The sequence below is a fragment of the Scomber japonicus genome, chromosome 9 (assembly GCF_027409825.1).
Source record: "Scomber japonicus isolate fScoJap1 chromosome 9, fScoJap1.pri, whole genome shotgun sequence".
Classification (NCBI taxonomy): Eukaryota; Metazoa; Chordata; class Actinopteri; order Scombriformes; family Scombridae; genus Scomber; species Scomber japonicus.
Window position 1 is genome coordinate 23793847 of NC_070586.1, and position 120664 is coordinate 23914510.

At 40.0% G+C, this 120664-nt stretch overlaps 6 protein-coding genes across 8 annotated transcripts; 4 read left to right on the forward strand and 2 right to left on the reverse strand.

Moving 5' to 3' along the window:
- Positions 1-5302: 5302 nt before the first annotated feature.
- Positions 5303-36712, forward strand: pip5k1bb (phosphatidylinositol-4-phosphate 5-kinase, type I, beta b). Its single transcript, XM_053324998.1, has 15 exons — positions 5303-5400; positions 18148-18249; positions 18367-18435; positions 19174-19304; positions 22065-22182; positions 23626-23778; positions 23982-24281; positions 30008-30210; positions 30578-30661; positions 31270-31318; positions 31446-31530; positions 32685-32846; positions 34183-34309; positions 36203-36326; positions 36637-36712. The coding sequence occupies exons 3-15, from the start codon at positions 18367-18369 to the stop codon at positions 36637-36639; spliced, it is 1608 nt and encodes a 535-aa protein (XP_053180973.1). The 5' UTR covers positions 5303-5400; positions 18148-18249; the 3' UTR covers positions 36640-36712.
- A 3816-nt stretch (positions 36713-40528) lies between these two features.
- On the reverse strand, positions 40529-61965 carry LOC128365042 (ceramide transfer protein-like). 2 transcript variants are annotated; one of them, XM_053325657.1, is made up of 17 exons: positions 61355-61965; positions 60731-60865; positions 58068-58184; positions 51568-51675; positions 51177-51315; positions 50587-50673; positions 49958-50115; positions 44984-45076; positions 44736-44822; positions 44389-44481; positions 43950-44027; positions 43034-43129; positions 42525-42657; positions 42356-42426; positions 42113-42241; positions 41695-41824; positions 40529-40775 (listed from the first exon to the last, which is right to left on the reverse strand). In XM_053325657.1, the coding sequence occupies exons 1-17, from the start codon at positions 61442-61444 to the stop codon at positions 40648-40650; spliced, it is 1872 nt and encodes a 623-aa protein (XP_053181632.1). In that variant the 5' UTR covers positions 61445-61965; the 3' UTR covers positions 40529-40647. The 2 variants fall into 2 exon arrangements, with proteins under 2 accessions (XP_053181632.1, XP_053181634.1); XM_053325659.1 differs by lacking the exon at positions 43950-44027 and having other exon boundaries at positions 61355-61964.
- Positions 61966-64655: 2690 nt separating this feature from the next.
- On the forward strand, positions 64656-71587 carry polk (polymerase (DNA directed) kappa). The gene is made up of 15 exons (XM_053325883.1): positions 64656-64726; positions 64860-65003; positions 65317-65436; positions 65525-65677; positions 66443-66574; positions 66688-66832; positions 67027-67245; positions 67590-67714; positions 67936-68102; positions 68200-68232; positions 68340-68436; positions 69160-69331; positions 69485-70489; positions 71048-71096; positions 71250-71587. Exons 2-15 carry the CDS (start codon positions 64875-64877, stop codon positions 71329-71331), a joined length of 2628 nt encoding a protein of 875 aa, XP_053181858.1. The 5' UTR covers positions 64656-64726; positions 64860-64874; the 3' UTR covers positions 71332-71587.
- A 778-nt stretch (positions 71588-72365) lies between these two features.
- On the forward strand, positions 72366-77173 carry ankdd1b (ankyrin repeat and death domain containing 1B). The gene is made up of 15 exons (XM_053325323.1): positions 72366-72540; positions 72981-73081; positions 73203-73301; positions 73405-73503; positions 73823-73927; positions 74029-74133; positions 74277-74375; positions 74848-74946; positions 75070-75168; positions 75348-75446; positions 75561-75659; positions 75849-75944; positions 76321-76522; positions 76755-76886; positions 77039-77173. The coding sequence occupies exons 1-15, from the start codon at positions 72366-72368 to the stop codon at positions 77092-77094; spliced, it is 1665 nt and encodes a 554-aa protein (XP_053181298.1). The 3' UTR covers positions 77095-77173.
- A 475-nt stretch (positions 77174-77648) lies between these two features.
- poc5 (POC5 centriolar protein homolog (Chlamydomonas)) lies at positions 77649-86019 on the reverse strand. The gene is made up of 13 exons (XM_053325321.1): positions 85944-86019; positions 85208-85291; positions 84539-84692; positions 83718-83825; positions 83410-83588; positions 81914-82090; positions 81582-81686; positions 80791-80970; positions 80132-80315; positions 78745-78881; positions 78336-78428; positions 77961-78131; positions 77649-77806 (listed from the first exon to the last, which is right to left on the reverse strand). Exons 2-13 carry the CDS (start codon positions 85289-85291, stop codon positions 77672-77674), a joined length of 1707 nt encoding a protein of 568 aa, XP_053181296.1. The 5' UTR covers positions 85944-86019; the 3' UTR covers positions 77649-77671.
- A 12331-nt stretch (positions 86020-98350) lies between these two features.
- sv2ca (synaptic vesicle glycoprotein 2Ca) lies at positions 98351-117635 on the forward strand. 2 transcript variants are annotated; one of them, XM_053325219.1, is made up of 12 exons: positions 98351-98948; positions 107978-108158; positions 109245-109396; positions 114103-114236; positions 114714-114803; positions 115243-115353; positions 115478-115566; positions 115986-116150; positions 116386-116519; positions 116727-116933; positions 117121-117280; positions 117452-117635. In XM_053325219.1, exons 1-12 carry the CDS (start codon positions 98351-98353, stop codon positions 117633-117635), a joined length of 2205 nt encoding a protein of 734 aa, XP_053181194.1. The 2 variants fall into 2 exon arrangements, with proteins under 2 accessions (XP_053181194.1, XP_053181195.1); XM_053325220.1 differs by lacking the exon at positions 116727-116933.
- The last annotated feature ends 3029 nt before the right edge of the window (positions 117636-120664 follow it).

Consider the following 120664-nt stretch of genomic DNA (forward strand, 5'->3'; position numbering starts at 1 on the left):
TAACATGAAAGTGAATGTGTCTTCAACAGGAAATTTATGAAAAACAGTTGCAGTAACATGGACCAACCACAGAGGAGGGCAAAAGGTTGGTGTTGTGATTAATTCACTTCATATTATTTTTTGAGCTGTTGTTTTTGTCATGAGTACACAGAATACGATCATTACTGAGTAAAAACAATTTTTTTCAGAACAAGGTGCATTTTTCAGAGATTTTGCACAGTGAATAAAATCATCAACCAAGCACGAAGCTTAATCTGCTCAGACAGCTGTTGATTGCAACGGCCCACATGGGGGGGGGGTTGAATATCCTGCTGTATGTTATTCACTGTATATTTGTTCATTGATCAGTTCCCAGTCTGTCTTTGAGCTCATATGTTTCACTGCAGGCAGACAGACAGACAGACAGGCTCACTTATTGCGGTGGGTGGGGAAATAAAACCAATGAATAAATATATTGATTCACAAACACTGTGCCAGTGTGAATAGTTTTGATGCGAGATATTCACAGGTGAGTATTTAGCATTTTCTTGATGTTTATTTGTCACTCGCCTGGTCTGTGAAGGCTCTTAGACTGAGTTTGTAATGTTGTCTTGATAGGTGTCATCATTCTGATGTTGCTTGCTCCCACACTCACTCAGTGTTTTCCAGCGACTGTAAAAGAAAAAGGTACTTCCTCTTTGCTTATGCCATTCTCATGATAAAAAATGCTTTCTTTCAATTTATGTGAGTTATTTCATAGATGTATGTTGTTACAGGTGGAAACAATCACATGTTTTACTGCGAGACCCCAGGCTGTGCCACTAATGTGACCCGAGTGTTTTGCAACGACAATCTGGTCTTCAGTGACGCTAACATCCCACAGTGCACAGGCCCTCCATCACCCAATGCTGTCTGCCAACACAATGGTCGGGCATTCATTTCCAGGGACACTGATGGTTCCTGTGAATTTGAGGGGCCCAATGGTTATATGAAGACCAAAAAATGTCGAGGTATTTACTTTCACAGTGTTTTTACAGTGTGATTTTCTTTATTCGTACCTGGTCCAGAAAACAAGAGATTGCAGAGATTTACTGTGTATTTGCACATGTAATGTCCATATCTAAGTTTCAGAAATCTGAATTACTCCTCACTGTAATGTTGAAAAATCTGAATATTCTACACGTGTACCCCACTTATCCTGTCTGCCATGTGAAGTTTGTCAGTAAAACAAACAAAAAAGAAGATAAACATTGTAATGATGATCTATGTGGCAAATTGAAAGTTAAAATCTTGACACCTGTTGTGTGAAGTGTTATGCTTTTATTTTGTTAACAAGGCAACCAGAAACAAAACAAGGTTCATAATTGTAGCAGGGATGTTGAGGGATTAAGCATACACCTGCTGATTCAGGGAGAGGAAAGAGGTTTTTCTTGTTCAGTGGAAAAATTATATTCTGAATAAGATGGAAGAGCAGGACTCAGAAACAGGCATCATTTGTTCTCATTGAAATGTGTTGATCCAATGTTTTGGTGATTGACACTCTGTGACACTCTCTTGTTTTGTCAACCAGAACCGAGCAACATTTGTGATTTTACCAACGGTAAGCTTTTCATGCAGATACACACCTTACACTCTGCTCCACACTGATGTGATTGAGTCATTGGAGCTTTTTATCTTTCCTGCAGGTAGTGCACCACCTCCCCTCTCCACCAAGGCTCAACAAAATGACAAGGAGTACCATGTAACAGAGATATCTATTGGTGTTATTTGTAAGTATTGAACACCCATAAATGTGATGCTTTGTCTGCACATGCCATGTTTTTTCAACTTCTGGATAAGTTACTGTTACTGACTTATGCCACTAATCCTGCTTGCTTTTACTCTGCCATTCTCTGTCTACTGCTTTCGCTCAGGAAATGCCTGCTTTTCAAATGCTATCTAAACTAAAGAAAGCCAGGTGAGATGTAAATTGTAATATGTGATGCATTTATTCTATATTTATAAAATTATATTAAATGTCTTTTTTTAAATTCCACTTCTGTTTTAGTCACCGTACTGGTGCTAATGGTCTTGGGTCTCACTGCCTATTTCTGCATGAAGAAATACAGCAGTCAACAGCAAGCAAAGTAAGTGATATTATAAATTCATAAAATTCCTTTATTCATATTTTTAACTCTGATGTAAAAACACTTTCTCATTTTTATTATGAACTTGTTTCAGTGACTCTAATGTGACTGTACCCCTAGAAGACACACAGAGCTCTGGAGAAACCCGTGAGAGGTTAGTGAACATTTAGCAGGCTGCACAGTGTAAGTGTAGACATACAGTAAGGAAACTGATTCTTGGCTGACTTTTTACACCTTCAGGTTAACTGATCGTGATCCTGGATTGTCTGATGGCAGTCCTGCTTCTCAACGTGTGGATCTTAAACTAAAAATTCCATTTGACATGTAGAAAGAAGAAGCTTACGCCAACCGTGCTCCACCTCCTAAGCTACTACTTTTATTTTTACTGTAATTAATCATGCAAACGGGGTTGGTTGAGCTCTTAAGATTTTGTGTTGTACTGTATGTAAATAAGTATGCCTCCCCTGTCTTTCTGCACATTTACCATTGTGTTTTCAGCTTGATACTTAATGACTATGGCTAATTTAATGAGAAATGTATACAAACATGATTTTGAACTGATGACAATTTTCAGAAGTCTGAAAAAGAAAATGATGTATTACTTCTGTTAAAGGTGATAATTGTAATTTATAATTACAATGGACTTGACAGTAGTTGTGTGTTGACAGTAGTTTTTATACAGCACAACCTCAGGTTTCAGTTATTAAAGTCTGTGAATAAGAAGACTTAGTCCTGTCACTCATATTAAAAATGAATAAACAAAACTTTATGTATGGACACATCTACAAGTCCACATCAACTAAAACAAACTAAAATAAAATAAAACACAAGACAATACAAGGACAAGACAGTATGAATATATACAGAGTTAAAACGGATACACACATGCGTTCCAATGCTTCCAAACACAAGAGGAGTATTTTGTGTCTCTTTGTGTAGTCTGGGCTGATGCCATCATGACTTCATTTTTTGATTCCTTTAACCGAACCATGAATCTGTACATTAACCTTCTTAACACAGCATAAACGTTTTGGACATTGTTAAAACAAACATGTGACTAGCTCTTGTCCATCTTGGAAGCTTAAGCAGAATTCTAAATGCATCATTGTATGCAACCTGAAGTCTCTTTACATTTTTGCTTTGCTGTAATTACACCAAAGATGGGCTGTATAGAGTAGAGTACAATATGCTTTAAAAAGAGCTATCTTTACATCATCCATACACATGTGAATCTTGCATGCCAGCATATTTGCTTCTGCATACATCTTGCAACATTGACGCTCCGCATCATCATCATCACCATCACCATCATCATCATCATCATCATCACACAGATCATCCCTAATTATGCGACCTAAATATTTTACTCTGCTCACTACATTTAACACTTGATCTGCCAAAAGAAAAGACGGAACGTTTTGCTTCTGATCCTCTTTGGTTTTAACAATTACAACAACACTCATTTTAGGATTGAATTTGATGTCATACTGCAGTGCATACCATAATTTGAGCAGATTCTGAGCAGTTGCTGTAATCCAGCACTATACGACATAAGACACCTGTGGGTGCAATAAATGCTAAGTAGTAATGTGAAACTTTTACACATCATATACATTTCTTTGTACGGAAGCTTATTGTACGGAAGCTTATTGCATTCATTCAATAAAAAAAAATACAGATCCTGTTTTTCTGAGTAATTTTTCTGTTTTTCTGAGTAATTTTTTTGAGGGATGAGTTTTTCTGAGTAATTTTTTCCTGTTTTTCTGAGTAATTTTTTTTTGGATCAGTTTTTTGAGTAATTTTTTTCCTGTTTTTCTGAGTCATTTTTTCCCCTTGTTTTTCTGAGTAATTTTTTCCCCTTGTTTTTCTGAGTAATTTTTTCCCCCCTGTTTTTCTGAGTAATTTTTTCCCCCCTGTTTTTCTGAGTATTTTTTTCCCCTTGTTTTTCTGAGTAATTTTTTTCCCCCCTGTTTTTCTGAGTAATTTTTTCCCCTTGGCATTCAAAACATTGGACACATTCACTCCTTTAATTGAGAGGTCGATTTAATGGCAGCAGACATGACCTGCTTGTTTACTTTAATCAAGTTCTACTTTGATCTGGGTTTAAGACACTGGGAGATTGTCCTGTCGCTAAGTCATATAGATGGTATTACTATTAGTTTGTCAACTTTGCGCAGGCACCTGAGGACTTTGCGGTTGTTCAGAAGGAAAGCCCACTCAGACCTCCTGGATGTAGCGATGTTTATCCAGGACCAAAAATTACTCAGAAAAACAGAAATAATTACTCAGAAAAACTGATCCAAAAAAAATTACTCAGAAAAACTGATTTAAAAAAAATTACTCAGAAAAACAGAAAAAAATACTCAGAAAAACAGGATCTGTATTTTTTTTTATTGAATGAATGCAATAAGCTTCCGTATTATGGCCAGTATTCTCTGTTTTTGTCATAAAGTATGCAGGCCTGGGGTAAGGCAAGGCAAGGCAAGGCAGTTTTATTTGTATAGCGCATTTCATACACAATGGCAACTCAATGTGCTTTACATAAAACAGAAAAACATGTAATTTGAGAAACTTAAAACATAAAATTAACCCCCACCCCCACCCTTCCAATACTTTTGTATGGATTGATTGTTTAATAAAGTAAGGATAAAAGGGAGAAATTTTTATTTGTATTCATTCAGCAGTAGGGTCTGTGCTGTGAACCCAGACAATGAGAAAAAGTCTATGTTAATTATGCCAGTGTGAAACATGCTGCCTTTTTTTTTGCTCTACATATAGGTTTTTCTCCACCACAAGTTCATGTATATTATCCCAAAAGTCACATCATGCAGTCAGGTAAAAAAAAACAAAAACACCAATTTACATTATAGCATATATTTGTTTCTGAAGATTGGGATTTTTGCAAAAACTACATTTTTGAGATATACATTTTTTTTAAAAAGTGATGGGAAATAGTCATATTTAGTCCACTCTGGCTCAGACCTGCAGAGGGCATGTTTGAGCCGCTGTTATTTCCAGTGTTTTTTACTGAATGACATGGTTGTATGTGAAGAGCAGGGCAGGGACGCAGAGACACACAGGGCATCTTGCTGTTGTCAACGGAGGAGTGTGTGTCCGGTAATACGCAGTCAGTCTGCGGGTGGGAATACAACGTCTTTCTTTACTGCATTTATTTATCCGTCTGCTGCCCGGGGATCAACTGCTTGAGGAAAGAGCTTTCTGTGAGGACTGCAGCAGCTACTCAAGAGGAACAATTATTTCTACAGGACTGCTTAGAAGAGGACGAGACTGGCTGGTAAGGTTACTGTGAGTTTGATACGTGGTACGAAACGCGGATATGTTAATAAAATAAACAGATTGAACTGAAATGACACGTAGACTTTTTACCTTACATACATTAGTCTACGATTCGTGTAATTGTGACTTCCCGGGTGTTGTCGCGACAGGTGAAAAACTGCAGGTGTGAGCTGAAAGTGTTTTACCCAGCTGTTCAGTTTGTGATCACCTGTCCTCTCCATGTTGGCTGGAGAACCCCCAAAAGGCTGCTGCCCCTCACCCCCCAGCATGTGTTTTGTATTATTGGATAGCAGTGGTTCTCAAAGTGGGGTCCCCAGGGGTCCTTGAGGTTTTTATTTTATTTTTAACTTTACTTTATTTTCATTACAATTGCAACCACAAGTAACACAGTGACCGAATGTATGAATATTTTGGTCATGGGTTTCATACACTTTGTGTAGTAAAACATCTCAAAGTCTTACTAGCTGGGGGTCTGTGGTCTAATTTGTGTCAGTTTTAGGGGTCTTTGACGTGAAAAAGTCTGAGAGGCTCTGATAGAGAAGACAGGATGAGATTAGAGGCATATGGTTAGTTCTTTCTTTCTTTCTTTCTTTGCAATCATTTAAATGATGAAATTGAAGTGTTGGTGGGGTGAGCTGATTGTGTATGTGTGTCTTTGTGGGGAGAATTATATCTAATATGGATATTCTTGAATGTAAATGAAGCTCTAGTCAGTGTTGTTGTTGTTGGGGTAAAGTTGTACAACCCGTTTGTTCTTTATGTGTAGCTGCTGAAACCGCCAGTGTTTGTTGTTTGCTGATTATTTTTTAATGAAGTCTTTTAATTTTCGTTTTTTGTTTACATGTCTGAACCTTTGTGTTGCATATTTCATGAGAAACTGGAAGTCTGTCCAGTTCGATGGAAAATGAGGCAAGCATGTTTAGGGTTGAGTAAAACATTTTCTGTCAGATGAAGAAAATCACTCATTCAAAACATGATAGTAATGGAAATGTGGCCTTTGTCAAAGTAGAATAAATGTACAGTTCAGATCCCCTGATGTTTCTTAGCACCTGGCAAAGGCTGACTCACTTCAGCCTTTTGTATACCAAGTTGCTAAGAAACTTTACTGCGTGTTTGTAGTTATACATCAGCTAAATCCCTTTGGCATAACATTTGCTGTAGATCAGGTGACAGGTTTTCTGTATTCCATATCTCTATCACTGGGCCAGCCTTTCATTTACTGGCCTGAGCCTCAGTATCTATCACTGCTCTTTACAGTGAAGTGCGACATTTCTCCTCTTGGTAGCTGGCAGCCAGGCTTCTCACGATCCCACTGAAAGATTTACTGGGCTGTGACTGTGAAATAGCTTCTCCAGACCAAAGAGAAAAGGAGATAACTGGTTATCTTTTTACGTTATGCTTGAAAACAGAGATCTGCCCAGTGAGCTGAAAAACACGAGTGTCCACTGAATCATCTGCACTCATTTAGTGGCATGCACTGACTAAATACAAATTATTTTAATGGACAAAATTGTGTTTCGGTTTGTTTTTATCAACAAAATAGATGACAAGCTTTTATGGAAATGTATTTCCCTCTCTGTGGTGAGAGTGAAAGATCTTGAGCAACTTGAATGAGAAACATTTCCAGTTTATTTTTTAATTTATACAAACTGATAATTTGCTGATGTGACTTTTATTTGCTTTTTCTTCAGCCCAGCCAAACTCTTGACCATCTCACCTGAAACATCTGGTCACAGGGTATCCTGGAGGTTCAGATGGCTTAGGAGTGCATTATGTCTGCTATGTCCTGGGTCTGATATTGCCCTGTGACCCATGTCATGTTATCGTCCTATGTCTCTGAATGGCTTGTGAAGCAACATATGTTAATATAACTTGTGATTATTCCCTGAATTATAAACAAATACAGACACCAGTTAGGGCTGGGTTTCGGTACGCAATACCTTCTGTTCAATGCAACATGTGATTGGCTCACCCCTGCAGCAGGTGAAGCCCATACAGTCTATGGTGATAATACTTAAGGCTACCCTTACCGTTGTTACATTTTTACACTTTTTTTGTTTAGGTTAAAATGCTATTAATAAGGTAATGGCACTCTAAAACGTTAGAGAGATCCACCAGGCACAGAAACTCATCATTATTCCATTCTCATATAGTTCTGTGAAAACTCTGACCAATCATATCATTCGGTCCGAATGATATGATTGGCCGAGCGACCTGCCTGTTTTCCCCTTCCGCAATACGTAATCGCGGACGCACCCCCACCCGGAAGAGAGTCTGTTGTGGATCCACGGAGATAGACGTAAACAGACAGTAGCGACTGACAATGACCGACAAAAGCGGGCCACGACTTCCACCTGCAGCCGCTCCCACGGGGGAAAAAGACAAGCATATCAGAAACTATTGTAGTGCGCGTTCGTGGAGGGGGGAAGGGAGTGTGGGGGTGGGGCATAGGAGGGAGGAGGAGTTGCTGCTGTTCAAGTTTTTTCAAAGTGCTGTGTGAAATGCAAGAAAGGTAAGAGTCGCTTTAATTGTACAGTTTTGTACAGTTATTTAGTTAATATTTCAATAATTTGAGCACTTTCAAATGCATTACTTTAAGATTTTTTTGGATGGGGGGAGTGGTGGCATTTTATATATTGGTATCACTTTAAGGATACTGATATTGGTACTGGCATTGTAATTTTACCACACCAGTCTGTGTGTACTGATGATTGGATAAAGTGAATAATCATGCAAATCTGACTTTTAGGACAAGGACAATTTGTTACAGGAATATGAGCCCGTGGTTTCCTTCATGAACTTCCTGTTTCTTCCTGATTTGACTGAGAGGCAGTGGCATCGGCCCAGTTTGGTCCAGGTTGGTCAGCATGCCACAGGGGATGTTTGAAAGGGAAAATGGCTCATGCAAATTCCCCACTCTGTCTTTGAGAATAACACCTGAGCTCCTGTGCCGTGCTGCCTGCTGCCCCTTGTGCTGATATGTTGCTTGTCAGAGTGAACAGCGTCCACGCATTATGTAATATTTTCCATCTGAGTAGCAGCAGCCACAAGTGCCACACCACTGCAGAGCCAAAACCTTGTCATCACAAATCATGTTTATTCTGTGACACTCAGCTCTTTCCTCTTCTCGGGCTTTTACGGTGGTGGTGAGTGTTCTCCTAAATTAGCAATTAAATTGTGAAAGTGGCTGTAACTGTAAGCGTTAATCAATAACACTGATTCAAAGCCAGAGCCACCTTTTCAAACCAACATTAGTGTATCTTTTTTTTCCTGAGCTGTGCATATTTAGTCTGCTGTGTGAGCTTCCTGTGAAGAGGTAGCAAGAAATATAGCAGCTGAAGGGTTTTTTTAGTGCAGTCTTGTGATTTTGGGTCAAAGAGCATTCTGTGTACTGTGCTCGTACTGTACCATGGGATCCCAGTAGTGATAGGACCAAAATAACAGGCATATGAGGCTCATTAAAGACAGTCACATAAGTCAGTGCCCCGAACAGTTCTCAGCTCTCTCTCTCTCTCATTCCTGATAATGGTCCAGCCGACTGATGTGTCCTGTATGCAGGGGTGTGGCTCCATGTTGGATCTGGTTACATTTAAGATGTTCTGATTAAAAAATACCTCACTGTGTTGTGATAATGAAGCCCAGCCACTCGCAATGTTTGTGTGTGATTTGTGTGACCTCTCTTAATACTACACCCACACTTCTGTCAGGGGATCCTCTCTTGCTCACGTTGTCTACAGTGTTATATTCTGGGTTGATGCGCTAATGTGCCAAATATGAGCTGAAAGCATTACTAGTGTGTCTGTTTTCATCTCAGGTTAATCAGCACCTTGTCAACTTTTTCTTGTTTCTCGTCTCAGTTCAGTCGTAGCAACCGGCTTCTTTCATCAGCAGCTTACAGTAATTTTAATTGAAAAGAGCATTTCATGGGAGGTTAGGGATTATTTGTAGGTTGTTTCCATATAGATTGAAACAAAATGTGGCAGCCATTATTGTGAGTCTGGGAAGTTTCTTGGGAAAGATTTATTTGAGTTATGGCTCTAATAAATGAGGTTGTTGTGTGTTGTTCAGGTTAGTTTGGGATTTTGGGCCATAAAATGAGATGACTTGACTTTATTGGAAAGACATTCTGCATATAATTTTCCAGTAATTAAATATGTAACACTTATGGAATGGTGTACAGTACAGCGTTGCTTGATGGTGGTAGTGTTAGCATTCTCCAGGATCCAGGATTAATGAGTGTTGTATGGTGTGTTTTCCTACTAAGTCTCCAGGTTAGTACCAGGCCTTAAGGACTTACTACTAATGATTACTTTTTAAACTGGTTAATCTTACACTGTCTTTGTGAATACCAAGTATGTAAAGTGTCATCAGAAGTAGCCAGACCTCAAAGTATACTGGTAACCATACATCCATTAACATTAAGGATATGAAAAGTAACCAACCTCTTACATTTGTGAAGCTTTAACTGTGTTTGGTGTTTCGGTATATAAATACAATTATTAATCTCTTTTATAATTGTCACTAATTCATCAATAGACTACTAGATTCAATAGACTACTAAAATCAGATGCACCACACCTGACAATATAAATCAGAGCACTGCTGAAAAGTATTGTTGCATAAAACCCAGACAGGTCAGTGGGTAGTTCAGTGTGCAGTATGACCCATATTGTATATTGATCTGACGAGGTTTAGTCTCCACACCTCTGTTAACTTGTGTTGCACATCTACCTAAGCACAACAACGTGGGCTGTTCTCTCTCTGTTATCTGTTTTATTGTGCTCATTCATTGGCCTGACTGCACTCATGTCAGCACATACCACATACTACTGATAGCCACTGGGACTCAGTCAGTTACAACCTCATAATCAACTCGTCTTTTATTATCGGTGTGATCAATGTTCATCCCAGAGGACATAAAACCCGAGAAAAATGAAAGTTGGAGTCCCCCGTCATTATTTTCCACATTCACAGCAAACGGAGATTGTACGGCAGTTGTCACTCTCTTCACCCTATGATTCAGTCATTTGTTGTACAGGTACTATGAGGTACTACTGAAGTAATCGTCAGTTCACATATTTGTAAAATTGAAATTTTGTGTACATAGACAGCAGTTTAAAAATAGGCTCAGAAAACTTGTAGATGTAGCAAAACATGATGAATTCATCCTTTAAATAGTCCAGTATATAGTATAGAAATCATTTTAAACTCAGTTTTTTCTTGATAGGCCACAACTTCCTACTACAATCCTCACCTTAAACAAGTTTTGGTGGCAATGTAATGCTGGATACTTTTTTCTGTCAAGTAAAGCACTCAGTCAAGTGGAACAAGTGGAAGTTAATTATGCAAACTGACACAGCAATCCACATTCACAGCACCTTATGTAACTCCTGATGATGTGACCCGACACATATTTGTCAGTCAAAGTCAGTTTTCTGCCTCACTAACTTCTTAAATTCAGGAATGTGACCCCGCTGTGTTAAATTTAGGGGACGGCCACTTTAATTGTATTTTATGTTATGTTTTCAAATATCAAGGAGGGCTTCCATGAGAAAACATTTCTTATGAAAGTTTGGGAACCACTGGCACAGAGATATGTTAATCTTGGGAAGACTGTCAACAAATACCAATGTCAGAGTTTGTTAAAATGTCCTTTTATTTGCAGCTGAATTTGTAAGTAGAGTTTCCCAGTACTATCGCTTTGATCTTAATGACCTCCATAGAGGAGGTCGTTCTTTCCCTGGCCAGCAGCACCAGCTTCTGGGAGGGTGCAAACACAATCTCCCAAAGGAGGCCTGCAGTGCTGATTGGCTCATAATTATGCTCCTCCGAATACCGATTGGTTGCTTGGAGGGTTGTTGGCAGAGCAATAGGTTGGCAGCCTCGCAGGAATTTAGATTATTCAGAGGTTGTGATGTTTGTTGTTGTTGCTTCTTGTTGTTGTTGTCATGGCCCTGCTGAGCCCCCCCCCCCATTCTCCCCCAAGTCCCAACTTCTACTTTCCTGCCATGGTAATGATGAAGCATACAGAGGCACATTTAGGGAAAAATGAATGCGTGGATAGTTAGGCATAGACGGGTGGGTGAAGACAAGTGAGAGAAGAGAGTTCAAGAATGCGGAAAGTTGACAAACAATGAAATTCCTCCTCTTTTTCTTTTTCTAGCAACTTCTGACTTGCGATCAATAAAATCAGGGTGATCTAATCCCCTCTTACCCCCATGATTGACCACTTTTGAGAACAATAAAAGGCAAAGACAAGAAATCATAAGCATAGAGTCACCCTTCCGGCTTCAAGAGGACCTTGGACTCTGGGGCAGGGCTGAGTAAAGCTAAGCTAAGCTCGGATGGGCAAGGCTCTCTAGTTCTCTTTGTGTCATATGATCATGTTTTCCATGTGACGTTGGGAGCTGGAGCTAACTTGCGTAGACACCACTGATGTTTGAATATAATAAACCTGCTGTATAAGTCTTTCTCATCCCTGAGTGTCGTTCTGTGGTTTATCAGTCCATCAGGGCAGCAGCCTCTCCCTGGTACTCTGTTTTAGAGAACATTGTCTCTGTTTTCTCTCCTTATATTCTTCTCTATGTTTGTCTCACCCCCCTTCCTTGCCTCTGTTAAATCATGTGACTCTCTGGACACAGAGGGTGACCTCCTCCTCCTCACTGCTTCCCATGCAGAGTGCAACTACAGAGAGACGCTCTGTGAATTACAAATACACAGGCCGAGTCCTCTCCCTGGGTTTCTTGTGTTTTCTTTACCTTACATGATCAAAAACATTCAGTCAGTTGCTCAATATTGTGTGATTATGCAATTGTCATACTGTTTGCATTATTACGGAGTTGAATATGTTCCCTGCTGTTCTGCAGGGGATAATTGCCTTGCTTTGGTCTTGTGTGTTGTTGCTGCAGAAATCACAATGAAAGCAACCAACTAAATATTGAAAATGATCACCTTTTATTTTCTTCATCTCTCACTCCCACTGTCTTCCCTCTCTGTCTTTTTCATCCCTGCCCTCTGTCTAGCTCATCTAAAAGGTCAAAGTGCCCTGTAGGTGTTGTCCCTCTTTCTCTCCTACCTTTTCTCTCTCTTTGTTTGCTTTATTTATAGATAGCATGGCTAGTGGTACACTATGGAGCCCACTAAAAAAGTATACAGATTTATGGGGATACAGTGCTGAGTACATGTTGTACGCTCTGCTCTGTGCTATGTGATGCATTGGGGGATAGTACTTGCTCTCAGTGCAGCGGTGTCATACTTCTTTTTCCAGCATCACTGTTTCTTCAGCGACACTTTCTCTTTTGGTTAGTTGGTCAGTGTTTGTCGGTTTGAGGAAATAAAATAAAATACAACATTTGAAGCAGAATGCAAAAAGAATTTCAGGGCTGTATCAGAAAAGTCACTGCTAGATAAATGCCAAAGTGAAGAGATAAGTTTCTACCTTGGTCTTAAAAGTATTTAGGGAGCTGGCTCCTCTGATATCTAAAGAAAATGTGTTCCATACCTTTGGGGCATAATTGACAAAGGCTGCATCCCCCATTTTCTTTCGACTGTTAATAGGAGTATTGCCAATGCTGCCTGTCTGGATAAACCAGCAGCAGATAATTGCAGTGTTCTTGAGGGTAAATAATATACAAGGGAATAAGCTATGTGGCTTGATCATATGGAGGAGGACCTTAAAGTCAATTCTAAATGTTACAGGAAGCCAGTGCAGAGCAGCTAAAACTGGACTAATGTACTGTGGTTAAGAGACAAGCTGCAGAGTTTTCTTCAGTGTTGTTGTAGGCCAGTAAAATGTGTCTTACAGTAATTGAGCTGGCTTAAAATAAATACGTGAATCTGTTTTTTCAGCATCTTTTTGATTTATAAATGGTTACACTTTAACTATGTTTATAAGGTGGGGAAAAGTATGCTTTTGCCACCTTGTTAATGTGGAACCTGAAGTTTAGACCTGAATCTAAAATAACACTGAGATTTGTGACCTCAGATTTAATCCAGGTATTTAATTTCCCCAGATTATTAAACATCATTTCTCTTTTTGTTTTTGGGCTAACTAGTAGGATTTCAGTTTTGTCCTCATATAACTTTAAGAAATGATCGCTCCTCCATTTATTATTTGCCTAAAGACGTGTAGTAATGGAGTTTATAGTTTGCAGGAAGACACTTCTTTGAAGCAGAGGATACAGAGAAATCTGAAACAGATCTCAGTCCTAAATAATACCTGCCTGTTGTTTTATAGCTTCACTCTGTGTCACCAGGGAGAGAAAACAGAGATTGTGTTTGTGTATAAGATGTGTGGTTGTGTTTACAGGGACACAAAACTTCTATGTTCAAACAGTGTGCATTTTCTGCTTTGTGCGCTTCCCGTGAGGCCGTCTTATTGGAAAGGATCAAGCCTGATCAGAACTCCTGAATTGAATGTTGTTTTTTGTTTTATCCCTTTGTGTGTTTGTTGGGTCAAACATCTTTGAGACTGATGAGCAGATATTTCTTTTTAACTCAGACTCTTCTCTAACTCCCACATCCACTGCCTGCCCTTTCTCACTATTTGTTGATGAGAAAAAGCCATTCTTGATGTACCCACAACAGCCAGAGGCAACTCGTGGAGGACTACACATCATTTCTTTATTATTGCCTTTGATAGGACTGATCATTTCAGCTTGGCTAGAGGAGGAGAGCCCACACAAGATAGATGTTTATTGCTTGCTGCACGATTCATAATAGAACACGATTTTTCATTTTCATTTCAAGAAACTCTTTGACACGGTTGTTATGTTGTATGTTGTATGTTGTATGTTATCAGATGACAAAGCAAACAGTGGACAAGAGTTTACACAAGGCGTCCGAAAGATAGTTTCTGCCTCACATACAACACTGTTGGGAAAGTTGGTACTTCATTTCATTAGTATGCACACTTCATTTCAGTGTGTTTAACCATGCAGCCTATTAAGTTTTTTTGCGATGCTGAAAATATTGATTTAAAAAAATACAAACAACTATGAAGAATTTCCCAAATTAATTTTTGCTAAGGAGGAGTTTCTGTGAGCCGTAGTCAAGGATCAGTGCAGTTAAGTTGATGAAGCTGATCTGCTCCAGGCCAAGCTAAGCTGACTCTGCGTGCATCTTCTTGATTGTATCCACCCAAATCCAGATATCTGTGCTTATCTAACATCTCACAGCCAGGGACCGTGAAGGTCATGAAAGCCCAGCAGTCTGGTCCTCAGCCCTTCTGCATTGCTGGTCTGCTATTGATTCTCCATTATGTCTCCAATCTGCTGCAGTAATCCAATAGTATCTGGGGATTGAAGCAAAGCAGAGCAAAAATATCCTGTATACCTCCTGGAGATAGAAACTGGGGGATACCTCTTAGCCCTGATGTCTTGATCACATGGTTTTAAATATGGTTGTGCTCTTCTGTGGGCATTGCTGTTCCACTTTTATTAACATTAATTATGTATTCTTACTAAACCAGTGTGTATCATGGCAGGTGATAATTGATTAATCTGTCTGATTCCTGCCATTATTATTATTATTACAACTGGCTCAGTTGGATCTGTTAGGGAATATTGCCACAGCTACTTAGACTTCCTGACAGTTCAGATGCATTGGATCTGCATTTCTATCATACCAGACGGCCCATGTCTGCTCTCAGCCACATATTGTCCTTGCCAGGTCTGCTTGGCTACAGACTGCCTATTTGACTTCCAGAGAGGCAGCATTGGCAATACTCCTGAAACCATGGAGGAGATATGGCATGAGAGCCAGTGTTTGATCTGCACTCTGCAAGTGTGTTTGTTTGAAGGGTGGTAGAGTTTCTGACAAGGGCGTGTGGACGAACAGGAAGAGAGTTGTTTGGGAGCAGAGGGACTGACGGAGAGGAGTTCTGTAAGTAAAGTTTATTTATATAGAACCTTTTTAAAAGCCGTAGTCACAAAGTGCCTCACAGGTTGGAAAGATAAAGAGGGTAAAAAATACATTATTGACCAAGTCTGTGTTTTTACAGATACTCAGTATTAGCTGTTTTGAGTTTGCAAAAAAACAACTTTGCGTTGCAGTAGTCTGCTTCTTTCTGTGTATGTTTTTGTGCATGAAATCCAAACTATGAAATGGTGATTAACACAGCGTATATGTCCTCATTCCATCGAAATGTTCCTCTTGTATACACAGTGCAGACATGGTGTTACACAGTTTTACCACATTAGATTTGAGCATTGATGTATGACGTCCGTATGACCTTGCTCAACGTTCACAAAGGCACAGAAACAAACAACTTGCAACACAACCCCTCGACACGCACACACAAATAGTTTGTATTATGTACCATAAAATGGTTATTAGTGCAAATTATTCTTATTCTGACTCATTCAATTTCAAGTCAGAATCAAGTTCAGAGTTTGGTTTTATTGATCGGTTGTATCGTTTACCCATTTGGTTCTCACCCAGACCACAGAGCCACTGTCTGCCAGATGCATTGATTGGACAAAGATGCAGTTTTATATTTGTAACACTCAGTAATATAACTGTGAAGAGTGTGAAACACACCTTTCTGTCTACTGAGTGTTTGTGCTAGTGCTCTGACTTTTCCTTGTTATGTGCTCTGAAGCCAGTGGTGTTTTCAGTCGGAGTGTATGACAGTGGTAAGACATGGCTGATTAGGATGATCCATCCATCCATTTTCAGCCATGTGTCCATCCATCTGTCTGCCTCGCTTTTGTCAAGAGGTGAACAACAGACCTGCTGTTGTTCACTGCAGCTGCGGGCCTCTTCATGGATTGTTCTGGAAACGGTCTGTTGGAGCACCGGCTGGGTTGAGGGGTCAGGTGAGAGAGAGAATTAGAGAGAGAGAGAGCTGCTCCAAACAATCCCTTTTAACACCAACACTCAGGCCAGGCCTGAGCAAAGAGCCAGACAGGCCTGTAGGCCTATTAACATTCCTCAGGTTCAGAGCACACAGCCAGTTTTATGGCTCAGGTGGATCAACACCTCAACTCTCAGTGGTGATGAAATCTTCTGATTCATTTGTAATGGCTCAACTCCTGATTAATAGCAGGATTTTGTTGTGTGATGACAATTCACACCGACCTTTGTCTTAGTTTCATGTCAGTATCTTTTTGTTGGATGAGTCATTGAGTTTTGAGTGATTGTTTCTGCTCATTAGTAACAGGAAGACAAAAGACTGAATAAAGATGATAGAGATAATATACACGACAAATACACTCAAACTGAAACCAAGTTTCCACTTAATGTAGGGAGGAGTGCTTCAGCCAAAATGTATCTGTTGGTGTCCCCTCTGTGTTTATAGCAACAGAAAGGCTGCGGCACAGATTAGGACCCAGTCTGGAGATAAGAGCTTAGTGTCTACTACATTCTTTTAATATCCGTATGTGTGTGTGTGTGTGTGTGTGTGTGTGTGTGTGTGTGTGTGTGTGTGTGTTTACATGTTTTCATCTAAGGATGCAAATCTCCTTTTGAAGACTATTTTTAAACATGGATGTAACATATTTGATGCTTTTATTGATAAGTAATACACCTGCAGAATTTAAATATAGTCTCAAGGTTGTAATTCATTTTAAGACTTTTAAAATATAAGCAGTCTCTTTTGTCTTAATGATTTTCATGATAGAGTCTCATGTTATTGTGATGTGTTTACTGGACATGGATCAGGTGATGGGAGGACACGTAGCAGTGAGCGCTGATGAATCAGAAAGACATTGTGTAATAGTCAAGGCTCTGAGCAGGGAAGGTGCATTTATATGCAGGTGGTGCTGTGACTGCAGACTTGCCAGAGCTTGTCAGACAAAGTACACATTTTTGCAGGTGTATCTATTAAACCCCTGCTCCTCACTCCCTGCCTGTGCCCCTGTTTTTCCCATACACACACTGAAGCACAGTGACGTCACAGTCTCACTGACTGAGGTCACTCTGCTTTATTTTCTCAGTTTGAAACACGAGGAATGCATACCAGAAAAAAGAGGGAGGGAGAAGGAAGGAGAAAGAGAGCTCTGCAGTAAAATTCATTGAGAACATATGAAGAAACGGGACAGACTAATGTTTTGTGGATCAGTACGGACATGTTTGTGCTGTAAGCTGGGCAGCGCCAACAGATCGTTTTCAGCCCCAGGGCTACACCTCATTCAGTCTGCAGTTGTGCTCCTTTATGAGGTGTTGTTTATCCAACACACTTACACACACACACATACACACATACACATACACACACACACAAACATACACTCATGACCTGCAATATAGAGAAAAAAATGTAAACAGGGAAGTCAGAGATTATGAGGAGGATTTCAAGTGTGCTCTTTACATCTGCACACTGTGAATGTGAAGGGCTGAAGTGAAGGGCTGAAGTTAAACGCTGGATTGTGTCATTTCTCCAAAAGCTCTCTTCTCTTCTAATAAGAGGCGGGATAGTTATTACATATGATTCCATGAGTCACGATTGACTGTCAAAGCGGAAATCTCTTGCTGCAGGCCAGTTCAACAGAGAGATTTAAGAAATAGATTAAATTGCCTCTCTCATCAGGCTGAGATTAACAGCAGAATTATGGCATTAAAATGGCCTCAAACTGAAAACATACATAAGTGTATCACAATTAATTAAGGGATCTTTGCTGGTGGACATGGTCCTCTCTCATCCTCATCTTGTCACATCTGAATGCAGAGGCTGTGAGCGCTTTTTTGCCCTGGTTTTTTTTTACTGTGTTATAGTAACCCTTTGAGCATCTGTTTTCTTGCAGAGGGTCCCCTGGCAGACCCCAAACTCCTGATGATTACTCCACCTGACAATCAAGAGATGTTGCCCTGATCACTGTTTGTTGGGCGCAGCTTTTCATTAAGCAAGGTAAACTATGCTATTTTCTTTCTCTAAATATCACTCACCATATTCATGATTAAAATGGTGTTCTATGTCATGAAATCAATCCCAATATTTGGCTCCATTACTTTATTTTATTTTCAGATGTCAACCACAACAGAAAATGGGATGGGAGGGCCTTGGAGTACCAGCAGAGAGAAAACATACAAGAAGGTAAAATGTTTGGCTATTTGCACAAGAGCCGGACTATGTTTGGTTTTATTTTCCCTTTTATGACGAATGGGAACCTGCTTTCATAACATTTATTTTGGATTGCTGCTATTCAGAGCCAGCAAGTCCAAAAAGGCCTTTACTTCTGAGCCACATGAGTCACATGAGTCCTTATAAATGTCCTTCTCTAGTACATAATGTCCTGACCCCTGCCAGGGCCGGCTGCCAGAGATCAGTCAAGTGCTGGTCTGGTCACACTTTTTTTCTTTCTTTCTTTAAAAAAAACAAAAAAACAACTTTAGACGTCACTTTAAGACGTCTAAAGTACAGCATTTTTTAAGATGCCAATGTTACAGGGCTTTCCACAGTGGCTACCACTGTTCAGGTTGGGAATAAAAACTGGTCAAAGGTCTTTTTGTAGTGACTACCCAAGAGTACACTTTAATTTGTGCCCAAGCCTGTAAGACCTGTTTTGGGTTTGATGTGTTTGTGTAGAAATTATGCTATGAAATTGTACCATGAAAATCTATTATTCTTTTAAAATGGGTAAACAACAAAATGAAATCAAAGTTTACAATTGCTGTTAAGACCAATAAAGAATAGCGTTAACAGCAGGATTACTCAAGTTTGCCTCTTTTTTTTTTTGGCAATCCTGTTTATGTGCATGTATGTAATGGTGATAGCAGGAACAGTGTTCTGTAACAGCCAGGATAATGTGATGTTTTCTGTTTTCCCATCAAGACCACGTCATCAGCCTTGAAGGGGGCTATTCAGCTTGGTATTGGCTACACAGTGGGCAACCTCACCTCCAAGCCTGACAGAGACGTGCTTATGCAAGACTTCTATGTGGTGGAGAGCGTCTTTCTGCCAAGGTCAGTGCTGCGGAGTGTCAACCTGCACGCACTTACGCACACAGCTTTTCTACACAGCAAGACATCTTTCATAATGTATACATTTCCTGCAGGGCTCTCTCAATGTGTGTGTGTGTTTTTTGTTTAGCGTTGATTTGCACATCGTCATCGATATAACAGGCATACTTTTGCATAAGAGCAAGGCTGGTCTGAAAGAACGAGTGAATCAGAAAGCTGCTTCATAAAAACAGATTATGTGTAGGTGGTAACAGGGTGCTCTTTGGCTGCGACAGTTTCCTGACTCTGCAAGGCGAATGAATAGAAAGGCAATAAGACCAAGATTTACCTGTCTGCCCACTCAAATATTATATGTCTGGGTCTTGTATTGAAAACATTAAATTTATTATTAATCATGCTCAGGCTCAGTGAAACTACAGACGCTGGACATCCAGTCCACACTGCTGCCACAAAATGCCTCCATCATCATTTATCAACAAATTTAATTTTGCTAGTCTAAGTCATGATGCAGGAATAAAACTATTCTAGTGGATTATCCTGCCAAGAAGTGTAAAATCAGCTTACTGTGGGCCTCTTAATGCCACAGTGCAAAACATATGTCAGTGCAGTGTGCTGTACTCATCTCAGGCTGTCTTCAAAATTACATCATCAGCGCAAAGAAACATTTTATATAATCCAAAGTGGACCCAGGGATTCTTTGAAAGTGTGACTTGTGTATGAAATTCCAATTAATCAATGTTTCATCACAGATAATGGTTTAAGAGGATCACATTGTTTGGTGTTTTCCGTATGAATGAACTGGTGATATTCCTCTTCTACTTGGACATGTGTTATTTATGCCATATCTTGACAATCTTCTAAAATATTTCAACAAAGATATGGATAATTCACAGACCGTCTTTAAAACTGAAGCCTCAGAAAGAGAATTAAAGAGTCCTACCAGGAAATATTTTAGGGTTTAACTTTGAGATGGTGCACCAGGATATGCAAACTCAGTATGGTTTATGCAAACCTGGTCTTGGCACGCACAGTGACCTTTTACTGCTCTGTTCCTCAGCATCAGCTACATTATTGCTACTAGTTTTGGTGTTGGCCCTCCAGTGATAAGTGCTTAAAAAAACTGCTGGAGCATGTTGGAGTACAAAATACAAATAGTTAGAAGCAAACTCGTTACATCATCTTCAGTCTGCATCCAGAGTCGAGGCTTTTCACATAATGGTGAAATGAAATGGAAGTTGTTGTTATTATCTTCAGGGCCAACTGAAATCAAATATCAAGTCTGCGTAGGGAAAAAGAAAATTACACAAGACACAACAAACAAAACATAATCAGCGGGAAACAAAAAAGGATGTCTTACATCTGACATAACCATTTCCCTCGACGCTTTTACTTTCTTTGTGCTCTGTTCTGTTTTGTAATAGCACACAAACACAAACCCCGATCTTTCTTTTCACCCAGCAAGAGTATCCTGAGAGAGCGGCTGAGTGATGGAGATAGCTCTCAGATGCTTTTATTGCCTTCCACCCTCTCACCACTCTTCTACCTCTCTTCCCTCTCTTGTTGTCATGCTTCTCTGGAGGTTTTTCCACTGTTGTTTTTGTCCTGTCAGTCTAATTTTTGGATGGCTGTAGATTGTCGCAGATGAGACTCCCACACACATAGTTTTTTGTTTCTCAGTGTATGTATCTCTGACAACCAGCACACATCTTTGAAAACACAGGCAGACACATATGCACACACACACACACACAGACAGATGGCTCACTGACTAGATTTAATGAAACATTTCCAGGTACTCTGTTTTACTAAATGGTTTCCATGCAAGGCGTTACTATCATGGACCATCATTCATTTCATTGATGATAGATTATTGTTCCTGCCACACTAAACAGAGCGAGTCAGATTACATTGTAGAGTAATCACAGGTATAGTGTTACACAGCAGGGCCTCATTGTTCCATGTATCCCCTTACCGACAACAACACAATAGCCTCCTTACCCAGAAAATCCAAGTTTTCACAATATTAACCAGATTTAGATGTGCCCTGGAAAACAAAAACCTTCATTAACCCACTTCTTGTAGATTTAGGGTCAGAGAAACTGATTCCAACAATGGTTTTACTTTGTAAAAGACTTGACAACAGACTCAGGCTAACCTTATCAGACGTTACTCCTTTGTTACCGCGTTCCCCTGAGATTCAGGTTAGGTTGGTTTAACAGGGTCGACCTTTGTTAAAGCCCGTCTGAGAATTTCAGGTTTCATGTTGGAGACAGGACAACAAAAATGTGGGTTATTTTGTGTTTGTTGTTTTTTTTTATTCCTTTTCTTCCTCTTGGAGTCGAGGCTCATGTGTTGTAGTAACACTGTTTGGTGTTGTAATCAGAGCTGTTTTCAGTCTCCAGGCGGCAAACTCTATATGGGCCAGTTTGTCATTACAATACTAATGAATCTGGGTTCCCATAGATGACTTTACTGAGGCCTGTTCATGCATGGGTGGAACATGTTTCAAGGGCCCACTGATACACTTACTGAGAGTCAATAGCCTAGATTCTCAGGCACAAATAGGAGGCTTTGCAGGTTACTTTCCCCCGGGTGCTGCCTGTTTGGGATCTGTGCTCAAATTCGACACTGATATGTTTCACTTATATAATGTTAAAGATTCTCCTCGTTGCCCTTCATGTGAGTTAGTGTTGTAATAATGTATCTAATGTACTGTTGCATATTTTTGTTTCCTTGGGACTGCGGTATCATGGCACATCCCAGTGAGGGAAGTAACTTGACCCCAGCACATCACTACCCTGACTTTCGCTTCAAGACCTACGCCCCGCTGGCCTTTCGCTACTTCAGGGATCTGTTCGGCATCAAACCAGACGACTACCTGGTAAGACTGAAACCTTGCTCAGATCTTGTTGGTCATGCCCTGTTTCATCTCCACGTCTGCCTATTAAGTCTTTATTGAATATGCTACTGTGTACATTCATATCCAGTCTTGAGGTACAGTGCTTTTGCTTCCAATCTAACTACTTTACAAAGAGTCACATGGCTGTAAGAAGGGGGGTCGGGTAATGCCACACACCATCTGTACAGGGGAAAGAGGGTTGGGGCATGAAGTTATGACAAAATTTTGGGGCGGTGGAGATGTTGGAGGTAATGAGTGTTTCCCTTATTAAGATTCTGACGACTACTGTGTGAGACTTTTTGTACACATCCTTTTTGGGGTTTGTGTCTTAATACTCTTCACCAGGCCAGCTTAAACACCCCTGTCATAGCAGACTGCTTTTATTTATGTGCTCTACATGCCATCCTGTGTAATTAATTTAATTTGCTGCTCACCAGACTTCACCTTGTTGCCATATTCTTTCTTGTCCTACACATACGCCTCTTGCTTGGAACAAAAATTAGATTTTGTGTAATCTTGTTTGGGTGTTATCATGTTATGATGCCGTTTTCTTCTTTTTCTTCTGCCATCGAGTCTTTTAAAACCTCACCCGCTGCATTCTAGTTTTTTTGAATGGCAAAATTTGTTTCTGCACAAGTAAAAGACAAAAAACTGCGTAAGAAAGAAGAAAGACGGAGACAATATGTAACTCCAAGGCAGTCGATTGAATATGGCAGAAGGCACAGCAGCTAAGAGGATGTACTCATGATTGATGTCCTTGAGGTGATGATGAATTCATCCACACCAAGGCCACACAGCACAGCCCAACTAAAAGAGAGAGAACACACATACACACACACACACACGCACACACACACACACCCACACACACACCCACACACACACACACACACACAGTATCCTGAATGCAAATGCAGTAAACCGCTGATGTGTTTGTGCTGGCAACTCAACGTGACTGCAGACGGTCTTCAGTGAGAGAGTCTCTGGAGAGGAAGAGCAGATGCCTCCAGTGTTTCTCCTCTCCTCTGAACATTTTACTCTCATAAGTCACTGATTAACGTCCAACACTGCTCCTCAGTCTGCTGCTCTCACACACACATGGATGAAGGCTTGGGATTTTAATTTTTTTTTACACGTTTACAAGTACAAATCAGTAATTGCTCCTGTGACCCTCAGCCAAGGAGATTATACAGCATTGTCTGCTTGTTGGCAGCAGGGCTCAGATATCTGCAGATTTTAATAAAATTAAACAAATGATGTCTGTGGTGTTGTATGGTATCTTATCTTATCTTATTTTCCATGAACTTTAAGTAATTTGTGTGTTCAGGTCTGTTTAAGTTCGGAAATGTACGAAGTGTGGCCTACCAGTGTGACCTCTGCTTCATGTGAGACCCTTTCTGTTTGTCTGCGTTTCTCCTCCCTCAGTACTCCCTGGTAAATGAGCCTCTGATCGAGCTGACCAACCCCGGCGCCAGTGGATCTCTCTTCTACCTAACCAGTGATGACGAGTTTATCATTAAAACCGTCCAGCACAAAGAGGCCAAGTTTCTTCAGAGGTTGCTACCTGGATACTATATGGTGAGATATTTAAAGTCATTTTATGTGATCTCCAGCATCTGGAGAGGTGGCAACTTAAAAAAATTTATATATCACCACATTTGTTTATCCATCTCTATATACTCTCTAACCTGTGTTTCACTGTACTGCCATTTATTGTGTACAGTGATAATAAAGTTGACCCTAATCTAAATGACTGACTCACGCTGTCTTTGACTTCACAGAACCTGAACCAGAATCCACGCACGCTGCTGCCCAAATTTTATGGACTGTACTGTATCCAGTCAGGAGGCATCAACATCCGACTGGTGGTGATGAACAACGTGCTGCCTCGCTCTGTCAAAATGCATTACAAATACGACCTGAAGGGATCCACCTACAAGAGACGAGCGTCCAGGAAAGAGAGGGAGAAGGCGTGTCCGACCTACAAAGATCTGGACTTCCAGGACATGCACGAAGAAGGGCTTTACTTTGACGCAGAGACATACAACAACTTGATGAAGACCCTGCAGAGAGACTGTCGGGTAGGTGGATGAGTAGATGGCAGTGGCTTGATGAGATTTCCTGTATGTGGGCTCATGTTGCTGTCTGCTTTTGAAATGGCAAAGTCATGCCTAAGCAGGAAGTTCACCATCAATTCATAAAAGGAATTTGTGCAGCAAACAAGGAAATCAAGGTTCAGATATAAGGATGAAGTATCAACATTACCAGAGTTCTTTACTTTGACCAGCCATGTCTGTTGAATGTTCATGCCTTCACTCCAACATGAAAACATTTGACCACATGGGTATTATGTCATGTGTCATATCAGTGTTCAGAGCAATTTACAAAGGAATTCACTGAAGTGTTGGAACATAGCTGTTGAAGGGAAGTCAGCAACCACTCATTCTTGTGGCTGATAATAGAGGATTAAAACACATGCTGCACTGTTGACTTGTCCAGGACTGTGAGTGCATTTTAGGTCGGACAAAATGTTTTGAAAACAGAACTTCCCATGTGTTGTGCCAGTGGGACCTCGCTGTGTTTCTGCTGTGTGTTCAATTTAAGCTCTCAGTTTGCCCTGGGCTGTCACTGTGCTGCTATGTTTCAGTACATGACAGCTCTCCAAACACTGAACGTGATTAAGACATGATCCTGGTAGCGTGAGAGCCACAGAGCTTGATACAAAGTTTAGGCCTCCAATCTAAAGGCTCGCATTCCTCTCTATTTCTGTGCAGAGGCCAGGAGACTGTCTGCTGGTGGAGGATAGCTTAATAGGACACATGATCTGTGCTCCGGTGATCCACCAGTATTTCACTGCTTTTTGAGGCATAAAAAAATGTCAGTATACAAAATGAGCTATCTGAAATAGCTCAGAGACTTCAGCATTTCATGTCCTTTTTGTCTATTGCTGTCTTTGTTTATGAAAGCTGCCTAGTAGTGGTGACTAAAGGTCCCGTAAAATAATTTTGCTGACGTATTTGCAGACCACAATCGTTGACAAAGAACAAGCCTCTAGGCTTTAAAATGCAAAAGAATGAGAAACAGCAGAGCTGAATTAGTGATTTTCTTGCTTCTAAAATAACTGAGATATTGTGTCTCCTACACCAGAGTAATGTGCTAGAAATGTCAAAGGGGAAAAAGACACTGATGGATTGATAAACGGTAAAACACTGGATATCTCTTTTAGGTTGGATCCACAGCAAACTTAAAATTATAAATATATAATGCAGTGACATTCCTACCCTTTTTCTTTATGGAAACGAGGGGAATGACCTCTTGGGATAGCTTTATGGGGCATGAAAATATGACTTGCAGACACTGAGTTAATGTATTTTATCCTCATCGCTGGTTAATAATGAGGTTTAGAGCTCAAAGCCTGCTGTGTGTAATCCCGTTTGTTCTACTTGACATACAGTCAACTGCACAGGCTGCACAGGCCACACAGACACGCATGCACGCACGAACGCATGAACGCAGGCACACACACTCTAATATTAAACCTGGAATCTGACCAGGATGTTACCGTAAGTGTAGATTGGTGTATCAGACAAGGCCCAGATACCAGGAAGAAAGACTTCCTGCAAGAGTTACTGCTGGACCCGTCCAACCTACCAGACCTGGCAACCCTTCATGGCACCATTTAGTTAACAGCTTAATGACTTCCATAACACAAGCCTCAGCTGAAATGTTTTAATTTTTAACATGTGGGAATAGAAGGACCTTGATGGTTTTATCGCTGAACTGTGATTGATGGCATATGGAGCAGAGTTAGCGGTAATGAACAGTGTGATGCTGTGAGTATATTTAGTATAGCCTGTTAGGCAACAGATCTCTCCTCTCCTCTCCTCTCCTCTCCTCTCCTCTCCTCTACTCTCCTCTACTCTCCTCTCCTCTCAGATATTCAGAGGAATTTGAAGTGATCTCCTCAGGTTATGGCCATTCCTATCATCTTTAACCATTATGCTGACTTTGCCCATGTCCTATTTTCTTTGTAATGTTTTGTGAAGCAAATTGCGGCCCAAATGACATCCTCCTCTCTTGCTAAGTTAGTGCTTCCTTAATGTTTAAACCAGCCACACACACGCACACACACACACGCACACGCACACACACACACACACACACACACACACACACAGACACACACACACACACACACACACACACACACCTTTGACCAAACGTACCCCACACATGTACTGTCTGTCTACCTGGTGCATGTACATATTCTGGCCTGTGTGTCACATATGTATATATGGTGTGTGTGTGTATATATATTGTGTGTTAGTTAGACTGTTGAGCAGCAGCTATTGGAGACTCTGCTCAGTTTGTTATTGTCATAGCTTCCTGCGCTTGCCTCCTGATCGGGAAGCAAAATGCCCTCTAAGCAGAATCTCTGTCCATTTCCATGAGTAAGCAGCTAACCCTGTCACCCCAGGAGAGGCTGCAAAACACAGAGGAGGGGTCGACAGAAGTCAAGCAACAGGGGGCGAGCAGTGTAGAAGGAATCAGGAAGGAGGTGCATGTGGTGGGGTGGTGAGGCCCCTTAAAGATAAATATTTTTTTTTTGCAGAGCTTTGGAGCACTATGATTTCTGTTTCATAGGAATTTGGAAGGTCAAAGGTGAGGTTAAAAAACAAACAAACAGAAAATAGAGTGATGGGATGAAGAAGAGGATGAGCAATGAGAGAATAAAAATATTTCTGCTATGTGGGACACTTGTAGCGAAATGCAGGGTACGCTCTCTTTTCCTTTTTAATGTGTCCTCTCTCCATTACTCTGCAGCTCCCCTGATACTCCCCAAATGTCAAAACAACACAAAGCATTAATAATTCAACTGAGAGAGAGAGTGAGACGGAGAGTGTGTGTTTGTTCTGACGTTGGCTGCGTGTGTGATTTGTAACAGAGAAGAGCATCCTGTCTCTGTTGCATTTACAGTTTGTGTGCAGCAGCTGTCTGTGATAGTGATGTAGATGCTGCTGATGATGCCAAGCTGTTGAGACAGTTCACAGCACGTGTTTGACAGAGCAGGCTGCGTCATCGTGGGGTAACCCAAAGTGAATTGAATTAAGAGTAGTTTTATCACTCGTGAAATAGGAGCACTTTCATGTACAAAGAGTGCAGGAAATAAAAAGATGCAGACAATGCTGGCACACATGTGTTTGGTAGGTGGACAATAATGAGTTGCGTAACAGGCATAAACAACCATTTACTGTAGGTTCCCCCGTCTCCTCAGCGATGCGATCCTGTGACAACAATAGCTTCTCTCTCCAAGGCTCAGACTTTACCGTCAGAATTTAGCAAGACTTCAACAGGCCAACATAACCACATTCACTTCTCTGTTTTACTGCAAGACACTTGGCTTATTGTCTTTTTTTAAACAAATTTGTATGTCGACTAGTTTTTCCGATATGAAATGTGAAAATCTCATCAGGAGAAACGATAAGCATTCTCAGGATTAGTTTCACATTATCCAGATGTTGCCACTGCAGTGTTATTTATTACTGTAAAAACATATTTGCAATAGATGCTCCACATTTGTGAATCTTAGTGTTTGTTGGCGCTATCAGAGAGAAATAACAGATAGAAATAAGTTATTCCTGAACACTGATTCATGTATTTGTACATTTTACAGTCTCATTCATACATTTTCATATATTTTACAGTTGTAGAGTAAGTCTTATTTTAAGATTTGAGCAAGTTTTATACAAGAGAGGAAGAAGATAAGAAAATAGAAGAAGACAATCAGTTTCTGTTATTAGTTATTAAAGTGTGTCCACGTGTCTGAACAAGTGACTAAATACAAGGCCACGTCCCAAATCTAATCTGTTGTGTCTTGGGAAGCAGGTTGTACTCGTGAATAATGAACTCATGTTTTTGCAGACATGTTCCAGTGATTGTAACCAGGCACAGACTCGACATACACTCAGGATCTAGTACTTGAGCAGGGCCAAAAAGGAGTGTGAAGAGGCTCTGTGTTCTGTCTTTTCAGCAGACAGACGTAAGAAAGCTCACAGTGTATCAGTGTCACTGCAAAGTGGGGCACACCAGCCAACACTATAGGGAGCTTTGCAGCCCTACTGGCACATAGATAGATGGGTGGAGGAGGGCATCGGGGTGGTATATACTGTGCTGAGAAACATCAGAGATTTGTTGAAGATCAGGGGACGCTGTGACAAAACGTTTTTTTTCCCAACAGGATTGTTAGGATTAGCCTTTCCCATTCACTGTGAGAAAACTGAGCTGTGTTTGAAATGAGAGCGGAGGGCAGGTTTGGTTAGAGGAAGGACACTCACTATTATTCCACCCTTGACTATAAAGTTACATATTTTATTCTGATATTTTTTGCACAAACAATCAGACAAATGCAGCTGTTTTCTTTCCTCTGTGACGGCTTGATTGTTTGCCTGGGAAAGCCGGGGCCAGGACACACAGTAATGGCCTTCTGTAGGCAGCCTGATGTGCGTGGCTCTATTCAAAATGGCTGCTGTTTGAATAGGCTGGGGGAGTTTGAGTGAAAGGATGCAAATCGTTGATATGGAAAAGGCAAAGCTCAAACAAAAGCCCCAGTGTTTGTTTGAGTCGTCCATTAAGTGTATTTTGTGTTTGTGTGTATGCGAGTACAAATGTGTGACCGTGACTGTATATATCCACAGCTTCTGTAACAGATGCAAACAATATTTATAACTAACGCTCATAATGTCTTCTTTGACCATGTGTTGAAAATGAGTTATTTAGAGAATGATGAGAGAAAGTTGTAGGTCAACCTTAAAAACATTATTGGTCTCACATTCTCCATAAAAACAGGCCAGTTCTCTCTGGATTCTGGGTCACAACTCTCTTTGATTGAATCAGAAGGTTTTTTTTGTTGCTTCTAATCCTTTGAGGCATAGGAATGTGTTATTTAAAGAGTGAAAGTGAAAATGCAAACACAATTATCAACTTTTCAGCAGATTTTGTCACTATGTTTTGAGCAATTTCCTCCTATGGCAATTTCCTCCTACTTTGTGTGACTAGAAAGATGCACACATTAAAACTGTCCAAAAGAGAGTTGTAAGGAACTGAAAGTCTTTGACCTCTTAATTTCTGATGACTCTTGTTTTGTCTCCTCCTCTGCCACAAGCGTGTAAACATTTTACGACTCAAATAAAAAAATATACACACTACTGTAGCACAGTAACTTTTTATTCAGTCTCATGATAAGATAAGCACCAGCCTGACTGACTACCTGGCAGCCACCCCGATCCCATTCCCAGATCAAGCTCCTGTCTCTTTCTATTTACCACCGACTGCTCCACTGGAGCATTACAAGCAAGGAGGAGACATGAAGTCGCAAAGACTCTGGGAAACTGGGCGAAAGGCTCTCCAGACAGGTCAATGTGTAACACTTGGCTGACTGTGGAGAAACACCTTGTTTATTTAGTTCAAAACTGGTTTAAACAGAGATTTCCTTTTGCTAAGTCTCTGGTCTTTGAGGCGCTAAAGCGTGCCGTGTGATGAAAGCATTTTGGGAGCCAAAAAAAATGTTTTTTTATAATGTTGCTGTGTTTACTTTCGGGAGCTGAATCATCCAGCCCACGAGCATAATCTCCTCAGTGTTCAAACAGGTCATAGAAAATGTGACGTGTCCTGTTATTACTCTCAAGGTTTACAGCCTGTGCCATTAATTATCAATTCATTGAGTTTCTTGTTAAACAAGATAATTTCATGATTGTGTTTTTCCGCAGAAAGCAATCTATTATCTAAAACCTAATGTGACTCCCTGTAGGTGCTGGAGAGTTTTAAGATCATGGACTACAGCTTGCTGCTGGGGGTCCATGTCCTGGACCAGAGCCAGAGAGAGGGGCTCGAGCAAGGCCAGGCAGGGGGGGATGGAAGGAGACCTGTGGGTCAGAGGGTCCTCTACTCTACCGCCATGGAGTCCATCCAGGGAGACGGCAAGGCTGCTGAAGCCCTCACCACAGATGACACGTGAGTTGGCTCAACTGCGGGAAAACACATATTATGCACACATATTTGGGCATACACACTTCTGCCTCTGTCTGTATCTTTAATCTCTCGTTTTCTCTCACAGACACAGTTCCACAACCATGCTCATTTTTCACACAGGACACACACACAGTCAGACTCTCATATAACCATAGCTACACAACACAAACACAGCAGCCGTTCTGTGTATTTACAGCAATGCACTTGAATGTAAACACTGTAAGTGCCCCTTTTACAAACACTTGTAAAAGTCCGGAGGCACATTGCCTTTATTTGAACTGTGTGCAACTTTGCAGAAAAAGAACAGTAGCCATTCTCTGACTGCTTGTGTGTTTTTACTGTATTTCAGTATGGGTGGTATCCCTGCCAAAACACACAAAGAAGAGAAGCTGCTCATTTTCCTGGGTATCATAGATATTCTACAGTCATACAGGTATTTATCTTTATGAGATGATATAAACCTACTAATGTGTTCTTATTATTACTGAAAATCAATTTCTTTGTTTCTTTTGGGGCTGTGAAATTCTTTGAGATCTGACTGGATGAACGTGACAATTAAGACTAGAGGGAGTGTGCAGGAAAAGTTAAGGAGTCAACATGACAGCATGGCATGATTTTCTCAGAGTATCTACTTGGATTTATGCTTGTCCCTATGAGAAGACCTCTTATGTTGAATTAGAACTCTAAATCCACAGAAAGAGCCACAAGCCACTTCACCACACTCTCTATCCAACATGATTTAAATGGTCACAGTGGTCTGTCAGTCTTCTTTATTCACACATTGATTTTTTGAGAGCAACACAGTTGGGTAACAGAGGAAGAAGAATTTAGCTCATTGGCTTTTCCAACTTCTGAAAATGAAAATAAGAGTTACATAAATCTTTGTTAGCCTGGTTGGTTGAAGTCCAGAGTTCACCCATTTCTGCCAGCTTGCTCCACTCCAATGCAAACTTTAAAGTCTAAACCTTATAAAACTTAAAGTTTTGATGAATTTCCTACTAAAATGCTGAACCTTAGATGTCTTCATGTGTTTGTCCGCAGGTTCATTAAAAAGTTGGAACACTCTTGGAAAGCCCTGGTGTACGATGGCGTAAGTTGATAGCCTTCTAAAAACTGACACTGCTGCTTTTATGAATGGGCCTTTTATTTGTTCGCATACTCTTGAGTCTGCTGCTACCTTCTGATAAAAGCCTGGCATTTTCTCTGCCTGTCCTCAGGACTCCGTCTCGGTGCACCGGCCTGGGTTTTACGCCAGCCGCTTCCTCAAGTTCATGAGCACACGGGTCTTCAGGAAGACTCAGCGTAAGTTTGCATTGTCACACATGGGAGGGGAAGCAGTTTGTATGCCCCCTCCGCCCCAAAAAAACAAAAAAAAACAAAGGCAAAGGGAAACAGTGAGAAATGGAAAGTAAGAAGTCCTGGCCTGTCGGGAAGAGTCAATCTATATGTAGTATTTATTGTCTACTGCTGGGTATCTGTGAGTCACTGGTGAGTCACCCTTTCTGTAATTAGATTAGTAGTAATTCACTTGTTTTACTAGAGTATTGTTTCCTTCTGATCAGCCACAGCATTTTATTTCTTTTTCCTATTTTTGTCTTTCAGTTTTATAAGAGTTGTGTGGTACATTGTGAATTCTTCTGGGAGCTTTGATTCAGCTTTAGGTATTAATGAAGGACTTAAATGTAAACAATTATGTGCCTAGATCATTGAAAACAGATTGCTTGTTGTACAGTAATCCAGAAATGTGCATGAACATGTAAAAATAGACTTACACACCCCAGAGGTGAATTAAAAAGTCAATAAAACGTCAATAAACTCCTGTAGTCCAGGAAGTAAGGATGACATCTGCAGAAATCAGGCTTTATGGATGTATGACAGATTAATTGATTGATCCTCTGTCATCTTAACCACAAAACCTTTTAAACTGTTTTATCCTCATAATCTATTCATCGTGTTGTAGGCATGGCTGGCTAGCATGCAGAGATCACGCAACCAACAGACAGTTTGCCCCCTTTGCGCTGCTCTTTTGGAACTTCACATTAACATTAAATATAGTAACAGTGTTATTTAACCATGCGGGATCCCCCTTGTGGAAATTAACATGGCAGAGGCAATGATTTGAGGATTTAGCCACACTATTAACCATTGCCAAGTCCTGTCAGTGGGAGATGACAGGAAAGGATTTCATGCACTGCTTTGGAGGCAGAGTAAGAATGGCTTTGGAAACACTTGTGTAGTCGTTATTATGCATTTTAACAGCTTTTTAACTTTATTGCCACTTTTTTAGGCACAGTATTGGAGTTTCTTTGTGTGTGAGCATTAGTTCAGTCAGAATAGGTGTCTATTTCTACTGTCGCCTCCAACTATCTTCTCCTGTTACTAGGTCTGCCTCTGCTTCACTGAATCACTCTTGTTCTTTTCTTCCCCTGACTTGTGTGTTCCTGTTTGCTCTGCAGCACTTCGATTCTCCCCATCAAAGAGGACTCGCTCTTCCATTCCAACTCTGAAGTCATCTTCTCAAGAGATCCTTTCATCGCAGGCAGATGAGAGGAACGAGGAGAAGGGCAGGAGGGACAGGTTGGGAGGAGCTCGCAGCTTGGCCAGTCTGGACGGACAAGGTACACAAAACCACAAGTTTGTTTCTGCAACATACAGTTCTCACTGGGAAGCATTTTCCCACACATTTTGGAAGTCAGTGTATCTTGAATGTTTGAAGACATTCGGGTTGTTCACAGAAGTGCCTGAATTATTAATAAGATTGTTTGAAACAGAAAACCTTAATGATTTTTATCATATATGGACTCTCCATTTTACCTTCAGCCTCTCTCTTGAAACTGTCTCTTAATTTGCCAAATCTACCTCAGTTAGTTTCTATTTTTCATGGCTCATTAGAGCTTTTTAGAAACACTTGAGGCCCATAAACAGCCACTTGCATTGGGCTGTAAAAATGTTGTCCTCTTAGCACTTTCAACTGGGAAGGAAGCTGTCACTGGTTGATGAAAAGAAAACAGTGGCACACTTGTTATTAGCTGATACAATATTAGCATGTCTGTGTGTGTGTGTGTGTGTTTTTGTTATGTGAGTTGACAGGGCAGGTGTAAAAAAAGAGATATGTAGTTTTAGCTGTCATTCTCACCTCTGCTTGATTATGATTATAATTTGACCCCAGTACAAGTAGGAAGATGAATCAGACTTTGAGAAAGTGTAGGTCGTGATACATGAGTTCAGCCAGTAGCGTCCGATCTTTGTGTTTGATATGATAGAAGTGTGTGTGTGTATGGCCACAGCGGAAGAAACAAGGGTGTGGGCCGGAAACAGAAGTCATAAGGTTGTGTCCTCTTTCTCTTTACAACCAGAATGTCCTTGTGGTGATGTAACATACCGTAAAATAATTTGGATTGTGATACTCCTTGATAGTTTAACCTTTACTGCTACTAAATCAAATTCAAGGATGGCCTTGTCTGAGTCATTAGGCCTTTCTCCAGTGGATGTTTATATCTGAAAACTTTCTAGCTATATGTTGATCAATACAACTATACAAAGCTGTATTGATCATATTGATTCAATAATGAGGTATTTTTACTTGTCCTTGAAATCACGACTTAAGTGTCAGTGATGGCTGATGTTTGTTTTCTCAGTTAAAGGGGAACTCCACCATAAAGTTGAATTTAATCATCAAAGGCAGTATGCTACTACTCAGCCAGTAAAACCTGTTGTATGTGTTGTGTGGATTTGTGTGGGCTTGGACTTAAAATTTAGAGGAAATAAAGCCTGTGTTACAACTGAACAAAAAGATGAGAGGAAATGGAAAATGTAAGACTCAGCATTTTTTGGAGGTTGACCCATGCATAGTAAGGGCTAAAATGTATGACATCCTCTGCTTCTGTCTCTTTGGAATGCCTCTTGGGCCTGTTTTCACTCGCTGATACTCACATTCATGCGTTTTCTCTTCAGCTGTGTTCGGTTCCTACCTGCGTCCCGATCTGGTCCCCGCCAACCCGTCCTTCTATGAGGGCTCCTCCATGGGAACCATCTCCACCTCCTCCATTTTTGTCAATGTGGACAACCAAACAGACGAGAGGTACAGCGGCTGCTTTGTCGACCCTTTTATTCTTTCTGGCTGCTTTTATTTAGTGTCTCTAAGTCTCTAGTTCATCATCTCTAAAGTTAGTGTACACAATGTGGCCTTGAGGGCAAATATGTTGGCATGTAAATTGGCCACACCCAACACACACACTCCCACCCTTTTGTCATCTGTGCTCTGACATCACATGGTCTTATTAGTGACGCACATCATGGAGCAGGTGACTCAACTGACTTGACAACATGTATCCAATACACACTTAACAGACACACACTTCCTACACATGATACATTATTTGATTTAATTTATAAGCCAGGGAGGAAGTACTACTGGAAAATAAAAGTAAACAGCTACAGTAAAAACATGCTGTCATTCATAGTTGAAGTTAAGGAAGTTATTAATTACCTCATATTATATTGCAAAACGTGATGCAATGTGGCTGTACATTAGGGGTAATAATGTAAGTGTTTCATTAACAGATTTTATTACACTTTTAACTCACTTCAGTACATCTCAGCACTTTACCCTACGTTTTGTTCGCCTTCTGTTGATAGAAACTTTTGTACTGGTCCTCTGCCATGTCCGTTTTTTCCATCTTTCACCTCTCCTTCTGTCCACTGGTGTCAGGTTCACTTTGCTCTCTGAGGTTCCATTGTGTTGCTTGCCTGCTCTTGTCCCCTCATCAGTCACCTGCCGCTGCCCTGACATTGTTCTGTCAACTCTTTTCATAAATATTTAAACAGAGGCTTTGACACGGCCTTACTTAGTGCCATTATGCTGCAGAAAGACTGTGACAAAAGAGGACGAGTGGTGAAGTGGGGACTGTATATCCACCAACAGCAATCCCTGTTGGACAGCTGGTCTGCCTGTTACATTAGTAACACCTTATTCTGTGATGTTTCAGGGGAAGATTGTTCAAAAACAAAGCTGCCAGTTATATTCAGATCTCTCTTTATTTATCAATCTGTTTCTACAGTTGTAGCCTACTACTATTGTGCTACTACCCATTTTGACTTTTAAACAAAAAGTAGTCAATCACATGTCATAAAAGGGTATAAACGCATTCCTGAATTCATTTGGGTGTCACCTGACTTACATATAGTATAAGAAAACAGCTCTCATGTTGCCCTCTGGTGGTTGATCAAAGTTTATTCACATAACACTGCCTCATAGTGCACTCCAGTTTATTGTAGGAAAGTTAATTTATACATTGTGGAATTTTGAAGTATAGTAAATTACACTTCTTATCTGGTATATTTAAGGTTTTCCCTCTCTTACACTGCCCTACTTCAAATTATTTACAGGAAATTAAAAAAGAAGGTAGCATACATTTTTATTGGCTGCATGAGGGTAAAAGTTAGCTTTTTGTTTTGAGGGCTGTCTTTGTGCACTTACAGAAGGAGGAGGAGAGACTTCACTCTCATACGTGAAATCTTCCCTAGTCATATTTAGAACATGCTTCCTGTGCTATAATGTATCCTCCATGTTTCAAGACCCTGGATTAAACTTTAAACTCTTCATCTTCTCTACTGTATGTGACCATTTGTACACAGCAAGGATTTCATTTAGACCTCCGTCATAGAAAAGTCTTCGTGAATCTGTGGTCGCATCTGTCCAATCTTGAGCATAGACTGTATAGGGGATTTTGTTAATTTCCTGTGAGCCTCTCAGTTGAGGTCTCCACCGTCGCGACAGCAACAGGTTTTCCTTCCTGCTCACAGCCGGTTCATTTGTATGTCCCTTTCGACATTGAGATAATAGCAATCTGGACAGAATATCTTTCATCAGTTTTCAGGCACTGTTTATACAACTGCTTTTTACCGACAGTATATATACACTCCGGGCTGTCTATGACTTCGGTTAACATGAAAACATCTTTTTCTGTGTTAGAGATGATGTTGCATCCAGCTCTACGTTTACCCTAGAGGACAGCGCTATCTGCCTCACTTCAGAGCAGAGCACCATGGATGTGGACATAGACCGTGATGACGGATCCGTTCTTGACGTCTACTTGGTGAGTTGTTACTCCATTTGTAATCTCAGGTCACTTTCACATTGGCATTATTCTTGGAAATTCTTGGACTCTGTATTTCACACTTGGGCTGTTACAATATTGGATTGGGGGGGGGGGGGAGGGTATGCGGGAGGGAGGCAAAGTGAGAACAGAAGAAATATAATTTAGAAAATTAAGGAAAAAGATGTGGATGATAATATTTCATGACATATATTTCATGATAACACTATTTGTTTTTTTAAATATCATGGTTATCATCAATAGTTTATTATATAAAATTCATCCTTTCTTCCTCTCTCTCATCCTACAGTGAAAAGAGCTTTGCAACCTTCAGTTCCTCCTGCCAATCATCAGACAATCGCACTCCATTGGACAGGCCGAGCAGGCCTCTGACTCCACCTCCAGTGCTGCTAGATCCATGTTGCCACTTGTATTGCCAACTCATAACAAGACTGAGATTCTCCACCGGTTGATGGACTAAAAGAAGACACCAACAGAGTCACAGCAGCGGACATTTGCAGCAACCATGTGACATTCCATCATGTAACGTGATGAACATCAGGCTGGACTGAGTGTCGCTTTTTAGAGCATGCGTCAACGCAGTGCCATTAAGTTTTATATATATGTATCCTGTTTTCATGGCCTACACAGAGATCTAAACATTTACTATATATACATGAGGAGAGGGTAGATACGCATCATACATTACTTAAACATTTTTTTTCTGCTGACCGGAAAGAAATGAATTTCAAAGTTTGCAGCTGCTTTGGTTGCTGATCAGATGAGAAATGTTTACAGTGATTTCATGATGACGACGTGGGATGGGAGAGTGTCGCACAGAGGACACAAGCCAGGTTGTAGCAACAGCCAACACAGACAAGGAAAGACTCGCATAAACAGACGTGATGATTCTGAAGTTACCAAGGCCAAATGCAGACTGTGACATAGTTGAGATGGCCGCCTACTCTTAGCTGGGCTGTTATTTGTGCTGCCCTGACAGGAACCTCAAGTCCTGGCGAGGGGCTCCTATAAAGTAAAGTGAGAAAAGACAGTTATTGGATCTTGGATGAAGCACTCGCTCTTGATAAAAAGGCACTTTTGACATTTGGTTATTATTACTGTAAAAAATCTTTTTCCCTAAGGACATTGCTTAGGTGGGTGGGCTACCTGACATACAGTAAGCACAGATTTGGATGTGTGAAGATGCACTTTTTTCTTTCTATTCTACAAATGCACACCTCTGTAAGTCATCGATAGTACATGTACACAGAGACAATGAAGGAACATTGTAGATCATTTTTGATGTGGGGCTAATAGTTTTGTGAGGTTTGCGTCATGACTGAAGATGCTTTTACTCAGGATTTCCTTTGATACTGAATAAGTGTGTCCTCTTCAACAAGTTATGAGACATGCATCCTACACTTAGAAGCTGTCTGATACCTCTTCATCACAAATATAGCCAACTATAAATGTTGAACTCCAAGATCACACGTCAGTTGAGACCATAACTTATTATGTAAATCTCAATATTTTACAATTTGCTGAAAAAATACTTTAATCGCTGAATGTAACGACAATGCATATTTATATAGAAGAGACTCCTATAAATAAACTGCTAAAATTCAGTGTCTACCTTTGCTTTACTACTTGCGGCAATGGTGTCAAACATGTGGCCTGTGGGCCAGAATTGGCCCGCCAAGTGGTGCAATCCGGCCCACTTTCCTTCCTGTGTTCTTTTCCTTCCTTCCGTGTGTCTGGCCTTCCTACCTTCCTTTTTTCCTTACATCGTTCCTTCCGTCCACCTGTCCTTCCTCCCTTCCTTCTTTCCGTCCATCCTTCTTTCCATCTGTCCCTCCTACCTTCCTTTTTTCGTTACTTTGTTCCTTTTCTTCTACCTGTCCTTCCTTCCTTCTGTCTGTCCATCCTGCCTTTCTTCCATCCTTCCTTTTGTCTGTCTTTCCTTCCTTCCCTTCTTATTTCCTTCCTCTTCTCTTCCTTCCTTCCCTCCATCTTTTTAATGGTCCGACCCACATTAGATCAAATTGGTCTGTGTGTCTGTATTTTGAATGAAAATGAATTTGACACCTCTGACTTACGGTAAGCCTCTGATACCCCTTTTCCACCGAGCTGGAGCTGGTGCTGGTTCGGAGCCAGAGCCTGACTAAGCATCGGTTCTTTGCTTTTCCACCGCCAAAGCTCCAGCCCGGAGCCTCAGAACAGTAGCTAGAGCAAGCACCAACTCTTTGCTGGTCTGAAGCAAGAACTGATTACGTCAGCGGACTGGGGGCGGGGCTACTGTTTATTAGCCGGCTAGCGGGGCTAACGTTTATTAGCCGGCTAGCAGGGTGAAAGGGTTCTTCTCATTCAAGAATAAAAAAAATATATATACATTGTTTCATTGTAATGCCACTAAAACAGCTTGTATCTGTTGTGTAACAATTTTAATTTACAGAACATTGTCAAATTGCATTACATTTAGTGCAAATAATAACACTTCTGATGTACAACTTAGAAATATACAAAGTGTGTAGATTACTGACAAAATATCAAAATTAAAAACACTAAATGCATTCTTCAGCTGACATTGCTCATAGATCTAGCTCTTGTAATCATCTGCAAAACAATGAATGCAGATCGTTCCTAACCTCTGACCCCCAAAAACTGATGGTGACAACATGCAGATCTACTGATTGCAAAAAAAAAAAAAAAAAAAAATGATGGCATGAAACACAATCTAGAGTAAATTTTAATCTTGAGGTAAGATGATGTGAAATGCTGACCCCTCTCCCCCACCCAACTTCATTTCAGCGTTGATAAATGCACATCTGGTGGCTGTACAGTAGAGATATCCAGGATTTATAGGGCTCATCCTGGTGTCTAAGGCATTCTGGGGGTAGTTTATCAGTCAAAGGGCAGGAGGCCACTGCACTGTAGTGTGGCATGTGAAATGTAATGTTACAGTATGACTAAGAGTCTTGGGTGTAGATGATATCCTACTCAACATTTTACAACTTTGCCTTATCCTGCACAACAGCAGCAGCACTTAAGAGCATTTTTATCCCAGCATGTACACTATTGAGAGGGAAATAATAACACTCATGACAGATTTGTCAGTGCTTCATCAGGGACTGACTGTGGTGACAAACAACCTGGGGTGTAAAAAAAAAAAAAAAAAAAAAGGTATCAACTCATCTCTCAATTAAAGAGAGGAATCTTTACATCAGACGCTATGGCTGGTCCATTGCAAATATCTGTCATAAACCGTATCAGATGGAGGATAAAGACAGATATGTACTGGCGATAGACCACAATTTAGCATCTATAGACCGTCAACTACATCACAGATATCCAAATATATCAGTTTAATTCTGTTGAAAACAAAGTCCAACATGGATTGTCAGACTTATCTCCCACTTCAGAATTCCTTGGCCCATTAATTATCAGATTCAAGCGTTTAACAGTCAATTCACATTTCTCACATTGGTAAACTAATTGAAAACTTATTCTGTTTTCTCTGTACAATACACTGTGTCTATGGTGCTCTCTCCCCAAAAGTTACTTTATAACAATCTAGAAATATAAAGATTTCTAAGAGAAACATATTCAAAGCTTTAGGCTCTGACCCTCCATCAAACTGCAGAGAAGAGTCATCACTAGAGGGACAGGAGAAGGCAAGAAAGAAGATATACGGTACCATACCTCATCACTGCTTTTCCTGTCAATACCTACTTTTCCTCTCTCATAGTAGTTACTTTAGCAGCAGCAAAACAAGTAGCTGTAATGCTAGTGATGAAAGCAAACCCATAAAGTCAAGAAGTATGTAATCATAAGAAATGTACAAAACAATTTACAAAAAAAAGCAAATAATTGGTAACAACCATTCAAAAAACCACTTAGGAAACTCTTGAATTTACATATAAATGTACCCATGACCAACAGGTGGTGTTAAGCCATTACAATGTGGCTGGGATGACAACTACTGATGGATTAAAGCTGTACAACCAGTCTCTTCTACAAGCAGGTGTCCTGTGGGACGTCCTGGATGATATGGTGTTTTGCATGTAGTAGATTGAATACACGTTCTGATTGACAGATGAATGGGTCACGTAGTCATCAAGAGCCCATTTCACACTGAAAAATGTAGTCTCTCCAGCGGGCAGCCTTGATCCTGTGCAAGCTGGTAACAGGAAGGAATAATGAAAGTCAGTGTCACAAAAAATCATAAAACTATAATATGTTTCCTTAGAATGACTCAAGCCATAATATGCCAGATTTCTCAGATGTAAAACAAGAAGAGTTTTGTTCCCGGTTACCTCAGTGTTTAGAAGAGGATCGGCTTCCCAGAAGTTTTCTCCTGTACGTAGGAGGTGAAGCGTTTGAGGAACTTGGGATATTCTCTCTTGGCCACGGCTCTGAGGACTGATGCTGGAGCCCAACCTCCTGGGTTTACTGCAGCCATAAAGAAGAAATGATTACCATAATGTGCCAGCATGCATAAAACTATAAACTATAAAACATAAACCAGCAGTGTACATGTTCAGCAGTACAGGGTGCCCTCTAGTGAGAGGTGGAGATGCTTATATTTTTTTTCAAATGAACTCCCATGACCTGCCCAGCTCCTCTAACAATGAACTGGCTCAGGATTGCTTCTGCAGAGCTGCTTTATGTCACAATCTCCCTGTCTACAGGAAGTGAGGGGTGGAGGAGAAGCAAGTCTGGGCTGACATTTCAAAGACACAAGCACTGTTTGCTTCTTGTGTTAGCCAGTAGCTGTACAAAGATTGATTAGTACTAATACTGGCTGACAAATGGTTGTTCTGAATTATCAGACTCAACTTTAGAGTGATTAATTAGTCCCATTACATTGTCTTAAGTCTACAGACAATCATCACTTTTTCTTTTTTTTTTTTAGATCCCACTGAGACCTGCAGCGATTTTAATAGGTGTAAAATCAACATAACAATTCAGTTGGTTAACTTCATATAGCTGTATATATTGAGGTTAATGTGACAGTTGAGCTCTCGCTCTTTAATGATTTCCTTATAATATTATTCACACATGCAATATATCTTCACCAAATTTCTACTGTGGTGGTCTGGATATCTAAATATCGATAGTGTCATTTGGTGTTGAGTGATAACATTGAAGCTCTCATTCATTTCCCCCAGAAAACTCAGTGAGTTTTCCTTCTACCAGTATGCTTTAAGAATAAAATGTCTGGCAAGAAAAAAAGCGTTAGGGCTCAGTTTAAAGATTGTTTTTTTAGTATTTAATATGGATGTTAATATAAAGGCCCCTGTAGGTCGATTACAGGTAGATGAACAGGGATACAAAGGCTTTGTTCATACTTAATCAGAGAGACACTTACCATTGGCAACGTAGGTAATCTTACAGAGGATGTTGTCTCTGCTGATCTCTTTGTCGCCCTCTGGTGGACTAACGAGAGTTTGGCAGATCATGGCAACATTGATTTTGGCACGAACACACCTGTTTGTAGGCTGGAAGCATGAAAAGCATGAATGTAAACAATGTCCAAACTGTCTCACATCATTAAACTAATCATATGTCATTTTCGGACACAAAAAGGGCCCTGGAAATTATGAAGTATTTACTACTAAGACTCATTATTTACATAAACTAAAAATGCATTTTATCACAGAACCTGGATGTCTAGCACACCTACAAAATGTCTGAAAACATCAATAAAAGAGAGAGCCAATAAACATCTTAACTGAAATTTTTGGATGCTATTTATTATTATTAGTTTGTCACTGCAGTGATCTTACAAGGGCATTATCGTGGTCCACGGAGAAGTTGCAGACCAGCCATGTGTCGGGATCATTCTCGTTTGTTGCCAGGATCTTCCTGATGGCTGACAGATAGAGCACGTCTCTCTGAGAGGCAGGCCACACTCTCTGAAAACGCAACCAGTGGCATTCAGTTGAGAATTTAAGCAGCTACAGGAGGGTTAGCAATCAAATGTGCGACACGTTTCAGCAACTTCTAAAACCACCATGAAGTCAATTTACCTTGTGCGTCTGATAAACAATGACAGCATTGTCGGAGAGTGTTTCCACAACGTTGAAATTTTCAATGGTGGCTGAGGGAGGGAGAGGTCAGTCAGGTCACGATATTAAAAACAGAGCAAGTCAAACAGTGTGGACATGATCAATACCACTAAGAAAATAGTGAACCTACTCTCCCAGTCCAATCGGACAGCTGTGTCCCAGAAGTAGTGGCAAACCTCGTGTCCCGTCACCCCTTTCACTGCATGTGTAGCTTTGAGAGGATCCAGCACGATACCGTTCTCTTCCACTTCTCTCCTGTACACCTGGTTCATCAAGTACAGAGTGTGAGGCAGAACTGTACAATCAGTACTACAAACAAATACATATCAGTACAACATAACACATCTTGAGGAAGTCACTTAATTCTACATGTAGCTGATCACTCAAGTTGACTTTTTCCAGTTTGAGAACATAAAAAAGTGAAATTAATTGAAATTTGGATACATGTAACTGACTGGTGACATGTAGCTGACTGGTCACTTTTGTTTTATTTATATTCCAACTTGTACTTTCCCTATTTCTGATCTATCAATGTTTCTACTGCAACCACACTATCTTTTAAAAAGTTAATGAGGTTTAAACATTCACAGCTAACAACCAAGGGAAATGATTCACAAGCAGCTTCTCTCTTCCACTCACCTTCATCTCCCCTTCCTCTATCACCAGCTGCCAGTTGGCATCTCCACCCATATCTTGAAGAGAATAAGTCATATGATTCTGCACCATCTCCTCCACCTACGAGACAGACAGATATTGAATAAATTCAGGTGTTTGTGAGTCTTCTGCCTCACTGAGAACATGCTTTGAAATAGGACAGTTTGGGGAGAAGAAGATTGTGAATACACTGTATTCGGGATGATGTGTTCAATGATACAATCTTGGGAAGTCAATATACCTAGCACACAGATGCTGGTATTTTATCATCACAGAGGTTTTGATAACATCATAGGAAGCAAGAAGCAAGTTTTTCCACTTTCTAATTTCCGTCTCAGAATCTTAGAAATTCCTCAAGCAAATATATAAGCCAATGAGCAATGACCAAATAAATATTAGGCTCAGTGAAACTATGAATGTTTCTCATAACATTAATGATTAAACAATTGAACTTGCTTCAGGGTGTTATTCAACATCCCAACAATGCAATAAGAGCACAATGTAGAAACAGCCTGCTCATGCTGTGGAGGACAGAGTAATGTGAGGAAAAGGAGAAGGTGGAATGAGGAGGTTTCACTAGACTCCAGTCATGCAGCATTGTATTTGTTATTTCAGTAGTATGACAACCGGTATGTGTTAAAGACAAGAAGACAATCTGTCAGTCACTTCAGGAATTTCAAATTACACTCAGTCAAGTTTTTTTTTGTCATCAAATAAAACTACAACAACTAAGTTTAAGTCTATTTAAAACATAACTTTAATATTCTACTGCAAGCACTGCAAATATGTGAGAAATCCTGTAGAGACTGGTTAGTAAACATTCTCATGCTGTCTGCTCATGCTCTCTCTGTTGGCATCCCCCTGCAGATACAAGGTGCTCTCCGATGACCAAATACATTACCTGAGCGCTGAATCTGTGAATGTCATCTGAAGCACTGACTAGCTCAACGGAGGACAGGGAAGAAGAATGGCTATGGGGCTGTGCAGCAGAGAGAAGGTTGAAAGAGAAACCAATAAGGTAAAAAAAACAAAACAGAAAGGAGGTGCCACAGAAGCAGACCAGGACATAATCATAACCTGCTCAAGTAGCATTTCATATGAAAATGGTGAGAAGCTCTGAAAATACTGCAATAAGGACAAACTGATTTTTTGCATGAATTGATTATGGTGAAGAATGGACCCATTAAGAAAAACGTTGAAAAATGTCAGCACAGAAAAGTTGCAGAGCTTTATAGACAGATCAGTGTTCGTAGATGTAAGACAGAAATGATGAGATGCAGCAAACAGCAGCTTTTTAAATTGCAACAAAGTAGGATGGAAATATAGGATGTGTTGAGCACCTTGGTGGCAAATCTGTGTGTGCCGATGGTGGAGTAGGCGTCTCCGGGAGGAACCGGTGTTAGTCGAGGTATCCTGACCTTCTCTGACTGGCACTGAGGGACAGAGTGGGAGTTCGGTAAGAGAGAGAAAAACTAAGAAGAGCAACAGAAAAATGAAACACTTGTGTATGAAATGAAAGTAACTTTGCTTATGTCATTTTACAGAGGCAGAGAGAAAGAGATAAGGAAAGCAAGAGAAATTCAATATACCCTATAGATAAAATGTGCAACTGTTTTATACGTCTGAACTGAATTCGAATGTGCAAAACAAAAGTACTATGTCTTCAATTAGGCTCTTTTCACCACACCTGCTCCTCTATCTTGTCTTGTCTGTCCAGTGCAGCTTCCACCGCATCGAAGAACTCATCCTCATTGATCAAGCTGTTGGGCCCTTCCTGCACGAAGGCAACAAAGGAAATGTTGTCAGCAATATAGGAATCCTGTGAGAACAGCCCCTGACTAAGGTGCAGAATGATAAAAATGCACATGTTGGGTCACAGAAAATCATTCTAAGTTGCTGTTTCTGATCAATTTAGCTTGTATAATTTGATCTTGCCTCGTAGTCTGGGCCTCCGTAGTGTGACTTTTTCTTCAGTTCGTTCATAGCAGACTTGTAGGCATCTTCTACCCTCCTCCTCTTTTCAAGCTCCTGAAAACACACAGAGAGCAGTGCAGTTTTGTTAATGTAACATTCACACAATAAACAACAGCATGTTTGTGTTACAGTGTCAGAAAACATGTCCGCCCCGGTGACAAAGATCATTTGATGAGATTACAACTGCCTGTTTGCACTAAAAAGGTGGAGAAAAGAGGTCTGCATGCCTCCAACAGTAAGCTGTGTTCTACCTAATATTACAATCTTTAAGTAATATCTGCTGGGTCCAGGCTGATAGTACTTCAAACCGGGGTCCAGTGTACAGGTCGTTTTCTCGATCCATGTCTTGATAAGTACTAAAAAGAGTAGTGAATCTTCAAAGAAACGGAAGCTGTCAACTGGTTCTGAAATGTATCAAATTTAGCATCCATTCCTTGTCACCTACAGGCTCTCACAAAAGATTGTGCAGATATTGCTTTTAACAAACTCAATTTAACAATATTAATGTCAGATCTTTGGCAAGAAAAACATTTTTAATCAATGATTTTATCAACAAGCACAATCTTAATTTTATGTTTTTTAATGACTCTCGGTTAGACCAAGATAACAATGCGGCTGTTCTTATCAAGTCGACCCTTCCCAGCTTCAGTTTTATGAGTGAATCTAGAGTGAGATGTTGCTTCTTTTGAATATGTGGATCTTCAGTACATCCCTCTTCACGAGGCATATATCTAAATATCTATAGATCACCTGAATACTGTGAACTTTTGTCTATAATCTGCATTGACTGTGTAGTTATTGCTGGTGATTCTAACATCTACATTGTTACCTCCTGGACAGATGGACTAAGGAACTGTGTTGTGTGCTGTACAGACTGACTCAGCATGTGGCGGAGCCCACATACAACAAGGGGCCCAATCTGGATTTAGTCATCTCCTAGGGAACATTTCTAAGGTGACTGATGTTGCTCTCTCTGATCATTACTGTGTTTTCTTTGAGCGTGCTATTTCCATGCACACAAATGATAAAACAGAGGTAATCACAAAACCATATATCACTGAAAACACCAGTGAAATACTTATTCAGGCTCTCTCTTCCACACCTGCCCTCTCTTGGGTCTCTCAGTTAAGGAGCTTGTGGATAATTTCAGCTCTTAAAATGACTAATGTTTTTAATGCCATTGCACCCACTAAGGTAAAAGGTGGTCTCTGGTCTGAAAAGATATCCATGGGAGAAATGCCACGCTGGTCAAAACAGAAAAAGAGAGTGCTGAAGAGCTGAACGCATGTGGTGAAAAACAAATCTTCAGGTTCATTATGACATCTATAAAAGAAAGACTCCACATTTATACTGAGAAATACAAGGCACTCTTTCTTCTCTGACATTATTGCCAAAAACAACAATAATGCACACACCTTTTCTCGCTACTGGTGACAGGCTAACAAAACCGCCTGTGTCAGTAGACTATGAATGTTTGTCCTCCAGCACCTGCAATAAATTCACCTCATTCTTCAAGGGTAAGTGTTGTTCCAGGATCTATTTAAAACTATTTAAATAACATGAGAAGTTAACACAATCTATGAAACTTTCAGAACATTATACAACATCAAAAATGCTCTTCCTGCTGCCTTGATAGTCTACCAACAAACCTTTTCAAAAATGTTTCTAATGGCACGGCCTCAGATCTCTTTCTTCTCAGTGGCCCAAGTGCTGTCATCAGCCAATCTTAAAATGACAGAGCTGAAAGCCAGATCAAGGCACAGTGACTTTTGGGGACTTGTCAGCAAAGAGATGTTTCCTCTCCTCACTGCATGTGCACTAATAGTGAGTGCCTACGTTGGATCCACTTGGCATTTCACAGATGCACAATAATGAAATCAAAGTACAGGAGCCGCCTCCTAACAGTCACCTTACAGACCATCTCAGACTGGCTTCCTGTAGCTATGAGCCAAACCACAAAGCACTCACAGACAGTATTCAGTCTCAGCCATCCCACTGACTTGAGTAAGTAAGATGACTGCAATATGAAAAATGAATGCTGTGTAAGATGGGACATAGAACTGCACTTAGCTTAATTGCACCGACTATGAATTTTGTTAGCACACATTACAGTTTCTACTTTAAAAATACTAATGGTTAACAATGGAATCAATCAAATAATGAAACTTAAATTGAAGGCATTATGTATTGTAGAATTGTTAAAGCTAGGCAGCTACCTTTTGTACCGTTTGATATGCTAGTTACAATGCTCCTTTGGCTGCATCAATTTGAAAGTTGGACCAAAGTACTTTAACTGAAAAAAAAGGGCTGAAGTAGCTTTTTTTTTTCCTCTCTCTCTCAACGCTTCAGTAGGTAGCTCTTTCCTTTCCCTAAGACCGAGGTCAGATATCTTGGGCTTAAAAAGGTGACCACTGACCCATATCACTAAACAACTAAACAACGGTTTTGAAGTCTTCCAGTCAGGATTTTGACAACACCACAGCAATGAGACAGCTCTTGTTAAGGTCTTCAATGTCATCCATTTAAACAGACAGTGGCAGAAATTCATACTAGGTATTTTTGGATCTCAGTGCTGCACAGTCAATCACAACTTATTACTAGACAGACTGGTTAACTGAGTGGGACTTTCTAAACTGGTCTGAATCTTACAGTACGGAACTTTTACATATAAGTGAACCTCAGTTCCATTCAAGCCCTTGCCAAACAAGTTCCCTAACCCTAACCCTTTATCTTAAATCAATTTGGCTACTGTAATAGTGTCTTTATAGGTCTCAAGTTGATCAGATAACTGCAGCTGATTCAGAATGCTGCTGCTCGAGTCCTCACTAAGATCAAAAAAAAAAAAGGATCACATTTCTCCAGTTCAGAGGTTTTTATAAAGGCTTCCTGTCTGCCAAAGTACTGACTTCAAAGTAGTGCTTTTGAACCATCCAGACCTTTCAGATTGTCTGGGACAGTTCTGCTTTCTGTCTCCAAAGTTAAAACTAAACATGGAGAAGCAGCGTTCAGTTTTTATGCTCCACATGCCAGAAAACTGCAGGTGTGATGCAACGCTGCCTTTTATTAAATCAAGCTTTTGATTAATATTTTATACGGCACTGTGTTTTCTATTGAACTATTTTAAAATTATATTTCAATGTATTTTTTATTGCATTATGTTGCTTTTACATTTTGTCTTGATGCCTTTTATGTTTCATGTAAAACACTTTGACTTGTCTTGTTGGTGAAATTAGCTATACAAACAAACCTGCCTTACCTAATGTCTCAGTCCCTCCCAGAGGCACTTAACACCCTTTAAACAAATGTTATAAAAACAACTATATTATCTTTCAATGCTACAAGTTTAGACCACATAAACCTGGCAAACTTGCTGAAGTATTTTTAGCTCTCAGCTCCAGATCGTGAGAGCAAATGAATCAAAATACTGAATAAAAAAATGCTATGTTGACTTAGCTGGGCTAAAACCACTGAACAACTCTGCATTTATTTAATTCATCAGTACTGCTTTAAGAGAAAGCAAGAAAGCTGCAACAATTGCAATTTTAGTGTAATGTAAAATAATAGTGCTCACCAGAAAATACTTAAATGAAGGGACAGCGGACAGACTGACAGAGGTGAAGTAAGGTGTGGACATACAACACTTGGCTTAAAAAAAACAAGGAGATCCTGTTGTCAGCTCTGTGTACCAGACAGACAGGTAGAGACCTACTGTGAAGAAGCGGCTGCAGGTCTGTAAAGGTATCCAGCTCTGTGTGTGGTATGTTAGCTGCTCTTTCCTCCCTTGTAGTGAAGTCTTCCTCACACTGCGCCAAGAGGTCCGAGCAGTCATTTTCAAATTCACACTTTGTATGACTATGAGTAGGCGTGGCTTCTTCTGTTGAGCGTTCTCTAACTATTTATTTTCTTTACTCCATATCAGCAGCTAACCCTCACACACGGAACTCAACACAGATAAGACTGAGGTAGTTTAACTAGAGTAGTCGAGCACACTGAAGGCACTTCCCGGCTTTTGTAAGTTTAGGGTTGGGCAGAACGCCTTTACACATAAAAGAAGAAGAAAAGAAACTGGTTTGGCAACATCAGTTGAACTGATCAGGATGTAAGCATGAGGAGCTCTGAAGACCATAAAACATACCTTTACAGACACAGACTATTCTAGAGTAAAAGCAAAATCCATGAATGGAGGAGTGTTATGGGAACTACAATAATTTCAATAAAGAGCAAAACAATCAAACAAGGTGACTTAAGCTCATTATGGGCAACAGCTGCATTTGCAAATGTTACAAGCCACATCTGAAATTCACTGGCTTGTTGATAACTTGATAATTATTGGATAAGGCCATTTTACAGTAAAAGCTGTTGAGATTGAGGTTGAACCCCCTCCAAAAAACAAACAAAAAAAAAAACAACAAAAAAACACTACACTCTGGGAGTTTTCCAGTTTAACTAGTCTCCTAATTGTACAAGGTGTACGTTGTAAATGGCCTAAAGGTAATCTATACTTTACTTACAAAAACCATGTACAATATGGAGCACGATCTGTAATGAAGAATTAAACATGTTTCTATTGCAGAATTTCCATAAACGAGGAAAGGAAACAGGAAGGAGTGTATTATGAGTAATAGGCTTATCTAACCTGTTCATTCAGTACAAATATGCAATATATCGATCCGTTTTTACATGCTATAAATCATGTCTGAGCCCTTGGACTGGAGAGTATTGCATCACAGTCTTATCACCTAAAAGGAATAAGCCCCAAAACTCATAACTCTCTGAAAAAAATGGCAGAGGCAACAATTCCTCAGTCCGAGACACTTCCACACAGCAGTAGCTACTGACACGCCCAATCTAGAAACTGACTATTATTCATGTGACACTTCACACCCTGTGAGTGACATTTATTTTAATCACGGTGTGTGGAATGCAGCTCTGTACCTTGTCTAGTCTCTTCTGCCAGCTGTCCTCTCGTTTGACCATCAGTTCGATACAGTGGGATAAGGTGGACAGAATGCCAGCTGTAGTGGCCTTGAAGGTGATGGCCTCGCCCTTGAAATCTATACCATTGATACCTTTTGGACTGGCAGGGGGAAACACTGGAACAGACAAAGACAAAAGATGTAAGTGAATGTGACAGATGCTTCATAACTCAAGTGAAAAAGACATTTCAATTTTTCACATTTACAGTGTTTCTAATCAGTTTTTACAGCGCCCAGTCAATTAATTGATTAGCTGGTTGAAAGAAAATTTGATTAGAAAATTGTTTTGAGTGATTTTTTTCAGAAAAATGTTAAAAATTCTCTGGTTCCAACTTCTTAAATGTCAACATTTTCTGGTTTCTTTTGTCCTCTTTTACAGTAAACTTAATATGTTTGTTGTTTAGGGGTAGCTGTTGTTTGGGCTTTGGGGAAAAAGTGACCAACATTTTTACTATTTTCTGACATTATATAGACCACACAACTTATCAAATAATCAACAAAAAAAATCAACAGATTAATTGATAATGAAAATAATTGTTAGTTGCTGCCCTGGAATAATTAGCCATACAGTATCTGCAGGATACTCACATTTCTCTTTGCTGCCATTGTTGTTGTGATTATATTCGCCGTCAGTTCTTGTGGTGGAAGGAAAGTCATCTTCATCCTCCTCCACTACTGGAAAAAAAAGTAATGTCAATGCATTTCCCATCTAATAAACTAAATTATAACTAACTAGTAATAAAGTTAAAGACTTTATATTGTAGATAATGCAGATTACAGCCAATTCTAATCTGCATTTCAATTCTACAGTAAAAACTATTCCTACCAAACTATGTGTTTGTTTAGCCTACATAAGACTGGACTTCAAGCTTCTATCTCACAGATTAAAGAACACACTAAGTGGATATGGTTTTATTTATTTATGTATTGAATTTATCTGTAGAGGGACCATGTACAATATTAAACATAAATGTTGCCATTTGATGTGTTATACCAGAGTTAGCTAAAAGCTCATTTACATCTGCAGTCCCTTGGTTTTGTTTCCCTCAAGTCATATTACATGAAGCAAGAGTCCATAAACTCTCAATTTAAAGTTAAACTATGATACCAACTTTGAAAAATAAAGTTATATTTCACAGCACGAAGCACTTTAAGACTGTATTTATGCCACAATTTACCTCTGTCTCTATGGAATTCATCTTTGGAGACAGCGTCAGCACAGGAGTCAAAGTATTTCTGCAGCGTGTCCACTTGTCTGCACAGAATGTCCCGGAAAGTCTCCATTTCTGCTAGCTTCTCACACAACCTGTGCCCCTTCTGACAAACACAAGCAGAAATATGTAATTTCACGGTTCAACTATATACATATATACGTTTCAACAGATATACTAAACTGTGATGGGTCTCACAAAGATTTATTGGCTCACAGTCTTGGAAGGAAATGTGATAAGTGTATTCACTCAGTATTTGACTGAAGTTTGAGCACATATCAGCGAAGATAATCAGTGAATTTGATATGACCTTCTACCCAACATATTTAGACTAATTCTCTAATGAGCATGTATTTACCTTGAAGGAGGATGTGGATGTAGCAGACAAGGCACTGGCTGCAGAGGTGAGAGACAACATGGAACCATGACGCCTCAGACTGGTTTCTGAACCATAACCGGACTCGGCCTACAATCCAGCGGGAGGGATTTGATGAGATCAGAGAAAAAAAAGAGGAAGACAGGAGAAGCAAAGAGGCGGGAACAGAAGATCAGTAAGGGCACAATACACATTTAGCAATCTGCAATATAATAAAGTCTGCAGCTCATGAAAACAAGATGCAGAGATGGGGCAATCAGTTATACCCAGTAGACAGCAGCTACTGACTACTAAAGCTGACCTGGACCAGAGCAGGATCTACACCTACACAGACAAACAATCTGCTGAGAAGGACTGGAGCTGACAAACAGACAAATGCACCAACCAGCCAGAACACCACACACTAGGAACAGAGGAAAGAAATCACACTGGGGACAGATCTAAGCTTGAATGCAACTTTCTGGGGGAAAATATTGTATAGCCTAATAGGACAAACACTGTCTCCAACAGCATTATAAAAGAGATCTTTGGCAAGGTACTAGGGAGTGGCAACGACCATCTGTTCCACCAGAAAGCCAACGTATCAGTAGCCCAATCAACAAAATGACAGAAATTCATTATACATAGTGTATGTGTACACCCAGCCAACTCCACACAGAGCAAATTATTCCTGCTCACCCAACACAGAGCTGCTGGCTGTCAGCTGTCATCTACCGCATTAGACAGCAAAATCATGATGCAATGTAAGAGCTCCACACTTAAATTACTACTTTACTTCTGCAACACTAATGTGAAACTAGTACAGGAGGCAAAAGGCTGATATTCTTTGGTATATGAATGAGGAACAACAAAATGCTGATGGTACATTTTATTGAGAATAAATTTGCTCTGGTCCCTTTTGTTTATAAACCAAACACTGTACACTTTTCTGGTTACCTGCCTCGCAGTGAGTGAACTGAAGAAGTCAGTGGAGCATGCAAACACTCCTTTGGTAGGGGATAGAAATAATTTATAGGAAGTTATACTGGTGAACAGATAGTGAGCTGAGTGGTTGATTGTTAAAGACTGAGCCAACAGAAAGAAGTATGAATGATTGGGGATAAATGGTATGTTAACATTTATAAAATCCTCTGATTACTGTGATATTAAAATTAAAAATAACTATTTAAAGCTTTTACATAGCTAAAAGTAACCCTCAATTACAGGGGTTTGCAAATAATTTACTCTGAAATGTATGTGAAATTTCAAATTATTGAAATTAAAGTTAGAAAAAACAAGTAAAAAACAAAGTAGAAACTGTGTGCAGTACCAAAGCTGAAGTAATTTAATATATATAATATATAAAATATATCAATTAATACCCCTTTCACATAATGCATGAACTGTAACCAAAATGTAATTATCAAATGTAATTAAAACACACAAGATACACATAATCAACACATACATGGTAGTGGAGGATTTCTTGAAAACAGGACCCAGCTTTATTTTCCAGCTGTGACTTGAAGTGGTCAGAGGCTCGCAAGGCAAAGTAACATATTAGTTATTTTTGAAGTGGAAGTCACCGTTTACTCTTTGACTTGTGGTTTCAGCTGCAGTGTGTCTCCTTGATGGCTTTATAAATATGTATAATGCCTTATTATCCTTAGTTTTATTATGGGACTGTTTCCTTATTGAACTTATAAAACAGTGACTTGAACTATATCACTGTCAGTATCACTGTAATCTAATAATCCATTTCCACAACATTCAGTCTTTTTACACACATGCTTCCCAGCTGACAGTTAAACTAAATACATGTTTGACAAAAAGTTCCATGGTCTGTAAAGTTCTTCCCACAACACTATCTATTAAACTATTATTAATATCTATTAAAAATAAGATTTTTATTTTATTATAAAATTTGTTGCAGTTGCAGCATTCATTTGATCAGACTGAGACTAGTGTGCATGCTACAGGAATCAGTATTATTGCTAGTTTAAGAGGCATTGATAGCACTGATGAAACATGAAGACCAATCTGTGACAATCCCAGTGATTGGCATCTGTATGTGCCTGCTCAGATGCATGACACAGCCATGCACAGTAAACAGTGACACCCACTCATGCACAACACCGAGCACTTATATTTCCTGCTTAAGAAACTATCTCTCACTAAAGTGCAGGTAGATAGGAAAAAGCCAATTAGTGTAAAAGCTTGATTAAAAAAATAGTGACATATTTCTTACAATGATTAAAATGCAGTGGAGTTTATGCTAGTCTGGTGAAAAACATGCAAATAGAAAATAATCATTTACGCACTGTATGGAAAGAGAACAAAGATGGATCACAACAGTAGCATACTAATTTAAGACTTCAGTGATGGGTGACAGTAAGCAAGCATCATGCAGACATGCTATAAGCCCACCCTTCGGCCATTCCAACAGCCAAAGCAGAGCAGGACACTGCTGCAGTCCCGGAGGTTTGCTGGCCCCAACATGGCCCAGACGCTCCCCAAACTCTCCCACTGCTCTGACAATTCAGAGGCTTAAATCCAGGATTTGTGTTTCCCTGGACACAACTCACTGAGGAACAAGAGGGAAGAGGTGGAGGTGGAGGTAGAGAAAAATGCCACACAGGTTGAGCTTAGCTCATCAAGTAAAAGAAAGCATCAATAATGGAGGGAAAGAAAAAAGGGGGAAAAGTAGTCATTTGGTTCACATCAGGCGGAGACGTGGACTCTCGCTAATCCATGAAGCAGATGAGACAGACCCGAGCCGAGAGGAAGAGTCTTGTAATTCTTCAGCAGAGCGAAGCAGATCTGCTTTAAGTCTTCCGCAGACACACACATATGACACACACACATAGATGTGCTCCACTCTGGCTGCGTAAATACATCAACAGACCACACACCCTGATATTTGAAACCTTTTTATCCTGTCCATCTGTATGTGCAGCATCCATCACTGAGCAAGCAAATGTGAGCCTGTGTGTATGTCTGAGTGTGCGAGGGAGAGAGGGATAAAAATGAAGGGTGCATGCATGAATGCGTTAAGAGAGAGCGACTAGGGCTGTCCGGGGCTGTTTGTGTGATAAACCAGTTAAGTACCAAACGGGTGGGCGAGTGAAGCTGCCTATTCTACATTATGACAGACAGAGAAAGAAAGAGAGAGAGAGAAAGAGAGAGAGAGAGAGAGACAAACAGAGAGGAAGAGAGAGTTGGGGGCAGGGATCAGTATTTGTATGGTTCTTCTCTACTCCTATCTACCTGTATCCTGTTACCCAGTCTTATTCTGATTTGCTGAAATCCACTTGTAAAGACTTCACTGGGTCAAAGCGTTTGGACTGTGCCAACAACCAGCCTGAAGTAGTGGTGGAAAAAAAATGCAAAAGGTCCTTCCCCATTTCCTCCCATCTCACCCCTGTGAACCTGGCAGAATGGAACAGTCTTCTTGGTGTGATAGCGGCTTTTATGTGTCCCTCTTGTTTTTTGCTGCTGCAAGAAGGGACTATTTAAAAAAGTGCCTATTTCATCAAGGACTGCACTTGAAGTCCCTTCATTTCACACAGTCACAAACACACCCACACATAAAAAACACAAATGGATCTTTTTTTCCCTGAATAATGACAGCGTTATTTAGTATTATGAATATGCAAATTATGGCAGTTTGCCTTTGCAATGTGGCTTTTAAGAGGTCTTTAAAAGCTGTAATCATGACTTGTTTGACCAATGTTAAAATACATTAAAAAGCCCTTCATTAAGTGAAGAGTGAGTTTATACTGGAATGAAAAATTAAAACAACATTTCCATAATTTTGATTTTTTAATTAACAGTCCAGAGCTTTAACAGATGATGCTAAGAAGAGGTTTAAGATGAAATTACTTTGATCAAAAAAGGAGTAAACTGAAGAGATGTTATTTCTCATCTCACTGACATCACACAAATACTTCATGTATGAATACTGTATGAATGTCTGCAACAATGTCAGGAATGACAATGGAAAACAAAGGTACGGATTAAATGTCATTATTTCAGAAAAAAAGTAAGGCTATCCTTGCTCATATTAGCTGCACTGATTCATACAGACAAAAAGATGAGTGGTGAATATTACATGATGCAAGTCCTCCTCTATCCAGTTGGGAGCAGTGCAGTCACACTCACCTATCAGACTGCAGCAGGTAGTACTGCATTAAGCTTTCTGGAGGTTACTGCAGGGCACAGTCCAGACATAACCCCGAAATACTCTCACATAGTCTCTAATGGACAAGAGATGTGCGGTCACTCACACTCAGCTGACATGGCAACGCCCAGAAGCACTGAGAAAACCATCCTGAAAGCCCTCTGACCAGAATTCACAGAACAGGGACTATTTTTTCAAGGATGGTGCATTTTGGGCCGTCTCTCTATCATACTGTTGTTATGTGGAACACTCAAGCAAGAAATATTACAACTTATTTTTTTCTCAACTGACAAACAATAATTACAAAAAATGTTTTGAAATTTTAATTGAAAACACTAGTGCACTGGTAATATTCCCTCATTTCACAAAAAGCCTTAGCGGGATAATTCACCCAGATCAATCAAGAAAGACAGAAACTAAACATATGGATGGCTAATTTAATATTCAGAGCATACCATCGCAAACTAAGCAACACATTAATTGAATCTGGCTGGCTGTACTGTATGGCAAGAAGTTTTTGGGAAGATCAACACATTATCAGTTGAAATGCACAAGTTCAATTCTAGACTAATAGTATCCTGAATAAACAAGAAACAAAAGCAGTCCTAAAGCAGTTGGAGTTTTCTTTTATTGCCTTTTTCTCAATGTTGCAAAAACAAGTTTGTTATACTATTTATTTGTTTTATCAATAATAATAATAGCATTTTGTTTTGAGCACTTGAGGTTATAAAAAAGGTAGGTAGGCAGGTATAAGACCAGCATGCACCTGGGTGGGCCTGTGTTTTTTTTTAGTTTTTTTTAACTAAAGCAAGAGAGGCAGCAGGAACAATCTCTTTTGTTCTCTTGTTTACTTGTTTTTGAGAAACAAACCTTTGCAAGTACAATGGATTTCTTTTGCCTGCACGCACCATATGCATCTGTGGCCCTTAAATCAAATTTGATTTAAGTTTAATTTTGATTTTTGACCAATGGCCATACTACAGAATCTTCATGTGTAAATATAGATGCAGTTAATTCTGATTAAAGCGTCTAACTGAACTGTTTACATGGACACTAAATAAAGTGATCTGATAAGACAACTCGTTTTCAGACTTTCCACCATCGAAGAGTTCAACAATCCTTCAATCATTTAAGGTCTCCAACCAAAAATGTTTTATCAAGCACAGACCAGTTTGGTTTTGGTACCGCCATGTTTCTGAATGTTATTGAATGTTACCACCACGTGGGGCATATGTGCACAGAGAGAACATATTTATTCTAACCAGAGAGAAACAATCAGATTCAGCATTTACATGATTATTCATGTTTTCCTATTGAACAGATTATCCAAATTGCAAACCACAGCTCTCAGCCTGAATCAAACTTCCCTCCAATCAGGCCAGATTGGGCCAGTCTCTCCTGATTGAGGTTACATAAGGCATTTTATTCTGATGGGCTATTATCTACTACTCATTAGACTCCATGTAGTTAGCTACACAGCTAATGTTTGCAGTCATCAAAATGTTTCACAGATTAAGGATGATCCCAGCCTAATGAACTCCTGAATTAAAGGCTTCCCAAAGCCTTCACTAATAAGACACACACACAGAAACAGTAAGACATGACCTTTGACACACTAACTGTCTGAACCATAGCACCTCTACAGTTGGCAGTGACAGCATAGCCAATGTGCTTTACACCCTTAAAGTTGGGAATCCTTACATTATTAACTAGAGGTCCTTGCAGAGTGAACAGCTGCCTGGTATCTGATGACAGGGGACCCCTGCACATCAACACATCACTCCTCAGATTCCTCACATTCCCAGGATGAAGGGGTTTATATGTAGGAGTGTGTGGGTCTGTGCCTGCGTATGCGTCCCAATCCCTGTCCTGCCACACCCAGCTCACTAAACAAAACAGATAACTCCCTGTCTGCTACGAACAACACCCTGACCCCAGACTGAACCTGAATACCTGAAATATGTGAATAATGTGGCAGCTCCAGATTAGACAAACCAAATAGAATCAAATATTTGTTGTGGTCCAAGGAGTTGACACAATGTGGCATGAGACATTTTGTACTGATTCCTGACAAACACCAAGCAAATGAAAAAGGGCCCAGAGCACAAACAAAGACTGAAGTACAGACATGCTGAGGATCTGTTGTATTCATTTATCCATCAGTGAAATGCAGCTGACTTGCTCATATCTATAGAAAACTATGAGAAAAAAAAATCCTAACAAATATATAGTAGGCCACAAGAAAATCAGTATGGCAAGAAAGAAACCAGTGAAAAAGATCCAGGAAATCTATTGTGAAGACAGAGCAAATGATTCCACTCACCTTGTGCAGTTCAATCGACTCAATCCACTGGAGTCTGTGCTCAGGATCTTCGGCTCTGAGGTACCAGACACTGTCGTTGACACTGATGTCAAAACGGCACTCGTCAAATTCATGAGGCTGAAGAGGGAGAGGAGAGGAGAGGACTCATGAATCGTTATTAGGCAGAGTGAATGAGTCACGTCAGGAAATACTTTCACCACTAACAAATACCTGCGTGTTTAAATACCAGAATACAAAAACTCACTGTAGCATTCTCTCTACTCTGACAACTGAGGAATCAGAGAAAACCTGCTTTAACTTTTTACTGTCTGTGTATGACACTGGCTGATAAGCGATGACACATTCTGGAAGCAAATAGACTCCATCAATCACTGAAAAAGCCTCAGCCACACAATAATCAAGACTTTTGAATAGAAACTGATGTCTTGTGTCTACAGGGGCAACTGTAAACGACAGCAGCAGAGTTCTTCTAAAAAACTAGAGATTCTTAAAGCTTGCCATTGCTTGAACCTGGGTCATCACAACCTTTCCTGCTATTGGGTCAAAACTTGAAACTATTTCACTCCCCCGTTCTACAATGCACCCCACCCCGCTCCAAACACTAACCGCACTAGGCTCCCAAACACGTGCACCAAGAATTCCCCCCGTTTCCTCTGAGACTGGAATTTGACCACTGTGCTCAGCTGAGGAGAGATCTACTCTGCAAAGTATCCTAATAAGAAATAAGACACAGTTGACTTGAATCTCCTCCTCGTTTTTCCTCCTCAGTAGCACCGAGGCTACAGCTGCTCTGTCAGCTGACATAACCTCATGTTGCTCTTTCCCATGCTTAATTTGATTTGCTGAATGATGCTCATGTGCTGTCTGATTTGCTGCCACTAACAACAGCACCATACACTCCGACTCTGGACACAAACCGTGAGCCTACATATGTTAATGCTAAATTGTCTCAACACTCTAAAGCTGGTATAAATGCAATACCACAAGCTGCATATATAGGATGCTGAGAGCAAGTTTCCCCTCAGAGACAGGTGCAGCATCTGAGTTGCCCTCCAGTTTCGAAATTTCAGTACAAGAAGCGAAGTGCAGTGATAACCTCAAGTGCATCCAGCCATGATGCCATTACTGGTTAGAGAAGTCCAGTCTATCCAATTGTGATTTATCAGACATGGTCCATAAAATTCTGCTTTACAATCCAGTTTATACCTCTTTCATTCTGCCTAGGACGTTCTCTTTCCCCCTTACGTAAGCACAACTGCATATATACATGCTGCACTGCTGTCTGTGTATAGGACTGTGGCATATTCAGCATTAGGAAGGAGGGGGTTATCAGTCAAACACAGAGTGCTTTCACAAAACGGCATACAAGAATTTGACAGTTTTTTCTAGCATAAAACATCTTTAAACTAGTGTATATGATTGTTGTATTTCAGTTTAAAATCATATTCAATGCAATAATTCTTAATATTGTTATGCAAAAAATGCTGATCAAACTGAGTTTCTTTGTGAAAAAATACCTCACTGCCAGAAAAACCTGAAAGTATTGGCAAGAGCTTGTGCTGATGTGAGGTTTTGATTATGGACCCATCGTGTCTCATGGTAGGAATTTCAGACGGCAACATTTCCTGCACATTTTGCTTCCGTATGGGGACAGTCTGGTGTGTGTCTGCAGCTTCACATTGTGTACTAGACTGATGTTAGGCAACAAGAGAGGCAGAGGCTTGTTTCTGCATTCCTGAGTCCTCATACCAGAGTCTTCTTTGCAGCACAGGCGTTTAGATGTTTAGGAAGAAGGAAGAGGCAGTAAGAAATGGCTGTGTGGGCCATACTACTCTGATTATTGGTGAGTGTGTGTAATAAAGCTGTGTACACTCTTACTTAAACTACAGCAACACCATCATAAAATACTCTGTTGTGTGGGGTCCCGTCAGACCCACACAAACACAGTCATTGGCATTACGATTACTCAAATGACCACTTCACCCTGAAGGAAACTAATTGTAATATTTCATGTTGTGATCTTAATCCGGTTTTGAGTCATGTAATCCTATTGTACAAATCACAGTGAAACCATTTGTTTAGCCTCTGTACTGGGTGGCGGTATGCTTAGAGAGAACAGTGAATATTTAACCAGGGTGTGGGATTTCAGCTTATCTGACCAACAGAAGGCCTGCATAGGGAAAACACAGTGCCAGCATCAGCAGTATGTCATCAAAGCTTACAGTTCAACAAGAGGGAGCACCAATTTCAAGCAGCCTGTGCAATAACTGCCATGGAGAAAGAGGAATGAGTGTGTGCTTTAGTGACTGCTGATGCAAAAAATGCCTTGGTCTGCTAAACTGCAGGTCTCTATCCTCTCTGTGATCTTAGTAACAGTCTCATTACTAGTTAATGTTTACCTTTCTATCTTTGAGGAGCAGACTGAAGGAATAAAGGTTCAACTTCATGCTAATGACAAGCTCAAAAACACTGCAAGACCTGCTAAGAAGGTAACCATATTCCCAGAGCACTGAAGCAGGAAATTAGTTCTTTCATAGTCCCACGCTTTATGTGGCCTTACTCCCTAAAATGCTGAACAGGTGCTGAGCTCACTATGCTTTCTATTTGTGTAACAGATGGCAGTCAAGTGATGCTACCCCCTTACACTCATCGTGAATACTTACTGTGATGACAGCCTTGCTGAGGCACAAGGACCCCCTGCAGCCATATTCCCGTTCATCCTCCGACTTGTAGTAGCTCAAAGTATTGTTTTTCAACACGACCCATCGGTCCTGCCATCCGTGTATGTAATTTGTCCACTGTCAACACACAAGGGGTACAGAACAAACATTTAGCTACACTGTGAAATCAACAGCACCCCTGCTTGAAGTAGTGGCTCTTATACTTTTTCATGTCATGACCCTTAAACTGGCAAAAATTGGACAATGACCCCCATTTGATAAGATTTTGTCCTAGGATCCCCCATCTGATGTTTGCTTTTAGATGTTTGATTAAAGATAGTATATGAAAGCCACAATCAAGTCACACATTCTGCAATGGTGTTACTTATGGATTGAATTATAGTTCAAATAAAAGGGTTCCCCTGGAATCTTGGGTCCCAGGGTACCCCAGGACCCATTTTGAGAGGCCCTGGCTTAAGGTATGCGTATGCAGAAATAAAGTAAACTGTTGCAGCTCTTTAGTAATGTTCACCTGGCTTTCTGACTTCTGGTGTATGACACCTTAGCCAGGACTCATTTATGCAGCATAAAACACAACAACAATACAACTGGTTCATCTAATGTTACCTTGCTTAAAACGCCTCCCAGCTCCACAGGCTGCCCGGATTCCGGGTCCACATCCTCATCTGAACCGGACGATGAACTCTTTTCGGACATTTAAATCCAAGCTTCAAAACTTGATTGTGATTGCAATCGCCAGGACCACGTAGCTTGACGCTAGCTGGTGGGATAATTATCAGCTCAAACGCGTCACAACCAAAACCTGCTGACAGCTCTTTTAAACTCAGCAAAACAACGCTGTAAAAACTATGATAAAAACCAGCTGGATGGCGTCTGACGAGACTTCAGCCTAGCTTGGCTCGTTTTGAAACAAGCTATCCCGACGCTGACAGCTGAGTCTCAACTTCTCGGGTTTTTGCGGGCTTTGTTTTGAAACTGACGTCGAGCACCAAATGCCTACTAGCTAGTTAGCCTTAGTTGTCAAAACGACGCGACTAGCTAATGTTAAGTAAACGTGCAACTTGTGCCTGTTGTAGTTAAATATCCTGGTTGCAGAGGATAAGCTAAACTCAAGCAGAGTGGTCGATAAGGAAGGCCTTCGTGTTACCTCAACTTCAGGCTACGATTGACGAGCAACGGAGCGCATCGCTGCTTTTTAGTTCCGCAGTTTAGTTAGCGGAGCTCCGACTAGCTCCTCTTCATTCAGGTCGGGGGAGGAGCTACAGCCACGCTCCTCTGTGTATGTCAAACACAACGGCGTCAAGCTACATTAATGCAGCCACAGGACACAGGAAGACATAAGGATTATTGCAGCAGTGTAGGCAGAAGACTCACCAAAGTAAACAGCACAGAGGATGCAGTATAGTACTTTTATTGTGACGAGGGATTCGTGCGCAAATATACTTAGTAAATATGCTTTTCCATGATGATGAATGATGAATTTATAGAGCTGTTGTATTGGATTAAATTAGACAGCACAGGTGTACCTAATGAAGTGGCCAGTGAGTGTGTTTCACCTACTAAATATACTTAACACATCAGATCACACATCATATGGGAGTGTATGAATGAACTAAGACACTAGCTCCATGGAATAAAGTCACACAGTTATATGGCAGTAGACAACACTGAGAATAAGAAAAGAAAAGATGAAAACTAATAACTAATTGTTAAACAGCACATAGGAAAAAAATGCTTCATGGGCAGATAAGAAGGTTATTGAGAGTTACAGGTCATAGGTGGTCTAGATGAGTTTTGGATTTGAGCTGATGTCTTATCATACATACAGAGAATACTGTAATGAAAGAGATGTAATTTGTGGACTTAGCATGATATGTCTCCACCTGTCTCATGTGTTTTAAAGAGAAACCCTCATTGGCTGCCACCCAGCTGTGAGAACCACATCCTGGCTGGGGTGGTCAGTCACATTGAATTATTTGAGTCCGCCTCCTTTTTAAGGGAGAGGATCACCCAGAACAAACAGGCTGGGGAAGAATGGGATGTCTGATTTGAGGACAAGTTTGATATTCAAATGTCTGGCTGACCACACTATTTGTACAACTGGGCAGGACCGCAACCTATGGAGGAGTGAACCAATACTCCCCCGGAAACATCCAGCAATTTGGGAATTCACTTGATATCCCCCTGTGCTACTTTGAAAAGGCACTACTGTATTTCTGAACAGGCTGTATACTGTACAAAACCACCTACTGTATGTATATCCTTTTTTCTGTTTAATATCGCATCACTCCTTACACCCTTCATTTCTTTTCTATTAAAAAGGTAAAGATAATATTTTGTATCTGAAAGTTGAATATCACACACATTTAAGGGATACTTTAAAAAACAAAATACCGGAGATAAGAGCTTTATTTTGGCTAGCTTAATGTGGATTTTACATTAAAAAAAATCTTTAAACAAATCTCATCTGTTGAGAAACATTGTGGACAACATAGATAGATTATTTAAGTTGGTTTTCAAAATGGCTTATTCAGTTTTTAAACTTATATGTATTTATTTTTCTCTCATGTGTCTGTCTACATTGCACAATTCTATGTCTGCTTGTGGCTTTGTGATTATGTTATTTTATCCCTAATACTTTCTGTTCAGTTGTTTGTATTATAATATCAATGTGTTCTTAATAAAATGTAATCAAGTGCTTTAAAAAATACATGGGTTCTTCAGGACTTTCAGAAATCATTACCATTCATATAAGTAGTGGGTGAATTTATTTACGGGTGTAGTTTCATGTCTTCAGGTGTTCTGTAGATAATGTGAGTCTAGCTGCCGTAAATCCTCTCCACCAGCAAACTATGCCAAAGGTTACATTTCACAGTCATTCTGCACATATTAATCCTCTGTAGAGCACATTTTCAGAGTATTCTTTGCACTTTAGATATACTACTGAAAACGTCACTGTCTAAAGTTCGTGGCCTTTAGTCTTTTAATGACCCTAATTACTTCAGCTGTGAGGTAATTAGCAGCTTCTTCTTAAGTAAAAATAAAAAACAATGCCTATTAAATTAACTGTATTACCAAGAACCAATACTGTGTCTCAACCACATGAGGGCGCTGTAAGAAATGAAATATCTTTTCATAGGTTTGGTTCAATACATCCATACTTTGGTTTCACACATCTTAACATTATTATTATTTTCACTCAAGACCTTATAATTTCTATGTAAATACTGTTTCATGTTAATAACATTAATTAACAGTAAATATCCCCGCTTTTTCCCTATTGACTTCAATTTTATGTTTCAATTTTATTTCCTTTACATAAATTTACAATAAACAAAACAGAAAAACAGCCCTTTGCTCCTGAGCACAGTCAACAACTTTTTCTCATCATCAGCACAAGGCACAAACCATAGACCTTTTTATCTGTGCCCAGCCGGCCTTTTACCGTGCTCTCCCTAGCGCTTGGGAGGAGCACTGCCGCTCAAATGAAATCAAATATATGGCTCCTTCAGCCTTTATTTATATGCATTTGTCGGTTACTTAAAGTACAATTTGACTTTGATTATGTAAATTTGATTGAGCTCTTTATCACAAATATATGTCAATACATTTGAAACTTGAACACCTAAAATGCCTAGGGTCACTTTTTTACGTTGCTTGTTGAACATTTGCATGTTGGGCTACTTCATTATATATAAAATTACATTTTATTTGGCGTCTGTGATATGGTAAAAAGCTTCTCAATGTGCTCAATGTGAACTTAAATACGTATGCAGCAATACATAACCAAATGATCAGTTCGTAATTTATTAATTTGACATGTGGAAGGTAAATAAGACAGGCCCCGCCCTTTCCTGTGATGACGACACACGCGGAAGTGCGACCAGAGACTTTGACGTCACTGTTTTCAAAACATGTAGATCGTTACAAAACTGAGACATTTGGATTAATGTGACTTTTCCACTTCACAGAGAAAAGGTTTGTAGCTGAAATACTCTCGATTATCATATCGCTGCGGTATCGCACAGGTTACAATTAACTGAGAACATAGTTGGCCTTAACGTTGCTATAAATATAAAATAAAACAACAAACGACTGTTTTCCCATCAAGGGTCCACTCTTCAGGATGGAGAATGGGGTTGCCTCCACTAAAGGAGAGGGCTTCCTGTCCAGAATGGCCCTCAATGACAACAAAGCTGGTATGGAGGGTCTTGACAGGGATAAGATCAACAAGATCATCATGGAGTCATCCAAGGTAGATACTAACAATTTGTTTAGTTAGTATTGAATGAAACATCATCACACATGCATACAGCCATTGTTGTTTTCGTCTGTAGTCACCCACAAGAAACTTAACACATAAATAATGTGCAGGAAAGTATAAATATGGCTCTATACTTGTACTGGATAGTATGAGTGTGCTTCTACAGACTGTATCCAGCCTTGTATGAAAGTCCCATATTTGCAATGTAATGACACACAGCCCTGAAAACATGTGCTATTGTGTCTCATTACAGATGTGCTTGGAAATCTCTAACTCTTTATTGTCCATGTCCTTCACCCTGCAGGGATCCAGGTTTTATGAGAATGAGGTGAAGAAAGAGCAGCAGGTGAACCAGCGCATTGAGAAAATGATGCAACAAAAGGAACAGATTACAGAACAACAGCTAAAGAACGCACAGGCTCAGGTAAGACATGTTATGTGGTTTTAAATGAAAAAGCTCTACCCCCCCTTTTTCTTGGAGCAGATCATGATTATCGAATCTCTGTGTGTAGGTGGAGAGGTTGGCCTCCGAGCTGGAGAACAGCCGCAATTTAAGTCATTTAATTGTACATGTGGACATGGACGCTTTCTACGCTGCTGTGGAAATGAGAGATTGTCCTGAGCTGAAGGACAAGCCCATGGCTGTTGGATCTATGAGCATGCTGGTGAGATAAAAATAATAATAATAGTAGGCTGCAGGCCAAATAGTACAACATTCTGTGGTGTAGTTACACTACAACAATTTAGTTACAGCTTGTCAAATAAAAAAATATTAGTACTTTATGTAAAATGTTAATCATACACCACATCTTTATAAATCTTCAAACCATCATTTTCATTGTATATTGTGGCAATAATACATTTTCTTAAGTTACAGTATAGTATGCTGCATATATGTATATATATATATATATATATATATATATATAGCGCCTTTCTAGTCTTCTGACCACTCAAAGTACTTTTAGAGGACAAGTGACATTCATTCCTTCACATTTACATTCATACACTGATAGCAGAGACTGTCATGCAAGGTGCCGACCTGCTCATCTGGAGAACACACACAGTCACACACTGATGGCGCAGCCTTCGATAGCAACTGGAAGAGTCGAGAATTGCACTGCCAATCTTCTGATTAGTTAGTTCACAATGGAAAAAAGTTGATGGATTTTAGAATCAGAATCAGATGTATTCACCAAGTAGAAAGTACAAAGAATTTAATGTAGTCCAGATGTTAACAGAAGAGGCAATAAACATGAACATGGTGAATTTAATACACATGAATAAATAAACATTTAGATTTACAGTAATTAAAATCATACAGAGCCTCATCAAATGGATTTCTCAAACCAGAGTTTTTAGATGAAATCCAAAACCCACAGTCTCTGTTCTTCTTCTCTTTAAAATAATTTTATTTGGACCTCTTTCAGTCAACATCTAACTACCACGCCAGGAAGTTTGGAGTTCGAGCTGCCATGCCTGGCTTCATTGCAAAGAAACTCTGCCCCAACTTAGTCATTGTTCCAACCAACTTTGGCAAATACAGAGCTGTGAGTGATGAGGTGAGAGTGATATAAATACAGGCCTTTGCATACATGAAAACACCTGCTATGCAACCTTTTTGTAGTTCATAGTTTACAACAAACAATTTCTGAATTTTGTATGCCTCTGTTAGATCCGGGAGATTTTTGCAGACTATGACCCTCATTTCCAGCCAATGAGCCTAGATGAAGCTTATCTGGATTTTACAGACCACGTGAAACTGAGGGAGAGCTGGCCTGAATCCTCACGAACACACCGTTTCCGCACCAACAAAACAGGCAGGACTTAATCATACAGAAAAGTAGAGTAATGATCTAGTGTGGTGTGTTTTGGAACTGCTACTTCTGTCACATTTACTGTAGTTTTAAGTATTGTTTGTGCAGAAAAGACATGACAGGAAACAGGTATTGCTAAATTCCATACACTAGAAATCCAATCTGTATAATAATGATTTAATTTCTTTTCTGTAAAGGTGAAGAGCAGATTGATCCCCATGAGTCAGTGCCAGAGGTGAGAGACCTCTCTCCTGTTCTGTTTGAGGACAGCCCAAGCTCCTCTCCCTGCTTGTTGAGCCCAGAAGGTGTTGGTGCAGCTGGTGGGGCTTTCGAAGTGTTTGGGACGTCTGTTGAGGAGGCTGTGAGAGAGATGCGCTTCCGAATTGAGCAGAAGACCATGCTGACTGCCAGTGCAGGTTGGATACCTTCATACCTTCAGATATGAGAAGTGAAAACACTGTGCTTCATTGTCTCTTCATATAATTGTATTATTATATTGCCCTTCCTACTCGTTTTCCTATTCCATCTTATCAGAGATATTCTCTTTGTTTTCCTCCCAACCTCTGTACTTCCTGATAAAAAAAACAGGAAAAGAGACTATAATACTTAACTGTTAAAAAAATAACTACTCAACAATAATAATGAATGTGCAACATCTTTCCTTCACTTTCTGTTTAGAATTATGATAAATATTATTTATGTGTTTTACCAGCCGCCCTTGTACAAATCCACTATTCAATTACCCTATTCACTTTTCTAGGCATTGCTCCAAACACGATGCTTGCCAAAGTGTGCAGTGACAAGAACAAGCCCAACGGCCAATACAGACTCCCGTCCACCAGAGAGGCAGTCATGGACTTCATCCAGAACCTCCCAGTTCGCAAAGTACAGCACACATTGCTCACGCTGAAACATAAACAGAGTCTTTGAGGTGTTGTTGGTGAATTATTATGGAAAGATGTCGGATTGTAGTCACGAGTTATTATGAAAAGCTGATAGATGTGGTGTAAAGTGAACAATAATGCGCTCCTGACAAGGGAAAGATGGATTAAAGAGCAGCCATATCAATATTTAAAGACAGTAAAAATGTCTGTGTGTTCTCCTAGGTTTCTGGCATAGGGAAGGTGAGTGAGAAAATGCTGAATGCGTTGGGCATCAGCAGCTGTTCTCATCTCAGCCAGCAGATGGCGTTGTTGTCATTGTTGTTCTCGGAGACAACCTGTCAGCATTTCATGCAGGTTTCCCTGGGTTTGGGCTCCACATACATAGCGAGGTACCTCACTCACAGTTTAACAACACTTACAACAAAAATGATGCCCAGACAGTGGAGATAATCCTGATTTTAATCCTCACTCTTTGCTTTTATACAGACACGAGGAAAGAAAAAGCATGAGCACTGAGAGGTATGTTTTTCATTAAGCATAAAAACAAGAATGGCTTCTTTTTTGTCTCCATCTACTTAACTCTCTCTTATTTTCTCTCTGCTCTACTCTTTTCTCATGCTTTACAGGACATTTAGAGAATTAAATAAGGCTGAGGAACAGTTGTCTTTATGTAGAGAGCTCTGTGAAGACTTAGCAGAAGACATGAAGAAAGAAGATCTGAAGGTACTGAATGGCAGAGAGAGTTGCTTTATTTACACTGAACAAATAGGTTACATTTGTTAGAATAAGCTCACCTTTAGCAAACATGATACAACGTTTGATCTAACATACTGCCCTACTTATATCATGTGGTGCTATGAGCAGAGATTGCTCCACTAGATCTTAGGCATTAGAAGACAGTTAAAAGGAAGCAAGAACAGGCAATCTTTTAACAGAAAATAGACAACACTACAATGGATTGAGAGAGAAGGGTTAAACTGGTTAAAAAACAAACAAACAAACATGCTATTCTTGGCTTTCCGAGAATCACCCTGACTCCAAACTGTATCTCATACAATTACCTCAACCTGTTCTTCCCTTTCCGAGTCGATAGAGAAAGGACTTGGATGGCTTGGCAAGACCATCACCCCCCTGCCTGGGTCCCGATGTGGCCTTGATAGCTAGAGAAAATGGAGGGCCATTAAGGAGACAGCGGGGGCTACTATCAGCCTTGGAAATGTCTCCCTGGGAGATGATCACATTACTATGGCAGCGCTTTGTGGCGTGTTTCCCATGAAAATGCATTCTGACAAATCAATCAGTGATATGACAGATTACACAGATATTCAGCTCTGCTCCATATATATACGTAATTAAGAGGTTGTTTGATAGCAGACAGAAATTACTGTAATGGTTTTGCAATGCTAATATGACTTCAACTTTGTATTTTTAAAATTTTTCTTAAAGGGTAAAACAGTAACACTGAAGCTGAAGAGCGTGAACTTTGAAGTGAAAACCAGGGCAGTGACACTGCCATATGCTGTTGCTACAGTGGATGAGATCTATGCTGCTGCCAAAGACCTGCTGAAAACAGAAATAGAAAATGAAAGCCCTCAGCCACTCAGACTGAGACTCATGGGTAATTAGATATTGCAATAACACTGACATAACAATTAATATAACTAGCTTGAAATAAATCTAAATGATTTTTGACACGGTGCATGTGGAAATAATAACACAGTTGGCATTTGTTTTAAGTTGCCTCCAGAAAATGTTTCTTTTGTGCTTGTAGGTGTTCGAATCTCTGCCTTTATCAGTTCGGATGATAAAAAGCCTCTGCAGAAGAGCATCATTGGTTTCCTCCAGCCAGGCAAGACAGACTCTACCAGCTCTTACCAGCTTGAGAGGGAGCATCTCTCTTCTTGTCCTCCGCTGGTGCAGAAGTGCCAGAGACGGGAGGAAATTCCCTGGCGGACTAAGCTATGGGGGATAAAGGAGGGTCAGACTAGTGATGAACCCCAGATGTCTTTCTTCCAAAAGGCCCATGCCAAAAGACTACAACTCCAGGCAGTGAGTGCAAGCACACAAGAGGAAGTCCACGAGGAAAAGGCTTCTGTGATTACCTCCACAGGCAATCATGCTCATGAGAGCGTGAAGTCATCGATAAATGGACAGAGGTCAGAGAGTAACTGTGAAGCATCTGGTCTCTCAGAAAATGACAGTTTTTCCCTCTCAGATGCTCATGCTACCACATCAGGCTGTGGTGGCAGAGTGTCAGAGAGCCTCACCTGTCCTGTGTGTTTCAGGCAGGTGGAGACAACTGATTTGAATGTCTTCAACCAACATATAGACCAGTGTCTCAGTGATGTTTCTAGAAAGCCAAATCAAATCACAGTTTCTGACTCAGAGTCAGATCAGGATGGCGAGAATGACCATGAAGAATGTGAAGTGATTGACAAATGGAGGAGGGAGTCTGAGGCTCAAAACAAGCAGGAGTCAAACAAACCTGATTCCCCGCAAGACCAACACAACTTGAAAAATGATTCAAGCCAAACAGTTTTGCTGATCAATGGTGAAAATGGACCAGTGACTTTGCAGCAGCCTCAGTCATGTAATGGTAAAGGTCCTGTCCTAATCTGCCCAGTATGTCAGCTGACGCAGGACACAAATGACCTCACTATGTTCAATCGTCATGTTGACCTCTGCCTGAACCAGGAAGTACTGCATGAGCTGGGGGGACAGACATCATCTTCCATTAATCTACCTTCAGTTACAGTAACAAACACCAAAGTGACAGGTGAGTTTGTGAGAATCTCATTCTGATAATTATGCATTTTGTTGCTTGTGTATTCGGGGGTCTGACATATGTCAGCGTTTCCGGCAAGATCTGAAGTCTTTGAATGCATTAAATCTGCTGATGACAGATACTATCCTTCCTGTTAATAACGTCTTTAGACTCTGGCTATGTGACAGAGAGAGGGAATGTCTATTTCGGAGGATGCAGTGGCCTCTGACCCTCTTATTTACTGACACTGACATTGTGTGAGAAGCTTGTATCGATTCCTACAGAGAAAAGACATCTAATTTCGCCCCATGGGGATTCCTTTGCCCTGGTCTTGGAAATGGCTAAATCACTTTCTCACCTATTCATTTCTTACAATGAACTGGCTATGTCTGTGCACCGTGGTTTCCGCTTAAACAAGCCTGCCTCAGAAATTGCACTCTTTATGCCACTGAAGCGGTGCTGCAATTGTGTCTGTCCTCAGTGGATGTCATTTCTTTTGTCAGAGAAGATAATGATGGAGGCTTTCTTTTATTTTGGTCCATGTCCATGAGTGTCTGTTTCTGTTCACAGACAAAGGCCATCTCCTGTTAAGGCAAACAAGTAAAGCAAAAACTAAAAGGTGAGAATACTTGATTACAGATTGTTTCTGCGCAAAATTTTGACATGTGTTGTCAGCATATTCCAAATACTGTTGATTTAAGTACTATTAATTCACGACGACGTCCCCTAATTTATTACTTCTTTTTTTTTGCTTTGATCTAATGTCTTTCAGACGGGACACTCCTTCCTCTCCACCCTCTAAAAAGGCGAGAGGCCCTGGTCCTCGCAACACCATCGACAAGTTCCTTAGGTGACAGTCATGCATGCAGAATGTTCATTGTCCTCTGGACGAACTGATAAAGTTTTGTAAAGGAAATCAGAAACGACTCCTCCCAATGACTTGGCTTATCTGGGTTTAGCTATGCTTTGTCTGCACAATCACTGCACATGAAACCATATAAGTCAGGTTTCTGAAAAATCCTCTATTTATTGTGTATTTTTAAATGATAATAGAAGTTTAATGTAGATAAGATAATTATTCTATCTTGTAAGTTAAAATTGCAATAAATCACTATTTTGCTTAAATTTCGCTGTGGATGATTGATCTCTTTTCCTCATATGAATAACCATCTGTTAATATGAATTTTAACCAAACATGGTTGCTTCAAAGGATTAGACTGATTTCAGTAAGTTTGTGACTGAGAGGTTGCAAGTTTGAATTGTGACTCTGATAAGAAAAAACATTGTGGAAAAAAAGGGTCCACTTGAACTACATAGCTGCCAACAGCAAAACACTGTTTTGCATCAGGTTGTATGAAAACACTTCTGAAAAATGGTAGACGATTCAAACCCAGACAAACAAGTTAAACTGCTATTCAAGCCTCATGTTAATCTTTCGTAAATACTGCACTGTGTTCTTAGAACTTAACTTGGAAAAACACTTTGTATAATGTCTGCATCTTACTTCAGGCGTGATGAATTAATCCATACTCATACTTACCAGTCATGTAACACAGGTTACAAGTGTGACATGCTAAATATAAGTTGTTACTATCAGCAGGTCTCTAAAGGGTGTGAGCTAGTAAAGCAAACACGGATCAGCCCTCCAGCATTAAGAATATAGAAGGAGTGCACTTCCATTTCAAGGCTTGCTGTATACTAGCAGAAGACAGGAATTACAACAGAGTAGGTAAAGTAGGGTTTCTTATCTTATGTGTGATCTGCTTCCTCAGGCATTTAACTGTTTGTTTGTTTACTGCCGTTTAATGTGAAAGTCAAACTTTCAGTGCTTACATTGGACAGTTTACTGACCCTGATTAAACAAAAAGGTTACTTATAGAGCTTCCCAATGGAGAGAAGAATGTTAGCTTTGGGAGTAATGATCAAGAAGCACTGTCCCAAGAAGGAGACTCTGGACCCTCGACACTGGATGAGACAAGAGACTTTGAAGGAATTTTCGGACTTTGTAATGAATAAAAACTCAGAGGAAGAGACAGACAACACCTTTGACAACAAAGAGATGTGTGAGTACACAAGAATTAAAGGCCAAGGAATTAAATGAGATGAGAGGAGGAGGAAAGTTATTTATAATCTTTTGTTTTATGGAATAGGAAGAAAAAAAAAAGCATTCAATTATCAATGTTTTAATGCAACTTACACTGTTACAACTAAAGTTAATCATTAGATATTCATTATGGTAAACCGACTGTGATCATAACATAATAGTTTCTTCCTGAGAACTACCCTGTATTTGCACAAGGCTGAAACCTCAGGCGATTTCCTTCACAGCACATAGAGCAGAAGCATACTCATCTCAGTTTACCTTACAATATGTTCATGTTGAAGTTTTGAGCCAGACACCTCACCATCTGCTTGTGTATTAAAGGAAATGCTACACACTGTTCTGTTAAAAGTCTTTTTTTTTTAATGAATTTGAAAACTTCCTGTATGCTGTGTTGTGCAGTGCTTGATGAAGAGAAGCAGTTTATGGAGGCAGCTAGGAGGAATGATGTGGAGAAAATGAAGACTCTTGGAAGGCGGTTAAATGCTAATGCGAAGAATGTGGTGGGTCTAAAAAGGCCAAGTGTCTTTACACTGCAATGTATTATATCACACAGATCATTTAAGTGGTTTTGGAGAAACCGTTTTTAAATGGATTTCATACTAATTAAGTTGTTTGCCCCAGCATGAGAGGACTGCCCTCCACTATGCAGTAGCTGGCAAACATGTGGAAGCTGTTCAGCTCCTTCTACAACGCAGGGTCAAAGTAGATCAAAGAGACAAGGTGAGAGGGTCTACAATGTCTGTGATTCCAAAACCTCAACAACAGACTTAAGTCGTATTTTTAAGTAATTACAACTTTCTATTTCGTGTTTTGTGTCTGACAGTATGGGGTGGCACCCATTCATTTGGCTGCCTGGTTTGGCAGTTTGGAGATCCTGAAATTGTTAGTGAGGTCTGGGGCTGAACAGAAGATTGAGAACGAGGTAAAAAAGCAAGAGCAGAATTGTTCGACTGAAGAATACTCAAAAATTAGGCCATTTCTCTCATTGTTTTGCACATTCTTAAAAAGAGAACATGCTCCTCCTCAGGCCTATAGTGACTGATTTTTTTGAGCTGCATTTTGAATCCAAAATGCTTGTTACAAGCCTCAGTGTCTCAGAAGTACACATTAGTTGCTAAATATCCTTATTTTTTCATCTTATACGAATAGTTACATTTCTTTGACAAAAGCAGATACTACACATTGCTTGAGTAAACACAACATGCTATCCCACATAATAACTTGCTTTTTTTTTACCTCAGGAGGGACAGAACATCATGCACTGTGCTGCTATCAACAACCACACAGAGATTTTAGAGTACATTGTTGATGACCTGCAAATGAAAGAACTAGACAAAGATGACCAGGTATCTTCTGTACTATAAGCACTAATAAATCGACTCTATAATTCACTTATTTAGCACTACCAAAGTACAGTCAGTAATGTGGTTGTTTGTACCTCAATCAGTCAGGACAACGGGTGTTTGCATTGGCAGCAGAGCATGGCTGTGTTGAAATGTTAAATATGCTAATGGAACCACATTACAACATGGCCACCATGAAGCCAAACAAGGTATGTGTGCAATTCATGTTCTTGGTGTATGTGTATATATTGACAATATAAAGCTGGGTGCACATTTGTGGGTCAGACCTGCAAGAAAGCTCAAAGTCAAACACTCTTTGATGCAAGTTGTTTCCCTCCCTCCCTTCTGCCAGAGAGGGGACACGCCCCTGCACTTAGCTGCCAGGAATGGCCATTTGGACGCCGTCCAACTCCTGCTGCAGAGCTTTGATACTCGGGATGAAGTCAATACGGTAGACAATCAGTGTAAAACACCATCTCTATCACGGTTTGGTTCGTGACAGTGTGTGCTTAATAGCTAATCCACTGCTGGATGGTGGCTCCACTTTGGATTAATTGAGATGTATAAAAAAAAAAGAAAAAGTATTAATATATTATATGGCAAATGTATTCTGGCTTGATCTTCAGCTCTGACTGTTAAATTGTACTTGATAAGATTGACTTGGTGCTTTCGACCAAAGATCCTCCTGATCAGAAAAGGTACTTAATGATGGATATCATCTGAATTACATGTTATAACATGTTGGAAAAAGCCCCCCAGAAAATCATTATAATCTATTACACCTTACTGATGCCTGTCAAAGTTCCTAGATGGCTAGAAAAAAGTATAATGTGGTCCACTAAAAATAGATTTTTCTTATTTATGTCTGTTGTGGTTTCCCTGCACCTGTCTTTACTTTATTAATAGGATCTTGTGTGTGGCAGGATGGTGAGACAGCTCTGTACCAGGCTGTAGACACTGGTGAAGAAGAATGTGTCCTGGCCTTACTGGAGGGTGGCTGTAAACCTAACATCCTAACAACGGTACAACAAAGCCCAATAATGACTGTGCCATAAAATGTTTAAAAGGTTTGGGCAGTATCAATATTTAAATTAAAAATGATGTTTTTTAGACATAGGCTTACAGCTAAACTTCCTTTCTCACAGGCAAAATGCAGTGTTCTCCATCCAGTGTCTAAGAGAGGACACACATCTCTGGTCCAATTACTCTTAGAGTACAATGCCCACACAGACTTTCAGAATCACGTAAGTAAACACAAGCTAGGTGGCAGTGGTACGCTATTTCAGTGAAGTTTCTGGTAACAGATCAGGTGCATTGCTGACACTCCGCCTGGATGTGTATCATCAAACTTTTACATATTTCCTACTTAGCTCACAGTTCATTTCTTGGGCTCATGTTGTGTAACAGGATATTTTTCCCTCAGCATCTTGAGGCTCCTCTCCACCTGGCAGTGAAGAACAGTCACATCCCTGTCATCCATGCTCTACTGCAGGCTAAATGCAACATTAATGTCACTGATAAGGTAAAAATCACACTAAAATAAGATGTCAGCTCAACTATATTTATATAAAACATAAATACACTGAAAATATGTATCATGCATTGCATTGTGCTGTCTTATACCATAACTTGTTAGCGGTCCCAGACTCCTATGCATCTTGCTGCAGAGATAGCCAAAATAGAAGTTGTGGAGATGCTACTCAAATCTGGGCTAGATCTGACACTCAAGGACAGGGTAAGGATTCTCAAAAACACCATTTAAAGAGCTGATTAATCATTGTTTTTTTAATTAAAGTTAAAATATGCTTGGAGACATTCAAAAAACCTCACTGTCAAGTCATTCATCTGTAAAGAAAATCCAATGCTGTCCAGTTTTAATTAAAGTTGAGTTAAAGAAACATTTTTTTTATTGGATTTGGAGCAGCAGGGTAAGACGGCTCTGGGTATAGCAGCCAGAGCGAATGAGGTGATCATTGTGGACATGATCATCAAAGCAGAAAGATACTACACGTGGAAGGAGGTGAGAGATCGACATGATACTTTTACTGTTTCCATGTGTGTCATAATCCATTCTCCCCATGATTACATTCATCACAAATGATTAATTTCCTGAGGTCACAGTTTAGATTAGTTGAATTCCCTCTAATAATATTAAAGCATCCAGAGGTAAAAAATAACTCACAACCCAGAAACATTAGACAGCCAATTTACCATTAATTTAATAAAGGATATGCTCTAATTCCCTTCCCTTCTTGATTTTCAAAATGTTTAACTCTGGCATTCATATTGCTAATCGTGTGTGTGAGCCTCTTTCCAATAATCTCTTCCCATGCCCTGTGCTCTCTGAGGCTTGTGGCCTTTATCAATCTACTAACACAATTTAATTGCCCTTTCAGGCAAATGCTGAGCTTAATGAGAGTGTTCACAGCCAGTATTCACTAACATTCAAGCTTGACCACCGCCACGAGACCAAGCAGCTCCGTTCGATGGCCTGGCGTCTGGCATATGAGCTTCTGAAGCCAGGAGACTGGAAACGACTGGCAGAACAGTGGAGCTTCACTAAAGCGCAAGTGTCGGCCATCGAGGAGCAGTGGACAGGTGCCACAACTCTCATTGACTGGACAGACTTTTTACTGCATTTGGCAGTTCTCTGAAATACTATAAAATAAGCCTCTTGTTGCCAAAATGTTAGTGATTTAAACCCTTAAATGTATGATCAAGTTATGGCTATAAGAAGAAAGACTGGCTATTTTATCCCCTCTACTTTTCTTTAGGCTATTTATACAAGTTGAATCATTTTTTCTTAGGTGCTGTGTGTGTTTGTCCACAGGTCAGCACAGCTACCGAGAGCATGGGAACAGGATGCTGTTGATCTGGCTCCACAGGGAGGAATTGGCTCAGAAAAGCCCTGCTAAAGAACTCTACCAGGGCCTGATCCTCGCAGGCAACAGGAAAGCAGCAGGTACATGTTGTTTAGAAATATTTTTAAAACAAGCCTATAGAGGAATATAACATTAACATTTAGCTGTGCTGCCTGTGGATGTGCATGATTTTGAGGTCTATGCTTTTACTCCTCTATGACAGACTCTTCTGTGATATTGGTTTGTCTTACAGATAAGATTCGGATGGAAACAGAAAATATCAGCAGTAAGAGTTGCAGTATTTCATGACATATTTAACATATGGACTGACACAAAATGAACTTCATGTTTACCTAATTTTATACTTCATATTTGTACATCAAGTTAGTAGTAAAATAATTTATTATAAATTGTACCAAATCATAAACTTACAATATGGCTTTGGTTTAGTACAGTAAATATCCTGCACTGTTGGACGGTTGGTCTCAATAGAAAATATCAATAACACAAATATTTAAAATATGTGATTTTACACATTACAGTACAGTCGCACCTGCGCATAATCATCATAGAAATACATTTCTATTTCACAATTCAAAGTGTACGCAACTGCTGATAATTAAAAATAATGTACATGTGCTTTTTTAAACACCTGTGTCTATGTGGTTTACTAAGAAAAATGTTGTTCGTCAGGAAATGATGCATTTCAAAACTAATGAAAGGAAACTGAAAAAAAATCTAACATTGACTTCAAAAAGCAGAGAGCAAATTCATTACAAGATATCAAAAGAGAACAGAATTGAAACTATTGCCAAGGTAACTACCCTTAGGACTGTTGCATAGTGTGTGTAACATTTTACATCTAGAGTATGATGTATGTGTGTGGTCAGTCAACTACTTTGATGGAGTGTACATGGCAGGTGCCGCTGTGTGTTTTGGAGGAACCTCGTCCTCCGGTGGAGCTGGGTGCCGGTTGTGAGGAGCGAGGAAACTTAGCAGCCGTGGCCTGACCGACGGTAAGCTTGAGAAAGGAAGAAAAGGAAAGAAAGGAAGAAAAAAAAAACATTAAGGGAGAGAATCCATGTTATTTTTCAGCTTGACATGACTAAAAGGTGCTTGCATAATAACAAACATAAATATTTGAAAATAACAATAGTGAGCACAGATTCTAGTACCTGTGTGACAGGATGGTGACGTTCAACTACAACAGAGCTCATGGGTGGAGCCACGCCCATCACTTGGAGGTTGCTGCGTGCAGTCTTACTGGCATCAGGTCGTGCAGTGATGCGAGCCGTTACAGTCTTGCTTGGTTTTTGCTGGCTGGCTGTGACAACACGGCCACTGACCTGAAACATTTAATATTCATGTTATTAGCACATGCATTAATGTAATGGCTGTAGTAGCCGCTTTTCTCGTTTTTACTAAACTTCTGAAATTTGATGCTGTTGGTTACAAATCTGAGAACCACTTACTAAATTAAGTTTTAGAAGACTACATTGAAGTTGGACAATTTCATCACATTTAGGAAATATGATATGTCAAATGCTAACCTGCTTTTGGGAGCTTGAGAGGCCCCCTAGTGGGAGTGAGCTGTGCACCACTGAAGTGGGAGGGAATACTTCTGTCGTGGCACCAAAGCCCACCTGAAGAAAAGGAATGGAGGGGAAGGAGAGACAGGAGGGAGATTTGGAGGAGAGTCATAATACAGTAAATAAAAGCAACTGAAAACTCTCAAAAACTGATATATTGATGGCGTACAATTATTCTGTTATTGAGCCATCCATGTGAAAACAGTTGAATATGACCCTGGATTTTACATCAGCATATAGTACAAGCAATTATAACTCAAAATTAGATGGAAACAAATCCTTTTAACAGCAACAAATATGGTACGTTTTTATGTGAAAGACTGATGGATTGATTGACACAGTGTAATTTGACAAGAAATTAGCGTCTCACAATATCATCTCCCTCACTGTGGGACTGAGGGTCGGGTTGGTCAAAGTGAACCGGGCTAATCCGTGAGGAAGAACCAGGAAATGGCTGGATCTGAGCCAATGTCGCAGAGCCAGACTCATCCTGAGGAGGCAGAGGATCTATAGAGAGAAAAATATGAATTGAATATCTGGAACAACAAAATTAAGTAAGCTTGTTATAATTATAACAAGTTACTAATCACAAGGCTGAATGTTGGACTGGAGTTAAGAATTTTTTTAATCTGGCCTGAACAAGTGATTACACCATCTTTCTGTATCCAGTAACACAATTTAACTTTCCATCTCTCAGTACTAATGATTAAAAATTGGAAACTTCCTATTTGAGTTAGGATACAAAATTGTATCTTAAAGATAAGTTAATAGAGTCGTTTTTAAACTGGATGTTATTGTGAGGAGGAAAGAAAGACGTGCATGTAACAGAAAAATAACCTATTCCGCCCTCACGCCCCCACCAAGTTTGACAGAAACATAATGAAATGCATTTCAGGTCGTAAGACTCATTAAACCTGAAAGCAGATGGATGAGCAGAAGACCATGCAAGAGCTCATTTATACCAGCTAAAAACAGGGAGGTGCAGCTTCAGCAGCCACATGCTTGACAAAAATAGTGACTGAGGACAATAACTGTTGTCTGTTTTGACAAATTCTGACTTCTGGTGCAATATGCTGATGGAAGTATGTGAATTAGGCGCTTATAGCTGTCAATGAGACAGTATGGGGATAATGGCATGTGCTGTTAGGGTTTTCTGCAAATATTAGGACTTTTAGTCCAATCAAAAATTTCCACTGTCCAGCTCCAGGTCCATGATATTTATGGTACTCTTCTCCAGTATCCTGTATTGTCCCAAGTTCTCAACTCAATCTTCACAGCATTAACAAACTACTAGCAGGTACAGCAAGTACATGACTGACTGAATGAAGTGAATAAAATTAAAGACATAACCTGTGCAGTCAACACTCAGCATATCGTATGACTCATCACACCATTAGGTGAGCCAGTAAATGACTTCAAGAAAAGAACAAAGACCCCTGTGCACCCTGCTCATTCATAAATCTACACAATTGTCAATAACACATGACAGCACTTCACTCAACAAATGTGTGTCTCTTTTTCTTCTCTTAGTTTCTGTCTTTATGGCTGTGTTGAGTCAATACACCACAGAGCCAAAGCCTTTAAGGTTTGTTATTTAAAGCAGGGGTCTTTTCGTATAGGTATAGGGTCTTATGATGAGGATAACAATGTGACTGTAGGTTGGGCGCAAGTAAAAAAAACAAACAAAAAAAAACAATTAAACAACAACAACAAATGATAATCTCTAAAAAAAACAAAAAAACAAGGTGTTTGTGTACCATGCTCATCATGGACTGTAGTTTGCTCTGGTCTTCCCTCTGTGGTTTGGAACATGTTGAGAGCCTCCATGTTGAGAGCACATACGCCTCTCATAAAGGCTTTCTTCATAGATTCCTCATAGTGCTCTCGTTCCAGTCGTAGTCTCTGAATCTCTGCCTGGGCCTTCTCTATGGCCTTACAGTGCTGTAGATAGGTGGACAGAATTAACCAGTCATTTACTGTGTGTTACAATGACACTAACACTACAGTACCACCCGGCTGAAAAAAAAAAAGTCTTTGGATTTGTATGCTACTTTGTTGATGTGTACTTTTGAACAGCTGTCTGATTAAACTTGAACTCTTTCTCCATTAAGATTTCAACAGTTTCAACATTTACTTGTTGAACTCAAATTGTATGTTTTTAAAACTATTCACGGGGGGCGGGGGGGACTGAATTAATTTACCTATGTAAGAAAGTAACAAATCAAATCAGTGGTGCTTTAGGTTCTTCTGACATCTTACTGACTACAGAGTGCCGTGATTCTGATATAATACACCCCAGTGAGGAGAAGGTAGAATAAAATATGGATTTAGTCAAATTACATGAAATAAACTGCACTGATGAAACATCATGCAACATCACCATGCAAACATCGTTTCCTGCACCCACTTAACTTACCTCTGCCAGCTTGACTTCATACTCTTCAGACAAGCTGCTGCAGACCTCTTCAGCCCTTGAACGGCAAGCCCGTTCCACCTTCACCTTCCAGTGTTTCTGGACCAGAGAGTGCCAGCCTAACCACACCTTCCTCTTCAGATGCAAGTTGTAGTGTTGCCGCGCTAACTGAGAAGCATTAGCCTGGTAGGGAACCACAAGACCATGAAAATACTCACAAGGATATAATTACACCCATAATTCATTCTTGTGCAGGTGCAGTGCATTTTCTGTAGTGGTGCACTTTCTGTGTCATGGTTTAGACAAAAATCTGAGTCATCTACTTTATTTTCCATTTTAAAGAAATTGCATGAACAGCTTTATTGTTAGTTTAAAAAACACTTTACTGCACTTTTTAATTTTATATGTAGAATGGTATAAAAAGGATCATATTTATCAGTGCACTGACAAAATATAAGTATATGAAATTTGTAGGAGGAGAGATATTTGTGTAAAAATGTGCCATATGCATGTTCAGTGTGCAGTGACATAGTGATGTATGGGTTGGTAACTCATGCAGAGACAGATCATTTGCATAAACCATTAAACTGCACTAACAGAGATCACTACCACTAATTTCACATCTATTTCCACCAAAATTCACATATATAAGAATTAAAAAAAACACTTAAATTATAAAACAACAAACATGCTGTCTAAATAATCACTGAATTAAAATTCAGCCAATTGAATTTAGCACCTCCCCACAAATATGCTTTCAGCCTGAAGGAAAGACCAAAACCTCGTCTGTGTACCTCTTCTTTGGCCTCACTGTGTTGAAGTCTCCAGTGGGTGAAAGTCCTCATCTTTTCAAGCTTTTCTTTTTGTCTGTCTAATACCTGGCTCAAGTTCACAATCACCTGAGGGAGGACACATCACACAACAAGCTTGCAAGTTTGAAAACCAGACTAAGTGTACATAATGCAAGAGAGAGACATGTGGGACTGACTGCTTAGACTTGGATTAAGCCCAGTCATTGGCTAAAACATGATGATACATATTTTGAAATCTGTTTCCAGAATTAGGATTGTTTAGCCATTCAATCATTGATATACTGCAGAAAGTAAATTGATACACATGTAGTCACCTCATCCTTTCTCTGGTTGGAAGTTTCGTAGGTGTGGAGCAGATCCTTTAGGCCTTCTAGCTCTGACTTCAGGCCAGCTGTCTGGGCTGCACTCCTCTCCCTCTCCTTCCTTATCTCCAACTTGTGTTGCTCCATGAAGGCCAGCTTCCACTTCCTGAGCTCCGTCAGCACATTGGACTAATTAAAGAACAAAGAGTGGGACAGTCACAGTGTGTTAATTACACTACTTTTAGCAAATATGGACATATGTATGCATATCTCAGTTTTTTAAAATTATATGAACAGGTGTACTGGCGGGTTTGCCTATGACAGCTTTGGCAAACCCTCCAGTAAACCTAGCATACCTCATCTCTTGTCTTTTTTGGTTGGATTAATTTCTGCAGACATCCAACAAATCCCTGCACCTTAAGCCAGATTTATGCCTCTGCACAAGGATTTCTGGGTTCCCACCAGAGATGCCGTTGACATGGGATTCTGATGTGCAGTTACATTTTGAGTAGGTACAAATATACACATATTTAGCTTATCTAAGAATTAAAACAAAAAGATTTTCTTCCTTCAGGAGACTCAAAAGCCTGTTGTTTGACAGCTGTAGACAAAATCTATCAGTCAAAATAACTTAAAGAGTCTCAGCATCCATGAATGTACTGTACTGCCTCATCCTCAGTCAAATTCCATTCTTTTATCAGCACTGTGTAGCAGGTGATTGGATGTCACCTGCCTCTGTGAATGAGCTGTACAACATCAGAATAAAAGGGCAGGAAGGACACCCACATCAAGGCACTAACCTCCTCCAGAATCATTCTACTGGGAGACACAATTAGAAAGGTCACTGGTTCCATGAAGAGTAGAGCTGTCAGCCCATTCAAAGAGCTTTCCTAAGACTAAAACACTTAACAACCCTTTATAATCTGGCCTCTTCCTCACCATTATCTGTGGACACTGTCCACAGTATTTCTATTTCTGCATTTTAACCAATCTAAGTCTAAGTGTTTCATTGAGAAATGTCAGTATGAACCTAATAGGCAGTTTCCACACAATCATATATTTATGCATTTTTTTTATAATTATATATAATCAGAAACATTATAGTAATATTTGTGAAGAGCCAGTGACATAGATATAAAGCTAAGTATAAACTAAAGGTACTTTTTCAGAACAACCAGATGTTAACTTTTTCTACCATGCATGCACTATTTTGGGAGTATGAGTAGTAAAATTTAAATTCCATAAACAGCTCTTAGTTGACACTTATGCAAAACACATTTTTCACAGTAAATGAATAATTCAAATACAATTTTAATTTATACTTCACGGTTGGGTCTATTTCACTGTAAATTGCTAAAGCTCAAAACAGTGTTCTTATATGCCCTCTACATAAAAGTCCTATATTTACACACATAATATTGTTCATGGTGAGCTCTTAAGCAGACAGCAAACCATTAAATTAATTGATTGTGGAAGAATAGTTGTAAATTATGAGAAAGCAGACTAACCTTAAGGTTGTGGCTCCATGTGTCCAGAATATTTTCCATCTTGTTTATGTTCTGCTCTGAGATAAACATCTCTGCAGTGGCAGATTCGAAGACTCCTGGGCTGCTTGGTCTAGACCTCTCAGATGCTGCCTGTAACCTGTCTGACGCCCTGCTAGATGATGGACGTACCATGCCTTCAACTGGAAGGAGAAAACAACAAACAAAAGAAATACAGACAGAATATCACTACAAAACAAGATGGTATTACACTTGGATTGTCGACATCAGTCTTAACCATTCTGCTTTAATTGTATTTGTATTAAGTTTACCAGGAGAAGTTCTTAAATGTGTGGAGGGCTCAATAATCAAGGGGGAGACTTGTGATGATCTAACACTCCTACTAGAGGGCTTCCCATGTTGAGCTTCATTGGGAGGATCTGTTGGAGGAGAGATGCAGCAGGTGAGTCAGAGAGAAAGGCAAAATGTTAAACAGACAAACAGGCAATGTTGCTAAAATAAATCTTAACATAAAATGACAGAGGAGAACTAAGTAAACGGTCAAATAAAAGGTCAAAAAACCAAAAGACAGTGTAAGAATAGAAAAGGTGATGGCGAGAATGCTGAATAAGACAAGCATGGTTCCTCATCCAAGAATGCATTTATGTCAATATCTTAATTAAATCCTGCAGGGGGAAGAGAAGGCCTGCACTCTAAAGAGCAGTACGGGCAGAGTGCCAGGAGATCATTACCAATCAGCCTGCCTGCTTTCTACATCCCTGTGCACTACTCCGTGACAGTTAAAGCACTAAACCTCCAATGAGTGCTGCAACTGGAACTGGGGCTGTGGTGTGGGGGGGACTGATGGACTGTTTAAGATGTGGGTATCGTAGGGGAAACAGATGGGGGGTACAATCTGACAGGCTGATATCATATGTATCTTGACTACACTGATTTACAAGCTGAAAATATGAGGCATATAAACATATACACCACATTTTTCTTCATGTTGTGAAGCCAAATCCTTTTTGACAGCTGATCATCTGATAGGGTCAGTATCTGGATAGGCTCAAGTTGGGTTTCTGTCAGAAAGGCTTAGTGAAATATGAGTGTGTATGTGTCTGTGTGTGTGGTTTGCATACAAGAGAAATACCTGCTGGGCGTGGCGATTTTGTGCCATCTTTTCTCTGGTGACCCTGACCCTCGGCAGACAGATGTGAAGTGCTCAGTCGGTGCAGGTAAGCACTGGTGATTGTCTCAACCTTGGGGGTGACCACAGCATAGCGGAGGAGGTCCTCATATTCATCCTGTCAGTCCATAAACAGTGAAAAAAGAGCAGTGGGATCAAGTATCTACTGATATCTATTTGAGAAAGATATTTTTTAATTCAAGCTGTATCTCATTTTTCACGTAATAGTTTAGTCATCAACTTAATTGTCAACATGTGGGGAATGGGGATGCAGCAATTTTGCTATAGGCAGCTTTACAAATGAGTCCATTCTGGTAATTAAACAATAAACTTGGTTTTAAGAAAGTGGAGATGAAGATGAATGTTAAACTTACTGTGACAGCTGTGTACAAGTGTAGATGCACTCCAGGCATTTCATGTAGGTTCATCTTTATTTTCACTTTGGTTTAAACTGTGTGTTTGTTTAAAACTTGTTCATCTATTAGTCTGCTTGAATTTGATGTGTGTCTATACTGACTGCATTGTAAATGTGTGTTTCTGTGTTTCCAGATGTCAGCAATGTGACAGGTGTATAAAAGCACACAAATCAGTGTGCGTGTGCGTGTGTTTTTGTTTTTTTTGTTTTGAAATCACCTGAAGATCGGAGGAGACAGAGCTGCCCCGATCCGAGTCCTTGAGCAGAACTGGACTGATTGGGTCCTCTTCGTCTGATGACATCTAAACCAGGATACACATAGTTAGAAGAGTGTTGCTGTAAGTCATATGTTGTAATTATGAACACACAATATTTGCAGCTTTGTTATACAACAATGGGCACATGATCATCATTTTTATTAAGATTTCTTAGAGCACATTTTTTAACTGAGGTACAAAACAACAAAATACAGGGTATAAAGCAGAAGAAAGCTGTATGAAAGTGGCTACAACCCTGTAAGAAAAAAACAGACCAATGTGTGCTCAAAGAACTTATATTAGAAAAAACTATCTGACCATTTAAAAACGTTGGTTCAGTGTGTTTTTTCTAATCGAAACATGCAGAGTTAACCTAGGTCCAGGTTGTGTCTCTCGTCCTAGTATTACATAAGAGCATTAGCGTATAAAGCATATTCATATAAGGAGCATGTTGAGAGGCACAGACTAGAGTTTAGATTAACTACACAGTTTAGGTAGGCTACACATACAACGTTTCAAGCAGACTTGTAAATAACGCCAACAATTAGGTAAACGTAAAGTTTCATTCTTAAAAACAGAAACACACACTTCGCTTTTGGGTGGTGCAAAACTGAAAACACTAATACCTAGAGGGATTAGCACAGTTTCACATTATGTAGCAGTAAATTAGAACAATGAGCTAGCTTAACGTACCTACACAGACTACAGATGTAGTGACGGTGCTTTCGGGAAAGTTCACCTCTTTTATTTTTAAATGCAGATAGCACACTTCTCTGTTTTCCCTTCACAAGTTAATTGTCGGTTGGAAAATGCTTGCTCTGCCGTTTCAAACCCACTGACGCTCAAACAACAGACTGTCTGATTGGCTACTGTTTCCGCACAGAGCCCTGCTAACTCGCTTCTGATTGGGCGTAATGTTTCCATGGTGACAGTAAACGGAACAACGCCAAAGCTCCCCAACTGTTTTCTATAACAAATAAAAAGCTGTTTCTGTGATGTTTACGACACACAGACACACACACACACACACACACACACACAGAGAGAGAGAGAGAGAGAGAGAGAGAGAGAGAGAGAGAGAGAGAGAGAGAGAGAGAGAGAGAGAGAGATTGTATTATTCTTTTTATTTTTTTTTCTCTTTTTTATTTTTTTAACATTTCTATTTCTGTTATTCTTCCTATAGCTTTGGCAACACTGTATTTAAACAGTCATGCTAATAAAGCACTTTGAATTGAGAGAGAGAGAGAGAGAGAGAGAGAGAGAGAGAGAGAGAGAGAGAGAGAGAGAGAGTGAGTACCAGCATTTCGGACATGTAGTATAACCAGCCACTGTCCTAAATCACAGTATCTCTCAACTTCAAATTACTTTATCCAGGAGGACAAAATCAAGTACAACTGGGTTTGCTTTAGATTTTGGAAAACTTCAATCTAAATGGTTTCTTCAGTTCTGGCTGAGTGGTGGGGGATGCTTGGGATTCCCCACAAGTCATGTGACCTATAACTTCTCCTCCCTAGGCTACCTATGAACTGTATGATTGGGAATCTTCACAGACATATTCATATTATTTTCCATCTTAACACTTACTACTTGATGAATGATAGTCTCAGCATACATATCAGTGTATAAAAGGGCACATTTTCAGTTCGACAATTCCGTGAAAATTAAAATAGAAATAATTCCTAGAAAATCTGCACTTAGCAGCTTTTCCCATTTAAAGATCTCCAGGCAGAGCTTTGTCAGTACCATGCTACATAGAGATTAGCTGATTAAATAAGGACGTAAACTTACCTGTCTAAAGAATGTGTAAGTCTTTGGTGAATACCACACCCCTGTAAACCTCCCTGTTTCCATTTCTCTGTTGTTCTTTTAGGCAACCCACGAACAGACAACGATTCACAAGCTGAATTAAAATAATGTCTTAACCCCCTGAAAACCTAGTGCTTAACAGCATTAAGACACATATGTGGGATAGGCCTAACGGCTTGGCAGTCCTGGGCAGGGACAGACTCCAGAGAGAAGAGACATATGGTCCCTCTCAGCCGTGGCAGAGCTGCAAGCGCTAGTGTTGGACAGGGGCCTCCTTGCCACCTGGCTGTCTGAGGATGTCCTGTCAGCATGGAAATACACTGATGCAACAATGGTGTCACCGTGGTGATCTCCACAAAAACAGTAGTTTGGCGGCCGATCAGGTGATCACAAACTGTTGAAATCTGAGAAATTGCATTTAAAATGTATAGATTTATCTATACATTTTAAAACAGGAATAATTCCTTAGTGCAAACATGGTCTGCCACAGAAACGCTTCAGCACACACATATTTTATTACTGTATTACATGTCCTGATGGCTGATGCAGGCTGCGAATTTGCATCAGAATTGTGAGGCATGGAGGATAATCCATGCTGCTCTGTGGGGAGTGGAGGTTTCCTGTTGAATGACAGGAAGCTGTAGCTCGCACAGATTACTTAATACCATTTCAGAGCAGATGATTCATGTGTTTTGAAAGGTTTTGGCTGGATGTGTTCATCACAGTTTCTCTTCTTGGGTGATTTTTGTCATCTCAACTTGGCTTAAATAAATAAATTAAAAAGCACAGTACCTAATACTGTGCTTTTTAATTTATTTATTTTTTACCATGCCATTGATGTTGAATTTCTAATTTCTTATGGGGGCATCTGCTTTTGTGTAATTTTGTTTTAACAAGAACTACACATGATGGCAGAAGTGTATGCTTTGTGGAAAGCCAGGTATTTCCAGAATCAGTGAATGTAAAAGTCAGTTTTATGTGTTTGTTTTTAATGATTGCTTTTACTTTTAATTGCATCGTTTTAATTGCCTCATGTGGGATTAAGTAAAATACATTCAACTAAAATATTACATCATCTCTCAATTATATAAAATCCATATTCTCTTAATGAACACAAAAGTAGTGACGATCAAAGGAAATGCATTGCTTATATTTTTTAAATTATGCCTCACAGGAGTACATCCATATAAAATAATAGACAACTGAGTTAAAGATACAGACAGACAATAAAGGCAGACTTCTATTCTGCAACCACTCTGTATGATGTTTTCCTTTTGTTACAGTCAAAGGTAATAAGCTACTGTTGATAGTGATTAGATTAAAGCTAGTATTACTGCCTGAAACCCTTATTTAGATCCCTTTTGTACAATTTCACCTTCCTTTCAGCAAGAGAAATGCACCTGGTCTCGCAGGTTGAAATGGGATTCAGCTCACATTCTTCTCTCATAGCCTGTTCAATCTGTTCCAGGACAATAATCACAATCCATTTGACTTTCTTCCCTCTGGTATTTTAGCTCAGGTATGTTAGACTACTCAGGACCTGGCGATGGTAGACAGAACAGAAATTAGGAAATCATTTTCCTGCGCTTATACAAGTTGACTTTGTTCAGGGACTTTTTCTTGCCATACCTTACATTTACTTTACACCTTATCCTGATACTAACGGCTTCGAAATGTGCTCTTATGTTTTATATCATTTCATGTTCAGTGTTCCAATTGTGAGATAGTAGATTACAAACTTGGTGTGAAATATTGTGTACCCTTGATCGATTTTCAATCAGACGCATTCACAGACAGCCATAACTCCTGAAGACAACAACTAATGTGCTGTCATCAATCGTAATGTTATCAACACATTTTTCTCTCATACGAGACAATGATGACCTCTCACTGAACACAATGTTGCCAAAACTCATCTTCAAGTTATTCATAGCTGCGTGCTGTTTTCAAATTAGTTTTCATTACATTTTGATGGACCAGGACTTCCCCCTTAGGCCACTCTAATCCATCATATCTCTCTATGAGTGACACCATTGTCCTTTTGGGTTTTTTTCTTGCTTTCATAATGCCTGGGTACCAGAGCTTAAAAATACACTACGGCTGCATTGTATTGATATCCGGGTAAGGAACACCAAGGTAGCATAATTTCTGTCATTACCATCCTATCCATACAGTATGCAATGCTGACTTCATTGTAAAATGGTCACCTGTGTGAGTGCAGATGAATAGTGGACACTAAGAGGAAAGATGGAGACTAAATCATTGAGCCAGAGCTTCTATCTCCACAAGGCAAAAACAATTACCATCAGTGTCCACATCCGTTTGTTATAATCTGGATGAAGATAAGCAGCAGACAGTTGTTTCGGTCCACCTCCACGTCTTCATTTCTTAAGGAAAGCTGGCACTGCAGGTACACCCATTCTAGATCTGAATGAACCCTTTTTATTTTTTTTTTAGAGCTGCTGTAATTCACTACAGTTTATTTGTATTCAAACGAATAATAATATCGATGCAAAATGCTGTAGGAGACGCACCTCTATTGTATGTATGTATCAATGTAGCAATGTATTGTTGAATATACTTGTGAATTACGTGAATTGTTTGGTCAGTAATATATGGAATTCTCACATGGTCACTTTCTTGTTAGCTACCACCAATATAAGTCTACATTCACAGAATGCTACATTCAAATTTATTAATTTGACAACGAATGTTTGTACGTGTCAGTATCCGATCAGCAAGCTATGTGGAATACGAATATTGTATTTAGTGTGTTTAAACTGTAATGAAATTACAAATTCATAAGCATCTTTCTTGTGTGACAAAGAAAAGGGTCTTACAAGAGAAGAGAGAGAGGGAGAGAGTATTGGTATGCGCAGTGGACTGTGTGCACTGTGTGTGTGTGTGTGTGTGTGTGTGTGTGTGTGTGTGTGTGTGAGGGTCATTCTACTGTCCTGTACATTAAGCTAAGTGCTCCTTGGCTCTCCAGCAGCAGTAAATGGAGTCTTGTGGCTTGAGGGGGGTTTGTATCCCAACTCTGAATCAAAAGCAGAGAGTGTCCCAAGCCCCAGGTCACTGCTTCTGTGAATCATCAAATTCAGAGAAAAAAGAATGATGCCTTTCCTTTTTGCTAATACAGTATATGTGTGTGTGTGTGTGTGTGTGTGTGTGTGTGTGTGTGTGTGTGTGTGTGTGTGTGTGTGTTTGTGTTCCCATGCCTGGTTTGTGTACGTCTTTGTGCACACTGTATGCATCATTTACAATCCTCTTCAGTATATTTTGTGGTGAATATGACACACAACCAGTGTCAAAGTCAAATCATCATGTTTAGACTCAAACAAATGCACAATCGGGCTACACTACACTATTCACTATGTTTTCCACATGTGAAGTGTTTTAACATGGATCTATTGAAAGAGGGTAAGGAATTCAATGGACAGAGTGTAATACATCAAAGAGCTTGCTGGTAGTAATTCTTTCAGTGGACCGAATCTCACTGGTAGTGCTGTTATAGTTTGCAGGCTTTAATGATGTGAATACTGAAAGGCTGAGTGTCCCTGTGCTTGCATCAGTCCGTCATCCCCATTTTTCCCCCTCCCTCACATTCTCTGGGCACCCCTTGCGGGTTTGAGAGGCGTTTATGATCTGACATAGCAGGCGCACAGGCAGTCACTGTCTCACACTTCATCTAAAGAACCTACTTATCTCTAAGAGCCTGTGTTTGGTTATGCAATTATTGTAACAGGATTGTATAATCTTTGTGTGGTGTTCGTCAATTGTTTTACTCCCTCTGTGCTCACATCATTTATGAGGAATACAGGAAGAATGAAGAAGAATTATTGCTCTTCATAAATTCATAAAGAAGGTGGTCCAATATGCTTGCAGTCCTGTTTTACCAGAACCAGTGGTACACTGAGGAGGATGTCTTCACAGTGTCTCATCAGGAAAGGTATCACTCACATGGGGACCCCTTTGATTAGACACAGCGTCACCATATATAGGGGCTTGGACACCCTGACCTTCCTGTTCCAGTTTTTGTGCCACCAGGGGTCCAAGTTGAAACCTGATCAGATATCACGTGGTCAAGTGAAAATCAGTTTTACATAATAAATAAAGGTTTTTTTGGTTCTTTTCAGAAATAGTCTAACTTATATAGATGAAGACAATGACTCAGAATTCTGCAACGGTATGTTCACATAACTGGGGAGTGTGCACCACCAGTGTGTAAACGGCAACAGCATCCAAACGCGGTGCGCTCAGGTGAAGGTTCAGCACCACGGACAGAGGCAGTGGTTGAAATGCAACGGCTTCAGAGTGGCGAGCTTCGACACACATCTACTTTTGGAAGCACTTATGGTTGAAGTTATATGTATGTGTATGTGTGTGTGTGTGTGTGTGTGTGTGTGTGTGTGTGTGTGTATAACAGCCCTTCGGATAATCTTGATATAGCATCATTCCTGAAACTCGCAGGTGAAAAGAAGCCAAAAAACTTTTCCACTTCAGCAGCAGCTTTTGCTTAAACAGACGACTTTCCCCCTCAATCAGGAGCCCAGATCTATTTATCATATACTAACCATTCTCCTATAGACTGACACACACCGCTCACATAAAAACAGTGGGTTTCACACAGTGCATAGACGAAAGCACCGACTTCCCGACTGTAGCCTGCCAAAATGAGACCTTTCTTATCTGCTTAGCATTCATGCGTTGCAGTGTTTCACGTCCTTCAGTCACCTAACTAGATTGTTCCATCAGACGGAATTACCCGCATCACTCAATGAAATACACTTATTGATTACACAGCCCCCACTCTCCATCTATCCATCCATCCATCCGTCCCTCCCTCCTACCACCACTTCTCTCTCTCTCTCTCTCTCTCTCTCTCTCTCTCTCTCTTTCGCTCTCTCCTCTCCTGAAGTCTGCTGCAGCGAGAGAGGACTGCATCGGGGAAAAAAAACATTGTCGTGCGCTGACAATTACCTCTGGTCCAATTCTACACTAAAAAGCCCACAAGATTTCTTTCCCTTCATAAAGCGAAAGCAGGAGTCTGATGCAATGGGTAACTATCAGCTCAGTCCACTCTTCTCGCCATAAATGACGGTAAGTAATGACTTTATAAAAAAATAAAATAAAAACCAAAAAATGCTGACTGTAACACGTTCGAGTAACAAAAATCCAACATTTTTCAATATGTATTGTTAAGTTATTTATGAGCATCTTTCCTTTGATGTCTTTGGACTTGAGAGACAGGGTTGCTTCATTATTTATGCATAAGTTTGTGAACCATTTGTTAAAAGTTGGGAACGTTTCAGGGCACTGTGGTTTTTCTGTGGGTGCACTAAACCGAGAGCACAAGACTCCTTCAAAAGTAAAAGAAACTGACACAATTAGCTGGAACTAGTCTACAAGTAAGAATAATATAACTGGGGTGCAGTGGAGTTTTAGTTACTGTATTTTTGTAATTGTAATTTTTCAGCCCATCCAGCATTTTAGGGTGACAGACTACAAAGTCTTCATGTATGTGAGTATGAAATATCCCATTTAAGCAACATGACTTTGCTTTCTTGAAATGTTGGAAACATTTAGATTGGTGCTTGGTATGTGACACTGGCTGGAGCTCATAGTTTACCCATCTTTTTATTCACCAGCATATTTGTGAAATACTTGTCCTTGGCTTGAGGAGAGTTTGGGGTTGTTGGCTGTGGACTGTGCATGCTGTAGTGCCATCCAGCCACCTGCCCTGGGGCAGTTAAAGCACTCTGCACTGCCGCCAAAAAGAGGAGAGGATGCGGGAACAGGAGACTGACTCATCCGTGAATTGCACCTTAAGAGGCGGTGAGCGATTGACAGGCACACAGCCATTGAACTGGAAATCTGTGGCAAAGTGCTTTGTTTGCAATCCGGAGGCTGCTGTGGTAGTCCTGCGAGGTTTACATTAAAGGCGTCATCAAAAAGAAGTGTTAGATGAGGTAAACTGTTGCAGAATTCATTATTTTGACCCGCATATCATTGATTTCAAGTTGATGTACAAGTTTTTCTGCTCAAGTAAACAAGAATCTTATTGTGATTCAGGATGCCCCTCTTCTGCATTCAATAACATTTCCATCTCTAGCATCCGCTGACCTGTAATTTCATTAGTCTTCCTAAACTTTATGCTGCATCACCAAGATTTTTCAAAGAGGGAGACATTTTCTGCTCCAGTGTTTCACTATTAATGTAGGATTCAGTAGACATAAGAGCTCCAGAAGATTAATCTTTCTATCCATTATGCTGATAAACAGACAAATAGAGAATTATCAGAGCAGTGTTTATTTTAGGGTGAAGTTAACCCAAATTACACTTCTGCCTTTGTAAAGAATGATAGAGCACTATTTCACTTTGCCAAAGGGGATGAAGGTTTCTCGTATATTGTATTTTTCAGTTAGTTATTAATTTTTCCCCCAAAATTTTAGGCACACTTATATACAGACATAATCCATTACATTAAATCTACACAGTTTGACAAAATAAACAATTAATTGTAAGAAAAATCACCGGTAAACATGCCACATATTGCTTCACTTGGCTGATCGGTGTTATTGCAACACAAAATGTCCAGTCTGCACTAGACAGTGGTGGTAGCATTTTATGTTTTATGTCTCCTAAGCACTGTATTATGTCAGCAGTGAGGTCTGGCAAGGCAGGAGGACCATATGTTCACCAATAAGACCAAACACACATCAGCCTTATGCCAATTAGCAAAAGAGATGGCAAACTTAATTATTTTTTACTGTATATCACCAGGGTGGGATGGGATTTTTTTTTCTTTTACTCCAAAATTCTGTCTGTATAGATGTAAAATGATTGATTATATTTTTCTCAAGGCATGGATTCTGTATCCATGATCATTTATCTAAGTAAGGGAATTCACAGTATTAATATGCACAGCGGGGAATCTCTTTTTCCCTAGCTAAGCTGTACACAAAAATAATTTAACCCAAGACTATTATTCACCATGCTAGCTCCTCATGGCAGAACAGGCTGACTTTAGCTGCTGCAGCGGCGTCATTATGAATCTGTCAATTGTAACATGAGCATTGCTTGCAGTCAGCTTTGCTTATGAAGTTTTATTTTCTTTAGTGGAGCATTGACTGTTGAAGAAATGTGAAATGAGTGAGGTTTAGTTGCTTTAAAAGATGTAATCTCAGTAGTGACATGTTGTTAGATTGATATAAGCATTCATCCCCCCCCCCCCCCCATGTTGAATTACTATTATTTTATTCTAATCTCACATGGCAGTGAGAGTTCTTCTGTCCAGGCACTTACATTGTCATTAATACTTCTCCAATTCTCTCATCCACACACACAGACACACACACACACTTTCTCTCATCCTCTCCCTCCCTTTGCACTCATTCAGTAATGGCATCAGTGTTTGATGAAATCTCCTAACGGAAGACGTCCCAGGCTGGTGGAGCCTCTGACTTCCAGATGAGGTCACGGGTTCTCCATTTTGATGGGATTACATGCAGCTCTGCCCACTTAGAGATTGGACCTGCTCTTTCTGATGGTAATAGGACAAACCAGCCGTCGAGCCACTGTGCTTGCGTGTGTCTTTGAAAGGGCAGGACACCGACAAGTCAAACCTGACTCAGATTGGAAGCATTAACTATTCCAATAAGGAAAGGGACAAAAATTGTGAAAAAGGTTTAATGTATTGCGTATATGATAATGAAAACAAACAAGAAAGGCAGAAAATTACCAGAAGATGGATTTAATATAACTAATAATTTGATTGCATTTACATTTATTGCAGAGTGAAAGAAAAGAATTGTGCTGCATCATTCCTTTGGGGCTTACATCAGAATCACCAGACTGCACTTAGCCATATAAGGCATTATTGATTTTCCTTCAAGTTCTCATGAAGAATATTAAGCATATGTCTCCTCCAGCAGTTGTGGGTCAAGAAACCTGAAATTCTAGGACAAAAATAGATTTTTTCTTCTATTCTAACAAGATGCTTGCCCATACCAATTTGTTTGGTGACTGCTGGTGTCATCAAGGTAGATCAGAATAACTGCTTCTTTTTGTTTGAAGTTCTTCTGACTAAGGCTGTAATTGTGTAAGTTTCTTCTTTTGAAATGCTCATTAGTAGCTTAATTACTATGCCACTTTTGGCTAATGATTCATGATATGCTACGTAAAAGTCAAAGATGGTTAAACATACTGACTGTGGAAATTAACACACATTTTTAACTTTTCCCAATTTGCTTGCCCTTAGTTAGATACACGGCAGAACAGTTGTGACTCTAATTTCTTCGTTTGTCTTTATGATCATGCGTGAGGAAATATGAAGCCGAGTGATCCTTGGCCTAGTGTTTTTTTATTTAGTATTTAAAAGAGGCTGAAGGAAAGCGGGGCTGCTATCCATCATGCAGACAGAGGCTATCACCAGGGCAAGGCCTATTTTCAGACAACCTCACAAACCTCACATGGTTCACAGCAACAGTACCCACACTACATTAACTCTCTTTATTTTAATTGCAGAAAACAGCTGGGATGATCTTTTGTTATCTTATGTTCTGATGCATTTCCTACTCACCATGTTGATTTATTATCCCAAGATATACATAACTTGTTTTTTAAATAAATATTACAAGTATATCTGTCTAGAACATTTTTGTTAAAAATGGTGAAGAGTTAAATCTAGGGTTTGGTCACCACAGAGAGACATAATGATGGTGTGATTTGAACAGAATAGAGGTTACATGAAGCAATGAGGTAACAAAGATGTATAAGAAAAAAAGGATTTGGTAATGATTTACTGACTATAATTAGACTTTAAGTTGAAAGTTGATTTACTTAATAATGGTCTAAAAAAGATGGTTTTAGATGTAAGAATGGACATTTCCTGGTACAAGTGGAAAAAATCAGTGCTAACGGGGAGCCGAAAAAGAGACACACTGATAGACAACATGCAGGAGAAATAAAATTGAAAAGAGGGGGAGAGCAGAAAATCAGTGAAACAGAGATAGGTTTGTTTGGGAGTGTTGGTGGTTACCCAGTTTGATTGTGATTGCTGCCGTTGCTTGGGCTGTCTGCACTGTCGGGGTCTCGTCAGCTGCGGTCAGGTGAAGTTGGGCGTCTGCGTACTCGGGTGTCCTCTGAGCTTCATCACCACTGACAGCGGTCCTCACCATACACTCCATTGATTCTCTGACAGGCAGGCTCCACCAGGATGTGTCCCCTTTCGCCTGTGCGTGTGAGTGAGTGCATTTCTATGAGCACAGATTTATAAATGAAAAATGTGTGTAATATCAACATGACCTGATCCTGAAACAATATATGCCATCAGTTCAGTGACACCACTGAACTTTGACATACTTCTGGCTTTATGGAAGTCTACTCAGGAATTCAGAAATCTTTTTCTTTGGAGTTGCAGTCAGTAGAGAAATGGTATATAGGCTTTTTGAATGTAAGCTGCAATGTTTCACTCTCAAGAAGAGCTGATTGAAGAAAATTCTCTTCTAGTACAGGATTCACGCAGGGTAGCAATCTTCTGCAGTGTTAAATAGAAAATAATCATGCCACCAAATCATAAGGTTACCACTTGCAATATGGACATCAGCAATTTTCTGTTGAACAATTGCTTTTGGACAAAGGAAACAAACAGAAATCATGATTCCTCCTCTGTCCTCTGGAATCTGAGGTACCGCCGGTGTCAATGGAGGTATTAAAAAATGATCAGCCAATGTGTAAAATAGTGTCCTTATAACCACAGATATCATCCCATGAGCCAAAAGGGATTAGTAGAGTCACCTTGAATCAGCAGTGTCATTTTGCCCAGGAAAATTGCATTATGGGAGCTGGAATCGGTCCTGTGATATGTGTCCTCCTGACAAGGCTTCACTGTTCATTAGAGGCTGTGGTGAGCAGCTCCTAGACACACGGGAACAGCACACACTGGGCAGCTCTGGCCACACACACACACACACACACACACACACACACACACACACACACACACACACACACACACACACACACACACACACACACACACTGACTGGGCAGCTCTGACCATGCCCATCCTAAGTATTCACTCCTCTTATTCAGAAATGTTTAAATCCTATATCCAATTAACGCAAATGAGAATTTTCCCACATACTGACTCAATTTCATGATCATTTTGTATCTATTTAATAATGGTAGTATCTCTTTGCTGTGACAAATTATGCAATGAACAGGCCAGAGTGAGCCTGCGGAGGCAATGTGATGATGGGCTGTGGATCACAGTTTGAGCACTCACATAAACTCATGTTACATCATTCACACTGTTAGACTGGGGTCTCCCTCCCATCAGCACTGGTATGCCAAGATGGGAAAGGGCTTCCCCATCCATACTATGTGCATGGATGTGTATATGTGTATATGTGTATGTGTGTTTGTGTGTTTGTGTGTCCATGTGTCCATGTGTGTGTGTGTGTGTGTGTGTGTGTGCATAACATGTTTGATTGTGTGTGGGAGTCTCAAAGACATGTTAATGTGTTTGTGTGTGTGTGTGTGTGTGTGTGTGTGTGTGTGTGTGTGTGTTACTACCATAGACTGTACTGTGCTCCTGTATCTGAGTATGCTTTTATCTACGTATCCACTCGTGACTCGTAGCTACTGTTCCCCAGTGCTGATCATTAATCAGCAGATTCAGCATCTCTGTTTAAAATGCTCATCTCTTCAAAACTAAGGCCAGCTCATGAAATATAGAACAAAAAGAGCACCTCTGGAAATTGAATGTTCATTTTGAATAAAAACTGAGTGCTATACAGCCAAAGCCATTTTCCTCACATCACTCCAAATGATTAACAGTCCTGGGAGAATGGTGAGTGAATGATTAAAGAGGGTGTGTGCTGTCAGTGTGATGTCACCTGTTAGTCTGGGATGGTTACAGATATAGTGGGGGAGACATGAGTTATGGGCACTATCTGATGAATATCTCCCTCTCTCTTCTTTTTATTTTCTCTCTGATCTCTCCCCTGCCTTTCCATGCTTGTTCTCTCTCCTTTAAAAAAAAATCTCTCTGTCTCTTACCCTTCCCCCATCTCTCTCAGGCTGGCCGATGATTGCCATAGCCATTGTGGGTTATCTCCTGTGGTGACTGCAGACTCAAGAGTTTTCTACCCTGCTGCATCTTGAGACCCACTGATCTCACCATTCCTGCAAACCCCCTGCCAGTTCACGTTCACCCCTTCTGCCCCTCTACCCTCTTTCTTCTACTTCTAAGTATCCTCTAAAACCCTGTGAAGACCTACCGGTGGAGCCAGGATGGAGGACACTTACAATAACAGGACTTCCCTGGTTAAAGGGGCCAAGGGCATGGTCAAGGAAGCTAAGCGGCATGCAGCAAAGAAAGTCAACAAGGTGGTGGACCGTGCCACAGATGAGTATTCATCCCAGCGCAACTATACCCGATTTGAGGATGAGGCGGATGAAGATGAGGATTTCTACAGGAACCCCCCTAGGCAGGATGGAGAGGGCTACAATGACAATGAGGAGGGCTCCAGTGATGCCACGGAGGGCCATGATGATGAGGATGAGATCTATGAGGGCGAGTACCAGGGGATCCCCTCTGCGGGAGATAGGAAGCATAAGGAGGGCCAGGTGGCACTGGGGCAACCGATGTCAGACGCAACAAGGGACCGTAAGGAGCTGGAGCAGGAGAGACAGGCTGATGAGGAGGAGCTGGCCCAACAATATGAGCTGATCATCCAAGAGTGCGGCCATGGGAGGTTCCAGTGGCAGCTGTTCCTGGTGCTTGGGCTGGCTCTCATGTCAGATGGAGTGGAGGTGTTCGTGGTGGGCTTTGTGCTTCCCAGCGCAGAGACAGACATGTGTGTACCCAACTCCAGCTCGGGATGGCTAGGTAAGGGAACCTGTGTGTTTGTGTGTGTGTGTGAATATTGGTGAGTGTGCATGCATAAGTTAGTGTTAACAGGAACTGATGCAAAGTATATATTTGATTTGTTTTCAAGGATTTTTATCCATTCGTGATTATATATCTTCCATTGTGGCAGTGACCTGACATCAAAGTCTCCATACTTGAAATTTTAGTACGCAACTTTAATATTTAAAAGGTATGAGTATGAACTGAAAATGAACTGAAACATTAGGTGACTAGCCAATGGTCCCTAGGCTATTAAAAGTGTCATATACTGTAATTGTCATTCTGACAGAAACTACTTGATCAGAGGATATTTTCTAATCAGAAAACCAACAAAGCAGAAAAAGTGACATCCCAAGTTGTGACATTTGGGGTCTAATGGCTAATATGCATACCGTCTAACTGCAACACCAATATAGACTGTAAGATGCCCAGTAAAGCTCCCTCCCACAAAATCCAAACAGGCAAACAACAAAATCCAAACTATTGTGAAGAGCTACCTTTATAAGTGACAAAGTTATTTTTTTGTGGCTGCCTTCTCTTGGATATAAAGTCTGATTTTACAGTAAGTAGTGCAAGATGCATACTGCATTTTATGTACTGAATATTTACATTAAGTACCCAGTACATACACTAAATAATTTAGACACAGCTTCCTCCATAATCAAACAATTTTAGTACCCATTATATTGCACATTATATTGTTATATTTCACGTTCCATTATCTAATCATAGTTTGGATTACTATATAATGCAGAACCAGGCCATAAAAAAGACTGTATTAGTGCAATGTGTTTGAACTGTGCATGTCACACTTTATCCTATAGTTTTGTTGTTTCGGTCCACTGGTCTCCGTGTCAGGATTAAGAGGGTAGCTAGTATTCCCTGTGATCTGTGTGTTGAGCAGGAGTCCCAGCAGTTCCAGTGGCTGCAGGTGTATAATCCATCACCACGGAGCTGTGTACAGGGTCTGACTCACTGTGTCAGTACCAGAGTGGTGAGGACATTAAATCAGGTGCACAGCCCTTAGATACTAACTGCCACAGTGAGACATGACAATATATCAACTGCACTGCAACATCAGATGCACAATTGATAGGGCAGGGCTTGAAAATGGTTTGTTTTAGGAAAATAGTAAATATTTGGATTACATTAGAATATCTGTAAACGAGATATTCAAACTTCCTGTTATGTCCAGAATCTTTTTACTTCTCATAATTTTAATTATTCATCTAAGATTGTTCATTTGACCATTTAATTAACAAAATGAATGCTTCACTACATTTTAGTAGTACAACATATATAGATTTCTCTTCTACAAAGTATAAATATAAAGTGACTATTATTTCGATGTGATGAAATAGTTTGTTAACATATGTCTGTGTGGGGTTTCCACTTCCGCTGTGTAAAATCCTCACAAGAAGTTGTGTGTGGTACACCTTCATCTTTTTGTCTCTTTCCAAGTATCCATGTAAACTCTTTTATCCTTCTCTAGCCAAGTAAGGTCCTGCAGGCATTCATGCTCTACGCTCTGCTTCCCCTTGTTCGTGACTCTATCCCTCACCCCCTGTCCCTCCCTCTCTCCCTCTATTCTTTATGTGCCTCTCTTTTCTTCCACCATCCTCCCCCATTCTCCTCTCCTTTCTTCTACTGATTGCCCTGAGGCTCCTCCCTGTTGAGGTGAACATGATTGGTGTGTATGTGTTTGTGTGTATTTGTGTGTGGATGTCTGAGCAGAGCATACATGATTACTATGACCTTGTTGGTATCCATTAGTAGTTTTCCAGAGTAATTACACTTAATTATGGCCAGCAAAATTAAGTGAGTCTGTGTTTTACAGGTGCCATGGCAATATTTTATTGCCTTGAAGTGCAGAATAAACAGCAGCCAGTTCAATCTGTGGGTTGATTAGGGTATACTTTATTTTGTATAAGTTTTATTCAACAAAGTAAGTCAAGGCTCTTATTTTACAATGACAGACTCACAATACGTGACAGTCTTTATGACAGTCTGGTGATGGAGATACTGTAGGCTATTACTTTCAGGGGGCACAAGGGTTAAACCGCCGCCATTTCACAGACCAGGTTACTGTTCCTGGCGGGGGACCTCCAATGTGGCATTATGTCTAATTGAAGACATTTGGTAGGTAAATGGGTGGGAAGCCAGTGAGGGATCATAACCTTGTTGCTGCTGCACTGTAGTGACTTGGTTGTGCAGTTGTGTGTTGTGGTGACTGGTTGTGGTTGCATGGCAGGTATTGTGATCTTGGGGGGAGGGATTTTTTGCATCTACATGCCTCGGCTCCCTCCACCACCCTCCTCCCCCTCCGCCTTCGAGAACACGCACTACAATATTGTGACAATGCACATGCACACATGCAGTAACGTGAGTGGACGGGTTGTTACAGCGGAAAGTAAAATTCTGATAAACTGTACATTTTTACCAAACATGGAAAAAGCACCAAACACAAGAGATTATTTACGCACAGGTTACCCAACACTAGGTAATTATCTAGAGCTAACTTCGGTCAGTTAGCAATATGCTAAACTTGCTCTGGTAACTGTAAGGTTACAACAAATAGAGGTGGAAGCTGCGGCCCGCTTTTGTCTGTCATTGTCAGTCGCTACTGTCTGTTTACAGCTATCTCCGTGTATCATGGATGCATGGATCCAATCATATCATTCGGACTGAATTTTCACATAGTATTATCAGAATGGAATAATGATGAGTTTCTGTGCCTGGTGGATCTCTCTAAGATTTTAGAGTGCCATTACCTTATTAATGGCATTTTAACCTAAACAAAAAAAGTGTAAAAATGTAACAAAGGTAAGGGTAGCTTTAACCAGGAGGCTACCAATGCACACCACAAACATGGTTTCTTTAATGTTATTAACTGTATATGAAAAAGTCAATCAAATTGGGATATGGGATCTCATTTCCCATCTATATTTCTTCTATAAAATCATGTATATGTGTAACCAGGTTTCTAATTGGCTTGTCATATATTAGTGTTAACCCCTACCCCCACTCAAGGAATGATTGCTGATTACAATACAGGATTGTAAAAGCAACTCCTATGAGCTCAACTGCAACAGCCGAGCAATGGGATGAAAGAAGAGATCATCACACATACTGCAGTGATCCATCTTTGTATTGAGAACACTTCCATCCAAAGTTCAACTGAAATCTGAAACTAACGCAAATTATCCAAGGTTGAAATTTTGACTACTTGTAAAATTCAGACACACAGAGACACACATGTATATGTGTGTAAATGTATGTATATATATATATATATATATATATATATATATATATATATATATATATATAGAGAGAGAGAGAGAGAGATCATTTTTGGTTAGTTCCACCTGAGCTGGACTCCCATCATTGTTGCATTGTGCAGCTCCATTAATCACATAACAGGCAGAGACAGAGGCAAGCTGCACAGACTGAGCTGAGCGTAATGGGATAATGCAGTATGAAAAATGCAAAGGCCTGAATAGGATGTATGACTAAAATGCTGATTAGATTACAGAATTCAATTTGGTCCTACCAGTATCCCTATCTCACAGGAATATTTAATGCTACATGGGAATGAAGAATGGAGAGTTGGGGTGGAGTGTCGGGTGAAATACTGTACATATTTTAAATAAGAGTGGATGATGTGAGAAGAAAGCAGGAGAGAAAACAGTTGCTGTGAGATGCAATGTGTGTGATGAACAGGGGAGAGGAGAGGAGGAGGGACAGCTTTGAAGCACAGAGATTGCCAAGTTAAAGAGGAGTAATGGGATGAGAGGTGTGGGTGGATTGGAGCAGAGAGGTTTCAGATTGGTGGTATTCAGTACACTAACAGTGTGAGGGAGAGGCTTAGCTATCATCTCAGACACAACAGACAATAGGAGCACATCACCCTATCATTACTTATTTGTTCTCTTAGGCTATCGTTTCCCTGCTGAGACTCCCCTCATTTCTCTCTCTGACTCTCGAAACTCTTTGTTTTCCTTTAACAGCCACCTCTCCCTCTCTACTTTCAAGACTTCCCCCTCCTCTTTGTTTCCACACTGCTCTATTGTTTTCTTCTTTTCATCCTTACTTTCTCATATTCTGATCTCTTGTACCTTTTGCTTTCTTGTGCTTCTTTGTTTCCCAGCTTCACTTATTCTCTCCTCTCAGGCTCCATTTCTCTTTCTTCCTCTTTGTATCTTTGCTTTTCCCCTCACTCCCCCTCTTTCTCACTGTCTGTATGAGCCAGCTGGCAGGCTGTGTGGGGCTTCGTGGTCCAGGGGCAGCTGAGCATGGCTAAACTGCAGTAAGATCGCAGCGTCACTGCGGAGATTACACTACTTGAGTAGTGCAGCTCCACATTGTGTAGGAATGTGTGTCTGTGTGTGTATGTGGGAGATGAAAGGAGGGTGGGGGAGTGTGTGACAGGACTGAATGTGTATGTGAGCGTGTATGGACCAAACCTGCTGCCACCAGCAATATCAGCCACAAGTAAACCATGTCTAACTGCTCGCTCTTATCAGGGGTTCATGGCATCACTATATTTCACACAAATTATCAACAGTCTTTAATGTAATGAAGGTTGGATCATTACTGATGCTGAGTGAGTCATTTTGAACCATCCACTTTAAGCCCTACAATAGGTTACTTTCATATAGATTTCATTGAAATCCTGCCCCCACTGATATGACTTAAATATGACAAAAAGCTCCAATCTCTTTTTTTGCGGAGGTGGCAGAAGACGGGGGCATGAATCCGATCAAACTGACACGATGTAGTACAAACGTGATTACACGCTGCTCAGTGTAAAGGAGCTGATGACAGTGCGAGCAAAGAGGAAACTAAGGCAAACAAATGAGAGGGAGAAGAGAGGAACAGGGGTGAAAAGGAGTAGAAATGGGTAAGGGAAATGAGAGGCAAGCCAAGAAATTGGAAAGCAATAGAAGAGGACACAAGCTGAGAGAAAGAGAAATAGAGGAGAGGTATAGGGGAGAGAGGCACAGTGTGAAAGGGAAAGATAGCTGAGGGAAAAGGAGACAAGATAAAATAAGATCAAAGTAGCAATGAAGAGACTGATAGAAGGAGTAGAAGAAGAAAAAATTCAAACAGAGAGAGGTACCACAGCATAACCATAGCGCGCACTAAGCACGCCGTTGTATGATAGCATCATCATTATGAATAAAACAGGACGGGTGTTTTGCGCGACACTGAAACTGTTTGCACCGCTAAGAGCAAAGAGCATCAAAGCATGAAATCAGAGAAGAGGTCGTGATGCAGCTCTGCGCTCCTACGGCTCTCAGGGGGCTCCTCGGGATTTGACAGGACAGAAAACACTGCACAAGGGCCTTCACCTTCCTCCCCTCTTCCCTCTCATTGTCTCGCCCTATGTGGCAATTATTGAACTCTCCTCCCTCATTACCTTTTTCTTGCTTTTGTCACCCCCTTTATTGCATTTTGCTGCTTCCTTATTTCATTTGCTTGCATTTGTGCTTGTTCCTGTGTAAATTTAAAGTTTTGAATGTATGTAGTTCTCCATCAAAATACATCAAATGTATTTGTCATATTTTATTATTAATGGATAAATTAGATTTATTCTTTGGTTGTGTATGTGTGTGTGTGTCTGTGTGTGTGTGTTTTTGTTTGTGTGATTGTAGGAATATTTTGCTACACGTCTCAGCCTCAAACACCCCCCTCCTTGTCTTGTGTTTAGAATGTGCCTGTGATGTTGCTGAATATTAACCATTCCTGGAGATGTGTTTTGACATCTCAACACAGCGTCATGGGGCAAAACCTTTTGCTTCTGCCTGAGAGCTCTCCTGACACACTGTCATTTTCTGATGGTGCTCAGAGTCTATATGGGTCATCAAGTCCAAATTCAGCCGCATCTTCAATGAGATGCATGTACATGCTGGCAACCATTCAAGGAGTCTTATTTCTAATGTGTCTAATTAGTGCATCAGAAAGTGTACATAAGAAACCAAGCTTTTACAGTCCATCTTTTAGCATTTTCATTCCTGAAATGAGGCTGAACAGAGATGAAGTCTATTGATTTCATTCCTCTTCTTAGTTTGAAAGCATAGGAGATGGAACTCCATGCATAGCCCAGCTAAAGTGCTTGTCCAGCTTTATCATGTTGAAAATGTTCCCTTGACTGGCAGTCTAATGTAATGTTGAAATATTTCTTTAAATGTGTACCCATGAAGTATGAAATATAAGTGCATGTGCCACAAATAGGCTTCCCAACAGCTCACAGTATCTCCGTTACTGTGTCATTGGTGAGTCCTGTGAGCAGCTTTTAAATGAACATTTTGCTGCAGTGCTGTTCCTGGAAATGTATCACTATGTCATCACGCTCAAAGAGAAGTGTGACTTATAAACACATTACAAAGCAATCCTTCTTGAGGACTTTTTTTTGACCTGACAGGTTAATGACGCACAAACTGGCTTTTAGTCTTTTAGCGATGAGACAGACCTGAATTTGTAAGAGGAAGCCTGTGTTACTTTTGAATTACAGTATATGATGCACACTACAGTACACTTTTCTCCCCTCTGCTAGCACGGACACTGCTGACATCATGCTCCGAGATGCAGTGCAAGCTAGACAGAACATCAATAAATTCATTATGTAATTAACTGTCCTGTGAGAGATGTACTCATTAGTCAACTGTTTTTATTGCTCTCTTCTTTTTATGGGCATTGAAGTAGCAGGAATGGGAGGTTCTTTTTTTAATGTTTTGTGCCAAGAAAGCTAAAAAGAATTCCACAAAAACCAAAGTTGATTGTTTCGAAAGTTGCTGCAAAAAATGAAAGGGCCTCTGGATATTTGGATGCATGACTTTTAATAGGAGGCCAGTGTATGTTTGCCTGTGCAGTCTCCCTGTGCACCGTACCCTCTTCCTAATGAAGCAAATGTGAACTGTGCATAGACAAAAGACTTCTGTTAAATTTAGAATTGAATTTATGGCACATTCAGGGGAGTATCTAGATGGCTGCCAAATGTGACAGATAGTCGGGTTTTGATCCCTGAAGCAAACAGATATCTGCTCACAGCAGAGGAGAAGTGACCTGACTACAGACATTACAGAAAGGAAATGAATCTTACTATTAAGTTTATTACAATGGGATGAACAAAGTGTACCTATGGCAGGCTCCATATATGCATGATGTGACTCTCTCTCTTCTTTTTGTGTCAAATTTGAAATACAAATACCTTCTTAATATGTCTGCATATTTCTGGATACAAATGAAGACAAAACATTATTGTAATATTATCTGGTATTATCTGTTCAATAAACTATTCACTTTGTAGTAGGCTCGGACAGAAACCTCAAAAACAGATTTCTGAATGGAGAAAAATCCAGTTGGTTTGCAGCAGATACTATATGTCCATGAAGGTAGCTAACCACACAATGCCACATACAGTACAATGTAGACTAAAGCAGCAATAATAGGCCTTACTCTCCAGAGCAGAATCATGATGATCAGTGAGAAAAATCAATGCTGTTTTGTTGGAGCATTGATCCAATGTGTGATGAGAGAGATTAAAAGAGAGCAGAGGGCCCTTTTGTAAAGTCACCCTGCATTACTGTTCACATTTGTCTTCTCATTGATCAAAGCCTGTTTTCAGTCCTTTACACTCTGTATTTACTCATCAAAGCTAGAGTGTGATACAATGGCTGAGGGTTTTCCTCACTGGGTTTTAGGCTCATTGTCATCAGTCAGTGCACTGATTTTTGGGATCCTGTTAGAGTAGTGGGAACGCTGTGCAGTAGATCTCTTTTAAAACTATTTTTTGTCACTTTGAGATTTGAATTACAGGTGATGATGAAAATGTTGAAAATGTTCTTTCATCCGTAATTGTAACATCTGGGAATGTGTATGCATGTGTGTGTGTGTGTGTATGTGTGTGTGTCAGCAATTGCATGTGATGGCACTCTATTTTAAGCTTTTTAAAACAGCACTATCATCTTTAAATTTAGCATTCCATACGGAGACAGTCATTCAACATAACATCCAATTCACTGATGTCCATCCAGCAGTAATGGAGGTTAAAGCTTAATGTTGTTCCATATTTTAATTTGTCACTTCCCCATTTGCCAGTGGAGGCAGATTTAGAGGACACAAGTCCTAAAACACTTCTTGGCTGAGTGCAGCGTTAGGTGGCTTTGACCACTTAGGCTGAGACATTTTCACAATGCTGCATTCTAATTTCACATTCACATCAGTGGGTATGTATTCATTTTGTCATTGGTCTTATACCACCATGCCTTTGAGTGAGGCATATTTGTTCTGTGGCTGAAATGCTTTATTTAAAATAGCAGCTTACAGCAGAGAATGTCCTGTAAATCTCTCTGGTGTGCACATCTGTAACTTTATTAACATGTCAAAGTGTCTATAATAAATATTTTTATATTAACATTGGATCACATGATCACTTTCTGTGAAAAGGGCCACTTGATCTACAGGTAATCACCAAATTGTACAGTCCCTCTCATCTCTACAACGTTTTATAGTCTCTTTCAGTTCATTGTTTGGTTTTCAACTTTACTGTTGTGGTTTATTTTAAATGTTCTCAGTGTGGTTTTCAGCAGCAGTGGGCTGGTGTTTTCAGAGACAAAAACTAGCTGCACAGCACCAAATGACAGACAGACAGAATGGCTGGCTGGTGAACACAGTGGAACATTAAGCAGCTAAAGAGTCAGATATTTCCCTCGGGAGTCAGTGGAGACCAAAAGAAGAACTTTTCCTGTGTGTGTTCCTGAAGAGTATGCTTATATTTTTTGAAGATATTGTAACAATATATATGTGAAAAGCTTGTGGGGATTGACTCATCTGTTACTTTACATACAAAATCTGATGAGCAGAATGACCAAAATATTAGTCTAATCCTTTATACCAAAAACACAATCTCATACAAACAAATGCAAGAATTTAAAGATGTTAGATAATGCACTTTATATTGAAGAAAATGAAAATCAGACTTCTTTGTCCCTTTCTCTTTCCAGGCAGTGTTGTATACTTGGGGATGATGGTTGGAGCGTTCTTTTGGGGAGGGATGTCTGACAAAGTGGGCCGTAGACAGTGCCTCCTCATTTGCATGTCCACAAACGGCTTCTTCGCCTTCCTGTCATCGTTTGTCCAGGGATACGGCCTCTTCCTTGTTTGCCGTCTCGTCGCTGGCTTTGGGTAAGTCTGGTTCAGTGAGGGTCATTCTCGGGCCGACGAGGATGGCAAGCCGTCACTTTAAATGATTTGTGAACGTCAAGCCAAATCCGAAGGCAAGGACGCCTTAAGGCATACTTTCCTTGGCAACAGGATGGTCACACTATCTGCACATATACAATAGTTATCCAAAATGAAATCAGTGAGAGTAACGAATTAATCACACTTTCACTGAATAGTTATTGAAAAAAGCTGAGAGCAATTTCCTTTAATGATTACTTAAAGCCTGCTTCTCTCTTCCTTTACAACAGAGAGTCTGTAGTTTTTGATTCTACCATCGAGTGTCATTTTATCTATCTATCACTTTTTGTATCTTCCCTACTACTGCTGTTCTCATTGCATTAACAACACTTAAATGTACATAGTTGTTATATGCATTCTCAGAAAAGATATTAACAAAACATGTTTCAGACTGTCTGAAATTGAAAACGTTAGCAGAGGCAGACAATGTGTCATCTCCTCACAAAGGAGACCTAGTGGCGCAGTTGGTGATTTATTTTGTCCTCTTTGGCAGCGTAACTGTTCTTTTAAGAGCTAATTCAGTAATTGCATCTGCATTGCTCTCCCCAGAGACCTTCGGAGTAATTGAAAAGGCTGTCCGAACTGCCAGTGTGACCTGTGCCTTTGAATCATGAGTATACCTTCCACTGTGGGGGGGTTTGTGTCTTGTTTGGAGAGAAATTAGGTGTTCTTATTTTTTTACTTATTTAAGCCACTTTACAAACAAAGCCATCACATTTTTTTATATTAAACAAATCTTAAAATAAAACAATATTAAAAAAATCTATTACAGATGAAACAGGCTCCATAAAATCTATTAGCATTTACCATTTAATTGTTCCTCAGTTTTTGTGACACTGGCTTGTATTCCTGGAGCTGAAGGAACACAAACATATAACTGGTGGAAGGCAAAGCATGTAAAAGCAACCATAAATTAATAATTAATGTAAAAGTTGTAAAACAATAGGATATGATTAAGTTAGTTTAAGTTTTGGCCCTACCAGCTTCCCCACCTCCCACTAACTTTCCTCTTCTCTCTGGTCCTTGCAGGATAGGAGGTGCTGTGCCCATCGTTTTCTCCTTCTTTGCAGAGGTGTTATCCAGAGAGAAAAGAGGCGAACACCTCAGCTGGCTGTGTATGTTCTGGATGATTGGTGAGATTTATGCATCTGCCATGGCCTGGGCCATCATACCACACTATGGTGAGTTTATTGGTTGGTTTTTCTATAATTAAACAGCAGACATGGGATACAGAATCTCTCAAATGGATGCTGGTTGTCAAAAAGTCTGATGGTTATATGTGAATTTATGTCTTAAAAATGTATCTCTTGCGAAAGCCTTAAAAGGATAAAGTTTACACTGATGAGAAGCTGGTGATGTGACTTTATGCTTAACTCCTGACTAACAGGTTAAAAAACTGTAAGGCCTCCCTGTGGCTGTGGGTTAAATTTTCCATGTCAGAGAATCAATCACTTAATAGCTCTCAGTGGCTGCAGCCAGGGAGAGGCAGAGGTTAAGAGATTAACATACACATGGATACCATAGAGCAGAAAGGGTGAGGGTTGGGCCTGTGGGAGAGAGATGCCTGTGATTTATGACAATACGGCTTCAGATATCAGCTGCACTCTTCATGAAAAGCAAAAAAAAAAGAAGAGAATGAGCTTTTCTCTTTTCCTCTTCTCCCACTCACGCCCCTCACAGTTCTTCCCTGCTTTTTTTCTAACCTACTGTCCTTTCCTTTTACTGCCTCCCCTCTCCTCCTGTTTTGTACTCTCCCCATCTCTCTGTCTAACTCCGTCCTTTCTTTTATTACCTCTCCACTCTCTCCATTCTCTGTCTCCGCAGTGTTCTTCTTGATCAAGCATAATTAGGTTTTTCTCCTTGCTCTAATAGGACAAAGCTACAGCTAGAGGTGATTTATGGCCAGACCATGCTTTAGCCAACCTATGACGTCAGTGAGATACAGTGTGTGTGTGTGTGTGTGTGTGTGTGTGTGTGTGTGTGTGTGTGTGTGTGTGTGTGTGTGTGTGTGTGTGTGTGTGTGTGTGGGTGTGTGTGTGTGTCTGTAAGTGGCATGGATGATACTGGGCTGCAGCCACATACAGGTCTTCTTCAAGGGAAATTGAAGGCAATAACATCTGACACTGTACGAGGTCATTCCAGTTAACACACACACACACCCATGAACACAGGCAGGGCAATGGCAAATTCCATTTAGTTTCTGACGAGGCACTTGCCAGTTTCCTTCACAGAAGGGTGCTCACAAACACATAAATAAATACACACACTGCTGTATATCTGCTCACATGGATGTGCAGAGGCACACTGGTGAAGACTTGCAGGACCCTCTGAAACCAGAACAAGTCTTCATGAAGAGACTCTGCTGTCAGATCTGCTGATATCGTATTGAAGGGATGGTAGTGGCCTTTCTTTGCTCACTACCACTCCGCCTCTCTTTCTCCGAGAGGGGATTACGTGTCTTGCATACATACTCTGGCAACCCAATGGTTTTATGTTTTCCCTATAGTACTGCAGTGCCTGTAACCAACAGCATTGTGATGTGTGGGCAAAAAGTGGCCAAATGCCTCACGCAGAGATACCTTTATGTCTTTGAATGAAAACAATGGTGACAGTTTATGATACGAGTGCCTCAACACTGGTGTTTAATACACCATTAGAGCTCTCATTTATTTTTTCCACTCGCTGACTCCTAATGTCTCCCAAAAGCCCCCTGCCAGACTCACAGCTGGACCCCTGAAGGAGGTCTGCTCGGCACAGGTCCTCATCACACTGACAGCAGAGTTTGAAGAGTTCACATGCTGCCAACCAAGCCCATCACTGGAGTAACCTGGTTAAACACTGCTCAGATCTACAGATCAAAGATTAAATACTCTCAGCACACTCTACTGCACTATCGATCGATCGATCGATCTATCTATCTATCTATCTATCTATCTATCTATCTATCTATCTATCTATCTATCTATCTATCTATCTATCTATCTATCTGGTGCTGGGAGTTGTGTAGCACTGCTGACTCAGTCATCCATAGACTTAGTCAATTATGTACATAATCCCTGTAATGAGATTTCCGATGGCATGAGTGAAACACTAACCCTGAGGGGCAGGAAGCCACACTACATTTCTGTAGAAATGGCAATCACTGCTGAACAACTCCTTCCTTTTCTCTCTCTGTTACTCTGTCTAGTTTTCTCTTTATTTCTCTCTCTCTGAGTCACTTCACACACATACACACACTCAAACACACACAAAAAGACAAATAAATAAATAAAGGGACTGTACACACAGGCGAGACAATGACTACAAAGTCTCCTACTCCTATTATTTCCAACAAAGACACTGAGAGGTGAAACCCTCATAGACTCATTGGTAATGTACAGTATTACCAATATTATTGTCACACCCATATAGCGTGTGCTATTACTCACCTTTGTTTACCTTTGTAATGTTTTTTTTGACTGCTCCCTACTGACACATGCTTGTCTTGTTGGTCTCTTGTGGGATGCATCCATCACTTATAACAAACACCCACTCCCTATTTGAAAATTGTTGATATGCATTGCTATCAAAGCCTGATTTTAATACACTGTAGATTAATCCTAACCAGTCTTTTCCTGGCATAACCATTAGCGTTAACCCCCCTTCCACACACACGTCCTGACTCCCCTCCTACGCCTGTTGATGGATAATGGTGCTGTTCCCTTTGGAGCAGCATCTGCATGAGGCGTGATCTGTTGAGAGCTGTGGGAGGTCACGACTGACATGGAAACCCTTTTTTGTGTTTGCTCTCCTAAAAAAATCTAAAAAACGAAGTCAATGACAGCACAAATCGAAATTTATATTATCTGCATTATCTATATTATAAATCTGTATATGCATTTGTGATTGCATTCTGGCTGGTCCTCGATGTATTTGTTATATATGAAGTCTTGCAAATAATCCCATATATGAGCAGAGGAAATATTCTTACATTTTTCCACCCTGTTAAGGTCTATGTGGAAACATCTTTTGTCAGCTTATTCACAAATTTGATTTGTCAGGCATTGTATGAGAAAAACATGATTGTTGTTTCAACTTAAAATAAATTCAAATCTTATGTCTATCTCTAAAATGTCTTTAAACAGTAGTCATCCTCCCTTATTCACTGAATGATTAAAAAAAACAAACCTTTACTTATTAGTAAGAAGATACAGTAAGTGTCATATATCAAAAGGGAACCAAAAATCGAATTATGTGTGTGTGTTTTTGTGTGCATTTGTGGGTGGAAGTATGGCATAATGGCATTATGCTAGTAATGTCACTGTCATGTGCGTATGATAATTTGTGTTATTCCTTTCTGTGCTTTTTTTTTACCCTGGCAGTGCAAGTCTTATGTGTTGGTGCGGCTGTGTGTGCGTCTCTCCCCTTTTGTGAGATTTCTTATATGTGTGTATGTGTGTGCATGTGTGTGTATGTGAGTACCACATGTTACAATGATTAATGAGACTGCAAGAGTGCCTGTGGGCTGAGATCAGGTGCAACAAGATTTAACTTAGCAGAAAACACTCAATTCCTTTCCTACACATTCAATTAACCCGTCCCTTCTCTCTGCTCCCTCTGCAGAGCCATTCATCTCAGAGCTTACACATCACTCTGCTCCGGCTGTGGAGTGCTCTCATTTAAATGCCGTCTTTCATTTGCAGCTGTTGTATTCGCAATATGAGGTTCATACATAACATTCAGCCTCTCAGATCAAATGGCTCAATCTTGCCTTTTGATAAATATATACCGTAGTATCTACAGTACTTCTGCTCCCTCAACGGATCGTTTCAAGACTATTTGAGTAATGATATTTGCTTTTATTATGCCCCTGTGAATTGAAGATTGGGTAAATAACCACCTGCTGTTTTAAAATGGTGTGCTGAGCATTAGTGTATAATTCATGAATTAGACTTACTGTGATTTGTTGTCTGGTCCGACACACAAGTACTTATCACCAGAAATATTCCCTGTAGTGCTTTGACACTTATGTTCAGGATCAGGATCTTTGAATGGATACCAACACATGCTTCATCTTTATCAGAAAAACAAAGGCAAACATTAAGAAGTTAGCTGTGCTTAAAACACACCAAATCATCTTTGAAATGATGACAACATACCCAACGAACCCAAATTATCAGCATTAACAACAAAAAACCCACCATTCAACAAGAATATTTAGACATGCACATTACATATGATATAGGGGCATTTATAATGGTGATAAGAAACCCCAATTGCAATTGTAGGATTTATCTTATTCTTATATCAATAATGGATCAAATTCCATTGTATAATGATATGCAATGTGAAATAAGTTAGTAGCATTATCGCCTCATTCTGCATTTACCTTTTCACTAATTGATATAGTTCAGGCCCAAAAGTCCACTGCCATTAGTCTGCAGCAAAAAAAGCACTCATAAAACCCACTGTGTGCTACACGTCCAACCCCAAACTGCAAATAGACAAAGTTAGCAACTAGCTAGGGAACATTTTGGCCATCTATTTTTGTCAAGAGTTGGTGAAGACTAGAAACAGAGCTAAACAGGGAGGCAACATTGGACAACTTTGGACAATGAATACTCCTGTCCTGTGTCTGTTGTTTTATAAATAGACACATTTTGTCGTTGATGTAGTGGAATATGTTGCATTGATACTATGTTGCATTTGAGGATTTCATTTGCTAATGATTGGAGTTAAATGAAGTTTGATCTACAACAGTTATTTATTCAGCTTTTGAAGTGTGCATGTCATCTGTAAGAAAATGCAAATGAAGCACTTGTAAAATCTTCAAATATTTAAATGCATTCATTTCCTATTCTGCTTTTGTCAAACATCTTAATCTGACCTGGTTGTCAACTGTTTACAGGATGGAGTTTCAGTATGGGCTCAGCATACCAGTTTCACAGTTGGAGGGTGTTTGTGGTCGTCTGTGCCCTGCCCTGTGTGTGCGCTGTGGTGGCGCTTACCTTCATGCCCGAAAGTCCTAGATTTTACCTTGAGGTAAACACATTTTTCTGAATTGTTACACTGAAATTGTTCTGATATCTCCTGAATCTGTAGCATCAGTTGTATCTTCAAGAAGGCAGCCATATGACAATGTCAGTGTCAATAACTGTACTTATCAATTTTACATCCATTTCATCTTTATAATAATACAACAGTCAAATTGAGAGTATTTCCCCAACAGATGTTTCATCAGACTAAAAAGTGTGAGTCATCCAAAACTCAAAATAGAAGCCTAAAGATCAGCGCCAGTAGTTTTTCTGCTGCAGGATAATTACCCTTTGAAGTAAAATGAGTCACTGTTGTCGTGACTCTCATGATTTTGGCCCTTGTCAGAGAAATCAAAGGAGTGTATTTATGTGCAGTGTATATGATTGCGGATGGGAGACGGTTGCCATCTCTGAGTAAGCGAGACTGGTGCTGATCGCATGAATTTATCTTGTCTTCTCTCGCCCTCACTTTCCCTCCTGTCAGGTGGGGAAGCACGATGAAGCCTGGATGATCCTCAAACAGATCCACGACACCAACATGAGAGCGCGTGGGCAACCGGAGAAAGTCTTCACTGTGAGTGTTTGTTTCTCCTGCGCGCTGTCTTGGCTGGGTTTCTGGATGCTTAAGGAAGCAAAGAGGCTTATATTCTGCCACCACTGGGACAGGCTTTAACACATTCTCTGTGCAGGATCACATCTGAATTATGATGCTTCTGAAAGCTGTTTTGTGTCATTCAGGCTTATTTGCTGCATGAGCTGCAGTTTGGGAAAGCCTCTTAGTCGACATGTTTCTACTGTAATACCACCTGTTCAAATTCAACATCTTGATTCTGATTAGATTTTCAATCCAGTCATCGTTTGCTTTCAATATAGTTGGAAATGAGGGGTAACCACATAGATAAGGAAAATTAAAATAGAATTGAGACCCACTATACAGTAATCCATAATTAGAGTCATGTCACTGTGATATATTACTACTGTAATCATTGTGTTTCCTGTGGTTGATTTCCCAGGTAAATAGAATCAAGACCCCAAAGCAGCTAGATGAACTGGTGGAAATGGAATCAGAGTCCGGAAATCCAGTTTCCAAGGCTTTCTTTCGGATAAAGGCTGAAGTACATGGGGTAAACGTTTTCCTATTTCACTGTATTTTAAGGTCAGCTGTTTTACTTATTTATGTCCACTAATTCCACTATGAATTTGTCTTTTGATTATGTGTAAACTAAAATTGGTCTTTTGTCTTTTTAGATCTACATAAATCTCATGAAGTGTTTCAACTACCCTATGCGAGAAAACATGATACGGCTGGCCATAGTGTGGTTCACACTGTCATTCGGGTGAGCTTTCTGATCTCATTTGTGTCATAGAAAAATCTGACAAGTCTAATTTCTTCGCTCAGATAATAGCACAAGGCAGTCAGGCTTGCAGCCACATTGCATTTCTGTCATCGTGATTTCTCTGCTGTGCAGAAGTTGCGTGGCTGCGTGAAATCAATCATAGTCCTGTGGATCAATACTAGTCCATTGGTGTCACAGTGGAAGCAGAGATAGGAATGAAAGCAGCCAGGGATTAAAAACACCCTTTAAAACAAAAACACCTTTTAAAATCAAACAGAAACCACAGGTGTCTCCTTCTGCTGTGTGTGTCTGCCTCTCTGTTTCTCTGATTGCACATTTAAGAGTGTGTCCACATTATTAAGCTGGTCAATTGACAAAAGCATGCTGTCCTGATGCAGTATGTATTCCGTTGGTTGCAGGTATTACGGCCTGTCAGTTTGGTTCCCTGATGTCATCAAACACCTTCAGGCAGATGACTATGCCTCTAAAGTAAAGATCCACAACAATGAACGCATCGAAGACTTCACCTTCAACTTCACACTGGAGAATCAGATCCACAAAAATGGCCTCTTCATCAATGATCGGTAGGACTAGTGAATTTACATGCAGGATGAGTGAAGGCAAAATTAAAAAAAATGGATTATTGTTGAGTTTATCATTTTAATCTGTGATTTTATGATTCAACATATTTATACAAAGGAAACATATTCATTTAGGGTTTAAACAGTCTGAATGTTACCACACTGCAGTTACACTGATTTTAAGCTATAACATGCTGTGATAAAACACTGAAAGCCCAGTGCTACTTTGTCTCTTCAGATTCATCAGTATGAAGCTGAAGTCCGTCACTTTTATTGACTCAACCTTTCGTAACTGCTTCTTTGATGATGTTACATCGGTGGGCTCATTCTTCCGTAACTGTACTTTCATTGAAGCATTCTTCTTTAACACAGGTGAGACATTCAAATTAAAGACCCTTGAACTCTTGCTTTGACATGAAAACACAGATTAAGCAGCACGTTTTGTCATTTTGGATTCTCAAATTAACCAGGTGAAATGGTGAAAAGGGAAAACTGGTAGACGAAATCACAGAAAACATTGGAGAAAACAATAATTTGCTGTGTGCTGCCAAATTGTGATTTATTGTGTTCTCTGGGCAGACATCGATGACTCCAAGTTGATCGATGGCACAGAGGTGATCAACAGCACTTTCACCCACAACAAGACAGGATGCCAGATGACGTTTGATCATGACTACAGTGCCTACTGGGTTTACTTTATCAATTTTCTGGGGACTCTAGCTGTTCTGCCTGGCAATATTGTGTCTGCCCTTCTCATGGACAAAATTGGGCGTCTGTCCATGTTAGGTAAGAAAGAGGGGTAAGGTTCATGTTTGTGTCAATGGAGGAGGGTGACAGCACATTTGAGTATTTGGTTTTCATATTGACTGTAGGTTGTTGAAATGATTCATGCTATGGATGTGGCATCCATCATCAAGTATGAAAGGCAATTTTGAGCATTACATAAATGACTTGACTCATTCTCTGTGTTCAGGTGGCTCCATGGTCCTGTCAGGCATCAGCTGTTTCTTCTTGTGGTTTGGCACCAGTGAGTCCATGATGATTTTCATGTTGTGCCTTTACAATGGCTTGAGCATCTCTGCCTGGAACTCCCTGGATGTGGTCACAACTGAGTCCTTCCCTACTGTTAGGAGGTGAGGGGACAAAAGTACACATAGTTGTTTAGATTTGCTTATTGATTTCCATACAATGGACAGACATTCTACATAAGAACAAACAGCTGATTTAATCAACATATTTCTGTCTCTTCTCTACTTTTTACCTGCTTCTCTATGATCACCCCACCCCCCCACCCCCCCATCCAGAGGGACCGGCTTTGGGTTCTGCAATGCTCTGTGCAAGTTGGCTGCAGTCTTGGGGAATCTAATATTTGGTTCCCTTGTTGGCATCACGAAGGCCATCCCCATCCTCATGGCCTCATCCGTGCTTGTGGGGGGAGGCCTAGTGGGTCTCCGGTTGCCTGACACCAGGGCGAATGTCCTCATGTAACACCAGCATGATGTTCATCAGCTGGGGTAAAATGGAGATACATCTTCTTGGACCCAAGAGGAAGTCCAGGGAACAGTGAACAAGGAGTGCAAATGGCTTGGTTGATACATACCTTAACACTAATAATCACATTTTAGCTTATGTTCTTTAGGTATAATGTTTGAAAACCATGAAAATTTCACATGACAGAGCTGAAAAATTACACAGGTTCTGAGATTTTATTGAGACTTTGGTCAAATTTTGTTCAGTGGATGGATGTAACTTCCAGCTGCAGCCATAATCTTGTGTGGAGTCACCGCATGGTTAAAGCTCAAGGCTTTTAATATTGATACAGTCTTATTAAGACAAGCCAGATGGGGAGAAAAGAGAAAAACAAGCTGTAATGAGCACAGCCAGCCTGCTGTGTGATAACGGAGGGAATAGATGATCAGACAGAGCGGACACACGACACAGATGCATGACAGCTGGTTTGCCCACAGGACCCGCATACAGGACATGTTGCAAACAGGCAACATACACAAATATAATAAATATTCACACGTATATATATACTGTGCAGATCTATGGCTTAAAATAGACTCACACTCTCATATAACTACACTCCGACCCATTCTCCACTGGGACCATACACACAATACTGTTTTTGTTCAACACAATATTTTCTCAGATACCTGCAACCTTTTCAAAGCAGATCATTCATGTAAGACACTAAGCCCTTTGCATTACCTATCCAACCAAGAATATAAAAGGCCATATAGAAAAACTGTATTTTCTTGTACCAATAATTGTATGGTATGTTAAATCTAAAGACTTTAATTTTATTTATTGCTGTGTAGTTGTGAAGTTGGAATGATGAATTATTCATTTTATCCAAATGTTGTTATTCCAGGCGCCCCCTTCCTTGTGTTGTGTTGTGTTATTGTACCAACGCTCTCTGATGAGCACTCCTTATGATTTATGTTGGATTTTGCTTGTGGCAGTGGCGTTGATAATGACATGTCATGCTGCTTCCTTCCTTTTAAAAATACTGAATGGCCTTTTTAAATGTGCCTCTCCTTAACTGGAGCAGTCTGCCCATAGTCATGTGGTGTCCTAAGAAAAAGACAGAAACTTAATGGGAAATATATAAATGAAATGATCATTAAGTTTTTGTGTATATATGTGAAATATGTGGCCAATACAGTATTTTATTAGGGTGTCAATTCATTTCTTAAACGGGTCTCTTTTGTTAGACATTCCTGTTTTGATAAATTTTTATTTTTGTGAATAAACCTATTCCTCTCCAGAGATTAATTCCACTACTGTAAGGTAACAATGAGCCATAATATGATCGAATGGTGTAAAATACCTAGCATGATTGAAAAGTAATAATGTAAATACCAACCACCTCTTTATGAGGGATAATTGGTGCCATCCATGATGAAAATGTCTCCTAAGGAAACTTCTTAGCTTTTTGACTGAATCTTAAAACATGTGGTAAAATTGAACTCAAATGTTTGCATAATTCTTACATATATGAAGTTGTGAACAAACGTAGAACTGAACAAGGTGTTTAAAAGGTGTCTAAATTCAGATTTTGCCATAATCTCTAACTTGAAAACATGACCTGTTTCTTGTTTCTTGTCAGTCAACAGAAGTTGATGAAGATAATGATAATAAGATAAGATAGGTAGGTAAGATATAAGTTGAATATAAATAAAGGTGTTGCTTTTTAAAAAAAAAATGCTTCTAAAAACTTGAATTGGCATTAATTGTAATTTCTCAAATACACAGCAATTCAGTTGCTTTCAGTCTTGTATTTTCTCTGGGTTACAGCCTGTGCCCTCTTGCTTTTCTCTGTATTAGTATATCTGTATCTGTGATTGCAGCGTAGAGGTAGTTTGCCCTTTTACTGCAGATGTCTCTCTCAGTGCTATAGAAAACAATCAAACAATCAAACAATCAAACAAACAAACAAACAACATCAAACAAACAAAAAACATCCAAGTAGGCACATATGCCTCCATTTCCCTGAACTAACTAACTAACTAACTAAATAACTAACTAACTGTCTGTCAGATTTTATAAAGCATTGATTTAAATATTTTTGAGTATTGCGTACAGATTCTAAATAAATATGCTGATATAAAAAAGTAATGACTTTTGCACAGCAGTGTCAGTCCAGCACTGCTGCCTGCTGTCAGTAGCAAGAATAACAGAGGGATTGATCTGTATGTTCCTGGATGTCTTAAACCTTTATTAGTACCAGATCTACCTGTTGTGTTATACTGGGGAGAAATTATATCACCTATTTTGTTTGAGGTATTTGAGGTATTGCTTATATGTACTGTGTGTGTATGAAAGAGAGAGTGTGTGTGCATGCGTGTGTGTGCATATACCCAGCTGCGGACCTGTGTATGCATTTAGTGTAAATAATGTACATATCAAAGCTGATATTGGTGGACATTTGGGTTAAATGTGTTAAAGCTCCTTGATCATGTCCTGCTTTGTCCAAGTGATACGTCCATCTACTGTATCTCTGTTGTACATCTCTGTGTGTCTGTGGCTTTAAGCCCCTATTCACCTGCTACTCTTTGTGTGTGTGTGTGTGTGTGTGTGTGTGTGTGTGTGCGTGCGTGTGTGTGTATGTGTGTGCGTGTGTGTGTGTGTATGTGTGTGTGCGCGCGTGCACACAAATTTGCATGTATGTAAGAAATCTTCTGTTCTTTTGTGCTCAACTTTGTGTTCTTATTGTAAATTATTCTGGCAGAAAATGATGGCAATATTCTGATTTTTGTTGAGGAAAAATGTGAATGTATCACTCTTGTAAGTTCTGTTCATCCATTTTATGGAGGTAACAAATGTATGTGGAGAATTAAGTTGTGTATGTTATTGTAAAGGGCCTGCCAGTCATAGAATGACTGAGCTGTATGTTCAGAGGTCTATAAGTGTGAAAATATGTGAAGAAATATGTCAAACGATGCCCTGTGAATAATGTTAGAAACTGGAAAGGCAGGGATTGCAGACTGTGCTGCTTTTGAACATGTATA

Excerpts from the sequence above, each read along its gene's own strand:
- polk (XM_053325883.1), top strand. The coding sequence starts at position 64,875 with ATGGAGAATGGGGTTGCCTCCACTAAAGGAGAGGGCTTCCTGTCCAGA. Across the intron at positions 65,004-65,316 it reads TCATCATGGAGTCATCCAAG|GGATCCAGGTTTTATGAGAA; the intron begins GTAGATACTAAC and ends TTCACCCTGCAG. Across the intron at positions 66,575-66,687 it reads ACAGAGCTGTGAGTGATGAG|ATCCGGGAGATTTTTGCAGA; the intron begins GTGAGAGTGATA and ends TGCCTCTGTTAG.
- ankdd1b (XM_053325323.1), top strand. The coding sequence starts at position 72,366 with ATGGAGAGAAGAATGTTAGCTTTGGGAGTAATGATCAAGAAGCACTGT. Across the intron at positions 74,947-75,069 it reads AACCTAACATCCTAACAACG|GCAAAATGCAGTGTTCTCCA; the intron begins GTACAACAAAGC and ends CCTTTCTCACAG. Across the intron at positions 76,523-76,754 it reads CATCGAGGAGCAGTGGACAG|GTCAGCACAGCTACCGAGAG; the intron begins GTGCCACAACTC and ends GTTTGTCCACAG.
- LOC128365042 (XM_053325657.1), bottom strand. The coding sequence starts at position 61,444 with ATGTCCGAAAAGAGTTCATCGTCCGGTTCAGATGAGGATGTGGACCCG. Across the intron at positions 45,077-49,957 it reads GGCAGAAGAGACTAGACAAG|GAGCTTGAAAAGAGGAGGAG; the intron begins GTACAGAGCTGC and ends GTGTGTTTTCAG. Across the intron at positions 44,482-44,735 it reads AAGACAAGATAGAGGAGCAG|TGCCAGTCAGAGAAGGTCAG; the intron begins GTGTGGTGAAAA and ends TCTGTCCCTCAG.
- poc5 (XM_053325321.1), bottom strand. The coding sequence starts at position 85,291 with ATGTCATCAGACGAAGAGGACCCAATCAGTCCAGTTCTGCTCAAGGAC. Across the intron at positions 83,589-83,717 it reads ACATTTAAGAACTTCTCCTG|TTGAAGGCATGGTACGTCCA; the intron begins GTAAACTTAATA and ends TTCTCCTTCCAG. Across the intron at positions 81,687-81,913 it reads CCAACCAGAGAAAGGATGAG|GTGATTGTGAACTTGAGCCA; the intron begins GTGACTACATGT and ends GTCCTCCCTCAG.
- pip5k1bb (XM_053324998.1), top strand. The coding sequence starts at position 18,367 with ATGTCAACCACAACAGAAAATGGGATGGGAGGGCCTTGGAGTACCAGC. Across the intron at positions 23,779-23,981 it reads TGCTACCTGGATACTATATG|AACCTGAACCAGAATCCACG; the intron begins GTGAGATATTTA and ends TTGACTTCACAG. Across the intron at positions 31,531-32,684 it reads GGTCTTCAGGAAGACTCAGC|CACTTCGATTCTCCCCATCA; the intron begins GTAAGTTTGCAT and ends TTTGCTCTGCAG.
- sv2ca (XM_053325219.1), top strand. The coding sequence starts at position 98,351 with ATGGAGGACACTTACAATAACAGGACTTCCCTGGTTAAAGGGGCCAAG. Across the intron at positions 98,949-107,977 it reads CTCCAGCTCGGGATGGCTAG|GCAGTGTTGTATACTTGGGG; the intron begins GTAAGGGAACCT and ends TTCTCTTTCCAG. Across the intron at positions 109,397-114,102 it reads GGCCATCATACCACACTATG|GATGGAGTTTCAGTATGGGC; the intron begins GTGAGTTTATTG and ends AACTGTTTACAG.